The sequence below is a fragment of the Wyeomyia smithii genome, chromosome 2, assembly GCF_029784165.1.
Source record: "Wyeomyia smithii strain HCP4-BCI-WySm-NY-G18 chromosome 2, ASM2978416v1, whole genome shotgun sequence".
NCBI lineage: Eukaryota > Metazoa > Arthropoda > Insecta > Diptera > Culicidae > Wyeomyia > Wyeomyia smithii.
The window spans coordinates 29,676,335-29,819,388 of NC_073695.1; the positions used below are offsets into that span (position 1 = coordinate 29,676,335).

General features: G+C 39.0%; 7 protein-coding genes across 16 annotated transcripts; 4 read left to right on the forward strand and 3 right to left on the reverse strand.

Moving 5' to 3' along the window:
* The first annotated feature begins 231 nt into the window (after positions 1–231).
* Positions 232–38,085, forward strand: LOC129724189 (uncharacterized). 5 transcript variants are annotated; one of them, XM_055678877.1, is made up of 6 exons: positions 232–772; positions 15,479–15,619; positions 34,691–34,844; positions 34,905–35,254; positions 37,053–37,252; positions 37,325–37,465. In XM_055678877.1, exons 1-6 carry the CDS (start codon positions 670–672, stop codon positions 37,340–37,342), a joined length of 966 nt encoding a protein of 321 aa, XP_055534852.1. In that variant the 5' UTR covers positions 232–669; the 3' UTR covers positions 37,343–37,465. The 5 variants fall into 5 exon arrangements, with proteins under 5 accessions (XP_055534852.1, XP_055534849.1, XP_055534850.1 ...); XM_055678874.1 differs by having other exon boundaries at positions 233–772; positions 37,339–38,085; XM_055678875.1 differs by having other exon boundaries at positions 233–772; positions 34,905–35,173; positions 37,339–38,085.
* LOC129724188 (zinc finger protein 90-like) lies at positions 37,712–40,407 on the reverse strand. The gene is made up of 3 exons (XM_055678873.1): positions 40,105–40,407; positions 38,850–40,052; positions 37,712–38,796 (listed from the first exon to the last, which is right to left on the reverse strand). The coding sequence occupies exons 1-3, from the start codon at positions 40,258–40,260 to the stop codon at positions 38,239–38,241; spliced, it is 1,917 nt and encodes a 638-aa protein (XP_055534848.1). The 5' UTR covers positions 40,261–40,407; the 3' UTR covers positions 37,712–38,238.
* A 3,379-nt stretch (positions 40,408–43,786) lies between these two features.
* On the forward strand, positions 43,787–46,187 carry LOC129725887 (zinc finger protein 90-like). Its single transcript, XM_055682278.1, has 6 exons — positions 43,787–44,037; positions 44,106–45,148; positions 45,203–45,410; positions 45,467–45,636; positions 45,703–45,844; positions 45,909–46,187. The coding sequence occupies exons 1-6, from the start codon at positions 43,882–43,884 to the stop codon at positions 46,044–46,046; spliced, it is 1,857 nt and encodes a 618-aa protein (XP_055538253.1). The 5' UTR covers positions 43,787–43,881; the 3' UTR covers positions 46,047–46,187.
* Positions 46,153–56,488, reverse strand: LOC129725885 (gamma-tubulin complex component 2 homolog). 3 transcript variants are annotated; one of them, XM_055682272.1, is made up of 8 exons: positions 55,054–56,488; positions 54,723–54,845; positions 53,356–54,659; positions 52,552–53,300; positions 52,346–52,489; positions 52,088–52,195; positions 46,471–46,622; positions 46,153–46,408 (listed from the first exon to the last, which is right to left on the reverse strand). In XM_055682272.1, exons 2-8 carry the CDS (start codon positions 54,773–54,775, stop codon positions 46,366–46,368), a joined length of 2,553 nt encoding a protein of 850 aa, XP_055538247.1. In that variant the 5' UTR covers positions 54,776–54,845; positions 55,054–56,488; the 3' UTR covers positions 46,153–46,365. The 3 variants fall into 3 exon arrangements, with proteins under 3 accessions (XP_055538247.1, XP_055538248.1, XP_055538250.1); XM_055682273.1 differs by lacking the exon at positions 55,054–56,488 and having other exon boundaries at positions 52,091–52,195; positions 54,723–54,952; XM_055682275.1 differs by lacking the exons at positions 52,088–52,195; positions 55,054–56,488 and having other exon boundaries at positions 54,723–54,952.
* Positions 55,096–58,464, forward strand: LOC129725888 (aspartate--tRNA ligase, cytoplasmic). Its single transcript, XM_055682279.1, has 6 exons — positions 55,096–55,260; positions 56,125–56,276; positions 56,346–57,081; positions 57,145–57,379; positions 57,441–57,823; positions 57,885–58,464. The coding sequence occupies exons 2-6, from the start codon at positions 56,190–56,192 to the stop codon at positions 58,046–58,048; spliced, it is 1,605 nt and encodes a 534-aa protein (XP_055538254.1). The 5' UTR covers positions 55,096–55,260; positions 56,125–56,189; the 3' UTR covers positions 58,049–58,464.
* Positions 58,465–58,599: 135 nt separating this feature from the next.
* Positions 58,600–90,633, forward strand: LOC129725889 (WD repeat, SAM and U-box domain-containing protein 1-like). Of its 3 annotated transcripts, none has more exons than XR_008728201.1 (9): positions 58,600–59,193; positions 64,747–64,861; positions 80,077–80,276; positions 80,464–80,585; positions 80,766–80,855; positions 80,928–81,165; positions 81,266–81,597; positions 89,774–90,165; positions 90,234–90,633. XR_008728201.1 is itself a non-coding variant. In XM_055682281.1 (9 exons), the coding sequence occupies exons 1-9, from the start codon at positions 59,090–59,092 to the stop codon at positions 90,278–90,280; spliced, it is 1,356 nt and encodes a 451-aa protein (XP_055538256.1). In that variant the 5' UTR covers positions 58,600–59,089; the 3' UTR covers positions 90,281–90,633. The 3 variants fall into 3 exon arrangements, 2 of the variants coding, with proteins under 2 accessions (XP_055538256.1, XP_055538255.1); XM_055682281.1 differs by having other exon boundaries at positions 89,774–89,881; XM_055682280.1 differs by having other exon boundaries at positions 58,600–58,943; positions 58,998–59,193; positions 89,774–90,633.
* Positions 64,691–67,651, reverse strand: LOC129725886 (anaphase-promoting complex subunit 5). Of its 2 annotated transcripts, none has more exons than XM_055682276.1 (3): positions 67,331–67,651; positions 66,884–67,253; positions 64,691–66,826 (listed from the first exon to the last, which is right to left on the reverse strand). In XM_055682276.1, the coding sequence occupies exons 2-3, from the start codon at positions 67,217–67,219 to the stop codon at positions 64,946–64,948; spliced, it is 2,217 nt and encodes a 738-aa protein (XP_055538251.1). In that variant the 5' UTR covers positions 67,220–67,253; positions 67,331–67,651; the 3' UTR covers positions 64,691–64,945. The 2 variants fall into 2 exon arrangements, with proteins under 2 accessions (XP_055538251.1, XP_055538252.1); XM_055682277.1 differs by having other exon boundaries at positions 67,318–67,389.
* Positions 90,634–143,054: the final 52,421 nt, after the last annotated feature.

The window sequence follows — 143,054 nt, forward strand, 5'->3', positions numbered from 1 at the left end:
AACACCGAACCGATCAACGGCACTCCGATCGGGACCGCCAAAGACACCCAACTGTACAGGACGCATCTTCAGTCAGCACGAGCTCACACAGTATGCACCTTCTTTGATAGCCCGAACAGGACCGCTCACAGTAAGTTCCATGTTAGGGTACATGGAAGAGCGCAAAGCCATTTGAGACCCAGCGAGCGCGAAACCCGACTGTTGTTCGCTTGGTATAAAGCGGAATGTTGGAAAGAAATCACGCTTAATATCACCTTGATCTTGAGTCGGTTAAGTCGTTGTTGCTGCTAGGTTTCGGACGTCTGATCCGATGGTGAAACTGGTCAACAACAACCACAACGGAACGGAACCCGGCAAATAACGTGTGGCCAGTGCGTGTGCGGTGCAGTGCAGCGTGCAAGTGAAACGACAATTTTAATTTCATATATCGGCTGAAGTTCAGCCGTTAAAGTGCACTGGGTAAGAGAAGGTGGAGCTGGAAGAGCTAATTAGCTCCCCCGCAGAAACAAAATTGACTTAGTGAAAAATAAATTTTGGCAAAACGGGGAGTGGCGTTTTTGACACATCCGAGTACTAACAGACCAAGTGGCCTTGTTTCGGCAAACAGTTTCGGTGTGGAAAGTGACTCGGAAGTTTCACCCCCTCGCGGATATCACGAGCGGATCGACGATGATAAGGAGGCAGCCGTGGATACAGCTGCTCCTGCTAGCCGCTACTATCAGCAGCAGCAGTCTGGCAGCGGCTCTGCAGCCCGAGAAAGCGGAAAGCAAAGGTATGGATGATAACATTACTCACCCGAAAACAACAGACGTACAGACAAACAGACATAACATGAGCCTACTCCCTCCGCACATAGTAAAACGCTGGAAGTGAGCGCCAGATAACCAACAAAGTGTGAGATTTACAGCATAAGTGCCAACCGAAAGTTGGGCGTGATCAATTAAATATACGTACAGTTTAGAAAGATGACGAGAGAAAGGCCGTTTACAGGTTGTTAGTTATGAATAGTTGCACAATTGGTGAAGAATGCTTTTCGTTTTTTTTGCTCACATTGATCGTATGACGCTGAAGTTCGACGTTGCTCAAGCGGAGGTGGAAGATGAAATGAGTAGTACAGATATTTTACCGGGCGAGAAAGAATTGCATCCGGATGCGTGGAACGGTGCATTGAATAGATGTTAAAATTGATTACATAGTATAAGTGATATTTTTATTGATTTTTTTAATGATCGATCTTTAAAACAAACTGTCTACAAATAGTGTCATTGTGACAATGAACAATGTGATTTGAAAAATGAATATTGCTGTGCTGTTTAACACGTTTGCCGGTTTCTTATATCAACTGCCGGTGGAAATGCAAGTAATTTTTATCAGTAGTCTTCTGTTGGCAATAAATTTATCATTCACCTCTGGAAACAAATTGACTGTTAGATGCCAAAAATAATAGGAATAATTGAAATTAAACTAACTTAGAATTCAAAGAGCGGCAATCAGAATGCATCAAACATTTCAGATGCATTCCGATTGCCGCTCTTCAAATTCTAAATTAGTTAAACAAAATACGAGTTTGTGAACGCAAGCATTAAGCCATTGCAATCCAATAACTATGTCATCACTTGGAGAATTTTACAAGGTTCTGAATTTTGCAAATTTTTTGTACAACATTTTCAACAGATTTATTTTTTTTGTGAATTTGTGTATTTCTAGACAATATCCAACAGTTTAAGATTGTGTAAAGATTATATAAAGTGTGTGGTTCTAATATTCCGATGATTTGTTCGCACTATGATGTTTTTACTTGTTCATTTTTTTTTTGTTATTTCCAGTTATTTTTTTTTTTTCATTTCACAAAGTGTCTTGATAGAATTTTGAAATGTCCGCTGAGCATCATTTTAAAGCATTTCCTTTAAATTTTGCTAAACTCTCCAATATTTTTTTTAAGATTTTTATTATTATTATTTTCGATGAAATCATTTGGTCCCATATTTCAGGCTCAAGATATTTCCAATTCCGTAAACCCGGGATTTATTTTTTATCTGTGTCAACCATTTTTTCGTCAATATCCTGTTGGGCTGTTTTTTCAACTCCTTCATTAAAAGCGTTTTTTCTTTTTCTGTCTCTGTAATGGAAGTTGAATCTCCCAGCTGGTCTCGAGGTACGATGCTGGCCTAACAAGCCAGTCGTCGTAGGTTCGAGTCTCGGCTCGGGAGAGACTGTTAGTGTCAGTAGGATCGTAGCGCTATCCCCGCAATTGACCTGTACACTCAACAGTTGGCTGCGAAGTCTGTGTATAATAAACAGAAGGTCGAGTTCCGATACGGAATGTAGCACCAAGGCTTTGCTTTGCTTTTAATGGAACCCCAGAAGCAGAAGAAAGAAACGCCTTCCCACCGGTGCACACGACTTGATTGTGTATAATGCAATGAAATGATTTAACATTGAACCTTTCGTCATTGCGTTAGATTTAAACCGCACGCTCAATTTTGGTTTGGTATCAAATCAATTCATAGAAAATCATACTTTTTTTTCAAATGTAGGTACATAATTATGTTTGAAATATATTGTTTTGTTAATAGTTTGTCTATATGTATTTCCGGACGTCAAACTCATCTGCTGGAGAAATTTATAACTCCTCAAACCAAGCTAATGTAATTCGAAGAAACTTACACGCAAACCCGCACCGTCTCCGTTCGTTCCGCAAACACAACTTTAGTAATTAGTGAAACTACCGGTAGCTTTTGGTTTTCAGTTGAACTTCAACATCAATGTTTTACAACAGGGGCAATTAAAACCCCGCCAATACACACAACCCAACAATCATCAGTGCGTGCGTTGGTTGACTACTAAAAAAACCAAAGCTGCGTGTATTTCATCTACCAACGCACGTTGCGTTGATGTGCTTAAATTATCCACATTCAATTACTATTCACCCAAGACGACTCGAAGTTTCGGACGCCACTCAACCTTCAGCCATCAGGCGGCAGTAACGAACAGCTGCTTTCTTCACTTTCGATTTCCTGTGCCAGATTTGTGCTCACTGGACACCGAATGCAACGCAATGACATCTTAGTTCCGATCGATCTAGTCCATGTACTTGCCTGATCCGCGATCGAGGGCGTGGGCATTTAAAACAGTCAGTTTGTGATCACGGAGACCGCGAGTGAAATTGAAAGTTATTGTAATTTGGTTCCACACCGATTTCTACTGCTGTTTTTTCGTAGCTATACATAATACGTGACTAGCTTGACCGATAACGATGTACCGCGAGAATCACATCGTAAAATCCATGCCACTACATGAAAAGAACTAAAGTTAGGTTAATTAGATGAAACACTTCGTATTGTGCATGCGATATTTACATAAATTGGCGTTGAAATCGCTTTTGCTAAAGGCTAAGTAGATTGCAACTAAGGGTGCAACTAGCCACTTAGCTTCGAGGTCGGACTCGCAAAGTGAACCGTGATTTCACCGGTGAAACTGACATATGACCTGCAACAGGGCGCCGAGGAATTCCACTGGAAGCAACAATATTTGCTGGCCATTCCTCGTTGTTATTATTGCGGTTAAATTGTTGGGACGGACGGTAATCATTCAAGGAAAAAAGATAAATATGTGGAAGCTAAACAATTTTATCTCATGCGCAAGAGTCATTGATAAATTAGCTAACGTCATATGCAAAGTAAAAATAAATAGCTATGGTATGATCTCATACAGACTCCTTACGTAATCGTTTTTTAAAGTTGATCGTTTCAGGTTCATTTGAAAAGAGTGTTTGACTTTTTATTTGAATTGGGAACTGAACCGCTCCCCAGCATCCACCTTTTCCTCTTGAAGTTGGAAGCAAAAAAATGCTTTTGATGAGAGAGTTGGAACAGCTCGAGTAGAAGTAAAAGTAAAGAAAGCGGTGTAACAGATTGCAACGTTTTTATATAATATAGTCCTCATGGTCAGAATTTATCAAAACCAGAAAATTGTTAGAGAGAGAAGTATTTAAAAACAAGCTGTACTGAACTTTGCTTGGCTTTGAATCATTCCCCAAGACACTGCGAAGTAATGATGACGATTAAAAAGTATAATTCAGAGGTTTCCAGATCGTGCTTCGCGAAGCTTTTTGCAAGTGCTCCGCGGGAACAACAGTACTAATCCAACATTGACGTGAACGACATGTTAGAGTGGATCTTTTAAAATGAAAGTTTTTCTCATTTCATCCACTTTTTGAAGATGGGTCGCTTGGAGATGTTCAATGAAGAATACCATGTGTTAAAGCAATTTTAATTAGGTAATATTTATTGAGAACCCTAATTGCCGAATCGAACATGTTTTGGTTATTTTAATATAATTCTTGTTTTAGACAACATACATCTCTGATTTTGACATATTTTATGTAAAAAAGCATGATATTTCGAATGCAAAAAAAATTGAGGTAGGGTATTCAAAATTGAGGGAGGTATTCAAAAATCAATTTTTCTGAAAAAAATCAATATGACGGGTGAATTCAATATGGCGACTACCCAATTCGATATATTTTCAAAAGAAGGCCCTATTTCCTTTCCTATTTCCTATTTCCTTTCCAATAATATGTTGGTTTGAGTAATTCTTTTGAGCAATTCAAGAGTTAGAACAAGTTTTGACGAAAAATGAAAAAATCAAAAAAAGTATTGATTTCCAGTTAACGAGGAGGTAGTCAATTGAATCATCCGAATGCAGTTTATTTACTTGTTTAACATGGGCTTCCCAAAAAACATAACTTGGATCGTTTCCAATACCCTCATGTAAATAGTGGGCCAGTCTCAGCGGGAATTGCTCAGTACAATAGTTCAAATAATCGAATTACAAATTTCTACATTTGGGCGAATGCGTGGATAATTTTCTAATCGATTGCTGCAAGAACGAAGGACATCCGTTGAAAACTAAGCGACTTATAAGCACTTGAGAAGGGACAAATTTCGTCCCCTATCCCGTTTTTGCCGTAGTTCTTTTGCCGTTTTACCCGTAGTTCTACGTCAAAAAAAGTTGAATCTGACTAAAATATGAATTAAATAAACAATTCATCGGAATATCAAACAAAAATGCGTTAGAATTTCTTGCTCGCAGCTTAGTAAATATCTCGAAAAATTGTCGTTCGTTACATCAGTTAAATTTCGAAGAAAAATAGTAGGAGGGATGTATCCAAGACACGACCGCATGACGTGGGACTACGGTATTCCCAATTTTTTTCCATCTAACAGTGCATTTTTAATTGCTGAGACAACTACGAAATCGCAAGGAAAGTAAAACATTTTGGAAAGTTTCATGGCCTGTGGCCGAAAAATAAACACTAAGAAAACAAGCGAGAACTCGATTATAAGCTTATTTGCAAGGTTTTTACCGCTATTAGCAACGTTTTGTGGCCGGAAATTTTCACTTCCTACTTCAATTAAATTATTTTGAGGCACCAAAAGGTGCCGGTGTGTTTCACAATAGAAACAATTCACAATAGTATTTGTTCTACCGATGATTCTTGTGCTCTGGTTATTTCTGGCAGAATTTCCAGCTATTTTCGTAGCGCTTTTGTAGCAACCAAGTATTCCTTAACAGCTTCCAGATAAACGGGTGAAATTCGGCACGAGATGAACGATACAATTTTGATTTTTCTTCCTTTTTACGATCAACACCTAGCGTCTGTATGATACCGTTTTGGAATGGGAATGATGGTAAAATGTTTGGTACCTTTCATAAATTTCCAGTAAGCGTGGCGTGTGTACTAGCGTGAGTAGAACATCAACAGTAACAACAAATCATTTCAAAGTCAGATCGGTTGTATAAAAGTTTTTTTCAATAAGAGCGCTACAAAAGTAGACCGATAGGGACAGTGAACGACGCCTCATTTTTCCCCACTCTCTTGACATTTCTCTTCACTAAGGTTTGCCATTTCATAATGGAAAGATACACGATCAAATCACGGGTCGAGATTATTAAAATTTACTACCGAAATTCGGAGTCAATGGCCTAAACTTTAAGAGCGCTACTTTCAATTTATGGACGTCATAATCATCCTGCCAGATCACCAATTCAATTTTTTTCACTGGACGCTCAATTGTTCAAAATTTCGACAGTTCGATAGCATTTGCTAGAAAATTCATTGCAATTTTTTTCCAGAAAAATTTAGATATCTGTTTTTTTGCAAACGGTTGCATTTGTTATGTGAAGTGTTTTTAATTTATTTTTTTTTTTTCAAATACAAATCGAGTGAAGCAGTATGAATCGAGTTTAAAAATAATTTAGTTAGAGAAAGATGTGTTAAAAACGAGTATCACATTAGAAAAACAAGTTTGAACGAATCAGTAATAAAATAATCGAGAGATATATATAAACAGAAATAAACAAGACCAAACTTCAACATAAACGAACACATAGATCATGCTTTGCTTTAGTCCTCTTCAGCAAGACGCTAATCATGGTGTATGATTAAAGAGTGCACCATTCATGACCTCTCAATTAACCAACCATCCCAAACATACGTGAACTCGACCGTGAAGCTCGGTAGCAGCTGCGCACGTCAGATAAAATTATCAGCAATTTGTCACTCGTAAAACATATCTTCACTGTTTTACGATTACTCGTAAAACTGTTCTCTCTAGTGGCAAAGCACACGTACGGTTTATGCCTAAGACCACCTGTCCGGGCTGCGGCTACACTTGCTAGAGTTGTTGCTGGTGCTATACACAAAGTAATTCCGTCCCGAGGGAAGAGGTTTGAAGAACGAACTGAAGTTATTCTTTAATGTATCATTACACCAGATGGAGTAGATTGTGTCCCCTTGTGTGCGATACTGGGGAAAGGAAGTGAAAAGACGCAATAATAATAATACCCATCGATGATGGTGGCTTATAGCTACTCAATATCAACTAACAGATTCATTGCAGGTTTTTCCCGAAGTAATCCGTTATGGTTGAGTTGATTGGGGGAAGAAACGAATTTATCTACCTATGTTTTATTCACGCCTAACCGTTACCTGTTCTTACATACTCGACGGAACCAATTACCGGATGGCCAAACTTGTTCCGCGCGTTCCCTTTTATTTTCTGGAATGATGCGAATCGTTCACGTTACGCCGATCGTGTGCAGTCCTGTTCCCAACAAACAGGTTTTCGAAGTATACCTCAGCTAAAAGTGTTCAAAGGTTAGCGTTTAGCATTGTTCAACTCTTGGTGATAGCAGCATGTTTATTTATTTGTAAACAATTCCGCGGATCGTTAGTCTCGGCTCGGTACCATACGTTGATCAGAAAGTAAGGATCACTTGAAAATGCACCGGTTTGTTCAGACAGAAGAGGTAGGTCGTGCACAAGCAGACATTGCTGCAGTAAAAAATGCGTCTTCATCGTAGTAAGTTGAAGTAGGTCACTGTACAGCTGAGATACTACTTTAGTTGAAACATGGCCTACGAAATAGGACAGGCTGCGCATCGCCCACCGGGAATCATTGATGCGAGAATACGACCGATGATTTTCACTGTAGTCTCCCCGTACAGGTAACATAGCCGAAAGATATTCCCATTACACGTGTGAACTATAGAAGGAACTTATTGCTGACTACAATCACACGATCACCACAATGATGTTGCTTCTAAACCTTCTTAAGAGACAAAATTGGGCATTCCAACCACAAAATTTTCATTTTTTTTTCGTTTTTAACATTGAACGAGTTTATCACTTAATTCAAAAGATGCGGACTGATCGTTCAGGTGATATTTTCGCCCAGTGACAAGCAAGATGGTACGAAAAGGTAGTGACCGGTAACGCTTCCTGGGTCCGGAAGTTAAAAAAATTAGAATTATTAGTTAATCAAAGAAAAAATGTAACCAACTGAGGGCAGGAAATAGTTTTCAATTCCAATCCAATTACATATCGTCGAAATAGATTTGGGAGCCAGAGTCATCCACTACTGAGCAATTCTAGCTGAAACCGTTCCATTGGTGACATGTGGTTTTTCAAAAAGGATATTTATGTGTCTAAATGATTAAAAATGAAAAAATTGAGAAAACAATACTGCCGTTCCAAGCATAGTTGTCCCAGCGTGCATAAGGTTTGTGTAGAACATGGGACTACTATGATTAGAACGGCAGAATAGTTCAAATTGATGAACCCCTCGGTAACCAAGGAGCCAAACAGTTTTGAAAAAGTTGTATTTTGAGCAATTGATCAAAATCTCTAAAATTTAGCATTGAATCCACTAACAGCAGTGCATCGGTTTAAAGAGAAACGATGAGCCTTATTTGAAATTGAAAAAAATGGCCGCCATCTTGGATCGGAGAGGTTCATAAATTTTAACTATACAAAGGAGGAGGCCTCGTGTCACCAGTGGGACGGTTTCAGCGAGAATTGCTCTACCATAGAACTCTGTAGTACAAAATTTAATGAGAATCGGTTCAGGGGTAGTTGATGGTTTTGTCAGATCGAATGATATATACCGATCTGATCGGTTTTTTTTAAACTTAGCGTAATTTTCCTATCTTAAACTTGAAATTTTTTCGTTCGTATAAATATTTAATTGAAACATCAACATGAACATTAACATGTTTCATTTTTTATTTAAAATGTTCATTTAAAAGTTAAATACCGCTGAATAAAACTTTCATAAAATACGGTTTTAAACCCTTGTGGGGCCAGATTTCACAATTCACAACAGCTGTCGGGCCAACATTTGGGAAACTTTCAAATTTCAGCTCACTTTTAGATTATGTGCAAATCTATGTTAAAATACTTTGATTTCGATATAAAAGCAGTCCGTTTTAGATTGAAGAGCCCAGGGGGATATCAGTTATAGCTTACTATAATAAATAGAATCTTACAAGCAACAGTTATAACCAAGGATGGAAAAAATCGTATCGCATAACAATCATTCGAGTATCATTTCTGAACGTGCTATTCATAAGCTTCCAATCCCAGCAAACCATCGCTAATAAAAATTACACATGCTCACGCATGCAAGAGACAAATTCAATTCTTCTACATTTATCCTACCATTACAATTATCAATGAAGGTAATGTATCTAAACAAGAGTTTCAAAATTGCCCTTCTTGGTGTCGCTGATATACCTTCAAGCAAGGGCCGCAAGAGTTCATCAATCGTCAGTGTTCGTTGATAGCCAGTCAAAGCAAGCAGCTTTTGTTGGAGTAGTTGGTGCGCTGCGCGCACTCTGGTGCAGCCAAAAAATTTGTGCTGGATGGTCTCCTCACCAGCTCTACAGTGTATACACACTGGCTCATCTGTTCGTCTTATTTTGAACAGCAGTTGACGACTTATTGTTGAGGTACATGTATAGAGTACTTTTTCCGCAGACAGCAGACTTCGACCAGAAATATTTTTCCAAACACGGACCCAAATGGTATTTGGATTTTTGATCTCCACTTTTGGTTTGTCTGTTTGTTCGATGAAATAACGATGGATCGAACAGGCGGAGGGGTGTAGACGGATTTGAAGGGGAAGATGTGTAATATTGCTTAGGATGATTTTAAAACAAGGAAGATCGCGGATGGAATTTGAGTTGGGAGGAATTGCTTGTTGTAGTAAGGAATTATAAAAAGGAAGGGAGTCTAATTCGTGTATATGTAGGTTAATCAATAAAGCCTCACATTTAAGCGCCGGTAAATGCAGTTTGAGGCCACCATCCTCTCTGTTGCGTGACATTTGCTGCATAGGTATAGTAGCATAACACCCACGGAAGAGATAGCTACGCATGGTGGCTGTTGGTTTCGCTATGTGTGCTGGAGCCGGTGCTAAGTTGGCTGCCATGTAGCAGATTTTCGATGTAAAGAAAACGTTTAACAGCGTAACTTTCTGATGTAGCGTCAAACTGCGCAACGAATGATGCCAAATTTGTCGTCTGAAATTGGTTACCAGAGTGTTCCAGTTGAACGAAACCATCTCCTGTACTAAGTTTGTAAAAACTACGCCAAGTATTTTGATAGTTTCCTCCGTCCGCAGCCATGGTACTGTCATAGGGTGATTAGTTTCACCGACGTCGATTGCCGTTGTTTTTGCTTCATTCAAGCGGGCTCAGGAAGCATTTCCAAACCGCCTGATCAGATCTCGCATTGTATTGAGCTGCTCCACACTGGTGACGATGGCACTAATGTCATCTGCATAAGCAACTACCAAATCAGTCCCACACACGCGTTCTAATTGTCGTAGGAGAGGGTGCAGATATATCACGAACAAATGCATTGAAAGTGGGTCCCCCTGACGAACCGACCTCTGAATTGGAAAGGGTGCGGAGAGGTGTCCGTTGATGAGCAGTCTGGAGGAGGAAGCAGTCGATATACGAGAGAGTAAATTCACTAAAGCCGTGTTAAAACCCAGGGATCGCATTGTATTGAATAAAAATTGTTGATCGACGCGATCAAACTTTCCATGTCTGCCGTTTGCTTTCAATTGTGCGATCCTATCTTTCATGCTAAGTGTGGCTTGAAATATATTTCGCCCAGTATTCGAACACTTTTGTGATCCGGTCAGTAAGGAATGAGTTTGTAACACATTCTCCAAGCGGTGCTTTTATCCCGTATTTTGATAAGATTTTATAATCGTAATTGATGAGACTGATGGGCCTGTATGAACGAGCGGTGTTCCCCGCACCGCGTTTTTTTACCAGAACGATCACTCCGTTCATGAACTCGTTTGGAATGTTTGATCCGATGGCTTCATTCAAAATAAAGTTTAGTTCTCGGTGGATCACATTGAAAGTTCTTAAGTAAAACTCTTTTGGAAGGCCGTCGGGGCCAGGAGATTTTTTTGATGAGCTGGATCGAATAGCAGATAGTATTTCGTCTGTCGTGATTTCATTCATACAGCCTTCGTTCGCCGCATCCTCTTCTGGGATGACTCTCACGCATTGGAATATTTCATCCACTTCCTCCACATTCTCTCGTGCATACAGACCAGAAAAATATTGAACCATATGATCACGTATATTATCAGCGTTGTCTATTATTTCGTCCGTTTCGGTCTGCAGTAGTTCGATGGTGGTTCTCTTTCGTGCTCGTTCTTTTAGTTGGTAGGTAGACAGTGGTTCTCCAGCGACGAACATTTCGTTTATTTGCACGAACATTTCGGAGAAGCGGCGTTGATGTAGCAGCATTTCGGCTTTTATCCGGTTGATGGTGGTGAGCATGGCACGGTTGTTGTAGTAGTCGTCATATGCTTGTCGGAGTAGTACGTAGAGACGTTGTTGTTCCCGATAAAAGCAATCGTACATTATTTTGGACTTCCGTCGAAAGAACGATTTAATTTTCGGCTTCGCCACTGCTAGCCACCATTCCATCCATGACTGGAAATTGCGGCGTTGACGAGTCCAGTACTGCCACTGTGTTTGGAACTATTCGATGTGTTCGGTAGTGAGGAGGTGGGGGCGGAGACACCAAAAACCGTTCCCATGTGCTTGGTTAGGAAGAGGGAAGGCGAGTGGAAATAGTTAAACGATACCTGATGAATCAAAGAACACATTTGCATGAAATATTGCTAGTCAGTGAAATGCTTGGTTATAACAAATAGAAAAAAAACAATGATTTTTTGAAATTTTTCCTATAGTAAAGCAGGACATATATTCATTGTTGTCAAATTTTAACATCACATGCGTTCGGAGAATTGATGAGAAACTTAAAACTATTGGCTTTTTTTCCAGAACAAGAGCCATATTGATATCAGAATCCCATACCGAAATCCGCAAACATGATTTTAAATTCTCGTATGATAAACTGCCGTTCCAATCATAGTAGTCCCATGTTTTACACAAACCTTATGCACGCTGGGGCAACTATGCTTGGAACGGCAGTAAAGATGAACGAAAACTATTTTGTACTGCCTTCACTTTTTTTTAAATCGTTCATTTTCATTTTTGAAATGTTGATACGGATTGACAGTTTCAAAACACCAAAAACAGGATGGCATTACTCGTGTAATTTAAACTTATACGAAGATGTTTTGTATCACAACAAATTCCAATCCGAAAACATCAACACGTGGGCCAAACGTGAAACGTGTTCCTAAACTTAATGCGGGCTTCGAGAAATGAGGCAGAGGGCCAAATGCGGCCCGCGGGCCGTACCTTGGACAGGCCTGTACTAAAATAAATTTAAGATTCAGTCAACTTTTTGATTTTCTTCGGTAAAACATATTGATAGTTTTTTTTTTTGCCAATGATTGCTTTGTCGTTTTTTCTCTGTCCAATTGACAAAGAAAACCAAACCGCAAGTTTGACGCAGAACAAAAAATATGCCCAAATATCAATGGGGCACTCTGATAACAAAGTGGTAGGCTGTTTTGTCACTGGAGATCAGACAGCCAGCAGAAATTTTGATTGCCAGAATCTAGAGGGCCTACTAAACGTCATAAAATATGTAACTATCTCATATACTTCTTAAAGTCACATCACGGTCTCCAGGTTATGTGAGGGAAAAACACAAACATTTGCTTCTTGCAATCGGAGGCAAGCCATGTTGAAAACACACTCATCGCTTCATGGAAACTCATTTGGACCTGTTTAATTGTACCAAAGTAAGATGTTCGAAAAATACTGATAGATGATTTTTGAATAAAATAAACCAAGGAATCCAGAAAAAATATAAGTTTTGACCGGAAATGTTGCCAGATAATTAATTTTTGTATTTGAAAATTAAATATACATTTTTCAGCAAATGCAGCCAATTTTATTTCAAATTTGATAATTTCATCGTGTTTCTTGGAAAATTTCACATAAGAAACAACTATCACCTCGAGGTAATATGACCCAATCGCGAGATATAACATTTTTACGAAAAAAGTTGTAAACTTCGTAATTACTTTTTTTTTACAATTTATAAACGTAAGACACCCGAACAATAGTAATAGATGAATTTTGAAGAAAATGAACCAAGGAATCCAGAAAAAATATTATTTTTGACCAGAAGTGTTGCCAGATAGATTATTTTTGTATTTTAAAATTAAATTTACATTTTTCGGCCAATACAGCTAATTTTATTTTAAATTTGATGATTTCATCGTATTTCTCGGAAAATTTTACGTAAGAAGCACTTATTACTCCGTGGTAATATGAGCCAATCTTAAGATATAACATTTTTACGAAAAATAATTACGAAATTTAGAACTATTTTCGAAAATCGAAAATTTGGTCACCTCAAGATTTGATAATTTTTCTATAAGCGCTTTTTCATATGTAATAACTTTGTAGAAAAAAGTTTTTCTCTGAAAGATGGCTATAGAGCTCTAGACCCAAATTTTCCCCAAAATTTGGTTTCTGGACCATTGTGCAGTGATCAGTCCAGTATAAGTACTTAGATCCTTCTTTGAAAGGTTTAACAATTTTTGTGCAGTCGAAGCGTTAGGCTCGATATATCGTTTTGCATGACGGGCTATTGTAGTGATTTCTCAGTTCAGCACCTGACCTTTTTCCCATTCTGATAGCTCCATTTTTAGTGTACTAAAGGAAACCCCACAGAATACTGATCATGGCTGATCCAGCTGATCCAGGCTCTTGCTAGTTTATTCTCTTTTTCATTTCTTTCGATGCCCCAGTGTCCATGAACCCAGTAAAGGTATATCTTGTTCGGTGTAGCTAGTTGCTGAAGCATTTTAACACATTACCAAACTAATTTGGGAGTGCAAGTAACAGATTTCAAAGCATTCAAGGCTGCTTGACTATCATGTCCTTTTGCAAGCCCAAAAAGCACAGATAGCCTTGTGCATTCCAGAAAAGCTTACTATTCAGATTTACTCCAATATATTTAACTGCCATGGGGAATATCAACGGAACTCTGTTTAAATAAAGAATTTTAAGGTTAATTTTTTTTAAACGGTACAAGTGTAGTCTTGGAGGGATTTATGTTTAGTCCTTCTCTTCTACACCACGAGAGAGTGTAATTTAAAGCTGATTGCACTCGTTCTGAAATAATGTTATCGAATTCACCACGGACTATAATAACCACGTCATCTGCAAAACCGATCACTTCGAACCCCAATGACCCTATGTTTTTGAAGAGATCGTTCACTACTAAGGACCATAGTTGTAGGGGAAAGAACTCTGCCTTGCGGACAACCTTTTACATCTACTACTTTAAGCGACGAGTCTCCAAGATGCACAGATATTTTCCATTTGTAAGCATTTCAACGATCCATTCAATTAGACAGTTTTCGAATCTGTGTGCCTTCATTGCATTTCCCGTGGACATATAACTTGTATCGTCATAAGCTCCTTCTATATCCAGAAATGCTGGCAACAACATTTCTTTAGCTTCGAATGATTTTTGAAGTTTTGTTACAACTGAGTGAAGAGCATTCATTGTCGATTTACTGCTTTGATACGCAAATTACATTTTACTCAAAGGGTTTCTGCAGAGTCTTGCGTTCTTGATGTGTTCGTCAATAGGTTTTATAGTAGGTTTTTAGAAAGATAGAAGCCAATTGATCTGAAGGAATCTGGTGACGACTTGTCTTTTTTAGTTGCCTTAGGAACAAACACCACTCTGGTTTGCCGCCGAACTGTAGGAATATACCCTAGCGAATACTAATTTATCTTTGCATTTTTGAAGAAGTATTAGATATATACCGTCAACTCCTGGAGGCTTCCTCCATTCAGTTAAAGTTGATCAATAGCCCATTTTACTCTTGGATTTGTAAAAATCTTGTTCCCTAGACTTTCAGCCTCATTTGTAAATCGACAAAAGCAAATAAAAATTGCTCTGAGATAGAAGATTGCAGATTTTCAAGTGTTCCTGTGAATTTTGGTTCCCCCCTAGCCAGCTCAGAAGTGCGTCATAGCCGCAGAGTAATTGCTTACCGGATTCATCGTTTCTCTGGGAAAACTTCATTGAAGTCTCTGAAGGCTTGAACGGGTAAAAACCTGTAATCGTTAATTTTCCTCGCTAATAAGAAAATCATTTGCTTTTGTTGTTTATACTGATGATAAACTTTTGTTTATAAGTGGGTAATAAAAACTAGTTTACTCTTGTCAAATCGCATTGAGATAGAGTTTTCTACAACTTTGTTTATTGAAACAAGTCGAAACTTAACAACAGCTGACTGATATTACTTGCAGTAGTAATTTCTCCGGTGATCGCAGACACAACATAATCAATCAACGGAAACAAACTTTCTTCTTACTCGTTTGAGGAAACATTATACTATAACCATACACCTCCGCATAGTAACTACAAAGGCAGGAAAAAAATCACAAACTGAGACGCTAGCGGATGATGTCTAGCGTGCGTCTTTCATATATCAAAAAGCGTCGTCTCAGTTACTGGCTGAGATGCCAAATCCAGCGCGCAGTCAATTAGCGTAAATCGTGCCTCTCCGCCTTATGCCACCTGTGCCTTCTCAGTCGCTAACGTGCAGCGTTCAACCGCAATGCTTTTTTAATAATAACCATCTAACTACGGACAATCGTTGGTTTATTGACTATTTGCTAACGCTTACCTTTTTTCTTCCCTTTTCACTTCCCACAGTGCCAGTGGATGCTTCGGCGATCGTGGAGAGCTTGCTATGCGTAGTCAGATCGAATCCGTGGCAATGCATACGGCAACAGGCCAGCCGGATGCTGGACAACTGGGAGGATATCCTGGAAATAAAAAAGCACGAAATGATGAGTAAGTAGTGACTGACTATCGAGTGTTCATTCATATTTCGAATCAAATTGTTATTACATTGTTTGACTATTTTGCACAAAACCAGGAAGACAAAAGACCTACTTTTGATTACCAAGCGAAAAGTATCGGTTTTCTAATTTCCCTCCGACTGAAATGTTGAAAAACTTTCCTATGTTTGTGTCTGATTGTACATAAAAATGATCCTCATTAATCACGCCAGTGAATTTTTATTAAATCGTTTTTTCCGCTAATAGCGCGATTACACGGCATGGAGGATGCGCAGCGAAGAAGCTTGATAATCGTGCCACACTTAATCCCAACTTCTTCGAGCATATGTTTGAGCATGTGTTTTGTGCTTTCATTGTATTCGGTGCCGCTCTAGCTAAGTGCGATGAGTGTAAGCTAATGATAACTATCTGGTGTGTTTTAAACAGCGCCTCTATTATGCCTTAAGGGCTTATAAATTACGATCAATTTTGTAATTCCGAACAAACTGAGCAGAGAAGTAAGTGGGTTATGACATGTTTATTTTATTGTGCCGTGTATGTGTACATTCAACTCATCTCCCATGGACTGACAGTGATTTATTGGAAGTAAAAATTATTATTATTTACCCTTTAGATAGTTAACTGGAAGAAAGTGGTCCGTTAACTGAAATTTGGCATTTTTCTAACCTTTGGCATGAGTATCGAATGCTTCGGCTCCAGTAAAATAGACTTTAGATTTATTAGTACAAATCTTAATAAATATTCTTAGTAATTGATGTTTATTTAGTTGCCTATGATGAAAACCAAACTGTTTTTTTTTTTGTTCAATCATTCGATGAAGAAAAAAGTTTACTAATAGATGAAACTAAACTACTTGAAACTTGATAGAGTTCGAAAATTTTTACCATGTAATTTAAGGAGAAAACTTTTCATGATGATAAATCACATCATATCCCGATACTTTCAACTAAAGCTGCTTGGACGTATTGATATAACAGCCACCGTGCAAGACCTTTATCGGTGGGTTTTTCACTAATGAAAACGAACATATCTTCTCAGATAACCGTGACATGCAAAACATCTCCGTTTCCACTTCCACACAGCAATCGATACCATCCCCATACCAAATTTTACCGAAGCCCATTCCGATTTGTTACGCCTGTTGAACCTCCAAACCCAAGCCCATAATTTAGCCGTAATCAACCGAACACCACCCGGCCATACAGATAATGAATCTCCCTGCCTGTTGAAAATTCAAGCTTTTCCTGTACACATGAATCTTCGCGGCCTGTCTTCGTTTCGACGCATCTCGCTTTTCCCACAAAGCTAACGGCCAACATTCCTTTCGTGGAAATGTGTTCCCTGCGCATGCAGACGACATCCGTGCTGGAGCGTAGAAGCGAAAAGTTGAATGTACCGGTCCTGGAGAAGTCGTGACGGTTGCCTTCACCGTGAATGAAAAAATCACAAAAACAAATCATGCCGCTCCCTCATCAATGACTCCGGTAAGGTATCACTTTCAAATACCGTAAGCAGTATGAAAATCTTTTTGTCGCTTCTTGCCGCACATCATTAACCACTTATCAAGGCCAGTTTATCCGACTCGCGGATGGATGGTATATGTTTCCATTGAACTGGTCCTGAACCGCACACGAGACATGGAAAAACCGGGGACGACTACCGAAGAAGATCGGTTGTCAGTGATAACCTTTCAGCAGCAACGGGAAGGGTTATGATCAGCAGGCCTTGCGATGCTTTAGGAAAAGCGCTACAGTGATGTCCAAAAAATATTCAATACCCTACAGATGTGAAAGAGACAAGACAAAGTTTTCTTTCGCTTTGATACAATCAACAAATATTCAACCAGTACTGCCAGCGCTGATTAAACATTACGGCCACCATCAGATCTTACTGTCTGGGGAAGCGCAGCAAGGATCGATGTACGGTAAATTATATCACGCTGTTTTTCCGTTCACGATTTATTTAAACCGTCGGGTTGCTCGCTTGACATTTGCCATATGAATACGAGTTTCACAACGGCGAAGCGAAAAAAAACACAATATTGGGAGACACGTGGCAACTGCACTGCACAGCACAAAAAGCGCATCCCGCGAACTCGTCGGGAAAGTTGAATTGCAACGTTTGGCAGACCCAATAAGGTCCGGGTAGCGTCGTGTGGGTAGCTTCTTCAGCTACCAGGTTTCCCTTTCGATACAGTGAACCATGTTGGGATTGGAATTTGAAGATACACAAAGTAGAAAGTAAATGTTAAGGTGGGTCAGGTACTGCGGTCTTTGTCTCCAAACCGAGGTCGATAATCGTGTTTTAATTGAAAGGGAAATTGCGCTTCATCCAGTTGACATTGGCGGGTATTTTCTCATGAGAGTTTGTTTTTTTAAGCTTTTGTTGGTTTTGTCGTGACGTGTGTTAGCTTGGCACGCTGAGTTCAATGACTTCAGTCAGATGGAGGCGGAAATTACGCCTCAGTGTACATATAAACAGTCTTTTTAGATAAAGTTTCTTGGAGCTCGAAATAATTCGCAACTTTTTCGTTCAGAATTTACAATCCGAATGTAGTTCTTTTTATTTTTTTTTTTTTTTTTTAAAGGGGGGATTTGTTAGTAGCTTAAGTATTTATGATAAATATTAGTAAATAATGAGTATGTGTGTCCAATCACAAATGGTGACTTCTCAACACTGTTAGAAATTTGTAATTTTAATTGTTAGGATTTGTTTGCTTTCGCAATTAGGACTTATCATTCGTAGGGATTTAAACCTACTTGTCAGAAAAGGGGAAGTAAACTTACAACTAACTTAATTGCTAACTTATTGGCTATAAAGAGAGCTTATCGTAGCAATTGAGGATTGCAACGATTTTTGTCGAAAATTGTTAATAATTTTATTTGACATAGCTTCTAATGGTTCAACACCAGTAAGTCTATGTAATTCGAGTGTACCAAACCAAGGAGGACGCTTCAAAATCATTTTCAGAATTTTATTCTGAATCCTTTGAAGCGTTTTCTTCCTTGTTGAACAGCAACTTGACCAGATCGGTACAGCATAAAGCATTGCTGGTCTAAAAATTTGTTTGTAAATCAAAAGTTTGTTCTTTAAACAAAGTTTAGAATTCCTGTTAATGAGAGGATATAAACATCTCGTATATTTGATGCACTTGGCTTGTATACTCTCAATGTGCTCTTTGAAAATAAGTTTTTTATCATAAATTAGTCCCAAGTACTTAACCTTGTCGGACCAACTTAAAATAACCCCATTCATCTTGACAACGTGATTATTGTTTGGCTTGAGGAAAGAAGCCCTAGGCTTATGCGGAAAAATTATCATTTGAGTTTTAGAAGCATTGGGAGAGATTTTCCACTTTTGCAAGTAGGAAGAAAAAATATCTAAACTTTTCTGCAATCGACTGCATATGACACGAAGACTTTTTCCTTTTACGGAAATGCTTGTGTCATCGCAGAACAATGACTTTGTGCATCCTGGAGGCAAATCAGGAAGATCTGAAGTGAATATGTTGTACAGGACTGGACCCAAGACTGAACCTTGAGGTACACCTGCTCTGACAGGAAATCTATCAGATTTTGAATTCTGATAGACAACCTGCAGAGTTCGGTCAGTAAGATAATTTTTTAAAATTTTGATTAGGAAAATTGGAAAATTAAAAGTTTGCAATTTCGCAATCAAACCATTATGCCAAACACTGTCGAATGCTTTTTCTATGTCTAAAAGAGCAGCTCCAGTGGAATAACCTTCAGATTTGTTAGCTCGTATCATATTAGTAACTCTGAGCAATTGATGAGTTGTGGAATGCCCATGGCGAAATCCAAACTGTTCATTTGCAAAAATTGAATTTTCGTTGATGTGTGACATCATTCTGTTAAGAATAATTCTCTCAAATAGTTTACTTATTGAAGAAAGCAAACTGATTGGTCGATAACTTGAAACTTCAGCTGGGTTCTTATCCGGTTTTAAAATGGGAGTAATTTTTGCATTTTTCCATAATTTGGGAAAATATGCAATTTTGAAGCAGCAATTGAAAATTTTTACTAAAAATTCCATTGTGCTCTCAGGGAGATGTTTGATTAGTATATTAAAGATTCCATCGTCACCAGGTGCTTTCATATTTTTGAAATTTTTAATAATTGATTTAATCTCATTCAAGTTAGTTTCAATTATTTCTGCAGGTAAAAAATTCTGGGAAGAAATTAAATCAAATTGACGTGTGACTTCATTTTCAATTGGACTCACAAAATTCAAATTTGAGTTATGAACACTCTCCAACTGCTGAGCAAGTCTTTGAGCCTTTTGTTCATTGGATACAAGAAAACGTTCACCATCTTTTAAACCTGGAATAGGCTTTGAAGGTTTCTTAAGAATCTTCGACAGCTTCCAAAATGGTTTTGAATATGGTTTCAATTTTTCAACTTTAGTCTCAAAATTTTGATTTCTCAGAAGAGTAAATCTATGTTTAATCTCTTTCTGTAAATCTTTATAAATAGTTTTAAAAACAGGGTCACGAGAACGTTGATATTGACGTCTGCGGACATTTTTCAAACGAATTAGAAGTTGAAGATTATTTATTGGTGAATCAATTATTGGTGAATCAAATTTCACTTGAGCCTTTGGAACAGAATAATTCCTGGCATCAACAATTGCACATTTTAATGCGTCCAAAGCGGAATCAATATTCACTTCGTTTTGCAAATCAAGCTCATTATTGAAATTTCTCTCAATATGAGTTTTGTATCTTTCCCAATTAGCCTTGTTATAATTAAAAACAGAGCTCATAGGGTTTAAAACTGATTCATGTGATAAAGAAAAAGTTATTGGAAGATTATCAGAATCAAAGTCAGCATGTGTGATCAAATCACTACATACATGACTTTGATCTGTAAGCACCAAATCAATTGTTGAAGGGTTTCTTACAGAAGAAAAGCATGTAGGACTATTCGGAGACAAAATAGAATAGTATCCTGAAGAACAATCGTTGAATAAAATTTTGCCATTGGAATTACTTTGAGAGTTATTCCATGAACGATGTTTAGCGTTAAAATCGCCGATTATGAAAAATTTCGAACGATTTCTGGTGAGTTTTTGTAAATCACCTTTAAAATAATTTTTGAGCTCGCGTGTGCATTGAAATGGTAAATATGCTGCGGCAATAAATAAAATCCCAAGTTCAGTTTGAACTTCAATTCCCAAAGTTTCAATAACTTTCGTCTCAAGATGGGGAAGAGCACGATGTTTGATTCCGCGATGAATAACAATTGCAACTCCACCGCCGGAACCCTGAATCCTATCATATCTATGAACCACGTAATTGGGATCATATTTTAATTTTATGTTAGGTTTCAAAAATGTTTCAGTAATAATTGCAATATGCACATTATTTACTGTTAAAAAATTAAAAAGCTCATTCTCATTGGCCTTCAATGAGCGAGCATTCCAATTTAATATTTTAATTGTTTTATTTAAAATCATTGCTAAATTTTAAATTAGAAACAATTTTAATAGTAAAATTTGTGCCTATTTGAATGGCTTCAAACATTGATTTTGCCTGCAACATGGCGTTCATAAGATCGAACATTGCCTGTTGCAAAAAAGAAAGTTTACCTGCCGTAATAGGCCCCAGGCAGTTGACATTAGAAAAAATATTTTCGGCAGCAATATTAGCTGGAGTGATAGGTGTACAATTATTTTCTAGCCTGTTTTGCTTACCCATATTAACGGTCATTTTCGAACTACCAACACTAGGCGGTATAATGTTCGAACTACCTGTAACCTGTGCATAAGTTAAACGGGTATGCAAAGGAGTAGGTAAACTATGCGTCACTGGTACGCTTGGAGAATTTTGTTTTGAAGTTGGTTTTAATTGAGAAATTGAATTTTGTTTACCTTGCCTTGCCTTAACAATTGCTAAACGGACTGGGCATTGATAAAAATTTGACATATGGTTGCCGTTACAATTCGCACAGCGAAAATTTTTACTCTCTTTCACAGGACATGTGTCCTTTTTGTGAGAAGAGTCTCCACAATTAAGACATTTTTGGTCCATGTTACAGAATTTGGAACCATGGCCATAACGTTGGCAAGTACGGCATTGGGTGATATGCTTTTCACCTCCGCCATACTTCCTATAAATTTCCCACTTTACACGCACATTATACAAAGCATGTGCTTTTTCAAAAAATTTTAAGTTGTTAACCTCATTGCGGTTAAAATGAATTAAATAATTAACAAGGGAAATTCCAGTTCTCTGACTGTTTTCGCCTCGTGATTTTTGTTTCATTAGAATTACTTGGGTAGGGGCTATGCCAAGTAATTCTGTTAAAGTAAGTTTGATCTCATCAACGGTTTGATCGTTGGTGAGACCTTTCAAGACAACATTGAACGGCTTGGCGTTCTTGGTGTCATATGTAAAAAATTTGTACATCTTGTCAGTTAAATACTGAACAAGACGATCACGACCCTTTACTGAGTCGGCTAATAAGCGGCATTCACCTCTACGGCCAATTTGATAGGTAACTTTATCGTCAGAAACAAACGTTGAAAGTTCCTTTTTGAATATATTAAATTCAGAAGAAATAGTTACCACAATAGGTGGAACTTTCTCCTTTTTTAAAGATTTTATATTTTGTATAGTTTCATTATTAATAACTTCCATTTCACCAGCTTCTTGCTCAGGCAAAATATCAAAAGGATTGTCACTACAGACACTCGATGTGTCAGAAAGAGATGCCTCTCTTTTCCTCCCCGCAGCGATGCGAGGTTTCTTTTTCCGTCCAGCCATTTCAGGTGATACGAAAAAAGTTAAAACAAATGTTAAATTCAAAAGTAGGTAGTCTTGAGAAAGACTGATGGGAAATAACTTTCAGGTAATCTTAAAAAGACACACTGACAAAACACAAACTTTGAAGCTATAGGCAGTCAAAGACCAGTCCACAAGCAACCGAAAAAACGTCTGATCTGTAGGACAGTTCAAGACGCACTCGTAGTTCTTTTTATGATTTCTAGAACCTGGGGAGTCCAGTCCGTAGTGGAGTTGAAATTAACCAAATTGAAAAAAAAAATCAACCAATTACGAGCTCGCTTTGTCTAACTCACTTTTGGTTTGATGAGAGTGTGCAAAAAATCGATCTCTCATTTCGTGTTGGCAGCTAGGTCAAGTAGACGGCTGGAGCGAAGTACTTTCAACGCAATGTTAGTAAAACTTGCTTCTTTTAGAATCTTCATTTAAGATCTGGAACAAATAAATTAGCTCCATCTCGGAGTTGGTTTGACTTAGAAAACATGTTCGGTCATCAAAATAAAGGTATTTTTTTGTAGGAGTATGCTATATTTCTTTTTTTGTAGAATGCGCCAAACCTAGGGTGGTTTACCGGTAAAACAAAAACCGGTAAAACCGATATTTTTTCCAGTACCGAAATACCGGTATTGGAGGGGCGAAAAAACCGGTATTTGCGGTATTTTTCTTTAAATTAAAAAAAAACTTGTCACAATATTCATAAATTATTGTTAGGCTAATGAATGCTACTCACTTAGGTAGGCGTTACAAATCACATGACGATGTACACAGGGTGTTAGGCAGCTCACTTTTAATCAAAACTTTCAAGAAATGATAGAGGACCCTATTTGATGAAAAAAATCCTTCTGCGCATATGGTCAACATTTAACTACTGAAGAGTTATTCTCTTCTTCTAGTTTTCGGTTATGTTCACTTTCAACGAGGTCTATCACAAGAAGTACGATAGCAAGCTCAGGTCTGTTGGTTCCCTTGAAGAACTGAGAAAATTTCGTAATCAATAGTGTCTCAAAAATTCACAATTTTCTGCTCGTTAAAGGCGAACATAACCGAAAACTGAAAATAGTGGGGCAGTAGTTGACTTTTGTCCATATGCGTAGAAGGATTTTTTTTTTCATCAAACATGGTCCTCTATCGCCTCTTGAAGGATTTTATGTGAGCTCCCTAACACCCTATATAATAAATACATTTAGACATAAGCAACATTAAATATTAATTTACCCCTACCTATGTATCAATTTTCTAACAATCTGCTCGAATTCAGACGATGTGTTTGTGTGTATCGATAATATGTCAAAAAACTTCATATCAATAAAGCAAAACATTTATTGTTTAAGTAGAACAGCTTCATTTTGTGCTATTTAAAGTAAAACTAAAAAAAAATAAATAAATATAAATTTGGACTAGGAATTTACTTTTTGTTGATACAAAGTGTCACAGGATGAAATAATCAACCAATGAAGAATTTCATCCTAAAAATTACTGCACCTTGAAAAAGTGAAATTTAAATAGCTGTAGCATGGTCAAAGCTTCGTCGCCCGTACCGCAGCGGGTTTTAATTAGCAACTACCTGAAAGTACCAGGCCTCACTCGTGTAAAAGTTTCTGCTTTTTCTATAATTTTCTATATTTTTATATATTTTTTACCAGCCTCTCTTTTCAAATATTTATTTCTATTTCAGTTACAAACTTGTTCATATGCCACATTTTTCATTTCTCCATCAGAAGCTAAAGTTAATAAAATAATTATAATAATAAATAATTTGGACGAATAAAGAAGTCTTTACCATCGATTCATTCGGATTCGTAAAAAGTAAATTCTGGTCTGATCGTGATTTCTTTTTTTTTCACTCATTCGTATACTCTTCTCAATAGTTTCAAATATGGTTTTTCTACGAATTTTAAAGTCATTCACTTATTCAAAACTAAGCTTTGTAGCTTTGATGTAAATGAAAATTTAAATAAAAATCTGCATGTTTTTTTGTTATTACATGAGTTTTGAAATTATGTTCTTCGTAATCATATCACTAGATTCATTCATTGGAGTTTTTAAAACACTGTTATCCAGTGTTGTATCTGGATGGTATACCCCTAGAGATCAAAACAATGGTCGCTGAGATCCTAATCTTACAAAAAAAAATCTGGATCGTAATGAAGCATAGATTTTCATAAATGCAAAAACATAATCATGCATGCATAATCATGCAGTGACACGTCCATACAACCTGAGACGCTAAGCAAAAAATAAATTTCAAATCTAAATTTATATAGGTAACGGCAGTGGCTTACTTCGGCATGTTTTTGCATAAGACTGCGGCAGAAAACCGGCCGAAGAAAACCACTACCGGAGACGTTCGACACCCTTTAATTATTTTTCAGTTTTATTTTTAAATAGTACAGAGAGAGTGAAGCTCTTACGTTAGCAATGTCCATATAAATACTAGAGAGAGTGACTTGCTTTTTTTTGTCGCGGACAATCATCATTACATTCCAAACTATGATTTTGAGAATTTTGTAGTTGAAAAAGTAGGTTTAGAGACCACGAGTCACCCCTGGTTTGTATTAATCCGAAAAAAATTAAAATACCGGTTTTACCGGTTTTTATTTTTATGAATACCGAAATACCGGTTTTCGAAAAGTCGGTAATACCGACCACCCTAGCCAAACCCCTTAAAATCGCGCCCTCAAACGGTTTTAACTTTTTTCTCCCAGACCTTTCGAACCATATAACACATCGGTATACACCAGACAACCAAGTTTCATACATTTTTACCTAATCTCCTTCACTGAACCGAGTGCCTAATAATGATAAAAAAAATAAATCCAAAACCGTTTGTTTGATCGGTATAGTATGTTCTGAAAAGTTGTTAATAATACACTAAAAACGCGTACATTCCGAAATCCGCGTAAATTCCAACATCCTCGTAAAAGAAACGCGAAATTCCGAAAATCGCACAAAAAAAACTTCATTTGCTAAGGGTTTTCAAAAATTTCTGCTAAATACTTTTAAAAAAAATCAATAGCAGTGTTATTGCCGAATGGCGAATCGAGCTTAAAATCAAGAAAAAATATAAAAAGTTTGGGCAAAATCAGTGAATAATATTCAGTAATTGGATTGAGTGAACTCATTGGACACACTAATTAAACGATTTGAAAATTAAAAAACCATAAAAACAGAAGAGGAAGGGGTTTTAAACCAGCATAATACCCTTTCTCGGCTCTAGAAACTCTTACATACAAATTTTCACTCCGACCCGCTAATCTGTTTATGAGTTAAATCTCGCGTAATTTTTCAAAAGGACCTAAGTAACAATGACAGATTCTCTCCTCTCTCACTTTGTTTCGTTAATTACGTCGTCGTTATAAGTATTTTCCAAGCTTTCTTCCCCTTAATCGAGAGATTGTTATACTGTCTTGCTAACTATGCATTGAGTGTTATGAAATATGGAAAATATAACATAGTTATTGATCAAAGAGAAAGTAAACAAAGAGAGTCTCTCAATGTTAGATAGGTCCTTTTGAAAAATTACAATTAAATTTACATCTTTAGCCTGTATAAAGTTTCAACCAGATCAAATATGACAATTAAAAAAATAAACAAATTGAGCAATTTTTTGTGAAATTACTCTACTTAACACATACTTAGTTTTGTGGCGTGACGTAGTGAAGTTCTATTCTATATGGGTGAGACACCCCTTTATCACTATCGAATTTGCTCTATCCCTTAGCGTAAAAAATTGAAATTGAATCATTTCTACTGAAATTTGAAAATTAAATCGAAAATAGCAATAGGATCACAATTAAATGGTGTTGAGCTTCGAAAAGAAAGAACCGATTTTTTTCACAGTTGGGAGCCCACAGCATCGGGGTTACAGATTTCGTTTTGACAAGCGAATTGTCATAAGCAAGCATGGAAATTTTCATTCACTAGCAATATTCCATGCAAATGTGTTCTTTGATTCATCATGTATCGTCCAATTATTTTCACTTGCGTACAAGTTTTTCATAGAAACGCTGCTGATTTTTTTTTTTTTAAGGGGGGATTTGTTAGTAGCTTAAGTATTTATGATAAATATTAGTAAATAATGAGTATGTGTGTCCAATCACAAATGGTGACTTCTCAACACTGTTAGAAATTTGTAATTTTAATTGTTAGGATTTGTTTGCTTTCGCAATTAGGACTTATCATTCGTAGGGATTTAAACCTACTTGTCAGAAAAGGGGAAGTAAACTTACAGCTAACTTAATTGCTAACTTATTGGCTATAAAGAGAGCTTATCGTAGCAATTGAGGATTGCAACGATTTTTGTCGAAAATTGTTAATAATTTTATTTGACATAGCTTCTAATGGTGCAACACCAGTAAGTCTATGTAATTCGAGTGTACCAAACCAAGGAGGACGCTTCAAAATCATTTTCAGAATTTTATTCTGAATCCTTTCTTTTCTTCCTTGTTGAACAGCAACTTGACCAGATCGGTACAGCATAAAGCATTGCTGGTCTAAAAATTTGTTTGTAAATCAAAAGTTTGTTCTTTAAACAAAGTTTAGAATTCCTGTTAATAAGAGGATATAAACATCTCGTATATTTGATGCACTTGGCTTGTATACTCTCAATGTGCTCTTTGAAAATAAGTTTTTTATCATAAATTAGTCCCAAGTACTTAACCTTGTCGGACCAACTTAAAATAACCCCATTCATCTTGACAACGTGATTATTGTTTGGCTTGAGGAAAGAAGCCCTAGGCTTATGCGGAAAAATTATCATTTGAGTTTTAGAAGCATTGGGAGAGATTTTCCACTTTTGCAAGTAGGAAGAAAAAATATCTAAACTTTTCTGCAATCGACTGCATATGACACGAAGACTTTTTCCTTTTATGGAAATGCTTGTGTCATCGCAGAACAATGACTTTGTGCATCCTGGAGGCAAATCAGGAAGATCTGAAGTGAATATGTTGTACAGGACTGGACCCAAGACTGAACCTTGAGGTACACCTGCTCTGACAGGAAATCTATCATATTTTGAATTCTGATAGACAACCTGCAGAGTTCGATCAGTAAGATAATTTTTTAAAATTTTGATTAGGAAAATTGGAAAATTAAAAGTTTGCAATTTCGCAATCAAACCTTTATGCCAAACACTGTCGAATGCTTTTTCTATGTCTAAAAGAGCAGCTCCAGTGGAATAACCTTCAGATTTGTTAGCTCGTATCATATTAGTAACTCTGAGCAATTGATGAGTTGTGGAATGCCCATGGCGAAATCCAAACTGATCATTTGCAAAAATTGAATTTTCGTTGATGTGTGACATCATTCTGTTAAGAATAATTCTCTCAAACAGTTTACTTATTGAAGAAAGCAAACTGATTGGTCGATAACTTGAAACTTCAGCTGGGTTCTTATCCGGTTTAAAAATGGGAGTAATTTTTGCATTTTTCCATAATTTGGGAAAATATGCAATTTTGAAGCAGGAAACGCTGCTGATTGTTTTCGCTTCTAAGTGTTTCGAATACCATAGAAGGAGACTGAATGATTCAAACACGATAATATTTATTGTATCCAAGATCACTTGCATTCAACAGTATCGCGAAAAATCTTTGAGAGATTATCGCAAGTGATACAAAATTATGAATCCAAATGAACGTTAGATTGCGTTCAAATGTTTGGTCACTGGAGCAAGTAGGTATGATCACTGCTTGACTGCTTGATATTTGAAATCATTATGAATCATCGAAGAATATCACGGTGAAAGCACGACGTATAGTAGCCGAATTCCGCCAACAAGCAACCAACGTTTGAAAGAATCGTTGCGATCGCCCGAGGGCAATGGTTTAGGATTCTTTCGTGAAACACTCGCTATATGTTGCTCGCTCCGCCTACAGCAGGCAATACTGAAACAAAATCATCAAGGAAAGCCACCATATATTTCTTTGATCTAAGTTGTCTCTTGCATGCGTGAGAATGTGTAATTTTTAATAGCGATGGTTTGCTGGGATTAAACGCTTATGAATAGCACGTTCAGAAATGATACCCGAATGATTGTTATGCGATACGATTTATTCCATCCTTGGTCATAAGTTCTAATCTAAAGCAGGTATTACACGAAGCAAATATTTGCTATTTTTGGTACGGAATTTATTTTGTGCAAATAAAAATCGTACCAAAAATAGCAAATATTCGCTTCGTCTAATACCTGCTTAAGTAGAATCAGACCTTTTGATGTCACATGGGTTCATTCTCAGGCTCCCTCCCATCCCAATATTTGATCCTTCTCTCACACTGAATTGCAGACTAAAATCACACACAGTTTAATGAATACCTGTTCAGGCAGTTTTTATTGCAGATACTTGGTAAGGTAAATAACGAGGCTCGGTAAAAAAGGGCAGCAAAGTCTATATATAAGCGTGTAAAAGTATAAAAAACCGTCACTTACCACGGTGACAAAGTAAATTGCTTTTCCGGTACAGTTGTTAGAGATGCAGAGGTAAACGTGGTCTCACTTCCTCCTTTCCTTCCCAAATCGACCGTAAGGACGTAACCGGACCCGTTGACGATCTATGCACAGCGGAAGCTACTGAATTGTTGTAGATTGAAGATGGTGAATTAATCTCAAACCAGTCATCTTTTTGTTAGCGGAATAGAATTACGTTCCAATGATGTGAACTGTTATAATAATTCAAATGTCCACGCTTGTCCACGAGAGGGGGAGGTGGTGATGATAATGTTCACATGGACAATACATTTTTGTCAAAAGAAAAGGAATCTGCCAAAATATACATTGGCTTATAATAAAAATTCCAGAGATATTCTGGTTTTAGAGTCATTGTCAGTTAGATAAATTTGGAATTATTTGTGACCTCTTTTATTTCTGGAAAGGTTCTTTCGAAGGAATTCTAGAACTTTTCCTGTAATACAGCTCATTAGGCGGAGCACATCTTCTTCTTCCAACGTTTTTTTCTATCTTATTCCACCAGAGATCTTTATCTGATTGATGTCTTCGAAAACTTTTTTCTTTGGCGTGTGTCTCCTCTTCTTGATTGCCCAGTATTTCTCAACAGGGTGGAACGGGGTGTAATTGGGAGGGTTGAGGTCTTTCGGAACAAACTGGACCCCTTTCTCTGCATTCCATTTTTGAACGACTTTGGCGCAATGACAGCTCGCCCAACCTGGCCAAAACATTACGGGATGATCGTACGATCGAATGAACGACAAAATACGTTTTTGGAGCCATTTTTTTGGTACAGTCCCAACGTCATTGTCGTACTTTCGTTTCTCTGCCATAGATACAAATGCTCTGCCAAATCAAAACAATGTTCGTGCAAATTTGTCGAAAAAAAAACAAATTTAAATTTGGCTGGAGCATCCCGACCCGATTCCAAGTAAAGTTTTTGACCTGTGATTTGCCCGAAGTCAGCTTTTACAAAGGTTTCATCGTCCATCAGAAGACACCCGTCGAACTTGGTCAGCACCTGGTCGTAAAACTTTCGAGCACGAATTTTGGCCACACTATTCTGTTTTATGGTCCGGTTTGGCTGTTTACTAGCTCGATACGACTTAATTCCTTCCCGGAGTCAAATTCTTCTCATGGTACTATGAAAGCACCGAATTTTGTGGCAAGATCACAGTCCGACATATTGGGATTCCTCTTGATGGTCTTCAAAATTTTTTCACGCAGTTTCCGGTCGACAGTTCCACTTCGATGATTGGCTTGAGGCTTCCGAATCGTTGTCAATGTTTCCTTTTACCATTTGATAACGCGATTCTGGGCAATTTCAGCTGTTCAACCATTCTAGATGGAGACCACAATGGATTTTCCAAATAACTGTGCACAATATTTTGTTCCATGTGGATTGTTTACAAAATACAGTCGTTTTACGGGATGTCAAAAATACATAGGTGAAGATAACAAAATTTCAAACTTTCAAATCCGTCCCCCAGGAGCGCCACAATATGAGTTGAAGTTTGTTCCAAGATCATTTTCTAATTTTTTTTTCTGGATTCTAGGAGCGTTCTCAAGCATTTTAGTTAGTTCGGAATAATAATAATTACAATAATTTGCTTTATCCTTTTCTTTTCAGAGATTTTATTTTTTATTCTATTACTCCTTTTGATTTTTTAATTTTTTCTTACCTTGGATTAGTTTTGAGATTTTTAGTTTCTTTACTAAACATGTTTTAAGTTACTTAAAATATATTCAAGATTATTTAGGGATTTTAGAGATGTTTCCGGATGTTGATTCTTTAGGAAACATTAGATTTTAGAAATTGCCCATTTGGAATTCGGGGAGCTCCGTAGTCGCAAGGTTACAGAGTCCGCCTTGGTAAGCGGATGGTCGTGGGTTCGAATCTTAGTAGAATCAGGCCATTTGGTTGCCAAAGGACTTTAGTTTCTCAGGCTTCCCACCAAGTACCTTTCCTTCAATCTGAATTCTTCAGGTGTGAGTAACGTATGAAAATTCTCTCCAGGGAATTGTAATTAGGCGATATTGTTAGGAGGGAAAGAGGACCGGTATAGTAGAGTAGTAAGCTCGAAACGGAAAGGTAAAACTTACACACAAGCACGGATATAAATGATAAGCGTATCACTTACTTCAATAGTGATATTGCCAATAATATGAAGTGCGGAGTACAGAAAACACTTGGGCAATATTACAATAGATCTAATCTCTGGTCGCAGTGATTTTGCTCAGTTAATAAAAGTTTTCTGCAAAGTTCGAAATCGTTTTTATGCTTAGTCTCTTCCAACTTCGGAACAAATTACAGCAAAATTTGGAATTAATTTCTGCTTTGCCAGTTTCTGACCTTTTGGTACGTTTATCAAACCTTTTAGGCTGAATTTTGATGGGATTTTTTTTATTTATGGCCTTTCTGGTCTAGCCATAATTTTGAGCTGAATCTGAAATTATTTTTGTTATTCGTTTTCTGACATTTTCTATGCTTAATCACTAAATAAACCACAGAAACAAACGTCTTTCCATTTTTCTTTGTAACAAAATGTCCACGTGGACAAAAAGAAGGGGATGGGGGAAGGGGGTCTTATCAATGTCCACGCTTGTCCACGAGGGAGGACTAGAAGGGTCTAAAATGACGATTTTTCGTTCCACGTTGAATGTGAACGGCCCCTAAGGCTGAGCGACCGAGTAGAAGAGAGAAAATAAGAAATAGAGAGAGAAAGATAAAAAAAGAGAAAGAGAAATGGAAAAGAGAAAAGAAAAAAAATGAAAGGAAAAGAAAACAAAGAGGAATCAAAAGCGACCCCAGAGGAATAGAGAGAGAAGTGTTATGGTTGATATGGAAAAGATTGAGACTTAATTTAGGGAAAAAGAGAGGAACTAACAGAGAGATGAAAAGAGCTTTTTTTATTCAATTGTTTGCTGAACGTATAATTCTTTCACATTTACGATTTTCGACATACCTCGCAATGCAACGAAATATCAATTTTCGAACTCAACCAGTCCTCACTGAGGACTCCTCAGTATCTTCTAAGACACCATAACAACAAGAGCTAATATTGAATCCCGAACAAGATCGGGTAATCATTTCTGCATAGTCGGACAGCCATCAATGTTCAGCTAATCTTTTGTAGTTTTCATGAAAAGAAATAGATTAAAAAAAAACCAATTTTAAAAATAAACTTTTCTTTTTTTTAACTTATACTAAATAAATCTTTTCTTAGAATGTTTACTTTTTTGGAAAACCAAAATATTATCTATAACTTTGCCGAAAATGGCACACCTATCAAACGACCCGTTTTGGATTTGAACATGTATGTCATCATCAATACCTTCTTACATAGAGCATTTTCGCTAAAAACCGTCCCATTGGTGACACGAGGTCGTTCCAACATGATATTATTGTGTCTAAATGATTTTTTTTCCGTGTTAAGTATTTTATCACTGCGACCAATTTTTTGATCTTTTGTGACATGTCTAAACGATTGAAAGTAGTGAAAAAATGAGAAAACCACTTTGGTTAGTTCATTATGAAGGACTCCTCGAACACCAATGGTTTTAGAAAGTATTGTATTTTGAGCAATCCTTGATCCTTTTTATGGATCCATTCCTCTCGAATTTGTCATTAAACCCTCTACAAACAGCACTTCATTTTAAAGAAGAATGATAAAGCTTTCATTTGACGTAGAAGACAAACGTCCGCCATCTTGGATCTCGTCGTCATCTGGAATTTTATCAGAAAAACGTGTTTTTGAGCAAGTTCGTAACCACCAATTTTAAATTTGACACCATCATTAGATAGGTAAGAAAAAAAGCTTCAAGATGCATTCATGAAATTAAGTGAGCAACGAGTTTACTTTGTCATTAAAATCACCCATCGAAATCGAGCTTCAAACAAATAAATTGACCTGATCTGTTGAAAATCGTGCCCCGCATGTCAAACCCCGCTCGTCTCATAACACCCTCTAGCGCGACGTCAAAAAGCTTCAAATGACAATTGATTCCAACCGAACCGAATGACAATTCCCATTCCCACCGATAAATATATAATTAATGTACAAAAGAAATATAAATATGTAATAATAAATAATTAGTTTTTAAGGAAAAATTACGTTTAGGAGCGTACAGTAAGGTCGCTTTCTACGCGGTTTTTTTTACTCAAAAACGGTACAAGATATCAACCTCATTTCACTCACGTTTTCCGTTTTAGGCCACAAGTGATCATATATCAGTTTTCAAAAAAATTTACAATGTTTGGTGTAAATAATCAAAATTTAAGATTTTGAATTTTGGTCTCTAGATTTGCCACTATCATATCAAACGAGATTTTAACGTTTTAGGACGGTTTTCTTTGTTATATTTGCAACTCAAAAAAGTCGTTTTTTACGCGGGCCCATATAAATTTGGAACGCATCCCCCGCGTAAAAAAGGACCTTAGTGTACTTCAAAAACTACTCATGTCTTTCTTGATTTGATTGAAAATACTGGTCAACACAGGTTTTGTTCTAGAGTTCAAGCTGGAGAAAAGAAAGATTATAGCATTCTAACCATTCCTATGCATTCTAATTCCCCTAGCCAGCTTAAAAAGTGCGTCGAAAAGCCGCAGAGTATATGCTGGCCGGGTTCATCGTTTCTCTGTTTGTCAACAAAAAGAAACTTCAATGAAGTCTTCAGTGATTCCAACGAATTCGCCAGAGCTCTGGGGCAATTTTTTATTTGCTCTCGTTAATCTTGTCAATACCAAACTTATTTTGCGAAAGAAAATCATAATTAGATCAAAATTGTAAAATATGTAAAACCAAAAAAAGCTTGAGCTTTCCTGTGTTTTTTTTTCTAATTTTTCAAGTACAGCCATGTTCAACGAGATCTGGTTTCTTGGTTAATAAATGAATGATAGCGGGAAAAAATAAAATATGATAAGACTACTTTGAGTTGAATAAAACAAAATTTGATGAGTTCAAATGATTACTAAAACAGTCAATTCAATATAATAGTTTTCTGAAAAACAATAAAACTCCGCAAAAATACATCGACAATCAACGTAACTGCAACGGATCCGTAATCTATTTCAGACTCCCAGCAAAGCCCACAAAGTCCGCATACGTGCAGACAGCTTGCTCCAGTTACTTACTTACTACGTACCATTAGCAAACATACATTTACCGACTTCATTCCGTGAAAACGTTTGTCAGCGTGGCAATTATTGCATAAAAAAAACACCGCCTCGCAGTTGGCAGCCCACAGATGTGTTCGTAAGCCCAACTTTTGCGGCGGCTGCATCCCATAAAACTGAGGCGATATGCTGAAGTGAAAAGCAACCGAAACGGTCAAGTTCAAGTCCGTGTTCGCTATTTATGATACCCCATTGCAGCACCCCCTGTTTTTTGCTTTGGTTAGGCGCAACAAGTAACCTCACTCACATGCGATAATCTGCACGTAATCGCGCAATTAGACCGAACTGTAAAAACAAGTTTCTTTGCGTTGCACTCGCATTCAGACAGGCCAGTAAAAGTGGTTAAAATGTGTCATCCTGGGTAGCCGGAAGAGGGACCTGTTCTTGTTCGGCCGACAATGTCGGTTAGCCACTTGAAAGGGAATACTTGCTGACCTGAAATATATTCCTGTTTAGTTTCGTTCGGTTCAATTCCTATCTAATGATAAGTTTTCACTAACTGGCGAGATCTGTCACCAGGGAAATCTAGCAAATCAGATCACACCGGGTGCATTTTGCATGAAACAAGCACTGCAATAACAGTTAAGTTAGTTGGCGCGTACTTTTACTGATATTTTTCTATCGTCGATTTCACCTCCATTTCCAGATGAAGCCGATAAGGAAGCACTGCAGCGCGCGGAAAACCGTGGCTTGACGGGAGACGGCAAGAAACCACTGAAGGTTATCCCATCCAACTTGATCAATCAAATCGAGAATGGTCTCGGAACGATTACGGACTTCGTGTCGGAAGGCGTAGACGGGTATGTCGGAACACGCTTATAGGACATTAGAAAATAGTTTCCTAACCATTTTCGCTTCAGTGTGGCGACGAGTAAAAAGCAGAAATCCGATGACGAAGTGGCTCGCCCGAAAAAGCACCTGCACCACATCCTGAAACTAGGTAACACCGGAACGAATGGCACCAACGGTCTAGCACGTTCCGCGGTCGGGTTCGACGATGAGTTGACCGATGGTTTGGTGGATTATGGATTTGACGACGGGCCGGAGAAGGCTTACGGTAGAGGCAAGCAAGTTGGTGGCCCGGATTCAGGTTACGGTGTTGAAAGTAGTCATGACCTTGGAGCTACAGGTGGGTTCGAGTCCGAGGAGTCAGACGCCGAGAGAGAAGTCGGTCGCTATGACGATGGCGAGAGAGGCGGCGGAGGATTCCGTACGGTTCACACTTTTGTTATGAGAACAATTTGTTGTTTCCCCTTCTTTATATGTTGTATTCTTCAAAATTCAATACCCCCCACAGACATTTTTTTTTGCATCCCAAATAGGTCTGGTTTAGTTTAAATTACACCCGCACCGAAAACACACAAAATTTAACCGTTTTAGACAGCTGATGACTGTCTACAAAGTTGACTTCAACTATAGATTTTTTTTTTTGCCAATCGAAACCAATCGTACCCACCATGGTTGTTCAGAAAACTTATTGCGTCCTCGAATCGGTAACAGACTAAGCTCCAAGTGGCTACACACATTAGAAACCATTGATCCCGGATGTAGAATTGAGTGCATGCAAGACGAAACCTCGTTCCATCTCATTTGTAGAAATCCACCGTTCCATTCAGGGTTTCTGCTCAGTTGATACGTGACACTTGGCATGAGAATTGAGAAAAAGAAGCTTTCTCCTAGTAATTTTAACAAGTAGTTGTATAGTATTGATATAGAGTTGTGAAAATCTTTGATTTTTTACACAAATTTCGAATAAAAAAAATAGTCCGTGAAAATTTTCAAATCTATGAAAGGGTTTACAGGACTTTCGAAACTTCGTAGCTTCCGCAGCCATCTTCTGCAACGAATTCCAATCAGCTGAACAAAGTAGAGATATCGTTTTAATTTGATGATTTTCAATCCAGTAGATGCGCTAGTAAATAAACTTTGAAAATCTAACTTGAAAAAAAAAATAATAACAACAAATTGTAGCATGTATCAGGTCCATACTTACTGCGATGTTAACTTGCTTTTAGTAGAGAGATAGTTCAGCCTCAGCAAACAGTTTTGTTAAGTTATAGCTTTGGCTTTAGCTGAGCCAAAATCCGCTTAATAATATTTGAATAAGCAGCAAATCAGCAAAATTGTCTGTTGGGGTATATCAGTAACAATACAACTAGACTAACAGACCAACGTCGTATGTTTGAATCCCGACGTTGTGTAAATGATATATGGTGAGACAGAAGGCAGAGACATTTTTAATGAAACGATAACCAGAGAATTAGTAAGAAAATAACTGAGCATTGGAACAACCAACAAAATAGCTATATGTTATGGGTCTACTCAGAATAGTTCAGCTTAGTTGTTTGAAGATTATGCGAACGTGCTGTTATACGTTTACTTAACGTTTCAAAAAATGTTATTTTATTCAACCAGAATATTACAGAACACTCAGCTAAACGTCACGATACATTTGAGCAGGAACCCTTACATATAAGGCATGATTTAGATGAGAAAAAAAGCCACCTTCAGCTTGCAAACTTGCCTCTTAATGTGTGTTTTTTTGTTGTTGTAGATCGATTGTTATGTTTTTGCATGACACATTTTTATTGCTTATCACTGATTTCATGCCATAAAAAATTAAACTCATTTTGAACATTCATGCAAAAAATCAAAGTCATTGGAAAATCATGTTTTATATGAGATTTAACTTAGTTTGAAATACTAACATTAGACTGATTTGTTCTTTTTATAACAGAGTATGCATCAAATGCACTTGTGTTTCGTAATTTTGCATTCACAAATCGTGTAACATTCATTCAATAATCACAATAGTTTGATGCTTACGTTTGCTTGTTCTAACCAAATAACAAAGTGTTCCAAAATCCGTCGTAGTTTACGCTAAAATAATTAACCAAAATGTGACTAATCGTAAATCTTCAAATTTTACGATTTAATAACATTGATCTTTTTTCTTTTTCCTATAAATTTAATAATCATAACATAAAAATACTAAAAACAAACAACAGGCAAACGGAAGGGAAAGAAGAGGAAGACCTACATCAAGCTGTTCATGCTGGGAGCAGCACTGAAGGGAAAGATCGAGCTCCTGCTGAAGATCCTCTCGTTCCACCTGCAGCTTAAATTCTTCGCCATCGCCGCCATCGGTTTGCTGATCAACATCGCCCGTTTCTGGTTCGACATCAAGAAGCAGCCACAGCCACAAAAAGTACCAATCAAATAGTCCCAATCCCCCTAAACGGCCAAAGTGCCAGCGACTAGTTGATCCATTCTACTACAGGAAATCTATTACAGGTAATCTACTACGAGCACGCCCAGCATCAGCATCATTACGACGACCATGGCGACGAATGGAATGGCGGTTATTGGAAGCGCTCGCTTCATGGGCTTCGTGACGATGATAATGGCTACTATTCCCAGGACCGAAACGATCGTCTGGAGGATGAATATCCCCACCATCGACCGGTTCAGTACGCCCCGGTTCCCAACAGTCCCAACCACTACCCGTACGATCCGCACAACTTGGCGTACCATCAGCAGCGGCCATACGCGTAAGACGGCGATCGCCGTCCCTAGTGGAGCTCTCTGTCGCTCGTTTCGGCATCTCGAGACGGCCGAAACCTGGCGGAGCAACCCGGAGCAAGCGGGTTCGCTACAGCCCAAAACAAGCAATTTTTCATCCAAACATCCTTGTGTCATTCACTCATCCTTACCATCATTCGTATGTACAAATTTAATAAAGCCAGTCGCAATCGTTATAGCACAGTTCAACCAAATACGGCGCGGTTGAGTGAGAAAAAACGCGTTGTAGTTCTTTGTTGTCATAGCTTTAGTTTACCAGGAGCGCAATCCGCAGGCACTTCCGGTAAACTATTTGTTGTAATAATTTATTTATTTATATATTTAATAATTTATTTATTGTGTATTTATTTGAATGAAATGATTTAGGCTGGCTTTAGCTGCGAAAGAAAGTATTGTTATGAAATTTTCAATTATAATAGAATGAATTTCTTGATTAAAAATAAATCTCTAAAAAACATAGCCCCAATGGTTTCCTTATCCATTAATCCAGCAAGTGTAGTACAAGATGAGTATACCTAGAAATACTTACTACTTGTTTTAGTGGGTTACCCGTTCACGACGACTTCACAGGGCAGTCATCAGTTTACACTTTGTAGCTTTTTTTGTTTTCGATTATGTCTCTTCAGTTAAAATATATTCCGAGTCCATCTGCATATCGTCTTCATCTTCTACCAAGTACTCTTCCTCGCCCATTTCACTCACCTGTATCGACGGTTCACTAGACCGCCTCTTGGTCGAAACTACAGCAGCAGCACTCTTCAACTTATGCGTCTTTTTACAACTAACGTTATGCTGTTTGCGTTCCGCTACAGATTGGAAAATTTCCGCGCACCTCCGACAACGTATCAGCCGTTGTCTCCGATTAGCCCGCATTTGTCCGATCAACTGTCCACTTTTCGGCTTAACCCGCACGTTCGAATGCACCCCATGTTCCTTAATCATGTGACGATTGTAGTGTACATGAAACTTAAAATCTCTTCCACAACATATATAGTCTTGTCGGTAGCTAATGCAAAGATGCTGCTCGAATGACGGGCTGTCCTCGAAAGCGATAAGACACACGCCACATTCCAACGGTTTTGGTGCGGCGTGATGACCTTTATGTTTCTCAAGAGCCGACTCGCCATTGAATGATCGCAGACAGATGTCACAGTAAAAGTAGGATTGAACCTGAAAAAGTAAAACTTCGTACAATGGAGAATAATAACCAATATTGCACTAACATTATGTTCCCGCTCCATGTGCATCCTCAGTTTGTCCTTCCGTCCGTACGACATCTCACAGCGTTCGCAGTGGAACCGCACTTCCTGGTGGACGGTAGCGACATGTCGCCTCAGATGATGTACCGTTTTAAAAGCGAAATCGCATGTACTGCACTTAAAGTTACGAGCCTCCACGTGAGACTCCAGATGCTGTTTGAGCAGCTTATTATTTTTGAACACTGCTCCACACTTGGAACACTCACAGATTTTTCCAGCAGTGTGAATCGATGTGATGTGATTTCGCATTTCCGTCTTGGTGTAGAACGGTGAAGAACAGTATTGGCACTGAAACTGCGGTATTCCTGCATGACGCGCCAGGTGAACCTCCAGCGAATATTTGTGCTTCAACGATGCTCCACAAATATCGCAGACATGTTGCTTGTGAACGCCTTCTTTGAGATGCTTGTCATACTGCTGCTGATCAGGGAACGCTTTCAAGCACGACGGATTAGAACAATGAATTCCATCCATATGGTCGTACAGTACATGGCGTCTACGATGGGCATTAAGTGCTTCTTGATGACGAGTTTTAAAGCAACATTTATCACAATTCAAGGCACTCGGTCTTCGAACAGGTATTGCATCTCCAGAACAATGTTCCACCTGTTCATCTTGAGTAGCAATATCTAATGTTGTATCATCAGCCAAGTCGTCCGCATCATCAGATCTATTGTAAACCATGTCCTCATCATCTGGTGGCAGTTCTTGCAATGAAATGGGTGACGTTCTAGCTATCTCTTTTTTTACCTCTTCCGATATTTCAGTACAAGAACCCATAAAATCCTTCTCATTTTTGTTACATTCAAGAATCTCCACATTACATAGCTGTTCATGTGATCCTCCATCCTCCTGCTCTTCTTCTGCATCGATTTCGATTTTTACAATCGGAAGTGAAGCTATTCTGTAGTGTGAATATTCCTCAAGTATATCTTCCACTTGTAGTACATCTCGATTACAGATATCCAGGTCTTTAAACAAAACCTCTAAAGATTCACCATGCTCTTGAAACAACTGCTTTAGGGGTTCAGTTTTGCCCAGTTTGACCTCAACGAAAGCCAACAGAAATCGATGAATCTGCTGAATTTTGTGTTTGTACTTGCAGAAAAAATCGAACACTTCCAAACACATAGCACATACCTCAGATGGAAAATAGTGGACTGCGCTCTGCAAAACTTAGTCTATACTATTGAACTTTGATTAAACAATCAACACTTACCGCTGGTATTTTGAACGTTAGTTCCTCCAACAAATCTACCATTTTTGTATTGTACGGGGGACGTTCGGTTTCTATCGAAATAAGTTCGTCCGGGTGCTTCGATTGTAGACAGAGCCGACAGACTTCCGGGAAAGTGGATAAATTGAACGCTGCCATGACACCTACTGAATTGTTTTGTTAGTGGTTTTGAACGTTATAAATTACAAGCTTTAAACGGCATTAGCGTAAGAAATTTTGAACAAAACTGTATGCAACAAATTAACTGCGGTTATATGTTTTTGTTTACAAATATTGAAAACTTCACAAACGATGTGCACGCTAACTAATCTATAGTCTTTTGTGAAGGTAAAATTACTCAATGCAGAAATGAAAAGACATCACAGAATAGAGGCTTTTAAGGGCATCCTTAACGTTGCGCTTCTATACCCCGTTTGGCAGCGCTCTATCATCACTACATACCGTACCGGTCGCTGCTAAACGCGCTAGAGAAATAGTAGCCGAGCATCCGGGAAGCATCGCACTCTCAAATTTAGCAGCCCGATAACAGCGCTGCTAAAGGTTTATGCTAGATGAAACGTCAAACTGAGACGATAGCAACGGCCGGTGTGAAAACGGGTGAGTGAGCAAAATAGCCATGCTGTACACAGTCGCCATAACAACACAAATGGTACCGCACTGTTTAGGATGCCCTAAACAAGACGATAACAAGAGATGAATTTACCATTTTTTTCCCCAAATTAATCATGGCTTCAAAATTTTATTGAAATTGCTTACACAAAATGTCTTACTCATTGAAAATGCACATTGTACTAAGAACGAACAACGAGTCCTTATTTATCTATAGCCATATTTATTTGGAAATAAGTCAATAGGATGTTTTAGAGGTTTGTATGAATTTAATTTTTTTTTTATGAAAAATGGCAAAGAAAATATATATTCCACTGACTTTTTTTATTTTAAACAGCAGAACTGTTTAAAAAATCGATTTCGAATTTTACCATTTTTTTATTTTTTTATTTTTAGGACAAACCCTGCCGTCAAGAAATCACACAGGGATGCCAAGTCATTTTCCAAAAGTCTTCACTTCCCATAAAAAATGTATTTACACATAAGAAATGTGTAATCACGGTTTCCATTGAAAGCAGCAAAAATTCCACTTAATACATTAAATCGGGTGCGGTTTATCCACCGACTATTAGGCTTCCACTTCTTCACACTAGGTCTAATGTCTTCGAAATTAGGACATGTCCTCACATTTGGCATCCCTGTCATAACACGTGAACCAGGGTTTCCCTACTTTTGGCACAGACCATTGGTGATCCATACAGATGAACCAGGGTTATTTTTTCCACAAGACCATTTTGAACGGTGAAATGATTTCACGAAGATAGGGAAGTTTAAAAATCTATTGATTTGTAATCTAGTGATAAAATATATGGGATTTACTTTCCAGTAACAAGGCTAATCTTTTTTTTTACTTGAAAAAAATCGACTTTCTGGGACTTACAAATTTTTGAGCTGCGGCCGGTGGAACGTAAGAGAAAAATATACCTTCGAATTTCGTTTAGTGGTAGGGCTCAAAAGTTTCCTCTTGTCGAAAAATATTCTCATACAAAATTCAGCTCAATCGACTTTCCGGGACTTAATTTTTTTGAGCTGGAAAACTCGCTCATTTCACTTGTCCTATTCTTTATTTCACTTCACTGTCAATCTCACTTCACGGAGGTGATTTTTGTCACCTCACTTGAGGTGGAATCGGGAATAGGTCTCAAAAAGTGAAGTGAGCGTGAAAGTGAAATATATTTCACCGTGAAGTGACTCCCGTAATAAGCACCAGGGTTATATTTTCCATAGAAGCAGAAATATCATTTTGTGCTCTACCAGGGTTATATTTTCCAGAAGCAGAAGTGTCATTTTATGTGCACTACTTGCCAGTTAGTGAAAATTTGAAAATAAGTAAATTTTTCAATTTAAAAATCAAAGAAAATTCGTAGAGATTTAATAGCGAATATCTTTATTCAACGGGGTTAGTGCCAACTTTCGAGTGGAATAAAAAAACGATTTCGATCTACGATCTAAAACCTTGCGTTGGTGTACGTGAGACCATGCGCGGTGTAAGCATAATGCTGTCAAAACACTTTTTCCGTATATCCGAACATTTATCAACTACGTCGATGGCAAAATTCGCCACCCGACTCCTGCTTGTTCTCGATGGCTTACTGAAGATTGTGATTAAAGCACTTTCGAACTCGAAATCGGAATCCAAATCTAAATCTGATTCCATTAGATCCATAACAAACAATTATTTCTCGTTTGCGTTTTATGATTTAACTGCACAGAGCAACGAATCACATTTTTCTTTTGTTGATGATGCTAAAAAATAATGGCTGAACTTCCGGATTTCGGGAAGGATCGCGTGCACGAATTTGAAAACCCAATGCCAGCGCTGCACAAGGTTCTCGATCGATGAAATTTCAAAAGAATACGATAGCAACGACCAGTGTCAAAAGGGAGTGAGTGAGCAAAAAACACTAAGGTCGCTTTCTACGCAGTTTTTTACGCGGATTCCGGAATTTACGCGTTTTTTTAAGCGGATTCCGGAATTTACGCGGTTTTTCACGCGGATTTCGGAATTTACGCGTTTTTTTACGCGGATTCCGGAATTTACGCGGTTTTTTACGCGGATTCCGGAATTTACGCGTTTTTTTACGCGGATTCCGGAATTTACGCGGATTCCGAAATTTACGCGGTTTTTTTACGCGGCACGTATCCCTCGCGAAAAAAGCGACTTTAGTGTAACCGCACTGAACACACAGCGCAGTATTAAGCATGCTCCAACAGGGGGCACTTGTGGCTGTCAAACTCCATACATTTTCCATCTACCACTCATTGATTCTGGTACCAACTTTTTGGTTGGTTTGCCCTAAAACAAGTGTAATAGAGTAAACGTCCCATTTTGTCGGTAGACTTATTCTTGAGTGTCGTTTTAGATGAACAAAAAAACAAGAGCTCAACATTTGTTTTCAGTACAATGTGCACTTTCAATGAATAAGATAAGTTTTGTAAGCATTTGAAATGAAATATTACCGCCGTGATGAATTTATGATTAGTAGGCAAAATGTTAACGTTTTTAGGCCCCTGTGCTCCAAGCTACAGACGGTGTTATGAACAGATACGCAAACAGTGAGGTCGAAAACTCCAAGTGAACCGTCGAATCGAGGCTCCAAGTGTGCAATATAAACAAACTCATGCGTGTTACTTTTCGTACAGAATGTGTGTTGCGATCAGTTTAATTTCTGTGAATCACGTGCAATTATGGTTCCAACGAAAAATGTGTTCGTCATGCTCATGTTATGAGTGATGCATTGGAAATTATTATAATTGTATGAACAAGCACTGAAACTCAGTAATATATCCTTACAATGTTTCGAAATTCCATTACACTTTCTAGTGCGTATGAAAAGTCATGCGAAAATAAATGTGGTTGCCAGAATTGTTTAAAATAAAATATTAGCAAAGGGTTGCCATATTTACTGCTTTTCTCTTTGCGTATCTCTTTATAACACAGTCTCTACTCCAAGCCTCAGATGAGTAGCACGAACTCAAATCAAGATAAAACTTAATAAGAGTGTAAAATTTTTCAAATCGGCAACAGAAAAACCGTAGGGCTGCACAAAGCGTTTATTTTGGTTGTGCAGTTTGGTTTGGTGCGCGAAGAATGCAGAAAATAAAATCAGTATTTTGCACAAGTTAACATCGGAAATAATTTGCCTCGAAATGACCATTTTCAACCTGAAAAACTTCCCTAATGTGTGCCGACTGTGTTTGCAGGCGAAATCATCTGCAGAGCTGATAACGTTGGACAGTTATCAGCTGCTTCACCGTGGCACTATTGTGGAAATGCTGGAGGAAATGAGCTTCACGATTCCTGCCGTAAGTGTTGTGGATTCTAACGTAAGAAATGTGTTCTATAAAACGTTCTTTTTTCCATTTCTTATAAGGATTTAGCCTGCTATCTTCCGATGGAAATTTGTGAGCAATGTCTGGAGGTGTTCGAATTATTCTATAAATACAAACGAAAACTGGTTCTGACTCAGCATTTTATTACCTCTCTGGCGGAAGTCAAAGCTGGTAACCAAGCACCACTGCGGGCTCTCTTTGATACCGAGCGTGATCAGCTGAATGTGCTGTTCAAGGATTTGAACCTATGCGATAACGAAGATGTTCAGGCAGATGACTTGATAGGTGAATTTGACGAGTACGAAATCGCGTCGACTCTTTGCGTTAAGGTTGAGACCGGAGAGGAGGAAGATTTGAAGCCGAATTTTCATAGCGAATTCAAAAAAGACTCCAGTGATGAAGCTTCTGAAGATATCTATGACATTCAGGATTTCACGGATGAATTTCAAAAATCTTTGGAGGAACATCAGGAGCCAACCGAGAAAATAACGTCAGAATTTACGTTTCCAGATGAAAGATCTTATATGGAAGATGCAGAGGAAGATCAAAAGTCGCAGTACACTTTGATAGAGAACGAATTCGACGACGACTTTGAGTGCGAACCGGACATCGCAGGCACTTCATTTGAACCGAACCCACGTAAGAGACGACGTTTGCCTCGGTTGCAAGAGGAAGAAGTGGAACCGCAAGATTGCATATTGAATTGTAATTACAGCACGACGTATCCTTCTCAGTTCGAAAAGCACTTGGCGAAAGTTCACGGGACAGAAGAAGGGACCGCATTGCTCACTTGCTACCGGAAAAGCTGCAATGGGGAATTAGTTGATTCAATTGAATTGCTACGACAGCACAAAAACGACGCTCACTTTACCCATATTTGCTTGCTGTGCGGAAAAGTTCTCAAGCATTTGATAGCCCTCGAGAACCATCTGAAGTATCATGACCGGGAACGTGAACCCTTGCTGCAATGTGAGCTATGCGATGAACTCTTCCGAACCCAAGCAGAGGTAATAAAGCACGCCGCGAAAGTTCATTCTGCTAGACTGTCCTTCGATTGTCCCGAGTGTGGACTTAGTTTTAAACAGTGAGTATTCACACTACGTGAAAGTAACGGCTAAACTAAACAATTTTCTTTCAGAAAGCTGTTGCTGACACAACACATGCTAACGCATTCCGTGGAACGTAATTATAACTGTGAACAGTGTGATATGTCATTTAAAACGTCCAATCACTTACGACGTCACATACGGACGGTTCACACGGAGGTCCGCTATACCTGTGAACACTGCCAGATGTCATATGGACGCCGCGATAAGTTACGGATGCACATGGAACGGGTGCATGATGTAAGAGCGCGACACTAGCAGATAATTTCGGATTATTAAACCAGATTTTATTACAGATTCAAACCTACTTCGTGTGTGACATCTGCTGTTCGTCCTTCGAGACGAACGATAAACTGCAAGAGCACAAATATCGCCACGAACATCCGATTGATCTCAACTGTGGCGTTTGTTTGATTGCTTGCGCGACCGCGGATGAGTTTAACGAGCACCTCTGTATAACGTATCAGTGAGTCTATACGGAAATAATCTAATTATGGCTCAACCATAAGATGGAAAACTTTTACCTTTTCAGAGACGACTACGTTTGCTGTAACCGTGACTTTCGGTATCATTCCTACTACAATCGGCATATGTTTCTAACCCATGGTATAAACGTTAACGCTCGAGTGAAACCTAGAACGGGCGTTCTTATGGGAAAACAGCGAGCATTACGAGTTAGTGTTTTACTAAGCCATAGCCTAAAATATGTACACTTTTTCACGCAATCAAACTTTTCAGAAACCGGTGGAACGTTGTACGAAATGCGAGCAAGTGTTTTCCACGCGTAAACTCAAGAAGCAACACATGGATGTGTGCCAAGGTCAGGTCGTTATTTTCGAAATCGAACCGGTAGCTGATGAGACAAATGAAGGCTGATATGCTAACCAATGACGCAATTGTGTGGCGTCTAGCTCTTCCGAGATTGGCAAAATAGTCAGGATTGCTGGAGAGTGACATTATCTTTAGAAAAAAAGCCCCAGAATAAAATAATTGGTCGATTTGCTCGATTAGATAAAATTACCGTTTATTGACGAATGTGACACTAAATGGACCGAATTTTCAGCAGGTAGAGAGCGGCAACACAGTGATAATTATGCTAGCTATTGCAGTAAGCGTTTTATTATTTCTTTTTCTCTGTGATAAGGAACCAACAGGTACGCTTTGGCAATGACACTTTTTATTCGGTTGATAGTTTCTAACTATCAAAGTTATCGCTATAGTAGGAGTTGAAGTTGATCCTAAAAAAAAAAAACAAAGTTTGTTTCAACGATTGGGAAGCTAACTTTTTTCGCGGTCTCACCTGTGGATGAGGTTAATGAACTTTTCCGATGGATTTTGTGTGGCAATATCGGTTATTTTGCGCAACAGTGCCATCAGCTGCTCGGTAAAATCGGTACGAAAATGTTCGACCCGAGCTGAGAAAGTTTCCGTTGGTTCCATCGATGTAGCGTCCTGGGCGGATTAGATTACGATGAATGGTTTTATGAGTTAGACGGGTATTTTGTTATTGTAGCTAACGGAGCTTGTGATATCTAGATGTTTCTTAACGCTAACGGTAAGTGTGTTATGCAAGATTCTGCCTTTTGAAGTAGGTACCTATTTCTAAGCAACTAGTAACTGTTACTATTGCAAAAACTCTAAATTTTGAAGTAGAAAACGAATAACATTGATATTTGCGTGTTAAGTGCTCAGCGTGAAATTTCGGGACAACATACCGAATTCAGAATTAAGTCGAATTTGGAATCGGTTTTGCTACAGAATAAGGGATCGGATTTAGATTTGCAATAGAAATAGCAGTTGAACTCCAAAATTATGTTGGAGCCCAATTTGTAACTGGATTTAAAAACTACGAATTTAATTGAATGCGCAGTTTGATTTTATATTTACTTTGCTGGTTCGAATCATTCCTGATGATGGCCGCTGCTCATTCGTAGCAATTGTCAACCAACTCTATAGGTATGACATTCGGGACAATCGCCATAGGGAAGAAATCAGACACCTGAGGAGAATTGTGGTGGAACATATTCGGAAAATAGATGCATGCCATGCAAACGATAACCGACACAGGAACAGAAGCATGAACACAAAGGAGCGATCCAAGAATTTTTAAGTCGGCTCGAACATGAAGCAGAATGGCAAGACAAAGAAACAATCTCAACAGTTTCCGAAATCTTCAACTGTCGAGTAGACGTGTTCAATGAAAATGGTCCTGTTGTAAGATATAACGAAGCAGGAGCCACGAATAAAACGATAAAAATCGCCTACGTAATGACAGTAAATAGATCAAGGAAAGCAAAGAGAAACACTATGATACTGTCATTCAAATATTCAACCCAATTAGGCATTCCGTAGAACCTCAAGCTCAACATGGCATATCGAAAGGTGATTAAGGAAAAACATGACAAACGAGACCCAAATAAGCCCTCCAACACCAACGACAGTACATCAAGAAACATGCACCGACATGAAAGAACTTAAATTTGGTTCATGGAATGTAAGAGGATTTTCTGACAGATCAAAACAGGCATTACTGGACGCATATTTCATTCAGAGAAAACTGCTGATTGTGGCCCTCCTAGAAACGAGAATGGCAGAATGTTTGGTCAAAAGACCACGGGGTGCTACGGGGGGTATAAAAGTGATCAAAACATGACCACGTGATTTAGGAACTGCCCCATATGCTCACAGCCATGTTATATTGCCTGAAACTGAGAAACTACGTTCTAGGAAAAGGAACGAGCCATTGCCAGATAACTCAAGAATAAAGCTGACAACAAGCACTCCAGAGAGAAAGTTGAGTCATGCCGTAACTAAATCAAAGCTCAAACACCCTAGGTCAAATAACCCGAATATTCCGATTTATAAAAAATACAAAAGAAACATCAGTTAAAAAAGCGGAGGCTACATAAACATCCAGAAGTGAGAAAAAAAATAACAAAAGTGGCTTTATCAAGGTTTTATAGCGCTGTTTTGGCTGTATTAAGCGCTATGAAACTTTGATAAAACCAATATTGTTACTAGGGAGGAGAACCCTTCAACTACCATGCATTCTAGCATATGCATACGATATTCTGCTTGTATGCGAAAACGCAAAGGATGTCGAAAGACTTTTAGAAGCATCGGTCGGTTTGCCGATAAAACAAAAGTCCTTATGACAATGATTCCGAATCAACTACGAATATTGGCAGAAAACTCCAGACCACAAGACCATCTCGAAAGTTCTCTAAAACAGTATGCAGTAATAACACACTGGTTGGTGTACATGCGGGTTGAAAACATGTTGGATATAGACAAAATTGTTCCCCCCTCGACAAATCCATTTTTTGATAATCGGATTCCGTAGGGATATTGCTTGGGATATTTACTGTTACGAGAAAGTGTTTTTCGATTTTGGTAAAAATGGCATATTAGATAATTTTTCAATTATGGGCAGTATTGAGGATCAAGGGAAGATTCTTCAATTACAGCTTTATCAACGTGTACGCGCCGACTAACGATGAAACCGACGACGTTTACGTGCTCCTTGAGAAAACGTATGGAGAGCAATCGCAACACGACATAAAGATCGTCATCGAAAATATGAAAGCACAAGTCGAACGAGAGGAATTCTTTCGTCCCGTAATTGGTAGGAAAAGCCCAATATCACCGACGACAACGGCATGAGGTTAGTGAACTTCGCTGCGGCCAGAGGAATGGCTATTTGTAGTACTCATTTTGCACGTCTGAACATTCAGAAAAACACTTGGAGACACCCCAATGGAGAGGCTTGCTTCCAAATCGGCCGGCATTTTCCAGACGACATAGATGTGCGATCCTTTCGACAGCCGGGTATCTAGCTCGTGGTAGGCACAATTCGCGCTCGGCTGTCCAACGTATTTTAATCGAGATCGACAAAAAAGATACGTCCGAATATGCAGAGGTTATTAGCAGAAGGAGGTGTAAAGTTGATAGACGGATCGGTGAACCAGCTAAAGGGGACCTGAACGAGCAGTAGAAGCACATCCATGGTGCGGTTAGCGAAGCAGCGCGAGAAGTGATAGGCATGATAACGGGAATCTCGAGTAGGTGGTTCGATGCTTAGTGTCTAGAGGTTAGGGAAGAGAAGAACCGGGCCTACGCCAACACGTGAGTAGCAGCTAATCGTGCGGCGCGTCAGGTGAAGGAAAAATACCGGGAGACAAGAGCTGCCGAGAAGAGGCTTCACCGCCGTAGGAAACGTGAGCACTATAGTTATAACTTCGTCATCTCAATAAAACTTATCCAGCGGTCAAATGTTTATTTTAAGTTATGTTGTGATTACTGGAGAAAACCTTTAAACTTCAGTAGGCGTTGATAATTGACAGGAATGTCAAAAATTTGCGTTGGAAAATTTGACTCATAGTAGGCATCATTGTTTGTCTGTCTATATGTCTGCCTAATTCCTAAGGACTCAGAAACTACTGAATCGACAACTGTGAAAATTTGCATTTAGGGGTTTTCGAGTAAAAACTGTAATAAATATGTTGGTATTGCTCTGTCTCATAAGCGTGGGCAAGGGGGGAGTGCTACCAACGATTTTTTCAAACATTCACCCAGAGATGAAGGACACTGGCGCTCTCCGTTTTGATGGTATATTTTGTTTGATAATAACGGTCTGTGGAAGCACCGTGATCGCGTCCTCGCGGAGGCGGAGAATTGCTTCACCAGTCACTTCACGAGGAGCTTCTATAGAACGATTAACGCAATCAGGAACCGGACCGTGCCAGCCCAACAGACAATTTTATTGATTTACAGCTTCTTAAGCTATTATTAAGCAGACTTCGGATGAACTATAGCTTAATAAGCCATTATCCAACAAAATTGTTTGTTGGGTACCTGCCATGTGTAATGACAGCGAGTGGAATCTGATAATCGATAAATCGCAGGTGGCGAAGCGTTGGAAGCAATATTTTGAATTCTTCCGACGGCGCTCTACAGAAATGAGTCGTGGACGTGGAAGGAAGCCGATTGACGAGCGCCTGGGGTCTTCGAGCGTAGAATGCTACGGTCAATACTCGGTGGTAAACTAAAAAATGGGGTGTGACGCAGGCGCATCAATCACGAGCTGTACGAGGTATATAAACACGCTGATATTGTCAAGCTGATGAAACACGGCAGGTTACAGTGGGCTTGCCACGTAGCATGGATGGCGGATGAGCGACCGGCAAAGATAAGACCTCCACGCGCTGGATGTGTCCTGCCGACGAGGATGCCAGAGCAGCGGGTGTAAGAAGCGACTGAAGAGGAGCAGCCCAAGACCGAGTTTTGTGAAGACGTATTCTAGATTCGGCATAGAATCTTAACGATCTGTCGCCATAAAAGTAAAAGTAAGTAACATGGGACTCAATTGAGAAAAATTTTTAAATTCGAAAAAGAGAGTTTGGAACTGGATTTAGAATTGGACTTTCAAACAACATTTGAACTCGTAAAACTATTATTCTGAATTTGATTTGAAAGGCATATTAGATAAGACTTACAGTTGGATTTGAAATTGCATTTGGATTCACTTGGAACTAAATTCGAATACAAAAATGATTTTCAACTGCATTTAGCACTGATGTGGAAAAATGATTTGTAACTAATTGGAAATAAGATTTGGGATGATTTCAGATTGATATGAAATTGAATTTATATTTGGATTCAGAATTAGATCAAAAATTAATTTTGGAAATGAATTTGAATTGTATTAAGGATCGACATTGAACGTTTACTTTACAGAATTGAAAGTTCACTTTTTAAACTTAAATTTTCGATTGCTTTTAAATAAGATTAGGGGTTGAATTTAATGTTGGATTCGAACTTCATGTGGAATAGGATTCAGTTTTATATTTAAAATGGCATATGAAAACCAATTTTAGTTTGAATTCTTGACTTTCAGGCTGAATTTTTATTTAGAGTTGAAAATGACTTCAGAAGTGCAATTTGCAAAAGCTGAACTAGATGTACAATTGGATATGTAATCAAATTAGAAGTAATATTCAGATTTCAGAAATGAATTACGAACAGGATTTGATTAGCATTCGAAACTTAATTTTTAAGTACATATATTAGGACAGACAGTATTGGCTGATGACGAACTACTTGGTTTAGATAATATTATTTTTTAACGGCATCCCCGGTGAACATCGGGTAATAGATTTGATAACAGCGTACGATTTAGTTAAGCAGAATGTGTTATGGGAGATTATATTGATACGTAACGTACCAGCCTTGACACTGAATACAATTAATTTAAGCTCAATGTTACTCGATATTTTACTCAGAAGTGGCTTTTCTATCCCCTCCTCTGAGACCCATGGTTTCAAACCGCTTTTCAGGTTTAGTTAAGTGCACTAAAAATCGAGGAACTGGATTTTGAGCTGAATTTGTAGATAAATTTTAAACTAAATTCGCAAATGGGTTTTGGGTAGTAATTAAATTTGGTATGGGATTCGAAATTTAATATGAATAAAATTTAGGGTTGGAATTAACTCAAGAGTTAGATACGAGGTTAAATTAAAATTACAAAAGGGTTGAGGTAGTCTTTACTGAATTCTCATGACCAATTAATAGGTATACGTATTCTGCAAATTATGTTCTTTGAATCTCAGTTTTTTAAATTATCAACTGTCTCATACAACCGACAATATTTCATCATGTTACAAAAAAAAAAACAACTATTTGTGAATATGTTATTAGGTAAAACATACTTTTCGCTATACTATGGAGTGAAGTTATTCGCTCTAGCTAGAACATAGAGTTTGAATATCAAAATCAGGGTGCATTTGCTAGGTTAAAAAAAGAAAACAACGTGACAAAGCATGACAACCCAGGCAACACAAGTTTTCTAATCCAGTGGTGAAACGGTGAACGTAACAATGAACCAAAGTTCGATGAACGAAAAAAGCACTCTGTAAAACTACCTGCTGACATGCAATGTCATAGTCGGACTCAGAGGACAGCGAAAAGTCATCGGTAGATGCCAACATCGAACCAAGTTCGGCATCAACGAAATGACGCTGTGCCTCCTGCAGTGTTCGGGTTTTTAAACACACACAAGGGCGAAAGATTAGCAGCATCCCATTAGGAGAGAGAAAAAAAATCGAAGAAAAACAACGTTTAGTGTGATCGCACTCGTACGCCACTGAAGCTAGTACGTGATCTGGGTGTGAACTTACCGCCAAAAATGCACAGAACTGGATGCAGATGTTGCACAGATTGATGATTGATTTCAGCAGGTCCGGATCCGTTAGCATGCAGTTTTTTATGCATTGATCTAGAAAGTCCTGATGGTAGTTCAGGACGTCATCGATATTCTTTATCTGTTTTTGTTGATAAAACAAAGATCAGTAATTTATTCCTTTATGCTTCCAAGGTCAGTTACCTGTTTAATGTTCTGATAGAAAATGTGCCAATTGGGTTCGATAACTTCAATCATCATATACGATTCGAAGTTCTGAATAGCGATCAGCATTTTCTGGCGCAATGTAAACGCCGATCGATACAGTTTGGCCGTTTGAGGAGCAAACAGTTTGGTCCGGTTGTTGGCAATCCAAACGCGGCACAGAATTCGTTCGACATACTTCAGATAAAATAACTGTCGGAAGATCATCTGATACTTTGAGATGGTCCACCGATTCAGCACGATCGAAACTGGCCACTGTGCATTGTAGCTGAAGGTGAAACATTCAATTCCCTTGAGCTGGGACGTGTCACCCAACGTGTCCAGAAAAACGTCTTCTTTTTTGACGATTTTCGAAATCTGTGTAACAATTCCGTACGGCAGCAGCATCGTTTTCAGATCGTCATGATACTCATCGTATCGCGCAGATGACATGTTCAGCGTAACCTCCAGTAGATTTTCCAATCGCATAGGACGCAAATTGTCTACATCCTTGTTCAGGTCTTCCTCGCAAGCGTCCATAAACTGCGAAATGAAGTCACCCTGCTGCAGCAGGAAGTAGCGCTTCACGGAGTGCAACCTTCCTATCAGGTTGTACTTGTTCATAATTAAGTTAAGCAAAGAAGAGGACGCGAAATTGTACGCATTTTCGATGGCCGTGATGTACGTCTGCTCGGTGTGAGTGTACTTCAGAGTGATTGTGCTTTGTTGTTGATAATCCGCAGAGCTCCCTGTTAGCAATATTATCAGGTTATTATTTTTCTGCTCGAAAAAAGAACTACTTACCACACTCTCTAATAACATTCAGGTACTTTCCAGTGCGAAGGATCACATCCGCGTACTTGTTCAGAAAACAAGGCACCTTGTCTAGTCGGATTGTGTACTGCTTCTCCCAGTAATCCATCAGCTCATTCTCGTTCAGATCCATTGCGTTGTGTTCGATCAAGAATTCTCGACGGGTGTCATGAATCACGCCGTCCAGAATCCAAAGCTGTAGCATTTCCATGTACGGTACAGCGGCCATTTCCAGCAGATGTATCAACACCTTTTGACTCTTCTCGTCTCCCGTGGTAGAAGTTATTTTATCATGCAGCAGCGTCAGTACACTTCCCCCTTTCGAGTTTGTTTGCCGAATCGTGCTTACCGAGTCCGCTAGGACTTCCATCGTGTGGAACACCGGACGCAGAAAGTACAGCAGCTTGTGGAAAGTAAGCTGCTGCTTAAGAAAGAGTTCCTCCAGTTGGGTTATGGAAAGATAGTAATCGTTGATGATGATTTGCAGGGCGGCACGCAGAGCGTGTAAAACCTGTCCACTTTCCAGTGAACTTGAGGCGGCGACGAAATCCTGAATTTGAGAATAGTGTGATGCTAGCGGGAGAATTTCCCGTACAATATCCTTTAGAGATTCTTCTATTTGATCAGAAACTTGAAATTCCACGGGATTGAACGGTGTGGTGCGCTTTTTCGGTGATATCAGGGAACCCTTCACACCCATCAGACAGTCCAGCAGCTCTTTCAAAACGATCGGTTCTTGGGAACTTAAAGGAATAGCAGAAACGTTTTTGTTCTGCATCGGGTACAGTTCTTCGTAGTTGAAGTTCCAGGAAACCATAGCTCCTTTCCGGCTACCGATGTACTCATAGTTGTGCGACACCAAGGCAGCTGGAATCGATCCTGTTGAACGGTTCGTAACCGCCTGCACAATCTTTTCCTTAATCTCTTGCACATTCTCTGGAGTTACCTGATCGGAAACAATTCTGGTTGACGACAGCGGAGGGCTTTCGAACATGGCAGCTCGCTTCGAAACGGAGTCGCCTACTATTGCTGATTGTTGTTGTTGCTGCTGCTGCTGCGCCAACGCTGACTTCTCAGACTGCATTTGTTTGCAATCCTGCAGAAAAGTGTTCAGCAAGACGACTAGTGCCATGTAGGAATCTTTCGGATTGGAGGACACGAATTCTTCCACGTACTTTGCCCCGTTGGGGGTTGTTTTAAATATCTGCGATAGAAGAGCTCCGAGTCGCTTGTTGTTGTATTTGCCATCCTTGTTGCGAAAAATCGTGAGAACATTGTCCACCGAGTAAGTAATGCTGTGATGGAAAAAAAAAACAGTTGAAGGATTAACAATGAAGTACCGTAAAAGGTTTACTCACCCAGATTTCTTTACTAATTCGGCAAGAACTTTTCTAGCTTTTGTTTCGGACATTTTCTAGTTGGCACTATGGAGAAACTACTTTCGTATCATAGAGAAATGTTCGAGATTTTGTGTAGCTAAACTATAGGATTAAAAAATGCTCACAGATGCAATGGAATGCTAAGCGCTTGTATATTTACAGATGCAAAAATTTTGATGTTTTGGCCGTCAAATTGAATTTGGTATGAAATGCCCTGCGGACTAGACACTGCATGAGCGAATTTTACACCAGATTGTTCGCTACCGCCACTGGTATAACACAACCCTGCCCGAAGTGCGATTCCACTCACCCTAATGCACTCAAATGACAGTTCAGCAGTTCGGCCAGCCGCAAGATTTTCAATCCATACGTGAAACTCGCGACGTGTAGGTTGTGCTTCGCAAAGAGGTGATTTTTCTCGTGCATCCCAGTAAGGTGAAAAATCAAGATTATGCTATATATATCGTCAACAGCGTGTAATAAAGTGTGATTATCGGCAGTTTTATACTTGTTTCAAGTGAGTTTTTTTTATTTCGCAGAATAGTTTGGATATCAGTATATTACGGATATTCGCTTTAGGTTAAGAAGTGAAACTGTTGTACCGGAAGGGAGTTTTTAAAATGTGACAGAAAAAATCCTATGTTTAATTGAGCAACGAGAAATACAGTCGTGGCAATTGAAATGTTTTTTGATAGCATCCAATCTTTGGTAATATTTCCGATAAGAAACAGAATGATGCAACATTGTCGCGATTGTCGGAAACGCTGCATTATTTTTTTTTGGCTTTGCCGTCTGACAGTAGCGCCTACTATTCACCGTTAGTTTCGTCTGTATGCGGTTTTTACTAATACCAACGCAGTATTATGTAAGTTAAACTGTGTTTACCGCATGCCGGCAGTAGTTGGATAGTGAGATTGGTTTTAGAAATTGGTCATATTATTTTAAGATGTCTTAGGTCAAGTACAGGTAGATATAAGGCAAAATTACGGTTCAAGCAAAACAATACACCGAAATATTTCTGAGGATCAATTTGTCCATAGCAAGTTTAAAGATCCAATGTATTAACGTCTATGACGTCGTCAGTAGCCAATCGGAAAAGATGCTGCTCTTCCTACCGCGACTACGATACGTCTGCTAAAAATAGAGCAGCAGAATAACATAATGACGTAGAAGCTCTGCCCACGATCGGCGTTTACATTTGTGACCATTATTTGCGGCGGCTACGGTCTTTCACGCGACCGTGACAGTGAACTTTCGATTGATTAAAGCAAACCAGCAACGGCCGAGTTCTCTTTTTTTTTTTTTTTCAATTGTATACAGCCACTTTATTTTGGTTTTCCCTTTAAAACTCTATGACCTTAACCGAAATTTTTCTTTCTAGATAAGATATACGTTTTGAGTTTCCATCAGTATCGGTAAAAAAAAGACCGGAGAAAGATAGTAACCATGGTAGCGGAAGCCGTTGTAGAAGAGCAAGAACAGTCTAAGAAAGCCGCCAAGAAGGCTGCGAAAGATGCGGCCAAAGCAGCCAAGGTAAACCCCAGATTCTGTTTTAAGTAGACTCGAAAGCTTACCGGTATGTTTCTTATTTTTTCCCTTTAGAAAGCCGAGCACAAAGCGGCAACAGCCGCCGAGAAAGGCCAACAGGAGGCAGGCGGTGCTGAAGGGAAGGACTACTCCGAAGGTTTGTACGGGGTTACCAAAATGATTCAAAGTACGAACAAACATTCCGAGCGTGTCTTCACACCGTTGAATGAGTTGTCCAAGGCCGCGAAAGATTCCCTGGTATGGGTCCGTGGTCGAGTGCATACCAGCCGTAGCAAAGGCAAACAATGCTTCCTGGTGCTTCGACAACAAAGCAGCACCGTGCAATGCGTGGTTGCGGTAAATGATGACAGCGTATCAAAGCAGATGGTAAAATTCTCCGGAAGCGTTCCGAGGGAAAGCATAGTCGATATCAAGTCGACAGTAGTCCCGGTTGCAAACAAAATCGAAGCTTGCACCGAACAAAACCTGGAACTGCATGTGGTGGAATTTTATTTGGTATCGTCGGCGAAGGCTCAACTTCCATTGCAAATTGAGGACGCTGCGCGCCCGGAAAAATCGGAAGATCCTGAGGCGTTGAAAATTCGCGTCAATCAGGACACCAGGCTAGACAACCGAGTTCTGGACCTAAGGACGCCTGCCAATCAGGCTATTTTTCGCCTGGAAGCGGGCGTGTGTAAACTGTTTCGTGACATTCTAGCGGAGCAGGGTTTCACGGAAATTCACACGCCGAAAATCATCTCGGCCGCCAGTGAAGGAGGAGCAAACGTGTTCACGGTCAGCTACTTTAAAGGTGTTTTCTTCAATATCAAACTACTGTAGACTATTCTGTATTAATTTGATATTTTGTGCACAGATTCTGCATATTTGGCTCAATCTCCTCAGCTGTACAAGCAGATGGCAATTGCGGCCGATTTCGATAAAGTTTTTACTGTCGGTGCTGTATTCCGCGCAGAGGACTCCAACACCCACAGACACTTGACTGAATTCGTGGGACTTGATTTGGAAATGGCGTTCAAGTATCACTATCACGAGGTTTTGGACACGATTGGGAACACGTTTACCGCGATGTTCAAGGGCCTTCGTGACAAGTAAGTTTTATGAAAAAAAATCGGTTTGATAGTTTTAAAATACAACATTTCCTGTCGACAGTTACGCTCGTGAAATCAATGCTGTCGGGCAGCAGTTTAATGTGGAACCATTTAAGTTCCTGGAACCTCCCTTAAGGTTGGAGTTTGCTCAGGCCGTCAAGATGTTGCGTGAAGCCGGTGTAACAATGGACGACGAGGAAGATTTATCTACACCGAGTGAAAAGCTGCTCGGTCGATTGGTGAAAGCCAAGTACGACACCGACTTTTACATATTGGACAAATTTCCGCTAGCCGTTAGACCTTTCTACACGATGCCCGACCCAAACAATTCCAAATACTCGAACTCGTACGATATGTTCATGCGAGGCGAAGAAATTCTGTCCGGTGCGCAACGTATCCACGATCCGGATTATCTGGTGGAGAGAGCGAAACTTCACGCAATTGGTAAAAAAATCCGCGAACTTGACTTAAGCAGCAACTCTAATTTGAAATTACCTCCTTGCAGATATTTCCAAAATTGCAGCCTACATCGAAGCATTCCGCTTTGGTTGTCCGCCTCATGCCGGCGGTGGTATAGGTCTGGAACGTGTCGTAATGCTGTACCTTGGACTTGACAATATTCGCAAAACTTCAATGTTCCCCCGTGATCCTAAGAGACTTACGCCCTAGGCGATCGAGTTCGATTTGTCGGCACTCACATGAAGATTTTTTTTTTTTTTACACCTGCCGTTCTTCATTCACACTTCCCAGAGCCATTAATAATCGAACGAAAGGAACTGCTATTTGAATAATTCCTGCGTGAACGCACACGTTAAGTACTATTGCAAAACTTTCATAGAAAGAAAAAGGATTGAAAATAATTTTTCGATCAGCCGAGAAGGAAATAAATTGAATAAAAAAACACTTTCGTTAACTAGTTCAAAAAACAGTGACTTTTTGGGATAGCAATTCGCAGGAGATAGTATACTTAATTGGAACCTGAATCCGGTGTACCGTTGTGAGTCGTGAAAAATGATAAGAGTTTTTGCATAAAAAAAAACGAAAAGATCGACCAGTGAATAATAAAAGTGACGTAAAAATCTGCAGTGGTTGTACTCTGGAACAGTAACACTAGAACAGAAAGAAATGAGCACTAGCTATTTATATATTGTTTATTTCTGCAGCATGGTTCTGCTGCTGCACTGCGCATGACTTGGAATATGATGAAATGTGGACCAGAATGTAAACAAAAATAACGATTGGTTCTGGTTTAGGTGTTTCAACAGGTTGAAATTATGTGCCAGGTTTCAGCCTTCAACAAAGTTGCAGCGCAGGTCAACATTGTAAGTTTTTCATTATCACCGGAATAGTGCTGCCTGCAAAATAGTGTGCGAGTCGTGTTGAATACGGACGGTAGTCCGACGTCATAAGTTTAGTCAACACGTAGTGATATCATAGCGAAGCTCAGAGACAATTTCAACGCGCGGAGACAGTCATGTATCGTCGATTCATTGGTCGTGACGTGTTTTTTGTGAGCGATAACATTGTAGCACACAAGTGAACAGCATGAATTAAAGTTTCCACTGTAAGTGCGAAAAAGCTCCCCAACGTTATCATTTTTTGTGGTTCGTATTGACAGATAAGACTAGAGGGGGATTTTGTGCGACAGTACAACACATCAGTAGGTGAAACATTCAGCAAGAAACGCTTATAAACATACTGCTAGTGAACATGAGTGGCTCCAGAACGAAGATTCTACAGAAGATAGCCAGCCACGGGAGCGATGTCACGTCGGTTGATTTTTTTGGCAATTCTCTGCTGGTCACCGGGTCAAGGTAATCTTTATCCTCACAAGGTCAAGTGCTAATTCAAAGCGAACTCTTTCCGGTACAAGCCTATATGAAACGAATATTTAATGATTTATGTTGACACCTGTCGTTTCATGAAAAGTGTCAAGTAGGTTTACCGGACTACGTGTCCAGGTTAGGGCATTCACAGATCAGTGGAACAATTATGTTAAGTGAGAAACATGACAGATACTGCAGAGGCAGCACTCTGCTGCACTAAATTATTCATCACCAGAAGCACTTTAATCGATACGAGTAATGCATTTTTGCTATTTTTAAAAATCCATTCTTTGTGCTGCGGCAGAATCATTCACTCCTCAAAGAGTAACTGTCATAGATGGATTTTTATTGATTTTGAATTAAGCACAGAAGCAGCTTATTCAGATTTGAAATAACTGCGGGTTTCAATCGAAAACTTTCTACAAAGTTTTATTTGTTTATTTGTAAAAATTACATCAACAGGCCTTGTGGCCCAAATGATTGTACTATGCTAAAAATTACGTGCTAAAGTCAGAAAGCGGGTCTTCAGCATCTCGCGGCTGGTGTCGAAATCGAAGCTTGTAGCGAAACGATTGAAATGGCGCTGGAGACCGGTTATCGTGCTGAAGCTACTGTAGTTCGTTTGCCTATTCTGAACGTGAAGGAAGAGGCTATTTCGCAACATGCGTGGTCTAACGTAAATATTGAGTTGCTCGAGAATTGCCGGACAATCTATTCGTGAGGTAAGCACGTCCGCGACGAATATTGCCCTGGATATGTCCCGACGGATTTGCAGTGTATCCAAGTCGATGAGTCTGCATCGCTCTTCGTAGCTAGGTAGTCGAAAAGGGTCGTTCCACGGAAGTCTTCTGAGAGCAAAGCGAACAAATCTTCGTTGCACTGACTCGATTCTGTTCACTCCATTCAGGTAGAAGGGATTCCACACAGAAGCGCAGTATTCCAAGTTGGAGCGCACCAGAGCGCAATACAGTGCCTTCAGGCAATAGATGTCGTTGAAGGTTTTGGCGATACGCATGATAAATCCCAAGTTTCTGCTAGCCTTGTCAATGATGAATGTCATATGTTGTTCGAAGCTTAGCTTTGAGTCAAGCAATACTCCCAAATCCTTCACACAGTTTGTGCGTCGCAGAGGTGTATTTGACAAATTGTAGTTGAAATTCAGTGGACTACGCTTTCTGGAGAGTGTTATTATCTCGCATTTGTCAGCGTTCAATTGCATGCGGTTGTCCGCGCAATATTCTGCAAAAACCCTTAACTGGTTCTGGAGCGCTGCGGCATCTGACGGAGTTTTTACCTTGGTAAACAGCTTAGGGTCGTCAGCGAATGACAGCCGAGGGCCTTGAAGTCGAAAATTGACGTCGTTTAAGTAAATCAGGAATATCAAAGGCCCTAGATGACTGCCTTGCGGAATGCATTAGTGAGCGGAAAAAGATGTCGAAAAAACTCCACTAATGTTCACAACTAAGCGCCGGTCAGACAAATACGACTGAAACCAGTGAAGTGTTTGTTTTAAGCAGAAGCTATACATAGACGTCTATTACCTCGATGAAATGAACAGCTGATAGCTATGACGAGTCAGATGCTTAACGGGAATAAAGGGTTGTAGCATGAAACTGCTCTGGCCGGCAACGCAAATCAGATAACCTGGGACACTAGTGTGTCTGCCAGAAACTGAAGTCCACATCTCATTATTGCTCCACAATTTTCAACAGAGGCATGTTGGCCGTAACTCTTCCCCTCATAGTTAAAAAAATGCAAAATGACTCGGGGTCGATGGAGGGAGACTTAAAATCACATCTGGCCGATTCATTGCATTCTACGCCATATATTCAGTATAAATTTCACCAGGCCCTTTTGCCATAATATTTATAAGAGAAAATGCTGGTATATGCATGTATATTAGAGTGGATCAATTTGGTTTTACCGAAAAAGGGATCTCAAGTTTAAAAAATTTGAAAAGGTTGTGTATGAAACACGACCGCAGAATTAAAGCAGAATTCTGGCTGCATTGTCTTTCTATTTCTTGTATTAATTTAGGGAATACACTCGATTAGAGTCAATCAATTTGACGGTCTGAAGCGGTGAATTTCTGTAATAGTTCTTCGTTCAATCTCTTCCTTAAAAAAAAAATAAGTCATCGTCAATTTCAAGATGGCGTCTGGAGTCGATCTCCTTAACATCGTTTTGTTTCCGGAAATACCAACATTAAGTGGTCTAAATACCACCTTTTTATGCTAAGCAGAAAATTGCAACCAAGGATTTCAAAATTACGTCTGGTTCGATATCAGTCTCTGGGCACTAACGCAATTCTAGAAGAGCTAATATTAAGTGGTATTCGAGGTTTTTTTGACTGTTTTTCAGTAACCGGAAGTGACCATTTTGAACTTCAAAGTGGCTTCATGAGATTTCCGGTTTCTGGGCATCATTCTGGTTCCGGAAATATCCATATTAGGAGGTATTTGGCTATTTTTTTATATTTTCAGAAAACCGACAGTCACAATCTAGAAATTCAAAATGACGTCTGGGGTCGATTTTCAGCCTCTGGATATCATCCCGGTTTCGAAAGTACTTACTACTTTGCTTCACTTTTCTGGGGCAGGCCAAATCTAGAATAATAGAACATGTCTCCACATCACTCGATCTTGGGCTAGTATTCTTCAATCGCCTCTAACACCCACCGATCGGGTGTCCTCATTCACACCACTCATCCAACTAGTACGGGGTCGCCAACCTCTGTCGGGTTTTCGGCCAAATATAAGCTTCGTTGGTCGCTCCCCCGATATTCATGCCACGTGGCCAGCCCACTGTAGCCTACCGTATTTGATCAACTCGATGACATCCGCATGTTGATAAATACTCCTGCAGCACACTTCAGTGTCTAATTATGCGCCAAGTATTGAATACAGGATCCTACCCTGCATCGACCAACACTCAACCAACACCACCGGAAGCACTATTGGTTTAATTTTTCAATAGCTTCTCAAAAATGAGTCGTATTCCAAAAAATTAAACCAATAGTACAAAATAGCATCTTTTACCTATAGAAACGTCTATTCAAAGTTTCAGCCAAATCAAAAATGACGATTTTAAAAAAATATTAAAACTGGGATATTTTTTATGGAACTGCTCAACTGTATTCTTTCCGAAAATGTCCTGTGGCATCCCTTAGTTGTGTTTCTTGTGAGGGTAGTGTTACCCAGAACTGCAGTTATCTCACGACTATTGATGTTGAGGTATATGTATCAAATCCATGGCATCTCATTGCGGTCAACATTGAGTGATGGGATACATTATCAAAAGCTGCCTCTATGTCTAAGAAAGTAGCTAGTGCGATTTCTTTTACATCTATAGATTTCGCTATTTTTGCCTTCAGCACTGTCAACATGTTGCTACGATTTGCAAACTGATACCTATTAAGCGGAAAGGTTTTTAGGTACGTTGATTTGACCTGGAAACCAATTAGTTTTTCTATTATTTTTAACATAACGGAGGTTAGACTAATTGGTCCAAAGGCTTTTGGAAGTGTTTTGCCGCGCTTGCCAGCCTTTGGTATGAAGATTACTCTCGTTTTTCCCCAGTTAGTGGGTACGCAATCAAGTGTTAAGCAGGTATTAGACGAAGCAAATATTTGCTATTTTTGGTACGGATTTTATTTTGTTCAAATAAAATTCGTACCAAAAACAGCAAATGTTTGCTTCGTCTAATACCTGCTTTAGTCTGGCCTTAAATATTTCGGTTATGAATGGAATTTTTACCCTTCCATACCGTCCAGTCCATCCAGTCCCGGGGACTTATAGGGCTCAAATGAGTAAATTGCCCATTCCACTTTCGATTCAGTGAAGATATCGTAGGCTATGTAATGCGCATTAATCCTAGTTTTTTCTTCTAGAATAGATCGTGATCCTGGGAAATGTTTCTCCATCATAACATTAAGTGTTTCAAGAGAATCAGCAGTACAAATACTGTCGTCCTTCTTTATTCTGCCCAAGCCATTCGTGTGATCTTTGGACTTTGGGCTTTGTATACTCTTGCAGCTACAGGGGTCTTTCAATTTGTTCACACATTAATCTCCATCCCCTGCTGCGTATTTTTCTAATTTCTCTATTGTGTTGCGTAGAGGGCTCTCTATAAGCATCCCAATTTGAGGTTAACTTGGCTCTGTTGAACAACCTTCTAGTTAACTTCCTTGGTTTTTCAAGATTTTTGTTCCACCAAAACGTTATAAAAAGCTATAATTTTCTTCGTAAATTTTTGTGATGAATCCTCCACTTCTTTTATTGTCTGATTTTGACCCTTAAAGGTTTTTGGAGGGTTTCTATAAACTTCAGTTACGCGTTATAGTCGAACAGAATTTGCTTGTGATTCAATAGAGAAATCTCATCAGATACATGCCATGATTGAAATTGTTCAATTAATGTTCATGTGAAATAAAAAAACAGCATCCCGTTCTTTTACCAAAGCCAGAATCCAAGTTATCAAGGAAATCTCGTAAATGACAACCAGGCTGACAGACAAGCGTGGTGACAATAGTAGAAAATTCAATGGGAAATCTCACAGGCCTGTCAAAGGTACACAAACTCGTCGACTACTTTATAAATACCCCCATCTATCATAATCTCAGTGTCAAGACTCGATGAACTTCCTCCACAGCCAAACAGACAAGTTCAACTTTCGATTAGCTGTTGCGACACCTACTGGACATATTCTGCAAAAGTAAAACGTCCAGTGTTTTTCACAACATAACCCTTATCTGCTGGTTCTGGTAGCACGACGCGCAACAGCTGATAACCGAGATCGAAGGTAAAATTCAGGAAGCTTTCATATAGAGTTTTCAGCGAGGATTCGAACTCTCTAGATGTGACTCGCATAATTTGACCAAGAGTGCTCTGGGGCACCAATGTTTGAGCATTCACGAACAACAAATTTAACAAATTTTAATATTGCATTAAATTTTTGGAAAAAAAATCTTTTTTTTTCAAAAGTTATCTTCTTTTAAAAACTTTTGACCTCATATTTTCGAAAAAAATACGTACACTGATTATTCAAGAATATGTGTATGCATTTTGAATAGGATTGGTCAATATTTCGAAACAAAAAGCAAGAACGTCATCTTTTCTTTAGCTTTGGCGTTTTTTTAGTGTGCGTATACGTGAAAAGGCAAACCTAAAAGATCCATAAGCAACATCGTTGCGCCGCTTCCGATTTTGCGACCAGAGGACAACCGTCTCTCTAAATACCGCATACAAATTTAGTGGATAATAGATGCGATGGAAAATTTACGTTACTCGCTAACGTATTGTGTTAACCTTTACACAGGATAATCAAACTACATAAATCACCTGCTGCGTGAGGGGAATTGCTTCTATGTTTGATATACGTACTTAATTATGTAAATACATTGCGTATTAAAAATCCATTAATTGAGATTTGGGCTTTCGTGGGTACGCTTATTACAATCAGCCAATCAATAATCTTCAAAAACTACTTGGAATACGAAAATTTACGCTTTATTTTTTCTCTTTTACATTTTTTTCTTCCCAGCGATAAAACAGTACGCGTCTGGCGATGGATAGCTGGCAGTGGATTTTGTCAGGAACCTTTCTCACCGCTGCTAGGTCACAAATATGGAGTGACCTGCGTTCGTGTATCTCCCAAGGTAGGCTTCTTGCACCCAAAATCTAACGATTTGCCCGGACGGACCACATTTCCCCACTGGTAATAATTTACCAACTATTCACTACTAAAAGAACAAATTCAGGTATTCTCTAGTGGTGGGGTATTGCTCTTCAATTAGTCGATATTTGTACGCGAATTTATTTCGTTCCTCCGGAATTTCCAGTGTGTGGTAGAAGTTGGCCAGGAAAATGTAAACATCCTTCACTTTCGCGTAACATTCCAGCTTTTGGAAGTATTCTACCGCCTGTTCCAGCATGGGTAGGCACTTTCCAATTTTGGTCAGCTTATCCTCAGCTGCCAGTTCGACTGCTAGGACACATTTTACGAACAAGAACAGAACCTTTGCTTTATCGTATATTCCTCCATTGGCAAGGATGTTTTCAAGACAATTTTTAACGGCTTTTAACGCTTGGTTCGGTAACTTCAGCAGCATTAGAACGTGAGCGAAATGCATCTCTATGAGAGCTTTTTCATAATCTAGATAGTTTTTGTTCGCAATCGCTAGTGCGTCGTTCAGTACGTTGACGACTTCCATTTTGGATGCATCTGGCAAAGAAGTCAGGGTGTGGGCAGTCAGAAGAAGGGCTCTCACCCGTGTGAGAGGTTCGATGGTATCGTCATCTAAAATTTGACGTAGCAGTTGATCAGCGGATTTCAGATTAAGCCTAGCAAGTGCTAAATGAGCTCGTTGAAGCAAGGAAAGATGTTTATCCAGGGTGTACAGGTGATAACAGGCATTGCTAGCATCGGTCCATTCCCCTCGAAAGATTGCTTGCATTGACGTGATGTAGTAATCTGCTGTCATCCAAGATTTTGATAATGGATAACGGGGAAAACGCTCTTGTGTGTGCTTCAAAACCGTTAAAGCAAGATTGAATTCTCCTTGAATAGCTAACCACACGACTAAAGAACAAAGTGCCTGACATATGCCTTCACCATTGTAAGTTTGCACAAGCAATTTCAAGTCCGAATTCAGCAGTAATTGAGAGCACAGGGACGACACTTCATTTTTGCCATACATTGCCCACAAAGCGGCTCTCTCAGCGATTCCGTTTGCGGTCAGATCCATCATCGATGTTTGACAATTGAGAATATCACTTTTAAGTAGCACCTCAAACAGTTTTGCAGGTGTATAGCCCGTTGAAGCCGATGATTTCACGAGCGATTGAATGCCGAGCGAAATGGAATGCACTAGTGTTATCAACTCCTTATTGGCGATGTTTTTTTCCGAGAATTGTGGCTTACTTGCATCCAATAGGCAAAGCCACGCATGAGCAAGTTGTAAACATATTTTGTCACTATTTTCTTGCGCCAACATTATGCACTCCTTGATACTTGCCAGCGCTTCGTCGTTGTGGTTGAACTGAGCATGTAGAATGGCCAAGTTCAGAGCCGAATATTGATACTCCTTACTATCTTGCGCAAGAGCCATTGAGATCAGAGCGCTCCGGTCGAATGATCTGTGTATGGCGTCAACAGCATTGAAGAAATCCCTCACTCTCACGCTATTCAAATAGCTTAAAAAGTACGCTTGCGAATAGAGGGGATGATCGTGTATGATTTCATTCAGCCTATTTTGCATGTCCTTAGGATTTAGAGCGTTGGTTTCGTTGTTTTGCAGCAACAGGCTCTGTTGTGCCACGAATAATTCCGATTGCTTATTGGACCACTTTGAAGCCGAGTTTCTATCCTTGTAAACCGCTTGAGCTTCGAGCTTCATAAAACTTTCACTGTTCGAAAATGAACTGCTTGAGATTTGAACTGCCCGTACGCCTTTCTCATAGTAAGCTACCGAGTTCCGGTACAATGCCATGAACTCAGGAAAACTCATCTTCACTAATGTTATGTACACCCGACGAAAGTAAAGTCCTACAATTCCGATCTGATAGCTGCTACCGTTATCGCTAATAAGCTTGTCGATTACATTGTATAAATCGAAAAGTACCTACAAACCGTTCCGAATCAGTTAATGTTATTAAATTCCAGAATACTAATAACTAACCTCGATGCCAACTGTTTTAAGCATCTTCATCAACTTTTCAAACTCCTCCAGATGTGTTCGGTGTATGCCGTACACTGGCGAGGTAAGCAACCCGTACAGGTCCTTATAGGCCATATCCGGATACTGGATCAACTTCAGCAAAAGCAAGCAAAACCGGCGCCTGTCCCGAGCGGTGAACCTAATTTGAGCATTGTCCTCGGCCACTTTCTTCAGAGATAGATACTCTTGGATTAGGAAAACCACTGCCAACTTGTGGGGCGTGAGAATGTCCATTTTAGCGGAGCTCTGCTTCGGTAGCCAGAAGCCGACCGTCTCTGGTTCCTTCTTTGCGCTCATTTTTGCGTTCGCGAACGGAACTGACTGCCGTAAGCTGCAGGGAGAAGCACTCGTAAAAAATTTATGCCGAGTATTGATTGCAATTTGTGTTTGGGTACCGTTCGTACTCACCAGCAATGTAAAGAACGAATAAAATCAACTGCCGGTGCAGGTAAATAATGTAGGTACAACAAATCGTTCACTGTAGCATTGGCCGATATCGTATCGATACTTACGGTATCGATACCTTGGGCCCTAAATATCGCTATTTTTTATCGATGCAAGCGACTTCGATATCGAGCTGGATCGATACTTTCACCCCGATATATTTTCGATACTGAAGAGAAACTATAAAATCGGGAAATATTGTTGATTGCTACAAATTGTCTAACGGAAAAGCCTTGTAGGGGTGCGCGGATATGATCCATCGCGTTAAAGTCTTCTACAAACAGTGCAGAAATTTGGTTTGTGCTCTTTTTGTAAAAGACACCAACAGGATTGAATATACCCGCTCTTTTGGTAATACTGTCTGTGCAGAGCAAAATCGTAAGCGCCGAGTTTTTGCAAAAAGGCAGGCAATAAAGAATAAGAACCCAGGATTATCGTGCTGCCCTATATTTCAAATAAGGACGCAGACGCGCGTATGCTATTGCATTGATTTGTGTGTGTGACATATAATTCTGTCACCACTGTCCCATTCTGGTACCATTAGTCTATTGACCGCAGGGATACAAAATATGCAGATTTGTCTTCAAAACGCAAATTTTTAGAGTCGGTGTGCAGATTTTTATTGATTCGCAGATAATTATATTTTTTCCAGAGTCTCTGCAGATTTTTGTCAGAGTTTCTTAATATTTACGCAGACTTTCTCAACATCTGTGAAAATTTTTGCAGACTTTTGCCTGCGCGAACGTATTTTTCAAATCACAGACAAATTTTTTTCAGACTTTAAGCAAATTTTGTCTGTTTTTCGAATAGTTGCTTACATTTTTCAAAAACACCTGGCATCTCTGATTTTCCGTAATAATGATCAACTGTCAGTCGTCAGTTCGTTTTCGTCGCGGTCGGACGTCATCTCAATATATCGTTTTATTCTTACGTCGCTGCGAGTGAATTCGGGCATATATATCCGATCGGTTCACTGATTTCATTTTAGGGGTCGACTGCTGACCTCCTAAAAGCGAAAGTGTTTATAACCAGTGATCTAAACGGAGTGATATTTTTGGAAAGATTCGTTTGTTCTAATCAGGCAGATCACAAAGACGCTATCTTTTCGGCAGCCATTGCAGTGCGCGTCACTTGCATACAAGTCTTCGTCTCTCTACCGTGAGTGCTCTCTCGTAGAGCAAATTCCTTCGCTCCCCTGTATCGGTTGTAATTCATCTGAGCGGCTATCGGAAAAAAAACTGCTGGCAACCTATATCACCACTTGACCCCGTGCCAGCGATGTCGCTGGACGGGATGTTTCCACCTCTGCCTGATTCAGGTGGGGGAGAAATATCTCAATACTTGGATAGTTCGTACACCGGCGCAACGTTACCGTCCTACATGGATCCTAATGGACTCCATGGCGAACTACTGGTATTAAAACTTCAATCAGCTCTCGAAGATGGAAAACTACCATCAAACCCATTCATGATCCGCTCATCGATCGAAGGGTGGATTAAGGGTAAAATTGACGGTGCTATTCCCGAGGCTAGAGGTAAAACCTATGCTCTCAAGGTTAGATCTAAATGGCAAGTGGAACGCTTACTCTCTATGAACCAATTAGATGATGGAACTAAGATTCAGATTACCAAACATGCAAATCTCAACACAGTCCGCTGCGTGATCAGTTGCCAGGAAATCGCACAGGTGAAAGATGAAGTTATCTTATCAAATCTAAAACAACAAAAAGTCGAAAGTATCCGCCGGATCACGAGACGAACCGGCCCCGGAAACGAAAGGGAACCCACCGCAACAATCATTCTCACAATCGAAGGGACACGGATCCCTGAGCACATTGATATCGGATACCTCCGATGCAAAACTCGTCCTTACTACCCTGCCCCAATGTTGTGTTTCGAGTGCTACACTTTTGGAAATACAAAACTGCGATGCCAGCAACCGACTTCTACTTGTGGTCACTGTGCCCAGAAACACGCTATTGTGGAAAACTCCCCTTGTACTGCAAACGCTTTCTGCCCCAGATGCTTAACAAACCTTCACTCAATCTCTAGTCGCAATTGCCCGGTATATCAACAAGAAGACGCCATTCAGCGGATTCGGGTGGACAAGGGAATCTCGTACCCCGCAGCGAGAAGGATCTTTGAAACGGCCACTGGCAACAAATCCTTTGCCGGTGTGACCAAATATAGTAAAGAAGACGATTGAAACTCTGGAATTGAGGCTGGAACAAGTAATCAAGGAACTTGTTGATAAGGACAGGAAAACTAACGCTCTCGAAGAAACACTAAAGACCAGCCCAGTGGCTATTGACTCTGATGTACAAACATTAGTCGAATTCAGGCTGGCTATCCCCGAGCTCCGCGAAGAACTGCAACGTAAAGACGAGAGAATCAAAAGCTTGGAAAACACCCTTACAGGACAAGATAGGATGACATTAACGAAAAAATACGGAACAATTTCTGACCTGGTCTCCCAAGTTCAGCAACTCAAAAAAGATGTGGCTTCTAAAGACTACGAGATTGCTACCCTTCGTGCCAACCAAACCCAGAACTCCCTACCAACATCAGACGAACTACTGTCAGCTAACACAACAAAACCAACCGAAGATCTAATATCCAATGTAACCAATACCTCCCAATCAAAATCCAAGCATCAGAACAACACCGGAACTAAGAAAAAAACCACTTTACAGAAGAATATTAAACCAAAAAGAAGAAAAGGAACTGACTCACCAATCATTTTTACGGACTTCGAAGAAACTCCGAGCCTGAATGGTAACATGCTCTCGGGTACTACCGATACTCTAGACCTAGCGATATCATCGGGCGACGAGCCAATGAAACAAATAGATTCGTTGGAGCTCCAATAAAACCCGTTCATCCTCGTCCTCAGCTTGGCCTAACACATAACCGACGAACTACACTTCCTACAACACCCATGGCTCCAAAACCTATTCAAAATCGTAACAGCAAAAAACCAACCGCTGAGGACAAAAATCACTCTAACAGAATTATAACCACATCATACACCACAACCCCAACCAACCAAAACCTTGTATCTACTCCCTCGGGATCCGCTACCGCGAACACCTTTTCCACCACCACCATAAAAACAACAAGCGTGACCGGATTACAGGAGCACCGAGGCCCTATCGGTACGCACAGCAACGAAGAGGCGGACAACCCTAGGTCTTCTGTTTGGGTCGCAAAAGGGACGGAAAAGCAGGTTATCCTGTATCCCCCTAAGGACAACAACGGACTCAAAAGCTGTTCGAACACTGAAGATGAGATGGCCTATTTGGAAACTCGGTCGGGACTCTTTTTGGGCGTCACCGGGTCGAGTGATAACATCACAATCCCCCAACAGGACACGAAGGGAGGCCTGGAAGCTGAATCGATTGATAACTTCACGACCCCCCTACAGGATGTCACCAACCACCTGAGATCTATTAGACCCCCCAACAGAAAAACCATACCGATACCTCCCCCATACCGATTCGGAAGTTTACGATTGTTGGTATGCGGAAACAGAAGGCACTGCCTTACCCGTAGCAGGATCATCATCAATGCCTCACAGTCGATCGTTCTCCACCGGTGTGACTCATTCAAACACTGCTCCCATCAGATCATGCCCCGCAATACCACAAATGTTAACTCCCGATCTTCAACATCTTTTGGGGTCGCGTGATAACCTCACTTTCCCCCCGCAAGATCACTGGAAAGAAAATGCCCCATCACCTAATCCCATGGCCAGAGTTTTTCAACCCAATAGGGCCTCGGGACCCTTCACTACCCCCGCATCGGCCAATCCAACCACCCGATCCTTTGAACCGGGAAGATCGCAGCAACCAACTTTTTCCATACAGTGGAATATCAATGGCTACTACAAAAACCTTGGCGACTTAGAACTCTTGGTGAGAAACTACTCCCCCGTTATAATTGCTTTACAGGAGGTACATAGAGCCGATCCATCACATATGAATCGTACACTCGGCGGAAAGTATCGCTGGATCTATAATTGCAGCCAATCTAACATCTACCATTTCGTAGCGATTGGCATATCAGAAGACATACAATTCTCCCGATGCACTTCGACATTAATCTCCCAATCGTCGGTATAAAGTTAGATTACCCTTTTCCGATAACGGTTGTAAGCATTTACTTGCCCAATGGTAAACTTGCCGACCTTCACCCCAAACTTCAGCATACACTAGAGAATATTTCAGGACCACTTTTAGTTTTAGGTGACTCTAACGGACACCATCCTTCGTGGGGAAGTCTAAAAGCCAACCACTGCGGCTCTACTTTCGCCAAAATATTGGAAAATTTGGACCTCGTTATTCTTAACGACGGTTCCATGACATTTATCCGTGGACAAACCGAAACAGCGATCAACGTATCCGCCGTCAGCTTCTCCATTGTTAACAGGTTCATGTGGAAAACTTTGGAAGACCCAGGCAGCGATCATGTCCCAATCATCGTCTCTATGGGAAACATTACCCCAGAAACATCCCGTCGTCATAGATGGTTATACGGCCAGGCCAATTGGGAGATGTACACACAAACTATGGTTCAGCTAACAAAGGAAAGTCCATTGGTAAACATGGAGGAATTGGAGGAGTGCATTCTCATAGCGGCCAACGCGGCTATCCCTAAGTCAAGTTCAAACCCCGGTCGGAAATCGCTTCATTGGTGGTCTCCCGAAACTAAAGTTGCAGTTAAAGCCAGAAAGAAGGCACTTCGAGCCGCTAAACGACTTCCTGTCGGCCACCCAGATAAAGATAAGGCTATCGAGCTATATCGAATGAGGCGAAACGAATGCCGCCAGATCATTAGATCAGCGAAAACAAACAGTTGGAACGAGTTCTTAGAAAGCATTAACGCTGGTCAATCGGCATCCGATATATGGAGCAAAATTAATGCCTTAAACGGAAAACGAAAAGCGAAAGGGATAGCTATCCGTTCGCCAGATGGTATCACACGTGATCCCATAACTGTCGCTGACAATCTTGCTGATTATTTCGCCTCCTTATCTGCCATTGACAGATACGACAATGATTTTATGCGGCAAAACAACATAACCACACTATCGTTGAATGACATGGTCATCCCGGAAGACAACCCTGCCCTAGCAATCAACGCTCCTTTCCGCGTGGAAGAACTGGACCTCGCCCTGAGTCGCTGTAAAGGGAACTCCGCCGGCCCTGCCGATATTGGTTACCCTATGTTTAAATACCTCCCAGTCGAAACTAACCCAAGTAACACACAAAACATGATAGAAAATAAGTAACAACAAAAGTAGTCATAAAAGTGTACTACAAGCGCAATTGAAAACTTGTGTTATTATATTGTGTTTGAAGTTGTTTTTCATCAGTAATACAATCGCATTTCGAAAACAAGCTCGTTTTTATCTGGTTTTGGAGATGTTTTTAATAACATGAGTTTAAGAATGACAATCACTATCACTTGGTCTTTTCGTAAGACATTACACCATCTAATAACAACACTACGTTCCTGTAAAATGCTCTTCCTTAGTACAATAGTCGTAGCATTCAACACCCAACTTAAAATTATTTGATCAAATTATTATTTAAATTATACGAACGATTTCTATATTTATTCGAAGCGGGTCAAAACGCGCCATCAAAAGATAAACAAAACGCTTGCAGTGTTACCAATATCACTTCAGATTTTTGTTATTGTATATCTAACAACGTTTTATAGTTTTGTTAGATTTTATATCCAGATAACGTTGAAACTATGCGAAAACAATTTCAATATTCAAGCGAAAGAAACAACTCCTTTTGAAAGGTTGAATATTATTTTTTGCCATCATTTTATAATCAATTAAAACTGCCACTGATAAAAGAAATTGCCGATCTAGTTGCACTGCGCAGACACAACACATTTGCGCATGCGCTGGTTAACAGTTGTCATCAGCGTTGCCAGGTATCCAGATTTAGCTGGATTATCCAGATTTTTGGACATGTATCCAGGTAAACAGCTTTGATGTCAAATTATCCAAATTTTTCATGGATGATCCAGATTTTATTTTCTCTGTTCTGCAAAAAGGTCATCACTTCAATTTTGGCGCGAAATTTTGCAATTTTGTCACCTCAAATTTTGCGTACACCAAGACTTTTACCCGAAAAATTAACCTTTCACCCCACGAAATGACTGCCAGATTTTTATTTTGCCTTTTCCAGATTTTTAAAAAAATGACCTGGCAACGCTGGTTGTCATAGCAACAGATTCGCGCATTGCCGTATTACTCGAGATGTATTTTGCCACTTAACTATATCAAGTTGGCTTGCTTTCATGCAGTTATCGGTACTTGTTCTACTAGCCTTTATGTTTTGCGCTTTTCTGGTGATATTGATGTCATGGAATAGGTAACGTCAACTATTCTATACCAACGTGTGTTACTTGGGAAACTAGCGTTCCTGAACCTTCTAAACAGTCATTGGACAAACAACACCCTACCTGCAGCCTGGAACCACAGCCTAGTAGTCCCTATCCCTAAACAAGGTCAAGCAGCTTCTACTCCAAGCCACTATCGTCCTATCTCGTTGACGTGCTGTGCCAGCAAAATATTAGAAAGGATGGTCAACCGTCGCCTGATTAAACACCTCGAGGACAACGCTCTCCTAGACCACCGCCAACACGCTTTCCGCCCCGGTCACGGGACGAGTACGTACTTCGCAGGGCTCGCAGACGTATTACAAGACGCAATGGAAGAAAATATGCACGTGGACATCGTATCTCTGGATTTGGCAAAAGCATACAACCGCGCGTGGACCCCACGCGTTATTCAACAGCTTATCGAATGGGGACTAGGCGGACATCTATTGCACTTCATAAAGAATTTCCTGCGTGGTCAAACTTTTCAAGTAGCCATTGGCAATCATCTCTCTTCAACCCGAACGGTGGAAACTGGTGTTCCGCAAGGGTCCGTCCTTGCAGTCACCATCTTTTTAATCGCCATGAACGGTATTTTCAAATCCCTCGTGAAGGATAGGTACATCTTCGTATACGCAGACGATATTGTCCTGCTAGCAGTGGGTCGCACTCTGAAAAGACTACACACAAAAATTCAAGCCGCCGTATCAGCTGCTACTAAATGGGCATCCAAGGCCGGCTTCGTTCTATCAGCGGAAAAGAGTGTGAGGTCCCACATATGCAGATCTCGCCATCGCCCACTACCAAAGGCCGTTACTTCGAACGGAACCCCAATCCCTTTTAAAAAGACTATTCAAATCCTCGGTGTACGACTGTCCAGTCCCTCCAGTGCCTTAAATTTGTAGATCATTTCAACGATACTAGAGAAAAATGTAGGACTCGTTTGAACATACTCAAAACGCTCTCTAAACCACACAAGAGCAGCAACAGAGACATGCTTCTCCGAGTCTCCAAAGCCACAGTAAACAGTAAATTATTTTACGGTATCGAGTTGCATGGCCGGCGACTCGTTTAACACAAAACTTTCTCCCATATACAATCATGCAACACGAATCATCGCAGGACCTCTTCCATCTACCCCAGCCGAATCCGCCTGCGTTGAACTCGGCATCCTGCCCTTCCAGTACCAATTCGCGGAAATATTAAACTGCAGAACCATCAGTTATTTAGAGAAAACCTATGGAAACTCAGAGGTCTTTCTCCTCAAAGAGGGGAATAGAGTTCTCAGCTCCCTCACCCATCTAGGGCTCCCTCCGGTGGCATGCATCCACTGGACTGGAACTAGGAGATGGAATGCGCCAACTCTGAAAATCGATCGTTCCATTAGCAACAAATTTCGAGCAGGAGATAATTCTCGTGCCATGCACGCACACGTTGCAGAATTGCTGGGTAAGCAATATCAAGATTTTCACCATCGGTTCACTGACGGCTCCAAGACTACAAACAGGGTAGGTTTCGGAATTGCCAATCTGACTTGCAGCGTTTTTTCTCGTCTACCAGATCAATGTTCGATCTTCTCGGCCGAAACAGCAGCAATATTTTACGCGGCCACCACACCAGCTAACAAACCTTTATGTATTCTGTCCGACTCCGCTAGTGCCCTCGCTGCATTGGAATCACCGACATCAAAACACCCATGGATACAAGCAGTACAAAAGTGGGCCCCCCAGAATACCGTTTTTGTTTGGATCCCGGGCCACTGCGGAATCCAAAGCAACATTGAGGCCGACCATCTTGCGGCTATTGGCCGTTCCGGCACGCTGGCAACCAAATATGTCCCAGGACACGACGCTAAAAAATTTGTGGAATGTGCTCTTCGTTCTTCCTGGTCTGCTGAATGGTCAAGTAACACGACACTTTTCACCCGCCAAGTAAAAGGCGAAACCACCAAATGGGTGGATGTTTCGAACTGGCGCGACCAACGCGTTTTATCCCGCCTACGATCAGGACATACACGTTTTACCCATAATATGGGTAGAGCAACAACCTTTAAAAAAAGATGCGACACTTGTAATACTACAATGACGGTGGAACACATGGTTATAAACTGTCCCTGTTTTCAAAGCATCCGGGATTTCCATGGAATCCCGGACAGTATTAGAGATGCCCTGGCGAACGATCCATCAACGGAAGCTACACTATTAAATTTCATGAAGGATACCAGTATATATAATCAAATCGGACATGATGATAAACAAGACGTCAAGCATTTCATCGACAGTACCTAGACAGCCAACCGAAAACGAAATAACACCGACAAGAACAAACTCCGACAGTGAACACGAAAAACCTCTCTTTTTTTTCGAATGTATTATTTGTAACAATTATGTATAACGATCAGGGAAACTCCCTTCCGGGGCTTCCGGAGATGAACCAGCCGAAGGCTGAAAATCTCCTTAAGAAAGAGAAATAAAAAAAAAAAAATGATCAAGAAGATATGGTAATTTTTAATAGACCTGTTTCAAGTAGCAGGCAGAGTATCGATACAGCTGGTATCGATGCTCCTCCCTCGATATCGACCAAGCATCGATACCACCGGGGAAAAATTATCGATACCCGAGTATCGATACTTCTACAATTTTTGGCCAATGCTAGTTCACTGTTTTTGGTTTTGACGTTTCATCGCGACCAGAGATGCCAGATGTTTTTGAAAAATGTCTGTAACTGCTCGAAAAACCGGAAAAATGTGCTCGAAATCTTAAAAAAAAATCTACCCGTGATCCGAAAAAAATTCGCTCGCGCAGGCAAAAGTCTGTAAAAATCTGCACACATTTTAATAAAATCTGCGCAAATATAAGGAGACTCTGACAAAAATCTGCAGAAACCGTGGAAAACTGCAAATATCTGCAAATCAATAAAAATCTGCACACGGACTCCAAAAATCTGCGTTTTGCAGACAAATCTGCACATTTGGTATCCCTGATCGCGACTGTTATCAGAGACCAAAGTAATGCGAATCTATGAGGTGCATTATTCCGGTTGAACTCTTTTGTGTTTGAAGCGCTCTCCTTCAGTTGCTCAAAAATTAAGGAAACGTTTGTGAATCAATTTTCAGATTACACCTCAGCAAAAGCATACATTAAAGATTGAAATTTTTATAACATTCAGTCATTCCAATTATTAAAACTCAAGATAAGAAGAAATTTAATAATGAGCTCGTGAGTTTTGAAAATCCAATGCTTAGGGCATCTTCAGCCGTAGTCTGTTTTTGGAACAACTTTTTACTAGATTACCATCAGCGAAACCCGAATAAAACCAGCTAATATAGACCAACTTTTCGTTCTCCGCACTGGTGTTGTATATATTGTTGTTTTAAACTGTTGACATCTATCACCCTGTCAACAATTCACTCAATATTCAACAAACGGAAATTCATTTCATTTTTACGCACATTAAACGATTACTTTAGCAATATACTTCATATCAACAAAACTTTATGGATTTGACGGTTTGAGCCGAGCGTCAGTGACATTTTTCAGTATGGATTAGTATGATCGAAAGATTAGCGTCTTCGGGGAACATTTTTTCTGGCCTCTCGAAGCTTCCTCTAGTCTCACTACAATTAAGGCGTTTAACGAAGGCTAGATAGCCAACGTATTCGGCTTCCTGGTTGCCAAGAACGACAAAGCTGTTCATTTCCTTCTTCGGAAAGCCACAAAAATGAATTGTGAATTGTCATGAAAAATCTTAGTTTTGTTTATCCCAAAACACTCGCAAAACACTTATATGAAAATAGCTAAAAATAAGGTATTCAATTAAAATAAGACATTTTACCCACCTATTGAAGATCGTACGCTACGTACAAAGGGTTTCAGAACGATCTAACTTTATACTAGATCAAAACGTATACCAGTTTCAATTTTTTTCAGTTTCTGGTACAAAACAAAATTTACAACACCGGTGCAGCAGTAAATTTGCATTTATTCCAAAAAAATAGAACATGCGCTTAGAGATTTGAAGGTAATTTTCATTTGTTTTGCATCGCATTTTTTCTTCTTTTCTGATTTTCGTATATATCCAGCAAATTATTCTTAGTTAAAGATCAATTCAATGTAACCGAAACTAGATAAAACATTTCTATCGTTGAACATGATTCGCTTAGGGGCCACCCACATTCCACGTGGACAGATTTTTAGGGTGAAACGGGATTGTGGCCTTTTCCTATACAATTTTGAGGTTAGAGTTCTTTTTACTTCTGTATTTGATCGTAAAAAATTCGGCTTCCACTAAATAAACAGCGCTCAAATTGCTACTTCAGGCATGCAACAGTTGTGAAAACAATTGATCAAAGTTTCATGTACGTAGTCTTCATAAATCAAGAAAAAAATAGATTGCAAAATTCGAGTTGACCGCGACCACGTCCCGATTCACCTTAACAATGTTTCCATAAAACTAGTGTTGTTATATGTCAAATCCATCTAACTATACACTTAATTTATCTCGGCAAACTTCCTAACAGCTGATTGAACTCGGCATTTTTTTGCGGATGTCAGCAATATATTTCGACGAACATTCGGCAAATATATCGATCCACCGTAAACCAGCAAGCATTTGCCGATGTTCTTGGAAATTTCGCCGAAAACTTGTAAAACATTTCGCTGAATTTATCAGCTGTTGAGTTGTCGGCAATAAAATCTACACACTTAATTTATATCGGCAAACTTTCCAACAGCTGATCGAGCTCGGCGAAGTTTTTACCAAAAGTCAGCAATATATTTCGACGAACATTCAGCAAATATATCGATCTACCGTAAACCAGCATGTATTGATATTTTGTTTGCCGAAGTTCTTGAAAATTCTGCCGAAAACTTGTAAAACATTTCGCTGAATTTCTGGCAATAAAATCTAAGTGTGTAAGTGTAAAGTTTGACAACCTACATAAACTGTCAAATCCTTCCACCATTTTCGCTTGTGGAAAGCTAGATATAGACCTTTTCACGTACGAACGTGTTAGTGCCACTAGTTGAGAAAATGTTTACAAATAGCTGTTTTGTTTGCAATGCCATGTTTTTAGCAGCTGGACAAATATTCAGTTGAGCACTCATTATATGTTTTAAACTTGTTTCTGAATGATTTTTTTCATTCGTGATCAGAAATCGGATGAAGCCGCTGAACATAATCGACCAAAAATGTTAAAAAGTGATAAAAGTCGAAGCAATGAGATGCGATGATTTACAGTTTGGAGGAAACAAAAGCAACTTTACGCGGGTTTACACGTTTCCTAGTGTGCGTAGATTTCAAATTGTTATTCGTTTGGAATGCTAACGACATCTTTCTGCAACTTGCTACTTTAACCCCTGTAGTGATGGCAGCGCTGGATTATGGTCATAGCTGCCAGACGCATAGAAATTATGAACAGATTATAGAGTCGCTGTTTTTGCAACGATATAGCACTAATTTTATGAGGCTTATGTTTTTTTTTTCGAATCAATACTTAAACAAACAAATTTATTGCAAATATAAACTGGGATTGAATAAAATTGTCGAGTATGTACAAATTACGACTGCTCAAAATTTCTACATTAAAAAACGGCAACCTTTCTTATTGGGATAATATCAAGGGGGTGGCAACATGCTATCTCTTTCTATGTTCAATGAGTGAAGAGTCTTCCCGACAAAAATGATAAGTATGTATGTGAATTTTTGCTGGGGGTCTACCTCGGGGCTTTACTTTTAACAGAGGGGATTCACTGCTGTCAAATTTCATATATGTGTGCGTTATCGCAGATCAGCTCTGGTCCATGACGTTTGTTGGTCCGTGACGTTTGTAACTATGAACGATAATGAGGAAAAAATCACTACACAATACATTCATAAAAGTTTTCCGCGGTTTCTCGAGTTTTGATAAAAAAAACGTTCCAATTCTATAATATTTCACATCGATCAATTTCATAACCAAAAAGAGCAAAAACCAAAACAAACACCATGTTGCCGAATATGTTGGTTACACGATGTTTGACAGATCGATCCCCCCTGACTTTTAAATAAAGCCCCGATATGTTGCCTACTGTCAAACGTGGATAATACCGATAAGAGCTGGAAAACCATCGATTTTGTCAAATCATTGACTACCAAGTATTCTTAGCGCCACCATACTGCGTATTGCGACATGCTAAAAAACCGGTGCATCTTTTTACACATGAAGCGAAATTAGCTTGAATGTCTGTTATCTGGGATTTCAGTTATCATCGATTGTGCAAGAAGAAACTGAACATACAAAATTTTTAAAATAATTATTGCATTACTCATTAGGGCGCAGTATTGGCATCGGCCTCCGTGGACGGCACCGTCATCCTGTGGAATCTTGCTACCGGCGAGGAAACCAACGTCCTAACGCAGCAAGCCGGAGAAGCAATTCGTGCGTGCGTCTTCAGTCCGAACGGTGCCTCGATTGTCAGCTCCGATGACAGTGGATCCATATGCGTCTGGGGTCCAGATAAATGTCTCAAAAGGTATACCCGCTCGCTCGTTTCATTTGCATAGCTTGGTGTTACACATAAACAAAATTCGTTCGTTCGTGACCACGTGCTTGCAGCTGATCGAGCACGAAAATGGTCTCAATTTGAGTACCGTGTTAACATGTTTCGAAAGAAGTGCCAATGTTGCTATATAAGCTCTATCTATCTCCCGGCTGTATAGATATATGAAGATTCATGACGAGGCAATTCACACCATTGCCTTCTCCAGCGATTCGAGCGTCTTGCTGACCGCCTGTACGCTCGGGAACGTTCGATTTTACGCCGTCGAGGATGATTTTGAAGGTGAGATTATGGCGACCGAATGCTGCTATGTACAATCGTATGATGCATCCTTCGATGACTGTTGTTACGATGATCAAATATTTACTTTTAGCATCAGCTGATTAGAAGATTTAAAATTTTACAAAACAAATCCCTTTTAATATTAAGTTTTTTTTTATTTTACTCAAATTTAAATTACAGCCGAAATCTCGAAAGCAGACTGCATGGTGGACGCAGCGCACGACATGGGAGTTCTTTCTGCCGATTTTTGCAAAATGATACATGCCGACCGTAAGTATCGACTGTATGAAACTCACATTAATGTTATTTATCAAACCCATCGAACCTTAAACCCTCCTACAGCAACCGATAACTGTTCGATAATTTACACGGTCGCCACCTGTGGAACGGATCATTTAATAAAAATCTGGCGTTTGTTCTACATCCCGGCCAACGTGGACCGAAGCCGTAAGTCTCGCCTCATCCCCACAACACCTCAGGAACATTTTGCCGGTCAGTCCACGATCTACAGCACCGCAGTAATGAATGCCAGCTGCGCTCAAGTCATTGCAGCGCACGGCAGTTCGGTTACCTGTGTTAGGTATAACAAAATAGCCGTTATCAGCCAGTCTACCCAATTGGCCAATCGATATCGGGTGGTCATTCAAAGCGTTATCGTTCGTTCTAATTTTGCTTTTAAGGTTCAACAGTACGGGTACACTTCTGATATCGAGCAGCCTTGATAAGAAAATCAAAATCTGGAACCAGCAGGGAACATGCCTGAAGACTCTTTCGGAACACACGCGCTACGTCAACTGCCTAGCGGTCAACAGTGACTCGTCGGTGATTGCGTCCGGATCGAACGATCGTACGGTGGTTATCTGGGATCTTACCGACAACTTGACGATCGAATCGCACATCACCGGTATTCGGTCTTTGCTGTTTACGCTGGCCACCAAAACTAGCGATATTCCGCTGGAGTTCCTCTGTCCGATTACCCACGAGATTATGAAGGAGCCGGTGTATGCGGAAGGTATGTATTTTGACTCGCTGGGTGAATTTACCTGATGCACAATAGATACACAATTGTTCTCGAATTTCTCAAATTCCTCTAACATAAAATGGTAATCGTTGCTGTTAAAAGTACAGAAAGCTTTAGACTAGGTTTTCTTTGGTATATTTTCACAAACTTTGTTTCACTGCCATGGTTTTCTTATCGTTCTTCGAATTTAAAGACGCAATCCACAAAATCAATGGCGCAATCAGTGTTGCATTTCTGTACAATCGCAGACTAATAGACATAACACTTAAAATTTTCAATAAAATCATTGTTCGGATGATGATCAAATTGAGAACCATAACAGCATAACAGCGCCCTAGACGGTGTTGTCACGCGATGACTGTAATCCGATAGGAGCTAGGTTCCAATGTTACGTCTGTGATACAATCATGGCTGAAAAATAACATGAGTACTTCAATCTGTTATTTTTGTACTCATGATGTGTAGAGATATGACGTGCCGTCAAACACAATCACCATATTGAAATTCAACGTTTAGCTGCATTTTGTGATACTCTTCACACTTAAATTTTTTTGCCGGGTCTCGGTAATTTTTGCCGAGAACGGCACCACTGAGTGCTCGGTTAGAAAAAATACAGCTGCAACATTTTTTCGAAAATCTCGGTTCAACCTAACTGAAGTTTCGGCACAAAATATTAACGAGCCGAAATATCAGTTAGGTGAACCGAGATTCACGAAAAAATGTGACAGCTGTCATTATTTTTTTTAACAGAGCACTCAGTGGTGCCGTTCTCGGCAATAAATTACCGAGACCCGGCAAAAAATTTTAAGTGTGTTGATGATGCCACATAAGAAGTTTGTTCGAAAAAACACAAATAATTTTGGAAGATATATATTTATTTCGCTCCATAGTTTTCTACTGGGATACTGGAAGGCGTCGATACGTTTGTATTTAGAACTTTGTTTATTTGCGTCAATCATAGTTGACTACATCTTAAAAACTATTGCTAACATCATTAATAAAGTTATGTAATTCTAGCGTTCAATGTTTTTCAAAGAGCATTTCGCGACATCGTTGAATCAATAACTTCACAATATTCATTAAAAAGACTCATCACACTATTAACGGGCCCGGCCATGGCATATTCTGTTCTATAAAAATTTAATACAAAAATTTTTCGCGTTCTTAATGAGCGTGTAGGAGCATAAAAGTTGAGTTTTCCTAGCAAATTTTCCGAACATATGCGTTGTGAGACTAAATCGTTGACAAGAGTTACCGAAGCAACTTCTCTTCTTTTTTCAAGCGTTTCTATATTAATAAGCATGCAACGCGATTCATAACAAGGGAGAGGAAATGAATTCCAAACTAGTTTTCTTAGTGCATATAACAAAAACTGTTTTTGTACGGATTCGATTCTATTGGAATGGACGTCTTGGTAAGGCGACCAAACAACACTACAGTATTCTAAAATAGATCTAACATATGTAACAAAGAGAGTTTTTATAGTGTACGGGTCTACGAAATGATAACTGAACCTTTTTATAAAACTTATCATACTTTTGGCTCTATTGATGATCGTATTGTAGTGATCAATGAATGTTAACTTAGAATCCATAATCACTCCTAAATCTCTAATTTGATAACACTTCTCTACAATTTGATGTTCAAGAGTGCAACTGGAATGTTCAGGATTTCTTTTCCTTGCGTAGGATATAATATTGCATTTTTTTACGTTGAGATCAAGAACACTTTTTTTACACCAAATGTAGAAAATGTCAACCTCTTGTTGGAATTGTTGGATGTCTGATTTGTTTCTTATCTCCATGTACAATTTCATGTCATCGGCATATATCAATACCTTGAGACGATTCAACACAAGGGTAACGTCATTAACAAATGAAATGAAGAGCAAAGGGCCTAAATGGGAGCCTTGTGGAACTCCAGATGTCACAGAAACACACACAGAAACGTTCCTTTAAACCAAACCGTTTGTTTCCTTTTTGTCAGATTAGATTCAATCCATCTAAGTAGGCCTGACTCAAATCCTAGTTTTTTTTTTTAATTTGAACATAAGCATGGAAATATCTACTCTGTCAAAAGCTTTACTAAAATCCGTGTATAGAGTTTCCACGAAGTTGCCTCTGTCCATAGACGCGAGAGAGAAATCAACAAATTCAAGTAAGTTGGTATCCGTAGACCCTCCTTTGTAAAAACCATGTTGGTTACACGTTATGCGGTTCTTCACCTGATTTAACATTTTTTGGTTTACGATAGCTTCAAAAAGTTTGGGGATACACGATATTATTGCAATGCCGCGATAGTTTTTGATGTCAGATCTCTTACCTGACTTGAAAATCGGTATAAGAAAAGATTTTTTCCAGACTGATGGAAATTGTCCTGACGTAAGGGATAAGTTGAAGAGCCAAAACAAGGGTTTTACGAAAGCAGGAGCAAGATTTTTCATAAGTGAGGGTGGAATTCCATCTGGTCCTGGACCTTTTGAAGCATCCAGTTCTTTCAGTGTTGCGAGGATTTCTTGAACAGTTATTTGTTTAACAGATACGTTATTCATTTGTTCATGCAAGTGCGAAAAGTACTCAAAGTCCCTGACTTCGTAGCTATTTTCATGAACGGTTTGAAAAAAACTCGCAAACTTGTTGCAGATTTGCTTGGAGTCAGTACTGGCAAAGTCTTCATATTGCATGCGAGATGGGAAGTTATTAGACTTCATTTTATCGTTTGCAAATTTGAAAAACTGTTTTGGGTCTAATTTAATGTTATTTTCTACCCTTGTGTTGTAATTTTCATACGCTATAGATATTTTAGTATTCAGTTCATTACATATGTTCAAATATCTGTCTAAATTTTCTTGGTCTTTAAGTTTTTTGTACGTTTTATGAGCTTTTTGTTTCCTATTCTTTAAATTTTTAATTTCTCTGGTAAACCAAATGGGATTCTTTGGCTGTTGGGCTGTTTATTATTATTAGGCACGAATTGGACGTTGTTGGCCACTCCAGGGCCGTTTTGCCGTAGTGGCATGAGGCCAAATCCGTCCAAAACAGCACGGAACCTGTGTGCTGCTGCTGAAACGGCAGAAGGCATTTTTAGAGGCACTCGATGACGTAAACTCTCTGGCTGATGGTGCCGATTGTTACAAAAATGTTGCTCTTCTCTTTACGGTTGTCTGTTCGACCGTCGGGATGCGGTTTCCTCCACTTCCAGGTTTCCGAGTTGTGATCTACCTCTCCTAAACACTCTAATCACCTTAAACACCGTCGTTTGAGGCAAATAGAGCTTTTTCGCTGATTATTACTGATTATGCGACAAAAGCGTGCACGCAAAGTTTTTCCGTATTACTTAATTAGCAATAACGTGAAATTACTCTTTAGGTAACGAATCTGATACTTAAAAAGCAATGTAAGCACGCCCGTCGACTTCGGCAAACCCCAAATCATCGAACATCTTTATCGATACTCATGACGTCTGTCAAACATGCCAAACAGCCTGCATTACCACCGGAATCTGTCATCGCTTCTGACTTGCGAAAATTAAAGGAAAAGGAGAAGTCTAACATGCAGTCTACCCACTCTATACTTATTATTAAATTAGTGCATAACTTAAATTTACTACTTAAAATTATCGATTGTTTAAATCTAATACTTAACCTAGCTAATTGATAATATTTAACCTACCAAGTTGATCTGCATCAACGCTAAAATCAGCATACGCTACATCTACGACTAGTCGAGGCTTAAAATTATTGGCAAATACTTACCAAGGGAGTCTTAATCGAGAAGATTGAAAGCAGATCGTAAGCAAACAAATCTGTTGAAGAATAGCGAAATTACTAAAAGTAAGATACTTCAACAATTCCCTACCTACTTCTATTCAATGAACTATATTCGTAGGATTTTGTAACATCCCCTGTTACCAGCAGGCAGTTAATAAATCTGGTTAATTTCTGGCGACACCCGCGACTATTTTTTCAACAAGCAATAAAGTTCATCTCCAGTCAAGTAACAACACATACTGTCACATATTAAGCACGTGTTACGGGAGTACGACTATCTGATAATGGACGTTTCAACCACATGCAAAATTTTCTCTATCGAAAAATGTTCCCTTTCCATCTCCAGTCAAGAAACAACACCGTTGCATATGTTGTACATGCGCTCGCAGCGACTCCCCCTGCCGCAGGTCAATGTACAGCACTACTTAGAGCTGTACATTAACTCACGGCAAGACAAACCGTCATCGCAACTCAAGCCGTTCCTTCTATCTTCAATTCATCCGGTGTGCGTGTATTAGTTTGTTGTACGCATACGGAATAAAGAAATAACATGACAAGAGTTGCCAAGCAGCATTTTTTCCGTCATACAGTATGCAAACGTTGATGATTTCAAAGACTTCAAATGCGTCTTGGAATCACATCATGATTTGTAAACTGCGTCAGAGAAAAACAAAAACATTTGCCTTTATGCAAGCTATCTAAAACACGCAATGAGTGTGCTTCATAGAAACTCATTTGGAGCTGTTTGAAGATACAACACTCGTGCCCATCCCGAACAACATTCCAAATCTGGGCTCACGGTATTGCATATTTTCATTCCAAGTAAAAACACATACAAGCGTGTGGCCGTCATAATTTTTGTTACTTCTTGGTTATTACTCTTTGTGTATAATGCGCGGTCTAATACACAAAGTAATAAAAAGTTGCACCAAAGTAACAAAATGTTCTCCGTTTGTGCTGGGTGTGCGTGTAGAATTTTGAAACGCCGTTCTCTTGCATGAAGGCCATTTTGACAACTGAAGAGCATGCGCCGAAAACAAAGTAGGCACAGCATTCTACACACCTGTATCAACAAAAATAGGGGTTTACATTTTTTTCGAAAAATCGATTATAAGATTAAAAGTATACAGTCAGTCGCTATTTCGGCAAGAATTTTTAGCATTTCAGCTTTTTCCTTACAGTTTCGCCGTTTCGCCTTCGGGCTAGTTTTACATCGGAATTTGTTATTGTCATCTAGAATTTATCATAGTCCGTGTTTACGTTAGGAAAATGAATTCTATATATTAAAAGAGCAGGGCAAAAATACCCGGACATCTGTCGAGATTTTTGTGGCACTAAGTAAAATAGACGTTTTTGCAAGGGCAGGTTCTTCTCGATATGAATTTTTGGTTACAGTTTTGGCATTGAATAAACTGATAAATTTCCACTCGATGACGATTTCTTCGTCCAAGAAAAAAACGATTCTTTTAAAATTCCGTTTAGTAGGCAGTAATGCCGCTAATGTTGCTATAAAACCGTTTTTAGTGTAAAGTTTCGAACAAGGGTGAAGATTTTTCATCGAACTTTTGGAGTTACAGTGGCATGAACAAGCATTCAACACTTCAAAATTTAGTTTTAACGCCTTAAGAGGTAAGTTGAAATGAGTCGTAGCTAAGATGAAAATGAAAATGTTTTTTTTTTTTGATAACCAGAAAGCTTAGTTAACTTTTACGTTGAGGACCAAGAGATTTGACTTAGTTGTTTTTAGGATTTTTTAAGTAACCTTCAAAGTTGAACTTCCGAAAAACCGTTTCAACTTGCCCCGGGGTACCTTAATTCATCTCACGCGCACAACAGAAAACTAATGCCATGACATTGCCGGCGGATGAGACCGCCTTCGCCTTCATCGGAGGCGATTGTCCCCGTTCAGTCGATTGTTTCAATTGTTCTGTCGTGTTTATGTATGAACATACTGCCAATTGGAGTCAGAAGTTTAGTGGTGAATACACATTTCATCTTTCCTTCCTGTAGACTATCTCGCGGTAACGTCACGCATCTGAGTTTGACAGATACTGGTAATTTTGTTTACCTTCGGGCGAGACAATTTTGTTCTCGATTTCAGTAAATCATTTCAATTGTGACTAAAATAGCCTTTCAATGTTTTGCTTCTGCTACCAGTACACTGAAAACAATTTTGAATTGAGCATAATTTCCAAAAAAGTGAGGTTGAAAAGATTTCGTGCGATCAATAGAAATGGTCAGGTTTCGGGTATGATAATTTTTGACAATGTCGGGTTCGGGTTTGGTGAAAAAAAATTCGGGTTCGGGTCGGGTTCGGGTTTGATTAAAGAAATAAAAATATGGGTTCGGGTCGGGTACGGGCGTGTTGCGGACGGCTGCGGGCTTCAATCGAAAAAAGTCGAGTTCGGGTTGGGTACGGGTTTGAAAAATATCAAACCCGACCGTCTCTAGTAATTTATGCCAGATTATCCAAAAATTAAATAAAAACTAAATACGTTGAATTTTTTGCTCGATTGTTGAGAAACGCGGCACCCATTCCGCGAACGACTTTGCCTATGCTTTGTCTATGGCCCTAACTAGCTTACTCAACTTTATTTTACGGTCATCCAACACGATTACACAATTTTTTGAATATATTACTGAATGTAGTACATTCTCTTTTTTTCCAGCGTCATTTCGAATGTAATAAATTAAGAATGAGTAAAAAATAAACATGAAGTTTTGATAACATTCTAGTTAAGGCTGATACAATCGGGCAACAAAGCAAGATTTTGGGTTTGTAACGCCAACTCTGTGTCAGGCCGAATTTTAAATTGGATTTTTTTGTATTATTTTCAACGTATTAGACTGATGAGCCGAAAATCCCTAATACATTATACATTAGTCACAGTCGAGAGCACTTTCCGATATTATTCTCAACTTTTTTCTTTCGAAATAATGATGAATGATTAAGCACTTTTTATCGAATATTGGCTGTAGTTCTGAAGTGTTTTTGTAACTTTCGTCTGTTAGTCTAAGATTAGGAATTTTATTTTCTCAGCTCACATAATTTCTTTTAGAATTTCACCATACCAGAGAGTTGCGTCCACTATCCGCCATTATCGTTCGTGGAAAACTGGATTGATTTCTTCTCCGTCTCTCAATATTTTTTTCGTAATCTTTAACGTTAACACCCCAATGAATTTTGACAATAAGACGGTAAAGGCCTAATTATCTGTGTTGTGGGCAGTTTCATTATTTTCTGTGTTTTTTAAAAAAGCAAAGCCCTGGTGCTACATTCCGATTCGGAACCCGACCTTCTGTTTATTATATACAGACTTCGCAGCCAACTGTACAGGACAATTGCCAAGTGTACAGGACAATTGCAGGGCTAGCGCTACGCTACGCTACTGACACTAACAGTCTCTCCCGCGTCGAGACTCGAACCTACGACGACTGACTTGTAAGGCAACCATCGTACCTCGAAACCAGCTGGAGGGTTACTCTTCTGTGTTTTATTATTTTCAAAATCCACATATTTGCACTTTCATATTTTGTTCGGCCGATATAGAAGCATTTGCTTTTTTATTGGGAGCATGAGAAGTAATTAGTATTATTTGTTTTTCAATATCTATTTGTCATTTATTGCCAGTGACTCAATTGGCTGTGTGACTCAAGTGGTATGAACTATTTTTTTTCTTGTTTATTGTAGAACTAAAAAATATGTGAATTTCCAGTTTATCTGTTTTTTAATATCTAATTTTCCTACAATTGTCTTTTTAAGGACGGCTTTCAACTACGCCCATAAAATTTCATCCATTCAAATGAAAAATCAAAAATTTATGTTTTTTTGTTCGACATGAAAACTAGAACAATTTGGTAAAAATGGTAAGCCAAAAACAACTAATGTTGATTAGCCAGTTTAGCGGGTGTTGCAACATTACCACGATTATTCGGAAATTGAAACACTTTCAACCCTCTTATCATCATTGCTATCAAGGTTAACTCATTTTCACCGGACAAGATTTGGTTATCATGCACACGCTACCGAACCATCCAAATGCACCATTATTATTTTTATCACAATCACGTGAAAAGTAAACCATTGATTTTTTTGGAGTTTGGAGTTTCGGCTAAGCATGTAAAAGATAGCTCGATAAATCAGAGCCGTACTGTTAGTATAGCAGTAGGCACTGACAATAAAGTTTAAAATTCTAATTGTGCAATTATCTGTTAGAAAGTGAGTTTTTTTATTTTAATCGATGATTAATAAATAGTTATGATTTAAGAATGGTACGTTAAGTACCAATCGACAGCATCGCTGATCACAAATGTAAGTCAATTATAACTCTAATATTGGCCTTCCATCTTCCATGGTTTCCGGTTCTATTCACGCGCTCACATCACGCGGGGTCCCAGACGGATTTACGTACGAGCGGGCCGCCATACAGGAGTGGTTTGGCCGCGAGAAGATCGTCTCGCCAATGACCAACGCGGTGCTGTCCACCGATGAGCTGGTGGAAAATGGTAAGCTCAAGCAGAAAATCGACGAATATATCAAATCGATGGACCTGGATAATTTTGAATAGAAGAGATCGCTTTTGTACGTTCTAGAGAGTTTTAACACCATTCCATGTAGAGTTTTTGGATACCTATTTTTTTACGTACATACCACATACTGTCACTATATACAGCATTCAATTTGGACAGTATTATTTTGTGATAATATATAACCGGGCAAGCAATTTGTACCTTTGAAAAATCTAGCACACAGTAGCAGAGAGAAGCCTTCAGGTGTTAATCAGTGTTTGGTAGTGTAGCAAGAGAGAGATAGAACTAGTTGTTTGATGCGTTCATTTAGATGTTTTTGTTTACTCAGACAACACGATGAATTGCGTCCGGCAAGGTGAGGAGCTTACAGAATGAAGGTGCACACTTTTTTCTGTGAAAGCATCGATAGCTGATATGTGTATATGTTGGGCTTAGAATACGTTTCCTGGAGAGTGTGATAACGAAACGAATGACGAAAACCACGAGGGTTAGCAAAAATGATGACGATGATGCAACGCTGGATTACGGTGACACATTGCGCGAACTGCCATGCTGGATGGAACAGAGTGCGTGTTTCAGCAATAAAAAAAAACTCAATCTACCAAGTGCCTAAACCTTTAACTTTTACTGTAGCGAAGTAGGAGAGAAAAATCAATTTTGCTAAATATATTTTTATCTGTCAAATTTGCTCATGTTCGAAATACATACCAATTTGTAAATGTGTTTAAGTCTGGTGATTTGCGCAGTCAATCGTGTGATACCGACGATGACAGAGCCCATCACGTGAACACAAGAGAAAAACACGTTGAATATCGAATTGTACATAAAGAGAGCAATTCCATGACAGTGAATCATATCCCTACTGTCGACGGATAGCTCTCTTTATTTTCATATTCGAAAACTGCACTATTCCATTGTTGTTGAACTACAGCCGGACCCCCTACTTGAAACGTAGCAGAGGACAACAACGTGGAGGTAATGAGCGCATCCGCATCCGCCCGCGGCCAGTTGCAAACTAGCGCATAGTGCCGGCGTGTTCGACTTTATCGAATGCGGTGAGACATTCTCCCTTTTATCATATTGTTATCACATGTTTATCGCACTCATAGCTCCCTCCCTCAAACGGCAATTGGTTCCATGGTGCTTATCTCTGCGGCGAGCAATACCTGCACGACACTTTAGCGCCCACTTTACCCAATGACCTCCTCCGCTGCTCGCTCTCTCACCTCCAACCCGTACTTTTCGTGTGCACTTCCTCTTCGTCGCTGCACATTTATTAGTCCATTGGACAAACAAATTCCGCTGTGAGAATGGGTTCAACAACGTGGTGGTTGTACTCTGTGTACATAATCTGCTAGAACAGGTACATCGCGGGCTTTATTTACCGAATACCGCCCCGTCTGCCAGTTCCCTTGTCGTACACGATATTCAGTTTTCGGCACCAACATTCGAGTACGCAATCACACTACAGTGCTGCTGTCACCAAAGAGAAACTGTACGAAAAACTGGAATCTTCTCCCCACAAAGTACTATACTTGACTGATCAAATTTGGCCGAATGAAAGACGGCTAGTCAGTGTCCGTCGAACTTGCTGACAACGACCTGTGTTCTCCACGTTTTGGAACTGAATGAGCCGTTAGATTCGACTAGAAGCGCTCTATAGATGTGCTCCTGCTACAGTACCAACCCTCCACACCTATCCCCCCTTTCAGAAGCCACCTGCTCTGCCTGCTTCCAGCACCCGACAACCAATCCAAAACCGCCAGCCACCACTTGTGAAATGAACAAATATGTGATAATTGATAAGATATCCCCATCACTCGGAGTAGGTAAGGTGCCAGTAAAGTGTATTATACCCGCTCGAAGGTCCCGTGGCGTAAAATGAAATTTACCGTCCAATGTGCCTCCCGAGAGACAGACTTGGAAATCTTTAACGGTACACTGCTAGGAGAAAAGGATGAACCATCATTTAAACCGGTGCTGGATGCTATTATGAGTTCAAACAAAACACATGCACACGAGATGGTAAATTTCCATCACGTATTCAGGTTGACTTAACTATGTTGTAAATTCTACAACCCGTGTGACAGTTAGATCACCGTAATGCCGAGCAAATATGAGTCTAGCTGTATTACTTGCTCTACAAGCAGCCATAGATAAAGTGTACTTCAGCTTTAGTTTGCGGATTTCTACACTCCGTGATTCTCTAGTGGCAACATATTTTGAAATGAGACTGTTGTTGTTTCAAAACTCTTTTAACATTGCAAGAAACGTTGCACTATCGAACTTTGGAAGAATTGGGCAACGTTATGTTCTTTACATGTTGCATTCTCGTTATTTAACACTAGTAGGGGAATAACGGGCAACACGGACAGGACGGGCAAGATGGACCGTTACTCATTTCTATATAAACTATTGAAAGTAACACAAATCATTTATGCCAGTTACATACTAACAGGATTCTGGGAGTTTCGAGATATTATGTAGATTGAAACAATGGTTAGTTATTTGAGAAATAATCAAAATAAGCTCACCCTCAACAGCAAAGCAATGTGATGTAGTTTTTGCCGTGTCGAATTTAAGCTTATGCTGCGGTTAAACTTCAGAAAAATATAGTTCTCAATGACATTGGAATAATTAAGCATATTTGAAACATGTGGGTGAAGAAAGTTTAGTGAAAATATTATTTTTTTGGAAATCACATCGATCCAAAGAATTGTTTACCTCTTGGGCAAGACGGTCCTTTGTTGTGTTCGCAAAATGGACAGTCTAAGAAAACGACGATAGCATCAATTATTTTATTTTTTTCAGCATCCTTAGCATGCGAGATGAGACCTGAAGTCATTGACTCTCATTTGAAACAAAAATCATCATTAGAAACGTTGTTCAAACCTGTAAATATACTACATGTAAATGATGTAAATGATTCCTTCTGCGCAGCGGGCGGTAAGCTTTTAACACGTGCTTTTTTGCGCAGCGCGTCGTCCCGTATAGAAAAGAAATTTGCTACAGTCTTTCATAGGTCCTTCTTAACAGCACAGCCGGTCCATTTCATATGCACGTTGTGAAATAGTGGTTTTTCGAGACAGTTTTTATTTTAGTGAAAACTAATATAAAATCACTCTAAAAAGCAAAGGTTTGCATTATTTTATGAAAAGCACTAGTCAACGTCGAATATTATGAATATCGTTGCTTGAAATGTAGTGTTTTGAGCAGAATAATGAATGATTTCCTTAGGGTGACCGTCTTGCCCGTTGTTCCCCTAATTGCTGAAGAGTGTTCTGCAACCTGTCCCCAACGGCATTTTTCATGATCGTTTTGATAATGTCACATTATCGTTTATTTGACTTTTTTTTGAAAAGGTATAGCAATCACTGGCTAACCCAAAGGAATAAAAGTTATCCAAATACCACTCGACTCGCATTTTCTGTATGTATGTATGTATGTGTATGTATGTGTGTATGTGTGTGTTTGTGTGTGTGTCTAGAAAATCCTTCACTAATGATTTTTATAATGATTAAACATGTGGTTCAAAAGTAATTAAAGAAATGTGTTCCGGAGGCTGTTATAACTCACTCATTTTTCTTAAAGATAGCTGAGCCAATTTTTACAAAATTAGTGTCGTATTGGTCTAGTTACCCCACAAGACCCTATTGAATTTAATTGTAATTGGACTATATTTTTGTCCGTTATGTATGGAAAAGTGAAATCACGCTTTGAAAAGAAACATATTCCAAAGTCTGCTTAAGCTCACTCAATTTTTTCAGAAATGGTTCGACCGATTTTCACAAAATTAGTCTCAAATGAAAGTTCTAGTTGCCACATAATACGCTATTTAATTACACTGTTATCCGGCTTCATCTTTGTCCGTTATGTACCAAATTGTAAAAATTCAAAACTTAATTACCACAGAAACTACACAACCGATCTGAACATAGTTGGATTCAAATAAATGGGCTGTCGTTAAACCCTTAACCAATGAATTTCATAATGTTCAAATATGTGGTTCAAAAGTTATGGAAAGAAACCCGGAGTTATGGTAGCCCGGAGACTGTTTAAAACTGTTTAAATATTAAAGATTGTTATCATCTTGCCTTGCATTAAAAGGCTCAGATCGTTCATTCTATGAAAAATATCAGCCAAATAAGCTAACTTGATGAGCCAATGGTGCTTATTACGGGAGTCATTTCACGGTAAAATATATTTCACTCTCACGCTCACTTCACTTTTTGAGACTTATTCCCGATTCCACCTAAAGTGAAGTGACAAAAATAACCTCCGTGAAGTGAGATTGCCAGTGAGTTTAAATTGAGAATAGGTTAAGTGAAATGAGAATGTTTCCCAGCTCAAAATTTTCAAGCCCCAGAAAGTCTATGTCTCCGTTTTTTATATAACATCAGGTCTTGGCGTTTTCTGCATTTCTAGAACATTTGGCGTCAAAAAAAATTTTTTTTTCGGTATCGAAAAATTTTATGAACTAGCGTGCATTTTTTTCATCGAATAAAAATTGAAACTTCGACCGCTTTGAGGCAAGGATCGAATTCTGATTCATTTCGTTTTTAAAAAATAAATCTAATATTTACCATTAAATCACAAATCAATCAGTTTTTCTGACTCCCTTCTTCGTGGAATCATTTCACCGTTCAAAATGGTCGTGGAATAATTCCACGCGAAATGCCGCTTATCCCGTTTTCACTTCAGTGATATGACACTCATAATAACCCAGATTTCACGGCAGATGTCACTTTGCGACGTTTTTCTCACTCACGTGAGTCACGCATTAGGACTTTATTCACTTCACACTGATTTCACCGTGGAGTGACTCCCGTAATAAGCACCATCCGTTCCCCAACGCAAAATTATTGTCGCTCAGAAGCGTTCTTACTTCCGATCTCAATTCGAACAAACAAGCGGGACAAGATCTTTTCACGAGACAACCAGCGTACTACAGTAGGAGCAGTAACGTAGAATGCAGACTTCCCATGGCTATACACAACGCTTCGATTAATCTTGAATATTTTAGGTCGAGCTTTGGTGAGATTTATTACTTAAACACTTTCCTGCAAAACTTCTTTCAACGATTATGACTGTTTCTTAAAAGCAAGTGCATGACGATGAAGAATGCAGTGACTGCTGTCACAATGTTTGCCTTTTCTTTAATTCTTGCCTCGTCTTTAGAAATATTTCCAACCATAGCTTTTGCACCATTCGTACATACATAAACACAATTTTCCCATGGAATATTGTAGAAATTGGCAGTAGTTTGCAAAGGAACGAATCTTCATGGAGACTTGACCACACCATCACCATGACAATTGCAAGTCCTGCCAAAATCGTGGATTTATAAAGCTTCATCGCAAATTTTGAAATTTTCAATCCAGGAATCAAAGTGCTCTTAGCATCTTTAGCCATGTCAAAAAACGCCGAGAGATCGTGTTTTTCAATATGGGATTCCAATCTAACAATTCTTCAAACACGAACGACTTCTTGAATGCAAAGTTTGATGGTATTTTCACCAAAAGTATGTGCGGCCAAAATTTCACCCATTTAACCAAGGAATAATGCACAGGTTCTCGAAATTGTCAGAATCGATTTTTTTATGCCAAATGACCTAAAAATGCACGAAGCGTAGAGGTCTGGTGTCATTCAATAAGAATTGAAACTATGTCTGTTAAAATTAAATGAATAATAATTTTCGATTTTCTATTAATCGACTTTCTGGGATTTTCGTGCTGAAACTGATATTTAAAAAAAATCAAACAAGATTCCGATTTGTTATGCATTTTCAAGGTGTTTGACATAAAAAATTTGAATTACGAACATCTTATGTACTTCTTGTTGATTCAAGAATGCAGGTGCACCGCCAATTTTTTTTGTTTGAAAACAGTGTTCCGCCGTGTTAAAGATCTGATACGCCGCAGAGCACTTGCAAAAGCTTCGCGAAGCACTGAATGCTCCGCGGAGCATCATTTGGGAACCACTGCGCTAGATGGTCGTTACAGTACTTAGTTCGCTTTTTTTGGATTATCGAAGTTTATTCATTACCGTGCTGGATCGAAATCCGTACACTTAAGCACATGATAATCTTCAACGGTCAATATAAAATCAAGAAATTACATATTGCTTTAAACTGACATGTTAACTTATAGGTCTACTTAGAATAGAACATGTTTTGAATCGAAATCCGTACGCAGTTTTTCGTCTGAACCGAAATCCGTACACTTTTGAATCGAAATCCGCACGCACGCGATATAGACTGGATTAAAGACCGTACAGCAGTAAATCAAAATCCGTATAGATATAGAAGTACGTCAACGAATTTTATTTTTCATTTTATCTTTAAATTTACGAATAAATATATTATATTTATTTATTATTTGTTTATTTGAGCATGTAGAGTAAGAATTACTCCTTATAAAATTCTACACTAAGCAAAAAAAATTGTGGCGGTCAATTGGTTCCTAAAGTTTTACACGATTTTCTAATTTTTATATCAGCTGAAATAGTGCAGCTTTCTGTGCAAAACATGTTTTTAAAAAATGTTTATCGTTGTCCTTCAAATTTTGAATGAAGAATAAAAAACTGCTCGAAATGCCCTAAATTTCGAGCCATTTTTTATTTTTCGTTTTAAAATCGAAGGAAAACGATAAACTTTTTTTGAAAATCAAGTTTTGCTCAGAAAATACGGCTTTCTTTTAATGATATTTAAGAGCTGGAATAGCTTTAGGTCCCAATTGAATGATTCGACATAAAAAACATAATTTTTTTCCCAACTACCAGCTGCAAGACGCCTTCTTCCAGGCCCAGATTTAAGGAGGGGGCAAATGCCCCGGGCCCCCCGATTGCTATACCCCACTTCATGATCCAACTCCAGCAGTGAAGGTTGCTGGAACTCCTTTTGATTGAGATTCGTAGCCATAAGTTACGGCTCTTTTATCGTAGTCACTAGAACACCGGAACCTCTCGAAGCTTCCCGGTACGACTTTCCCTCGCGCACTTCTGTCACAGCTCTTTCGGGATTGTTTGCCGTATATTTATGCTTGTTTTCTTCCATAAAATGCTGAAAACAAGGATGAAAGTTCAACAAAATATGCATGATACACACGCTGTACGGATTTAGATTCAAGCGATTAACAAGGATCAAAATCCGTACGGCACAGTTTTTGATGAATAAATACAATTTGCACTATTTACCAGACAATCACAGCTCGAAAATGACAAAGACTTACCTTTTCAATCGATTTCAAAAAGATTCTCAGAGTAAAACACTTATATCCCACTTGAAAAACGTTTTTATCTGAAGAACGTTTCCTTAGAGAAATCTCTAACGATGCGACGAAATGACAACTGAAACCGATACACGATTGATTTTTTATTTTTGATATTTTTATTTCATGGCCTACTGGCGCATAGTTCAATTTAACAGAAAGCCAATAGTTCAACGGACATGTACATGTAACTTTTATATGAGTTTTCATTTTTGTAATGCTTAAAACTGAAGAAAAACATCAAGGTGTACGGATTTCGATACTGTACGGGTTTCGATCCAGCACGGTAGTAGATGAATTGATTTTTTTCCAGTGTTTATTGCAACTTAGCAACCACAGCTGCATAACTCAATGGTTGGCATTTTCAGGTTGGCATGCGTCATTGCGTTCAATGAGAGGAAAATTGAATAAACATTAAACTAAACCAGGCCTGTCCAACGTACGGCCCGCGGGTCGCATCCGGCCCTTTTCTTCATTTCTCGCGGCCCGCGTTAAATTTTGAAACACGTTTCACATTTGGCCCACGTGTTGATGTTCGGATTGAAATTTGTTGGTACAAAACATCTTTGTATAAGTTTAAATCACACGAGTAATGACATCCTGTTTTTAGTGTGTTGAAACTCTCAATCCTTTCGACATTTCAAAAATGAAGAACGATTTCAAAAGAATGAAGGCAGTAAAAAATAGTTGTCATCCATCTTTATCAGACGAGAATTTAGAATCATGTTTGCGGATTTCGGTATCAGTTTTTGATATCTAATGGCTTTTGTTCTGAAAAAAACCAATAGTTTCTAGTTTCTCATCAATTCTTCAAACTAATGTAATTTTAAAATCTGACAACAATAAATATAGGTAAATCATGTTTTACCATAGGAAAAATTTCAAAAAATTATTGTTTGTTTTCCTTTTTTGTTACGGCTGTGGCTTGTAAGATTACTTTCATTATGGTAAGCTTCAACTGATTTCCCCCTTGGTTTTTCAATCTAAACGGACTACTTTTACATCAACATATTATATATAACATATATTTGCATATAATCCAAAAATTAGCTGGAATTTGAAAGTTTTCCGAATTTTGGCCCGACAGTTGTTGTGAATTGTGAAATTTGGTCGCTTGTCATAAAGGTTGGGCAGGCCTGAACTAAACGCATCCAATCCAGCTTTGTGTTGTTTTTACTCATAAATGATATTCCGAAAAGTTTCCATGATTATTATAATCCGAGTGATGAAAGCGTCTGAAAAATCTTAGTCTTGAGAAGATTGGATCATTTTTGCAACTAGTCCCAGAAAAGAGCAAGGTACTCTTATTTTTATTCAAATATCAAGTTCAAAAACACAAGTATAGTCTTTGCAGCCAACTATTGTAATACAGGACAATCGGGGGGTTAGAGGCCAGCCCTAGCGTAATTGGTAACGTCTTTGCCAACCACGCTGATGGCCTGGGTTCGAGTCCCAACGCCGACATAGGTATCGATGGTTGTGGGGTGGCGTGATTCACTCACAACCAACCCGACTGGTCTAGATTCAATAATAGACGGCACCGGGAGATTTGCTGCGGCGAAAAATCACCGGGATCATGCCTTCCATCGCATGAGGAAGAAAAGCCATTGGCACCGGTCTGTTGATCAACGGTTCGTAAGTTAGGGTCCTGGATGGAGTCGCCTCTCGGGCGTCGGTTATTGGCACGACAGTGGCGAAACTAGACCGATGGAAAATAACCGAAAATTAAAAAAATAAGGGGTTACTGATACGGTCCTGCTGACACTAACAGTCTTTCCCTAGCCAGAAATCGAATAAAGCACGACTGGCATAACGTGTATTCCTACTACCTACCTAATCTAAACTGATGAATGATTGAAAACGTGTCACTTGAGACCCTATTGTGGTCATGCACCGCTGTTCAGCAACTCCTATCCCGCACCGAAATCGGATAACCAACCTCTCGGTACTCGGAATATAAAGATTCTACTCGAACCGGCATGCTCAGTCTGCCTGGCTCGAGAGCTGCGGGAGATGAATGTTGAGGTCGCAGATATGGTGTGGTGTCCGAAAACAGAAGAACCTGAATTCCGAACCTATTGCGGACACTTCATTGCAGTACCACGTCTACTACAGTGGCGGCGTGAAAGCAGAAACAGGACAGAAGGTTCGAGTTCCGAATCGGAATGTGGCACCAAGGCTGTTTGCTTTGCTTTTACGATGCGAGTTGGAGGCCAACGAGTGACCGTACATGCGTGTTGAGAATTAAGGGCAAATTCTTCAATCAAAGCCTAATCAATGTGTACGCACCGACAGTGATGAACCCGATGACGAGAAAGAGGAGTTCTATGAGCTGTCTAAGACACAACATCAATATCATCATCGAAGATGTAAATGCGCAGGTCAGACCAGAAGACTTCCTTCGCCCCGCAATTGGTAGAGAGAGCCTCCACTCGATTATGGCCTGGGGCTCGTCAATTTTGCTGCAACCTGAGGCATTGCTATCTGTAGCATTTATTGACATCGAGGAACATCCAACGGCAGAAAGTCAATGAGTGAATCGATGAGCGAGATGGATGGGACCTCAACGAACAATGGTGCCACAGTTCACATGTTGTTGACGGCTGTGAAACGACTGAGCAGAGGAAGATACGGAGTAGCTACAACCGCCTAAAAGGGACTCTATCGGCGGAAGAAGCAACAGCATTCAGAGCGTGTTCTTGCGGGGGCGGATGATTGCTTCTTCAGGCACCATGCAAGAAGCTACTACAAAAACATTTACGGAATCAGGAACCGAAACATCTCAACTTCTGTACGACAGGGAGGAGAAGCTGATTACCGGTGGATCAAAGGTGGCCAGGCGTCGAAAGCAATATGGTCGGTGTTAAGTCAGACCGGACCAAGTGACATTTTGAGTTTGAAGTTTAGAAGATTTGTGAATTTAGAAGATTTCTATATTTCCGCGTAATTTTGGTATTATGAGCTAGAATTACTCTTTGACTGTATCATGTAAAGTGACAATTAAGAAAAACAGCGTTATGAATTCGACAATGACCGGTAACATAACTGACTAGGTGAAGTTGGTCCACTCTGACTGAACAAAAGAATGATATGTAATGAGTTGGTTCATTGTGACTGAGCAATTGAAAACCTAAATTAATCCACCTAGCGGTCAGACTTAGCCTTTCTCATTCAAACTTATTATTTGTAAAAATAGATTTACATGAATGCTTAAGTCCAAAAAAGTATATACACTCTTTGGGTTCTAAAATATTGATGTTGTAATTGAAATATAAAATATGAAATTTGACGTAATGTTAGTGTTTCAGAAATAGCGAAATATAAGAAATGACTCTCAATTTCGAACAATTTAATCACGAGCGATACTGGGAGTGTTCAAATAGTACGATACCACATTTAAATCATGTTGAGGCCATATATATTGATCAAAGCAGCTATTGTGTTGAATAGTGTTTGAATTTCTTTTCTTTACAAAACTTTTGAACAGTATATCAAATTATTATGAAGTTTGTTATTTGTAAGTTTGAGAGATGACTCGTTTGTATGACACTAGTTATGTTCAAATAAGTCGTGTATTACTTGAGATAATAGACTTTGGTTGTTTTACAAATTAAAACATAACGGTTGCTTAAGTTTGATTACAATCAAATGAAAAGGGAACGTATGGGGGAGCCAAACTTTGGAACCACGTGTTCAATCATAATTCATCAGTTAACCCTTAACTATACCGTTCATTCGATATCAATATTGTTCAAATCTGTTGTGTAGTTTCTAAGATAATGAAGTTTAGTGATTTTCACATTTCGATACATTACAGACGAAGTTACATTCCGATTACAGCAAAATCCAATAGGGTGTTATGAGGCAGCTAGACCTTTCATTTGATACTGATTCTGTGGAAATCGTGTCAACCATCTCTGAGAAAAGTTAGTGAGCCCAAGTAGTCATCAGAATATGTTTCTTTTCATAGCTGGATTTCACATTTTTAAACATAACAGGAAAAGTAATAATCCGTTTGCAAAAAAAAAAAAATAGAGTCTTATGGGGCAACAAGACTTTACATATGACACTGATTTTATGAAAATCGGTCCAGCCATCTCTGAGAAACATGAGTGAGATTAAACAGTCTCCAGAACACGTTTCTTTCTGTAACTTCTGAACCATATGTTCAATCTTCATAAAATTCAAAAGTTGAGGGTTTTTTGGTAGACCGTTCATTTAAAACCAATTTTGTTCTAATCGGTGAGGCCACATATTTTGATCGTAGCTATAGTTTTAAACAGTCTGCGGGTTTAGTTTCTTTCTATAACTTTCAAACCACACGTTTAAACATTATGAAATTCATTGTTTAAGGGTTTGAAAGCCCATTTATTTGAATTCAACTATGTTCATAGCTTCTGAGATATAAGAGCGTTTTTCACATTCTGACGCAGCGCCAAAACTAAAAGTTTGATTACAATGAAATTCAATGGCAATCTAAGCGGCAAACAGACCCTTCATTTGACACCAAGATAGAAAGAATCGGTCAGACCATCTCTGAGAAAAGAGTGCGAAAGAAAGGTGCACATACACGTACACACCCACACACAAACATATACACTTTTACATGCATATATGCAGAAAATTCTCGATTCGTCGAACTGAGTTGAGTAGTATATGACATTCGGCCATTTCAATCATTTTTCGCCCTTTTAATTAGCCAGTGATCGTTAGGAGAAAGTCAATATGTTTACTTTCATTATGTGATTTCACATTTTTATGAACAACGGGCACAGTTACAATCCGATTGCAATGAAATTCAATAGCAACCTATGGGGCAACTAGACCTTTCATTTGACCCTAATTTTGTGAAAATCGGTTCAGCCATCACTGTGAAAAATGAGTGAGTTTAAACAACCTCAGGATAACTTTTCTTTACATAACTTTTGAACCATATGTTCAATCATAACGAAATTCAAAAGTTAAGGGTTCTGGGGACAGCCAAATCATTTGAAACCAATTTTATTGAAATCGGTTGTGTGGTTTCTGAGATATTGATGTTTCGTGATTTTTACATTTTGATACATAACCTCTAAACACACACACACACACACACACACACACACACACACACACACACACATACATACATACATACAGAAAATGGTCAGTTCGTCGAAAGGGGTCGAGTGGTATATGACATTTGGCCATTGGGACCACTTTTATACCTTCGGTTTTTCCAGTGATTGCCATACCTTTCTAGGAGAAAGGCAAAAATATTTATAGCCAATCAATCGAACAGTTAAAAAATTTTAAAATTTTATTTTTCCCTTCTTGTATGTATGTATGTATGTATGACCTTCTAGATTCCACTGTCTGGCAGTGATAGGGTGAAAAAAGACAATGCTGTTGATTCTTGTTTCCGCATCTGTCTTGTTTTCATTCCGGAATCAATTTCCATTCGGTAAGCCCCGCCTCAAAATAATATTAGAATCTATTAGATTTTATTATTATTCTCAGACTTTCAATTCATTTGACATATCAATATCAAAAAAATTGACCCGTATTTAATATATATAAGGTAACTGACGGCTTCGTCAGGTGATATGCATTGTGGGCAGGATTCAATTTGCCAAGCCTCAGAAGTTGCCTCAGAAACTCAATTTGTGTTAACTTACCTTGAACGTTGAAGTTTTTTTTTTTTCGCATGAATGAAACCATTCCATTAAAACTCAAACATTTTTGTTTTTTTTTAATTTTTTTTGACAAAATTTAAACTGCCACTTTCACACATCTAGATATTTTTCCCGGCCGAAGAAAACTTCCACGAAACACATCTTTGCCGCTAGCGATATTTGGTTACGATTTTCTCGTGAAATATCAGGGCTAGTAGCAAAATAATAGTGACTTTAGTGACTTTTTTCATTAAAATATTGACCAATTAGAGATCAGATAGCGACCAAATAGTGACCAAAAATATAAAAAATAGGGTTTTGAAATTTATTGTTGAACCATAAATAAACCAAAAATTCTTACTAAAATCTGTATCCTAATCATTCAAAATGCATCTAAATTATTATTCGCTTAAAGCTGAATATTAAATCTAGATGAGCATGAGCATGAGCATGATTGACCGCCCGCGGTTGCTACTCCGTTATTGCCAGATCAGCTGTAATTACACCAAGAACCAACAGATCATGTTTGGGACCAACATGCATCCTCAATGTGTAAAAACAGGTGACCTAAAACTTTATATTAGGCAATACCAGCGCCGGCCGCATCCGAATGCTGGTCAAAGAAGGAGTTTGTATAGGAATATGTTGACGTGATACTCCCTTCTATTTTTATTTTTCCCTTCTTCAGCACCAAAAATAATACAATATAATACATAAAATGTAATTGAACAAACTCAATGAATATTTTCGCAATCATCCTCTCTCATTTCATTATCATTTTTATCAACCTTATTAGGATATGATTCCTTGGTAGAATCGTTATTCTTAAGGTCAGATACACTATTTCAATCGGAACTTGTGTTCATAAATGAAAATTTTTGTGTAACTCACACTAAAGCCTAACATTTTCTAGTTATATGTTCAATCATAGTGGACCATTAACACTTTTTTCCATGGGCGCAACTACGGGGGGGGGGGCCTAGAACGTGTTTAGCCCCCCTAGAATTTCCTAGAGAATGATTGTATTCAATATATATACATTCCATACTATATATCAGAGCAGTTCCCCAGACGTCTCATCACTCGCAAGTCTCTTTCGATCTGATCGCGCCATCATGCACGCTGCGCCCCTTAATTTCTTGTGCCGGTAGGGTTGCTGGAGAGAAGTGATTTCACATGGTTGTCGTCCGGCATTCTTACGATGTGGCCGGCCCACCGCAACCTATTGTCTTTCGCCAGGTGTGCGATGGGGTTCTCTCCAAGCAGCGCTTGTAGCTCATGGTTCATGCGCTGTAGCCATTATCCGTCGTCCGCTTATGCTCCACCGTAGATAGTCACCTTCTGTTCGCCGATAGGCACCATCTGTTCGAAAATATCAAAAGGACTTCCGTAGAGGACTACCGGTTATCAGGGTTTTGTAGTTTTTTGTATCGAAGTGGTCATGTCCGATCATCACCGTGATTGGTGCGTACGTTTGTAATGTCTGAGAGGAACGGGCCGTCGTTGAGAACGTGGTCAATTTGTTTTGCTGTACGTTGGTCGAGGTAAGAGGGGACTTTGGACTGATAATCCGCGGGAAGCTGCGAAGTTGGTGCATAGCAGGCTGTGCGGGCCGATAACTGGCTTCTATAAGTCTATCCTTCCGTTCATGTCCCCAACGACGATCTTGATATCTCTACGCGAGCAGCTATCGTAGAGTTTCTCCAGCTGTGCGTAGAACGCTTCTTTCCCTGCATCAGGTCTTCCTTCGTGAGGGCAGTGCACATTGGGAATAGTGTAGTTGTGGAACCGGCCTTTAATTCTCAACAAACACAACCTGTCCACCGTTCCTTCTCTCCTTTCAGGCAATGCTCCTGGAGCGCAACGATGTCGAAGTGGCGGGGTTCTAGCTGATCCAGCAGAATCCGGTCGACATCCGGGTCGTTAAGCGATCTACTGTTACATGTACTGAGCTTCTAATCGTCGTCCTTATTTCGTCGGCTGGGTCATTGCCGATTGTTCCGGTTCGTTTTGAATTCTTGATTCTCCGTAGTATGTTTATTTTAGTATGCTGCCTTACTAGGGCTGCGATGCCTAGTCTCGCGACGGAGCTGCCGCCATGGATGTAGCTGGCGAGACACCGCATTTCATAGTTCAACCGTCCGGTCCGGATCAGTCGCTGTTTGAGCCGCCCCTAGCCTGTGGAGTAGACGCGCAGACAAGCTGCTCTCTAAGGAGAACAACTACCCCACCGGTTCACCGGTTTTTCCTTGGTTGCTCGTATCCCAGTCGGTACCACATGGAGGTAGTAATAGGGCATTATGCCTTGAACCACACTCCCCAATATCGAATCATTGTTAGGGTTTGCAATCCCGGGAACGATTTCCCGGGAATTGCCTTTTCCCGGGATTCCCGGATCCCGGGAATAGGAATATTGATTCCCGGGATCCCAGGATTCCCGAGCTCCTCGAAAAATTTGCCATACAATATTGCAATAAAACTAAATATCGTATCAAAACACGAAACTTACGTCGTATAAGTGTAGAGCAGCTCCATAGTGTGCATTATACGAAGCAAATATTTGCTTGAAACGACGATCAATATTTGCTTGCCGTGTAATATCAAATTATTTGCTTAATTTATTTGTCAAAAATATATGCTGTCTTATTCAGTGAACGATAAATTAAGAAATATTTTCTTCGTCTCATGACTTTTTTTCGCTAGTGAGTTTACTACTACGCGGATAGTTGCTTGATTTTTTCTTTGTTTATCAACAAAAAAATTTGAAACCTGTTAATTGATAAAAGAAATCGAAACCCGTAAATCAATTCGACCAGAAATAAATAAATTAATAAAACTCAGTCAGTGTAACTTGGGACGTGGCCGCGATTTCACATTAAATACGAAGGCATTCAAATGTACTAAAATCTGGCTGCCAAACACTCAGCTTTATCTTCAACAAACTAAAAGTATTGGACTCTTCAGTTTCTAATGAAATGTAGCAAGAGCTGGAATCGGTGATTTAGAAGTATTTTAGAAATCAGACACCAGCGGTGATTCAGCGATCTTAAGCAAAGTTTTACAGCAGGGAACTACATTATTTTGACCTAACGAAAAATTGTCAGCGGAACTGAGGCGATTGATAGACGATTGTTCATGAATTTCTGGAGTGAACTTGAATAAATTTTGTTCTTCAATTGATAATTAAATTGTAATCGATTGTTTGAAACTTTTTACTAATAAACTTTATTTGAAATCTCATTTTTTCTAAGGATTTTTTCCTTTTCCGGTTCCCGGGAATTCCCGGGAAATGAGATTTTTCATTCCCGTTTCCCGGGAATTCTATTTACGGGAATATTGCAAACCCTAATCATTGTTGCTGAAAGAGCTTGGCGTTGACGATGTGTTCAAGATATTCAGTACATCTTCGGAGATTCTATCCCGAAGTGATTTTTTCTGCTTTTACGATACTATTTTAAGCGTCATTAAATAAGCATATTTAAACTCTCTTTTCTCTTTTTTAAAATGAAATACATGAAAACTAGCCCACCCTAGAAATTTTCCTTAGTTGCGCCCATGCTTTTTTCTTTAACTGGTAAAGTATACTCGTTTGGCTAACGGGCTCTAGAACTTTTTTTTGGCAGCTTTGAAATCAACTTATGCTGACTTCAAACCAATGCAAATAATTCCGGTAATTACAACTTTTTTCTGCTTGGCAAATGGTCCACTCTGTTTGAAAACTAAAAGCGTGATATATGGTCAGCGTAGCGATAGCCAAATTCGTCAAAAAAATAAATTCAAGTACATTGCTGTGCGTAAAACATACATGACTCCGATGACTGCTGAAGAAAGTATCCCCTAATAAAGAGAAATCCGAAAAACCGCTTGAATATTTGTCTATTTGTTGATTTTTACCAACATGTGACTGGGTTGTATTTGCCAATAACCTAAAGCAGGTATTAGACGAAGCGAATATTTGCTATTTTTGGTACGATTTTTATTTGCACAAAATAGAATCCGTACCATAAAATAGCAAATATTTGATTCGTGTAATACCTGCTTAACACTTGGTTCGTTCTGACTGCACACTATGATTGGTTTTCTTTGATCATTCAGAAAAAAATATGCCATAACTTTTGCTATTTAAGAGATAAATCAACTCTGGTTGTTGTGTGATGTAGCTTAAGTAAATCTTGATTAAATGCTATCATTAACTCGTTTTTCCAATTTTGCGACTTGGTTCGGTCGGACTTAACACAGACCATATGAGCCGTTGAGAGCAAAAGTGGTACATGTGCCATTTTTACACTTTTTGGGTTTTTTGCATAAATTGATGCAGAACGCAATTACGTACAAGAATATCCAAGAAAAACCGAGATCTGATAACCTAAACCAAAGTTATATTATTAACATAATCACCATTTCGTTGAGAGCAAAAGTGGTACATGTCCAGTCTGTGCATATTAGATGAATTGGGTCCTAAAGTTTTAAACGGTTTTCTGATTTTTATATATCAGCTGAAAGAGTGCAATTTTCTGAGCAAAACGTGATTTTTAAAACATGTTTATCGTTTTCCTTCGATTTGTAAATGAAGAATAAAAAACTGCTCGAAATGCCTTGAATGACAGTTCTCTCATATACCGTCGTACATGGGCGAAACGTCAACTAAGACCTTTCGAGCAGTTTTTGAAGTAGAATATTTCTCTCAGGAAGTTCGGCTACATAGGGATGTGAAATGAAAATCTAAAACCGAAAAAAGTGAAAAATATGTGCAATTTCAAATGCTAATAAATCGGTTAGTATTTTATGGATTTCTTTCGTTCTTGCAGCAATAGATTGGAAAATCTTCTAAGATTCTTCCCAAAAGAAGATAATTGTAATTTTATTATTCACACTATTGTACTGTTGAAAATAGTCAAGCCTTGTCAAAACGAAAAATTCGACCTCTGATTGGTCGTTTTATGCTTGCTTCCCAAGCACGGTAGACAGGATCATATACCTTGCAATTGAAAACATGCTATTTGGCCTATATAAGAGCCTGTTTCAGCCGGAGCCGCTCATAATAGTTCTAGACAGCGACAACAGCAGTCGTCCTTCCTTAGCAGCAACACTAGCCCTGTGGTTGGTCATCACGTCTCAGGAGCAGCGCGGTTCTTAGCGTGTGTCGCCAGACTCCCATTATTCCCCCCGTGTTGGGGCAGCATGAAGATTGCCATCAGGAAATCCAATTTTGAACATCAAAATGCCTCTTCCAAGGCAAATAAACAAGTCATTGAAAGTTAATAATTTTTGACAACGCAAGCAAGCATTCTGGGTTGCATCCTAACAATTTAAATTTGTCGCACCCGTCTAATTTAGTGAATGTGGAATAGCTTCCACAGTGCATGTTGTCCGTGTATCTTAATTCCCCCAATGTTAGGGCAGCTCAAAGGTTGTAATTAGCAACCGATTTTGAACAGCAAAATGCTTTTTTGAAGGCTAATAAAAAAATAATTGAAGGTTAATAGTTTTCTGGCATCAACATAAGCAGACAAACTGTGCTGGATGCAATCAAATTCTGTTGTAGTTGTCTAATTTTTACTTTATTTAGTAAACTCCCCACTGTAGGGGCAGCGCAAACGCTGCGATCAGCATAACAGACATTGAATAATAAACTGCCCTGTTAGAACGCATTCACAAAAGCAGTCAGTTCGACTATGCAGAGCTAATATAAAGACGATTCAATCAATCAGCGTAAACAGAATTTCGTCGTCTCCCAGCTGCCAAGTTGCAACATGATGCAACACGCAACAGCGAGCAAACGAAATCGCTTGATGTTACAAACCGCAATAAGATACGGGTTAAAACCGTTGCGTGTGTGAGAGCACCATCGGTGTTTTTTCGCTGGATACACTATCTACTGTCTACTGAACGCAATAATCTGCTTACATGCGACACGGGGACGGGAACATTTTCTTCAACCAAGCTGCACAACACGACACAAAACAAGTTATTTTGTTGCTTCAATGAGAGTGCTATCGGTCCGGCTCGACAAGAAATCATTTTTGTGCATCCGTGCTACGAAACTGAGGAAAAACTTTAGAAACTGAAAAAAGAGGTGGAGCTTATCAAATGATCGCTCTGAGCCGGAATAAAGTCACACATATTTTTCAAGTTATATCATTCCACCACGTACGTAAAATAATTCAATCCTATTTTCATCCCTATATAAGAGCCTGTTTTAGTCGAAGCCGCTCATAATAGTTCTGAACAGTGACGACAGCAGTCCTCCCTTAGCAGCAGCGGGAGCGAGCAGTGGGTACCATCGATAGCGGATAGCGGCCACAACTGTGGCATGGCTGCGAATAAGCGTAGCAGTTTCAGCGGATCTCACCATCGATAGCAGCAGGGCCAGCAGATGCAGGTACAGCGGATACCAATGGCGGCCACAACTGTGGCATGGCTACGGATAGCGTTACAGTTGCTCAGCAGTTGGGCCAGCGTATAGCGGCCACAACTGTGCCATGGCTATGCATGGCGTAGCTGTTGCAGCGGGTATATCAGCATCGATAGTAGCAGGGTCAGCTGATGCAACGACACTCCCTTCACTAAAATGCTGTTTCAGTGTGGTAGCGGGAAGCATCAGCAGCAGGCTTGCATGAAGTGAATACATCAGCCAGCAACTTTCTCTAAGGCCTCTGCTATAGTAGACGCGAAAAGCGGCGCGAACCGATTCGCTCGGCCGTAGGTTGATGTACAGCTCTATTGATGGCTGTACATTAACCTACACCTGAGCGAATCGGTTCGCGTCGCTTTTCGCGTCTATTATGGCAGAGGCCTAATGGGAAAGTTGTATCAGTTTGTTCAGAAGAATATTATTGTCGGTAATATTACAGAGATGCGATTGCGTAAATCCGATTTTGAGTTGAACAATTGTTCTTTTGAGAACAAATAACACACTTATTTGAAGAGTTAATAGCTTTTGGTACCAATAGCAGTATAGTGACAGCCTCAGCGGTAGATGCAGATGCAGCCGGTACTTCCCTGAGGCCGATGTAAAGGTAAATGGGAGCAGCACGGCGAAACAGTTCGGGTTATGCTTAGACGCGCGTCATTTTTCGTTGTTGGTATTCCCCACATGAAACGACGCGCTTTCGTATGATAGCGGTGGTATTAGCGGTAGATGCATTTGCCAACACTTCCTCCAGTAAAGCCGTGTCTAGTTTTCAATGTGAAAACACCTTTCTCATTGTGTTGACCGTGCGCCTTAGTCCTCACTATCAATGATAAATTGAACAATTATCCTTATAAGGACAACAAATGAATTAATGAAGATTTAATTTTGAATTAGAATACTTCTCTCAGGAAGTTCGGCTACATAGGGATGTAAAATGAAAAACTAAAACTGAAAAAAGTGAGAAAAATTTCAAATGCTAATAAATCGGTTAGTTTTCGATGGATTTCCTTCGTTTTTGCAGCAATCGATTAGAAAATCTTCTAAGATTCCTACCAAATGCATGAAATTGCAATTTTATCATTCGAACTATTGTACTATTGAAAACTCTTAAGCCTTGTCAAAACACAAAATTCGACCTCTGATTGGTCGTTATACCGCGCTTTCCCAAGCACGGTCGGCAGAGTTATGGACCTAGTAAATTGGGAATGCATCATTTGGCCTATATAAGAGCTTCATCAGATAATAAACAAACATTTCATCGGATATTAAATTGAACAACTGAAATTTGAAGAACACAAATGATTATTTGAAGAGTTAATATTTTCTCGTTTTGCGCTATAATCCAAAGTTAATTATCTTCATCGACATGCATACTCTGATTATTATTACGTGTTTGCGTCGCTTAGTGTTTGGCTACGGTCATGCAGAACGCAAATAACGGCGCGATGCGATTCGACAAGACGAAATCTGTTGAAATGTATAGCTCTACTTCGCCTTAAAAAGAGCTGTACATTTCACCACGGTAAGGCGAATCGCATCGCGCCGGAATTCGCGTTCTGCATAACCGTAGCCTTTGTTCCGTTCCCGTTTTATGATGTCGTATTAAATGTGCATATTACAATTCGGCAGCACTTCAACTTCTCATTTGCACAAAATTTAAAAATATCCAATGAACTTCATTCAAAATATCAGACAAAAAGAAATTACAATACTGCCAATGAACGGTCAACGTTTATCTACTAGAAAAAATGACTGACACGCAAGCAGCCAGGTTATCTTTCTTGTAAAAGTATTCTACTTCAACCTTGCGGTCGTGGCTTTGCATACAACCCTCTTGTGATTTTTTACTCTTTATTTAAAAATCGAAGGAAAACTAGAAACATTTTTTAAAAATCACGTTTTGTTCAGAAAACGCGGCTTTTTCGAATGATATATAAAAACTGGTATAGCTTTAGGACCCAATTGTAAGTCGAAGATCTTAGGATATAGAACAATCATGTCTTCAGCAAAGTTGGTCAAGTGATTGAGTACTTTCAGATAAAAATCTGTCTGTTTTGGAATTTTCTCACTACATGGCGCTAGTGTACCCGTGACTATTTTGTAACAGAAAGAGTTTTATCTATTTCAGTATCAACTCGTATGCTGTGGCCAATTTAGAAGTCTCTGAAGTCTTTGATATAGATATATATTTACATACTGGACCCAGGTTTGGCTTTAGGCAGGCCACCGATAGCCTTCCGGAAGATCCAGAAATACCGTAATTGAGGTCAATTTTCTAAAGTGATCCTAGAGCTTCCTTATTTTTTCGAAACTGCTTCTGCGGGATTGACCAGAAACGAAATGATTTCACCGAAAGATCCGGAACTAGCGTAAAATGTCAATTTTCAGAAGTGTTCCTAAAACTTCCTGTTTTTTTTTTCGAGACCAATTCTAGAAGGAAAATGATCTTTTAACGAAATATGCTACCATAAAAGAGATTAATTTTTAAGAACAGTCCCACTTTTTTCTAAACCACTCCCAGACGAAAATAAATGATCTCATGATAGAATACTACTCAAATTTACCATCAGATAGCCCCCCGAAAGAGTTACCGTAAACGAGATTTATTTTGAAAAACAGGTCCAAGTCCCATCTGGATACGGTGTATATTTTTCCAAGGCTGTATCATATTTTCAGTTCACTCATTCGTCGCTCCTATAACTACATACATTGTCTGCTTTAATGAACAGGTCCTAGTATTTTCCGTGTTTTTTTTTCGAAACTATCACATGCAAAAATATACCATAATATCAAAGAAAAGCCGAGATCTGATTAACTTATACCAGAGTTATAGCCAAAATAATTTTCAGTTTTTGCTCTTCTACGGTATTTCTGGATCCGGAGGGCAACCAGTAGTCTACCGAAAGTTGAACCTGGGTTCATCGTGTAGTTATTATCGACCAAATAGCAATTCTAAAGATACCAGGGTATTTTCCTATGAATTGGCCCCAGTCGATCTAGTTTATTTAAAATGTCTTCTGTTACATATACACTAGCGCCACAAAGTGACAGAATTCCGACAAACAGATCATCATTCTATAGTACTCAATCACTTGAACAACTCCGCTGAAGACATGAATGTTCTATGTTTTAAGATTAGCGAGCCTTAATGCATCCTTCATGCTTAGACTGGACATGTACCACTTTTGCTCTCAACGTTTTCTGGTTGTCATTATTTTTCCCATAGAACAAAAGTGGTACATGTTTTTCCATTGAAGTTTGTGTAAGTTTCTCAACCAGAACTCGTTATGCTTTCATGTACCGTGTTTTGAAACCTTTCCAGCGATGATTTAGTGCAGTTATGTTGGGAAAAATGGTTGAAAATAATTTACTATTTGAGTATTTTCGTTAATCGCGTCTCCTGAAAAATTTATTTATGGGCACATTAGAGATGGTCGGGTTTCGGGTTTTCGAACCCGAAACCCGAACCCACCCGACCCGTACCCGACGGGTTCGGGTCGGGTTCGGGTTTGAAAATTTTTGAAAGTGTCGGGTACGGGTTTGGTGAAAAAAAAACTTTCGGGTTCGGGTCGGGTTCGGGTTTGAAAATGTTGGGTTTAGGTCGGGTTTGGATATGAAAACCCGAAACCCGACTATAAAATCTATGAAAACTCGGGTTCGGGTCGGGTTCGGGTCGGGTTCGAGTTTCACAATTTCGGGTTCGGATCGGGTTCGGGTTTGAACGAAAAAAAATGTTTCGGGTTCGGGTCGGGCTCGGGTTTCGATCGAAAAAAAAATCGGGTTCGGGTCGGGTAAAAGCAAAGCAAAGCCTTGGTGCTACATTCCGATTTGGAATTTGACCTTCTGTTTATTATACACAGACTTCACAGCCAACTGTTTGATATACAGGATAATTGCGGGGCCAGCGCTACGATCCTACTGACACTAACAGTCTCTCCCGAGCCGAGACTCGAACCTACGACGACTGGCTTGTTAGGCCAGCATCGTACCTCGAGACCAACTGGAAGGGGTTCGGGTCGGGTACGGGTTCGAAAAACATCAAACCCGACCATCTCTATGGCACATGTACCACTTTTGCTCTTAACGGCTCATATGTCAGTGTACTGTTGAACGGTGAGAAAAACAGAGGCGTCGAAAAGAGCAGTATGAAAATGGAGAATGATGGATTATCTGTGGATATACCATCCATGGACGAGATGAAAATAGCAGTTAAAGAGCTGAGAAACTGCAATGCAGCTGAGGAGGACAACTTTTCCACCGAACTTTTCAAAGCGAACCATCGAATTCCATCGAATCATGCTGACGATGTGGTCTGATGAAAAACTGCCCTCGGATTGGTTGAATCATTACAAAAGCTCATTTGCTCTGAGGTTTTTAGGACGAAATCAGTGGCTTTAACCGAAAAGCGGTGGAAGAGGTTTATGGATCTCTCAAGAGGAGTTTGTCGCGCCAGTGAACCATAAAGTGTACCAGGCAAACTGGTCGGCGGATGTAGTCAAACGGGTAAAAAACGGCTAGCTGGACTGGGCATGTAGCTAGAATGCCGGAGGAGCGAACAGCAAAGGCTATGTTCTGCAGAAATCTCGATAAATGCCGTCATGGTAGACCCAGCACTCGTATTATGTGTGCAGCCGACGAGGATGCCCGCGTAATTGCAGAATAGCAGCCCAAGAACGAGTAACAAACAAGTCGACGTATTCTGGATTCGGCACTAAATCGATAATCGTTTTTTTTTTGCTGCAAAAATAAAGTAAGTCATATATAATTGAACACACCAAATATGTTCGTGATCTCCAAAAAATCACCCACGGGATAGAATGCCGAAGACCTACAGTCTCAACTGGAGACAATAATTTCATATATTACTAGCCTTTCACGAGCACATGTGTTAACTGAAATACCAAACTCTTCTGAGACCAGGTCTACAGCTTCCGCAAGGCATTATCTCAATTGCTTAGAGCCTCAAGGAGCCTTTTTATATCATGCATAATATGTGAATGTGGTAAATATATAGGTTCAACCAGCCTGGCGCGATCTATTGATTTAGTACTGAGTTGTATAAATCTATGCTAGTTCGCACAATTGTACGCACTGTAACAATCAAATCACTGTTTTTACAATATAGGAACCTTTTCACACAAAAAGCTGTTTTTACCTATTTGTAAGACATCTACACAGGTAAAATTTGCTGTGTCGGAAATAATATGATCATCAGACTCATTTTATTTATACAAGCTGCGGTGCTTCGGAGTGATGATTTTCTACGCCAGAGGCTGATAAGATAAGAGGATGTCTCTCTTTTTAATAACCATATATTCCTCAAACATCAGACAGTATTCTGATATCATTTGATAGTCAACGGGTACGCTTGTCGGTACCGCAGGTTGTTTATGAAGCCACTTTGTTGAAGAATACCATGTTTTATTACGGTTCGTAGCAGCTGATGATGCCTTGGAGATAAATTAAAACTTTGGTACAATGTATTGAGACAGGGTGAAATATGACGCAAAAATTAAATATTTAACTCTTTGTTATATGGAAGGACTAAGGGTGTCCCTCCCACTTTATCTCCCACGATAAAAATATTGAACATATCCATACTTTTTGTTGAATGACATATTAACAAATAAAGAGAAATGTTTGTGAAACGCAAAGTAGAGATGAAAAATCACAAGAAGGTTGTATGCAAAGCCACGACCGCAAGGTTGAAGTAGAATACTTTCACAAGAAAGATAACCTGGCTGCTTGCGTGTCAGTCATTTTTTCTAGTAAATAAACGTTGACCGTTCATTGGCAGTATTGTAATTTCTTTTTGTCTGATATTTTGGATGAAGTTCATTGGATATTTTAAAATTTTGTGCAAATGGGAAGTTGAAGTGCTGCCGAATTGTAATATGCACATTTAATACGACATCATAAAACGGGAACGGAACACTTGATGCCTCCGTCTCATAACCACACCTCCATGAACATTCCGGCAGCAGTGCTAAATGCGGCTTTATTCCCAGGAAAGCTGAATATCTGCCACGGAAATGCTCAAAGCCTTTGTGCGCGAAATGGTAGTAAGCTTGATGAGATTCGAAACGTCTTATTGGACTCGAAGATTGAAATTGCTTGTTTCACTGAAACATGGCTTAATTCTAATACGAACGATTGCAGTATTGATGTATCCGGTTACTCCATTATAAGAAACGATAAAGTGTATAAGCGCGGTGGCGGGATCGCAGTCTACTATCGAAAGCATCTCACTTGCTCTAAGGTTTTTGGTACGATGCTAACTGAGAGTTCCACGGACAAAACTGAGTGTCTTGCGTTAGAGTTTCGAGTGGGTGACATTAAGGTTTTACTAATGGCCATCTACAATCCTCCGGAGAATGATTGCTCATCTTTCTTGGCTGAGAAGTTGGCTAACATTGCAGTACGCTACGAACATGTATTTCTGGTGGGCGACTTCAATACTGACTTACTACGTCCCAATACTAAACGTACACTTTTCGATGCGATGCTCAACTCTTTTTCCATGTCATCCGTTAGTGAAGAACCAACATTTTTCCACGATGGAGGGTGCTCACAGTTAGATCTGTTCCTAACCAACAGTAATGAGAAAGTGTTACGGTTTGGGCAGGTCGGTTTTCCAGCGTTATCACAGCATGACTTGATATTTGTATCAGTGGATTTTGACATCATTCGACCTACCAACCTGCATACTTACCGAGACTATGTAAATTTTGACCCACACGTTTTGGAAAATGCTATTCTGTCTATCCCCTGGCACCAGTTTTATGCCATGGAGGACCCTAATGATTCCATAGAATTTTTCAATGCACACCTTAAAAGAGTGCATGATTCTTGCATCCCTCTTCGTTTCAGTAACAGTCACCGTCGGTACAATCCATGGTTCACCGAAAACGTCCATCAATCCCTGCTCAAACGTGACCTAGCGTACAAGGACTGGTTGCAAGCTCCACCAGATTTGAAAAACAATAAGCGTCAACGGTACAAGGTGCTGAGAAATCGCGCCAACACGAAAGTCAACCAAGCCAAACAGCAATATCTAAACCGTTTCTTGGAATTTAAAAATCCCATCAAAAATCCTATGGCGACGCGTTAAAAGTCTTGGTGTTGGAAAAAACAAGCAGTCTCGGCCTTACGAGTTTGATCCAGATGATGTAAATCGTACTTTCTCAGAAAACTTCACGAACAGTACCCGACAAGCAGCAACCATTTTGGGACCAGCATCGCCGTATAACTTTTGCTTCCAACGTGTGCGCCACTGGGAAATTGTAAACGCCATCTACGATATCAAATCAAATGCTGTTGGGATGGATGGTTTGCCCATTAGCTTTGTTAAGATCGTCCTACCGTTAGTTGTGCAACACATTACGCATCTTTTCAACATGTTCATCGAGACTTCAACTTTCCCTGAGTCCTGGAAGCACGCGAAAGTATTGCCATTAAAGAAAAAGGCCCATTTTAACAGCATAAACAATCTGCGCCCTATCAGCATACTCTGCGCGTTGTCGAAAGCTTTCGAAAAAATTCTTAAAAAACAGATAACTTCCTACATTGAAGCCAATGGCTTGTTGACCGACTGCCAAGCTGGATTTCGTAAAGGACAAAGCATCAAAACCGCAGTTCTCCGGGTGTCCGATGATTTAGGTGCCATTATCGACAAAAAAGGTGCTGGTATACTACTACTGCTCGACTTTTCGAAGGCGTTTGATACTATTCCACATGGCACATTATTGAACAAACTGCATATGCAGTTCAACTTCTCCACTACCGCCGTAAGCCTGATGGAATCGTACTTGCATGGACGAAAGCAGACAGTTTTTTGCGGTGATCGTTTCTCTAGCTGTGTTGATGTGCCATCTGGCGTTCCTCAAGGCTCCGTTCTTGGCCCTCTTCTTTTTTGCTGTCATATCAACGATCTACCGACGGTGCTGGAGTACTGCTCTATACAAATTTACGCTGATGACGTACAACTCTACATCGGGCGACCCGGCCCTTGTGTGCGCGAGTTAGTCAGGATGATGAATGCAGATCTCGAAAGAGTTTCAGCTTGGTCTCGACGAAATGAACTACATGTGAATCCAGTAAAGAGTAAAGCACTGTTAATCACAAGCCGAAATCGCAGATCCTCTGTTTTGCCAACATCTGAAGTGACAATGAATGGAGAAACCATCAAATGGTCTAACAGTGCCAGCAACTTAGGATTTATTTTCCAGAGTGACCTGCAGTGGGAGGAACTGATTGCTCAACAATGTGGAAAAATATATGCAAGTCTTAGAACGCTGTACTGCTGTACCTCCTCGGCGCCAACAGCCACCAAACTAACTCTATTCAAGGCTTTGATCTTACCGCATTTCTTATTTGGTGATGTCCTCCATGTTCGGCCTAGCGCAAGCTCCTTTGACCGGTTACGTGTGGCATTAAACTGTTGTGTTAGGTACGTCTACGGTTTGAGTCGCTACGATCACGTGAGTCACCTGCAAAAAAACCTCGTTGGATGTCCCTTGGAGAATTTCTATGCGCATCGATCATGTGTTTTCCTGTGGAATCTTTTGCGAACGGAATCTCCTGTTATACTGTTCCGTAAGCTTATCCACAGCCGTGGACGTCGGTTGCAAAACCTAGTGATCCCAACCAACAACACGGCTTGTTACGCCAGTTCGATGTTCGTTCGAGGTGTGGTAAACTGGAATTCGTTGCCTACCGCTGTGAAGCGTTCTTCGTCGGAAGCAAATTTCAAGAGTGGCTGCATCAACTTTTGGAAGCGTGTAATCTAAAGTTTTTACATATTATTAGATTGAGTAGGCTAAGAACGAGTTAAGAATAAGTTTTTTATGATTAGTTCATACGCATGGTGAAAACGGAGGTAGCAAATTTCTAAAAGATGTATAATCTTACGCTACTGGACAATAAACAAACAAACAAAGGCTACGGTTATGCAGAACGCGAATTCCGGCGCGATGCGATTCGCCTTACCGTGGTGAAATGTACAGCTCTTTTTTAGGCGAAGTAGAGCTATACATTTCAACAGATTTCGTCTTGCCGAATCGCATCGCGCCGTTATTTGCGTTCTGCATGACCGTAGCCAAACACTAAGCGACGCAAACACGTAATAATAATCAGAGTATGCATGTAGATGAAGATAATTAACTTTGGATTATAGCGCAAAACGAGAAAATATTAACTCTTCAAATAATCATTTGTGTTCTTCAAATTTCAGTTGTTCAATTTAATATCCGATGAAATGTTTGTTTATTATCTGATGAAGCTCTTATATAGGCCAAATGATGCATTCCCAATTTACTAGATCCATAACTCTGCCGACCGTGCTTGGGAAAGCGCGGTATAACGACCAATCAGAGGTCGAATTTTGTGTTTTGACAAGGCTTAAGAGTTTTCAATAGTACAATAGTTCGAATGATAAAATTGCAATTTCATGCATTTGGTAGGAATCTTAGAAGATTTTCTAATCGATTGCTGCAAAAACGAAGGAAATCCATCGAAAACTAACCGATTTATTAGCATTCGAAATTTTTCTCACTTTTTTCAGTTTTAGATTTACATTTTACATCCCTATGTAGCCGAACTTCCTGAGAGAAGTATTCTAATTCAAAATTAAATCTTCATTAATTCATTTGTTGTCCTTATAAGAACAATTGTTCAATTTATCATAGGATGTAGTGTTTATCTTACATCTCTGTGTTACCTTGATAGTGTGGACTAAGGCGCACGGTCAACACAATGAGAAAGGTGTTTTCACATTGAAAACTAGACACGGCTTTACTGGAGGAAGTGTTGGCAAATGCATCTACCGCTAATACCACCGCTATCATACGAAAGCGCGTCGTTTTATGTGGGGAATATCAACAACGAAAAATGACGCGCGTCTAAGCATAACCCGAACTGTTTCGCCGTTCTGCTCCCATTTACCTTTACATCGGCCTCAGGGAAGTACCGGCTGCATCTGCATCTACCGCTGAGGCTGTCACTATACTGCTATTGGTACCAAAAGCTATTAACTCTTCGAATAAGTGTGTTATTTGTTCTCAAAAGAACAATTGTTCAATTCAAAATCGGATTTACGCAATCGCATCTCTGTAATATTACCGACAATAATATTCTTCTGAACAAACTGATAGACGCGAAAAGCGACGCGAACCGATTCGCTCAGCTGTAGGTTAATGTACAGCCATCAGTAGAGCTGTACATCAACCTACGGCCGAGCGAATCGGTTCGCGCCGCTTTTCGCGTCTACTATGGCAGAGGCCTTAGAGGAAGTTGCTGGCTGATGTATTCACTTCATGCAAGCCTGCTGCTGATGCTTCCCGCTACCACACTGAAACAGCATTTTAGTGAAGGGAGTGTCGTTGCATCAGCTGACCCTGCTACTATCGATGCTGATATACCCGCTGCAACAGCTACGCTATGCATAGCCATGCCACAGTTGTGGCCGCTATACGCTGGTCCAACTGCTGAGCAACTGCAACGCTATCCGTAGCCATGCCACAGTTGTGGCCGCCATTGGTATCCGCTGTACCTGCATCTGCTGGCCCTGCTGCTATCGATGGTGAGATCCGCTGAAACTGATACGCTTATCCACAGCCATGCCACAGTTGTGGCCGCTATCCGCTATCGATGGTACCCACTGCTCGCTCCCGCTGCTGCTAAGGGAGGACTGCTGTCGTCGCTGTTCAGAACTGCTATGAGCGGCTTCGACTAAAACAGGCTCTTATATAGGGATGAAAATAGGAATGAATTATTTTACGTACGTGGTGGAATGATATAACTTGAAAAATATGTGTGACTTCATTCTGGTTCAGAGCGATCATTTGATAAGCTCCACCTCTTTTTTCAGTTTCTAAAGTTTTTCCTCAGTTTCGTAGCACAGATGCACAAAAATGATTTCTTGTCGAACCGGACCGATAGCACTCTTATTGAAGCAACAAAATAACATGTTTTGTGTCGTGTTGTGCAGCTTGGTTGAAGAAAATGTTCCCGTCCCCATGTCGCATGTAAGCAGATTATTGCGTTCAGTAGATAGTGTATCCAGCGAATAAACACCGATGGTGCTCTCACACACGCAACGGTTTTAACCCGTATCTAATTGCGGTTTGTAACATCAAGCGATTTCGTTTGCTCGCTGTTGCGTGTTGCATCATGTTGCAACTTGGCAGCTGGGAGACGACGAAATTCTGTTTATGCTGATTGATTGAATCGACTTCATATTAGCTCTGCATAGTCGAACTAACTGCTTTTGTGAATGCGTACTAACAGGGCAGTTTATTATTCAATGTCGGTTATGCTGATCGCGCCTTTGCGCTGCCCCTACAGTGGGGGGTTTACTAAATAAAGTGAAAGTTAGACAACTACAACAGAATTTGATTGCATCCCGCACAGAATGTCTGCTTGTGTTGATGCCAGAAAATTATTAACCTTCAATTATTTTTTTGTTTGCCTTGAAAAAAGCATGTTGCGGTTCAAAATCGGTTGCTAATTACAACCTTTGAGCTGCCCTAACATTGGGGGAATTAAGATACACGGACAACATGCACTGTGGAAGCTATTCCACATTCACTAAATTAGACGGGTGCGACAAATTTAAATTGTTAGGATGCAACCCAGAATGCTTGCTTGCGTTGTCAAAAATTATTAACTTTCAATGACTTGTTTATTTGCCTTCAAAAAGGCATTTTGATTTCCAAAATTGAATTTCCTGATGGCAATCTTCATGCTGCCCCAACACGGGGGGAATAATGGCTGTCTGGCGACACACGCTGAGAAAAACCGCGCTGCTCCTGAGACGTGGTGACCAACCACAGAGCTAGTGCTGCTGCTAAGGAAGGACGGCTGCTGTTGTCGCTGTCTAGAACTATTATGAGCGGCTCCGGCTGAAACAGGCCAAATAGCATGTTTTGAATTGCAAGGTATATGATCCTGTCGACCGTGCTTGAGAAGCAAGCATATAACGACCAATCAGAGGTCGAATTTTTCGTTTTGACAAGGCTTGACTATTTTCAATAGTACAATAGTGTGAATAATAAAATTACAATTATCTTATTTTGGGAAGAATCTTAGAAGATTTTCCAATCTATTGCTGCAAGAACGAAGGAAATCCATCGAATACTAACCGATTTATTAGCATTTAAAATTGGACATAATTTTCACTTTTTTCGGTTTTAGATTTTCATTTTACATCCCTATGTAGCCGAACTTCCTGAGAGAAGTATTCTACTTCAAAAAAGTGAAAGAAAGCAAAATATGAATAAGCTTATTTTTGCTCGCAGTCCTTGGTACAATATTCCTAGTAGTAGGGGTACTGGGGGTAAGCCCGGCCCCCTAAGGAAAATGATTCTTTAGTAGCACTTGATGGCGAATATTGTTATATTTCTTCTGTTTATTACTTTTAAACTGTTATGTTACATGGAATAGAGAAGTTTTGAAGCTAAGATAAAAACGACGTTTAGCAATCAGTGCGGGTGAAACCGGCACCCCTTGGGGGTAACACCGGCACCTAAGTTTGTTCATGAATTAACTCGAATTACCTGAACCAATTTGAATTCGGAAACCGCCTTATGAGAGATCTTACATTTCTGTATGTTACTGTTGAATTTGGTTGTTATCGGTTAGCTGGTTCTGGGCAAATTGCCGGAACAAGTTCCGGTGAACATTATGTATAAACTATGAAAGAATTTGATACTCGGCAAGCCGATCATGTGGCACTTTAAATCATATTATTAACTAGTTTCATTGAAGCCAGGATCACATTGATCACACCCAAGCATATTTCAAATATTACCGGGAAAGCAGTCAGTTTTGTGACTTGATTCAATACATTTGACACCTCTAATAACCCATGGAATCATGTATAAATCACAGAGGAGCTTGAGTGCATGGTTCTTAGTCGATTAATTATTTTATATAGCAGCGAGACAACGGTAATATATGAGAAATATGTGTCAGTAACATCAAACTAGCCTCAAACCATGTCGGGCTTACCCCACTCACTGGGTGACGGTGTTACCACGACAGCACACATTTTTTCAGAAAGACTATTTCTACAAATTTATCGCTTCAATTTACCCCAGATCGAATTCCTGTGATTGCTAACAATACAGGCAATAAATTGTAGAGCAACGAAAAATTATTTAAATCTTTTCAAATGATTAAAAGCTTAAGTTCCACTCACGAAAAATTACATCCGTTTACGCATCAGCTGCAGTAGCGTATGTTTTGTCTACTATTTTGACGTTTGACGTTTCACGGTGGCTTCGATGTGTCTTAAAATGTCTAAAATATTAAATACCAACACTTCACATATTCCAAAACACAGTTAATAAGCGTTTTCTAGTAAAATCCTAGGGGTGACGGTCTTTCCCTCAGTGCCGGGCTTACCCCCAGTACCCTTACACTGAACTTTTGTGATGAAAATATTTTCAAAATTAGAAAGCACCACCGAAACGCCACTCATTAAAACAAAAGCCAACTAGAATTGCTATCAAAAAATAACATCAACATCTAGTCACCCAGCCACACCTAACTGCCACGGCGTGACGTTGGTTTATTTAATTATCACTGGCTCAGAGATTGCTGTGTCAGCTTCGAGCTAGAAATTCGTGAGAGACAAGAGTGCTACAGAAAATTTCTGTCCTTTAAATTGAGTGAGCTATGCTAAAATATAAAGTAAACGAAACAGTGAATGCATATTGCATTCAAATATAGAAGTCTTCACTAATACGTTTGCTTTGACATAACGACAACGAGTGCCAGAAAAAACAATATCTCATTTGATTTGGTCAGTTTTTGTTCCGTTATATTGTCGAGGTAATTTTGGTTAATTGACTGTTATTTATACCAAATAATGCAATTTTGGATGCAACGCTGTATCTGAAACAGAGTTAGTCGGGTCCAACTATTTTGTTATTTGACAAGACAATTCTTCTAAGCTTTGGCTATCAGAATTAAAATTTTGAAATGAAATAGAAAAAACTTCAATGTTAACTCATTTCTAATATTTTGATGGACGAAGGATTCATGTATCTGGAATAGAATAGATCCGCTGACTGCCTTCTGCTTCCTTCATCGACTGCTCTCCGCTTCTGATAACTTTTTGCATGCATGTATAATGTAAAATCAAATAAATATTTGAAAAGAAACTAGACTCAAATAAGTGGATAATAAGTCGAGAAAATAAACTCTCACAAACTTTTCAAATGAGCTTCACCATCACTGATGGTCCATCAGGACTTAAAATTGGTCTAGAATCTCATAAAAATTAACGTAAGCTGAACTGGTAAGACGAGGGGACAGTAGACAGTAGAAATTTGAACGAACATAAAGTTAATATGATTTTAAACAATATCGCACGCTAGCCTGGGGGCTAATGCGGTCTCGATCAACTAGATTAGTTATCGTTATTGTGTTCGGCACATTTTGCATGTTGTAGGATAGGTACAACACCGTGCCCCAGTGCTGAGTCGAGAAAATTTTCAGCTCGAAAAGGTCCTCGACCTGATCGGGAATCCAAACCATAAGGGTTTAAGCAATTTTCTTTATTAAGTAAGTTTAAATTAGGGTGGTCGGTATCACCGACTTTTCGAAAAACCGGTATTTCGGTATTCATAAAAATAAAAACCGGTAAAACCGGTAAAAAACCGGTATTTTTATTTTTTTTTCGGATTAATACAAACCAGGGGTGACTCGTGGTCTTTAAACCTACTTTTTAACTACAAAATCCTTAAAATCATAGTTTGGGGAAGAAATGATGATTGTCCGAGAAAAATAGCGAGTCACTGTACTATTTAAAAATAAAACTGAAAAATTATTAAAGGGTTTCGAACGTCTCCGCTAGTGTTTTACTTCGGCAGGTTTTCTGCCGCAGTCTTATGCAAAAACCTGCCGAAGTAAGCCTCTGCCGAAGATATTACCTACATAAATTTGGATTTGAAATTATTTTTTTTGGTTAGCGTGTCAGGTTGCATCTATGTATGGACGTGTCGCTGCACGATTATGTTTTTGCGTTTATGAGTATCTATGCTTCATTACGATCCAGATTTTTTTTTGTAAGATTAGAACCTCTGCGACCATTGTTTTGATCTCTTGTGGTATATGATCCAGATACAACACTGGATAACAGTGTTTGAAAAACTCCAATGAATGAATCTAGTGATATGATTACTAAGAACGTAATTTCAAAACTCGTGTAATAACAAAAAACCTAAAATAATCCACCTAGCGGTCAGACCCAGCCTTTCTCATTCAAACTTATATCAAATTGTTATGAAGTTTGTTATTTGTAAGCTTGAGAGATGACTCGTTCGTATGACACTATTTATGTTCAAATAAGTCGTGTAATCTTTGAGATAATAGAATTTCGTTGTTTTATTAACAAATTAATACATAACGGTTGCTTAAGTTTGATAACAATCAAATGAAATGGGAACGTATAGGGCAGCCAAACTTTGAAACCACGTGTTCAATCATAATTCATCAGTTAACCCTTAACTAGCCCGTTCATCTGATAATACTATTGATCAAATCGGTTGTGTACTTTCTGAGATAATGAAGTTTCATGATTTTCACAATTCGGTACATTACAGACGAAGTTACAATTCGATTACAGTAAAATTCAATAGGGTGTCATGAGTCAGCTAGACCTTTCATTTGACACTAATTTCGTGAAAATCTGTTCAGTCATCTCTGAGAAAAGTGAGTGAAGTTATGTTTCTGTTCATAGCTAGATTTCACATTTCTAAACATAACAGGCAAAGTAATAGTCCGGTTGCAAAAAAATCAATAGGGTCTTATGGGGTAACTAGACTTTTCATATAACTCTGATTTTGAGGAAATTGGTCCAGCCATCTTGGTGAAACATGAGTGAAATTAAACAGTCTTCAGAAGACGTTTCTTTTTATAACTTTTGAACCACATATTCAATATATATAAAATTCAAAAGTTAAGGGTTTTTTGATATATGCTATTCGGCCCTTTGGAGCACTTTCATATCTTCGGTTTTGCAAGTGATAGCTATACCTTTCTAGGAGAAAGGCAAAAAGTTAAAAAAATTATTAATTAGGAGTAAAATATTCATGCTGAAGAAATAGCGAAATAAAAGAAATGACTTTGAATTTCGTACACTTCAATCACGAGCAATACCGGGAACGTACGAATAGCACAATACCAAATTTAAATTTTGTTGAGGCTATATGTTTTGATCAAAGCAGTTACAGTTTTAAATAGTCTTTGAATTTCGTTTCTTTCCATAACTTTTGAACCACATATCATATTGCTATGGAATTTCTTACTTGTGAGATTGAGAGACAACCCGTTCAAATGACACTAGATATGTTCAAATAAGTCGTGTGATCTTCGAGATAATAGCTTTTCGTTGTTTTTATAATTTAATACATAACGGTTGGAATAAAAATACGATTATAGTCAAATAAAATGGGAACCTACAGGAAAGCCAAACTTTTCATTCGACACTAAGATTGTTGAATTTAGTCCAGCCATTTTTGGGAAAACGAGTGAATTTGAAAAGTCACCGGAATATGTTTCTTTTCACAATTTTTGAACCACGTGTTTAATCACTATAGAATTCATCAATTAACCTTTAACTAGCCCGTTCATTTGATACCAATATTGTTCAAATCGGTTGTGTACTTTCTGAGATAATGAAGTTTCGTGATTTTCATATTTTGATACACTACAGACAAAGTAACAGACTGATTACATTGAAATTCAATAGGGTGTTATGAGGCAACTAGACCTTTCATTTGGCACTAATTTCGAGGAAATCGGTTCAGCCATCTCTGAGAAAAGTTAGTGAGTTTAAGTAGTCTTCGGAATATGTTTCTTTTCAAAGCTGGATTTCACATTATTAAACATAACAGACAAAGTAATAGTCCAATTGCAAAATAAATCAATAGGATCTTATGGGGTAATTAGACCTTTCAAATGACACTGATTTTGTGGAAATCGGTTAAGCCATCTCTGAGAAACATGAGTGAGATTACACACTCTCCAGAACACGTTTCTTCGAATAACTTCTGAACCACACGTTCAATCTTCATGAAACTCAAAAGTTAAGGGTTTTTCAAGTAGTTCGTTCATTTAAAACCAATTTTGTTAAAATCGGTTGAGTAGTTTCTGAGATAATGATGTTTCGTGATTTTCACATTTTTAAACATAACCTCTAAACTAAAAATCCGATTGCAATGAAATTCAATAGGGTTTTATTAAAATTTTCTTTCACATCGCAAAGCTTAGTTTCAAATTAGTGAATAACTTTAAAATTCGTAGAAAAACAATATCTGAAACTGTTGAGAAGAGTATATGAATGAAGTGAAAAAAAAAGGAAATCACGATCAGACTAGACCTTACTTTTTATGAATCCGGATGAATCGACGGTAAATATTTCTTAATCCTGTTCGATGCTTTTTAAACAGTTCGTCCAAATTATTTATTATTAAAATTATTGTATTAATTTTAGCTCCTAATGGAGAAACGAAAAATGTGACATATGAACAAGTTTGTAACTGAAATAGAAACTAATATTTGAAATGAGAGGTTGGTAAAAAATATATAAAAATATATAAAATGATAGAAAAAGCAGAAACTTTTACACGAGTGAGGCCGGGTACATTCAGCTAGTGGCTAATAAAAGCCCGCTGCGGTACGGGCGACGAAGCTTTGGCCATGCTACAACTATTTAAATTTTACTTTTTCAAGGAGCAATAACTTTTAGGAGGAAATTCTTCATTGGTTGATTATTTCATCCTGTAAACACTTTGTATCAACAAAAAATAAATTCCTAATCCAAATTTATATTCAATCATTATTTATTTAGTTTTACTTTTAAATAGCACAAAATGAATAATGACTTGCGTATTTTCGCTGACATGATTGTGACTAAATTGCCTCAAACTATGATTTTCATAATTTTGTAGTTAAACTGGTAGGTCCAAAAGCAACGCGTTGCCTCTGTGAGTATAAGCGTGTAAAGAGATTAGCTGTTCTACTTAAATAATAAATGTTTTGCTTTATTGATATGCAGTTTTTTAACATATTATCGATACACACAAACACATCGTCTGAATCCGAGCAGATTGTTAGAAAATAACAAAAATTGATACATATAAATAGGTAAGGGTGAATTATTATTTAATGTTGCTTCTGTCTAAATGTATTCATTATACAGGGTGTTAGGAAGCTCACATAAAATTCTTCAAGGGGCGATAGAAGACCATGTTTGATGAAAAAAAAAAACTACTGCAGAGTTATTCACTATTTTTAGTTTTCGGTCCTGTTTGCCTTTAACGAGCAGAAAATTGTGAATTTTTGAGACACTATTGATTACGAAATTTTCTCAGCTCTTCAAGAGAACAAACAGAACTGAGCTAGCTATCATACTTCTTGTGATAAACCTCGTTGAAGGTGAACACAGCCGAAAACTAGAAGAAGAGAATAACTCTTGAGTAGTTAAATTTTGACCATATGCGCAGAAAGATTTTTTCATCAAATAGGGTTCTCTATCATTCCTTGAAGGATTTGAACCCTGTGTACATCGTCATGTGATTTGTAACGCCTACCTAAGTGAGTAGCATGCATTAGCCTAACAATGATTTATGAATATTGTGACAAGTTTTTTTTTTTTTCAATTTAAAGGAAAATACCGAAAATACCGGTTTTTTTGCCTCTCCAATACCGGTATTTCGGTATTGAAAAAAATATCGGTTTTATCGGTTTTACCGGTTTTTGTTTTACCGGTAAACCACCCTAGTTTAAATAAAGTAAAAACTTCCATAGCAAGTTTAAAAGAACCTACATGTTTCGCTCGAAAAAAACAGAAAAACCGACTTTAAATGAGTGAGTTTACCGTGCTTCAACGGACAGGTACACATTACACCGGATGGTGTCACAATGGCTTTGAATTGGGATGCTGCATCACGCACGATAAGATAAGCAAAGTAAATTGAATAGAGTTAATTATACCACGTTTCAACGTAAACGGCCTTCTTCGGGAATGTCTACACTTGTTCATATTGAAACGACCCATGGATTAAGCGCGATTAGAACGTCTGATAAGCTTTCCACTGTGGTGTAACGTTTCACAGTTGTAACGTGTGAGCAGTTTGGGATGAATCAGTTACTGCTTATATAATATTCTTGAGAAATTTTCACACTATTCCACAAAACCAAACATCGCCCAGCTGCCAATTGAAATAATGTACATCTATTAGACATTTTCACAAATATAGCATACTTGAGAAGTAAAGTTCAAGCGATCATATAATTAGTATATATTCATAATTTCACTGTCGATAGTAATGTCTGTAAGTCCTTGAAGGTAAACAAAATGCCGAAGATTTCGTTATCAGTCGAATGGGATGACATTGCGTTTTAACTTATTTCCCGCCATACCCTTTGTATTGTACCAGTTCCTGGGGTGAATGTGGTGTGTCCCCTTTCATGATGTGACTTTTCTTATTGGTAACAACCACGCATTTCTTCTCAACCATTGAATGAACTGTACCCATAGTCCGTACCTATCTCTCGAAGTTCTAATATTTGTTTGTGAAGAAATTGGCACAATTATTTGAATACTGCCTCACACTCATACAGCACTTTCACTCTCTAGGCTCTAGAACAGACATCTTCCATTCATTTTATATGAAATGACGAGAATAATAACCGAGAAGGGATTTAGAACTCATTAAAATTATCTTCTCTTCCACCCAATACGATTAGTATAAGTTGTGATGGCTCATCAACGCATTGAACAAAGTTACATGTTCATGTGAGTAAGAAATCAAGCACTTCCGCACAAGTCCTATCGTCGAAAAATCAGTAAATAAAATTCCAAAAACATATTGATCAGTTGAAGGCGGTGACGTTGCATTATTAACTATATTCACCGCTACACCGTTTGTATTGTCCCGCTCATCCAGTGGCGTAGTGTGACCGGGTGACACCCGGGGCGAACGATTTGGGTATCACCTCTTTTGCCCTGAGTGTCACCCCCGCAGGTTGCAGTGAAATCATCTTATTATCAAACATTATGAGAGTTCAAATGCTCGTTTTCAATTGCACTAAATCTACCCATTATTGAAATAGTGGTTGAGATTCAACTATTAGGAGCAAATTTGCATAATTTTCGAGGGTTTCGCCCCGATTTCCACGTAATTGATAATTAATCTTACGGAGGTCACACTTTTGAAAGTGACACCTATGAAAATTTTCCTCGTGAGTGTCACCCCGTAGAGGGTGACGCCCGGGGCGGACCAAATCCCCGCCCACCGCGCTACGCCAGTGCGCTCATCAAAGAAACAACAAAATCAAGATCCATGCTTCTAACTGAAAGATTGGTCATACCTGATCATATTAGAGAGTAAACAATTAATATGATCTAATCTAATCTTGTAACCGAATATGTTTCGTTTTCTTGTGGTATTGCATCCATTTGTCAGCATTCACACACTTTAATACTTTAGTGACACGATTTTTCTCCAGAAATCCTTACTAGGGAACAAGAAAAAACATTCCGAGTAGTACTGAAAGCGACCACAGGACGCTTTCTTTTCAGGCCTATAGAAAGTCATCATCTTTTCTTACCCAGAAATAACATTTGACATTAAGGGACCACGGTGGGTTTGGAATGAAAACGGAGCCAAAAAAAATGACACATACAAAACTAGTGCAATAGCATAGGCGCGTCTAAGACCTGCTTCTTCTAATATTCAGAATAGCCATTAACGTAAACATCCTCGTGGTTTATCAAAGTGCTCGATAACATTCGAATCGTAAGCTTTACTCAGATTGCATAACCGGTAGGCGTATGCTATTCGTTCGGAATTAAAGCTAATGCGCGTGCGTTCGTATTAAGGAACGAAGAGTCAAACGTAATCAGAAAATCCACCTAAATTTAAAGAATTTATGAAATTATGAAAAATTGTTGTGCATGATCAATTTTAAGTTATGTTGCATTGGAACTAAAATATGCAACTTTATTAAGTTTTTTCATGACCCAGCGCAGCTAAAAGCATTCAATCTGGTTGAACCGTTTTCAAAAAACTCGAGTGAGCTTCAAATTTAGAAAATCTATAACGAGCGTCTTAGCAGAGTGATTGAGAAATCAAAGAAATAGTTATCGGTTTCCGTTATACTCTACTAAATTTTTTGGAAATAAATATTGAAATTCAGTCCGCATGTATATATTTCGACTGTGACATACAGTCTTCCTCAGTGCTTATGTCCAGTCCAGAAAAGCACTGAGGAAGACTGTATGTCACAGTCGAAATATATATTTGCGGACTGAATTTCAATATTTATTTCCAAAAAAATTATTAGAGTATAACGGAAACCGATAACTATTTCTTTGATTTCTCGAGTGAGCTTATTTAAACACGTTTTTATGTATGATGAAACTTATAAAAAAAACGTTAGTCGATGTGAGTATATTTTCCATAAAAATAATTTGTGATGTTATTTTTAAAAATGGAATAAAATAGATTTAAATCTGCTCATTTTTTGTTAAAGAGGTAATTTTTTACAGCTGGTAAAACTACTAGCTTTGCAATAAAAAACAGCATCTCTTAAATTGACGATTTTTTCAGGTATTGAATAATATTTTCAAAGTAGTTCTACTTGATGAAAATTAGAAAATTTGAGATTTATTCGAATGAAACGTTGCACACGTATTTGACTTAGCTAACTGAGTATTTTTTATAGATGGAGAAATTTTTTGGACTCGGGAGTAATTTAGGGCGAATGCATTTTAACATAGGTTTTATAGAAAAACGGTCCGCGAATGAGTTGAAAAGAGATAATAATTGTGAAAATATATATATTGACATTTTTTTTTACTTGAAGTTGTAACAAAGCTTTTGATAAAAAGTCCAGGAAGGAGAAACGAACAAAAAAAAATATTTTATGGAGGGTTAAGTTTCAAAAGTTTGATTGCAACATTTTTCAAAAAAAAAGTGTTGCAATGATTTTAAACAATTTAAATAATCATTTTAAATCAAAAAGCTTATAATAAATAATTTCTGAATGATGCATTTACCGTTTTTAGGTTAATTTGAGTTGAGAAAATGAGAAAAAAACACTAAATTATACATTAAATCAAAAACGGATTAAATAAAGTTAGTTCTTAAAATATACCTAAAAAATATATAAAACCAATGCCAAAATGCATAAACCTTTCAAGAAAATTACAATCGAATCTAAAAAATCTTCCCAGATGTGAAAAATACTCATTTCCCTGAGCCAAATACGTGTGCAACGTTTCATTCGAATAAAAAATGATCGATTTTCGGCTATAGAACATTTAGCAGGATTTTACTCAGCTGTCACACTTTATCGTTAATCTCGGTTCACCCTAAGTAAAATTTCGGCAGCGTCTTAACAAGAAAACTTATAACCAGGCAAGGTATTTGTAGCTGCGAACAATAAGGACATCAATGCACCCAATTGGCTGCAATTCCAGCTAATTGAGAAATTTTGGGCCATTGTCAAACAGGAGTTGAAGAAGACTTGTCTTGGAATGCAACAAAGGTAACGTGTGTACTCGATCAGAAGAGCATAACTAAAAAATTACAAAATTCTATCAACGAGTGATACAAACAGCATGTTTTGATACGATTTTGTATTTTCCCATTTGCTTTGGATAACAAAATTGAATCTGAATGAGTTATAATAACAAATCATGAAATGGAGTTATTCTGAAACAAATCTAACAATTTTTTCGTCTCTATCAAAACCTGTTGTTTATAACAATGGTTGTTATTATACTGTTCTATGTGCTATCTAATTTTGTTAGAAAGCTGATACGTTAGTAACAAAGTATGATATGAGTTTGATATTAATAGAATATTTTTTGTTATGATTTCTGTTATTTTAACACCTAACGGGATCAAAATTAAAATATAACCTGAAAGGTTTTTCACATAACAAACTAACAGCCTCTGTTACATTTTTGTTTTGTCTTTCTGATCGTGATACTATGCGATCCACCAGATAATACTAAGGATCTGGGCGGATGAACAAATGCCGAACGACTGGTTGGAAGGCCTCATATTCCCTATCTATAAGAAGGGCCATCGATTGGATTGTGGTAACTATCGAGGCATAACGTTGCACAACTCCGCATATAAAGTGCTCTCCCGTATCCTGTACTTCAGATTGAGACCGTTAACGGAATCCTTTATTGGCGAATACCAGGCTGGTTGTCGGCAGGGAAGTTCCACGACGGATCAAATCTTCACCCTGCGACAGATCCTCGATAAGATCCGGGAGTACAACTTACCGACTCACCATCTGTTTGTGGATTTCAGGGCGGCATACGACTTAGTGAAATAAACGAGCTGTGGCAGATCATGCTAAAACACGGTTTCCCTACGAAACTAATTAAGCTGAGTCTTATGACGCTGGAGGGATCGAAATCGTGCGTGCGGATAGATGGCAAGACATCAGCCGCGTTCGTAACGTTGGATAGACTGAAGCAGGAGAATGCGCTCTGTAACTTTCTGTTCAACATCGCTCTTGAAGGTGCAGTACGAAAAGCAAACGTGGAAGAAAACGGTACGATCATCACGAAATCTCACATGCTTCTTGGTTTTGCGGACGACATCAATATCATCGGTATCAACCGTAAGGCCGTGGAGGAGGCCTTCGTACCTTTTAAGAGGGAAGCAGCGAGATTGGGACTTGTCATTAACTCTGCCAAAACGAAGTACATGGTAGCTGGCAGAAAGCGTGGGAGTCCCCGTGCTGCTGAGGTGGAGATAGATGGGGAACGATTCGAAGTGGTTGACGAATTCGTTTATCTTGGTGCGCTTGTGACATGTGACAACGATATGAGCCGTGAAGTGAAACGACGATTTGCAGCGGCGAATAGGGCCTTCTACGGAATACGTAACCAGCTAAGGTCCCGTAGTTTGCAAACTCGCACAAAACTAGCGCTGTATAGGATGCTGAGACTCCCGGTGGGCCTTTACGGGCATAAATCATGAACGCTGAAGGAAGCTGATCGACAAGTGCTAGGAGTTTTTGAGCGTAAAGTTCTGCGATCGATACTTGGCGGTAAATTGCAAGATGGAGTGTCACGCAGACGCATGAATCACGAGTTGTACCAGGTATACAAACATCCTGATATAGTGAAGGTAATACAGCGCACAGTGGGGAATCGCTGGTCATCAGCCAAAAAAAGTTTTTTTCGTTAGCTGTTTCATAATATTTTTCCTTTATTGCTATAACATTCAAGTGTCTAAATCCAAAATTTGGACGCAATATCATAAAATCTGAATTTTTTATGACTTTTCAAAGCTTGGCGAACTGACGGTGTTTGTCTTTTTCTAGAAAAAAAGTACATTACTTTGAAACGCTCTGTAGCTTCAATGATAGCTTGGATTTTTTTGACGTCAAAGGAAAAGTTGTTGTAAATATTGTGCAAAACAAACCCTTTTCATTTGATATTGTAAAATTTGGTTATAGTAGGCCTGACACTAAAAAAAATAAAAAAAAAGTGATTTTTTGTAGAGAAGTAGCTTAAAAGTTTAGTTGCCGCAGTTTACCACGGTTGTGACTACATTCAAAATTTAGGTGAAAACGTAAGCTTTCAAATGCATACTGTCCGCTGCTGCGCAAAACTGCGCAAATTGTCACTTTAGTGAAAAAAGCGATAGCAGATTTTTTTAGTTTTTATTTTTGAAGTTGAAATTTCATCCAGGATTAATTTTAATCATAACCATGATACCCCATTAATGAAAATTTATGATATCGTACTCAATCCGTAAGGATAAAATAAAAATTTGGGCAAAAATCACGAAATTTATCAATGTAAAGTTATAAAATAAGTGTTAAACAAGAAAACAGTAAACAAATCTGAAATTTTAATTATCTCAAACTTTATCACTTTCTGCAACTTTAAAACAATACTAAAAACATTCAGCCCTTTTCAATTTATGATCATGAAATTCGTTAAACTGATTGAAGTGTCAAATATTTTCGTATTCATTTAGAACGTTGTGTCATTCCAGTATCTTAGTTTTCAAATTCATAAATTCGTTGAATTTTATTGTAGAGCCCTCAACTTCAGCGGCACCACCTAATTCAATGTCTAGTAAGTTGTCAATTCATGGTGTTATACATGTATTTAAATGTCCTCTTTCAACCATAGAAACCGGATTAGGAAGATAACATATATATGAAACAATGAAACATCGAAAATTACTAGAAGAAATGAAAATTGCAGCGAAAGACATTTTTCCTGCGGATAAGTATAATGAACTTCAAATTTTCTGGAAACAATTCAACACGAGATTTAGGCGATCACAGTGGAAAATGATGATGCTGATGATGATTTTTTCAATTTGTAATTAGTTTGTATTACTTATGTTGTTTTAGTTTATTTAAAAAATATATATTTAGGCAAAACTTGTTTAGTTCGAGGGGTCGTCCATAAATTACGTTTTTTCTTCAATGGGAAGGACGCCCGGTGGCACTACTTGTGGTCAAAGATCATATAATTCAATAAAAAAGGAAAAAAGGGCCAAAAAAATATTGAAATTGGCTTTCGTGCTTTATGGACGGCCCCAAACAAAAAATGGATGCCAAATTCGTGTTCAGCGCCCCAAAATTATGTAAATACCAAGTTTTTGTCGCATTTATCGACACTTTTTTTGCTTGGCCAGCCTTTGTATGGAGTCGCCCCACTGTTTGTATGGAGTCGCCCCACTGTGCAGCGGGGCAGGCGTCAGTGGGCTGGACATGTAGCCAGAATGCCTGACGAGAGAGCCGCCAAAACAATCTTCAGTAGAGAACCAGGAAGAGGCCGTCGACTCCGTGGTAGGCCTCGCACGCGGTGGATGTGCGCGGCGGAAGAAGATGCACGATCTGCTGGTATACGAGGAGACTGGAGAACGGCTGCCCAAGACAGAAGAAGCTCTACATCTCTAATTCGTTTGGCCCTAGACCGGTGAACGGACCGTTAGCCAACAAAGTAGAGGTGGGCAATCCGCTCACGAACTGATCAAAAGAGCTGGTTCTTCAAAGTGAGTGAGTGATCTATCGCTCTTTTTTAAAGAGCGGTAATTCACCCCTTACTTCAAGCAAAAAGCTGAAACTGATTTTGTTGATAAGACACCGCAAGCGAGAGCCATATGAATTTTTCCCAAGCGCAAAGCGGCATGCGACACTGCAATAGAACTCCCAGAAAATAGCTGCCGCCAGCTGCCTGCTGTCCTATGCCTAACAATCCACCAGCTGCGGGAATAAAAAAAAATCTACTTGCCACAGTTCACACACAGCACACGGGCTGGCAAACACCGGGACGCACACGAAAAGTGGAACAAAAAGAGCGAAAGAACTAGTTCACTGATCTTTTGAATCTATGCAGACAACCCGCTCCCGAGCTGATCAGAAAATCAGTTCTTTAAAAGATCGAAATCTTCTGAATGCGAGCGGATTGCCTGCGAGCTGAACATAAGAGCCAGCTTTTACGAAACGTGTATTATTTAATTACCGAAGCGGAAGCGGACCGAAGCGAAACTTATTACTCACAACTTTTTGTTAACCGAGACTAAAAGGCGACAGGAACTTTCGGTTATGTCGAGCAGCAATCCAAACGTCAATGTTAAAGGTAACCAGATGAAAGAGACCTGCTCTTCGTTTATTCCCACCTTTTATAGCAGTATACTTGTTACCACCGTTACGCATTTCGATGTGGTGATACACTGAACGAGAAGTGTTGGATGCAACAACTCTTCCCCCTTCGATAAGATTTTCAAATCTATATTACTGACAGTAATCAATAACTTACATTGTTATTATTTTTTTACTTTTTCATATTAATAATTAGATTCAGATGACTGACAGTAATCAATCGAATTTAAATTTTACAATACTAATTTGAGAATATTTTTTTTATAATAAATTTGAGAGTATTATTTATAATACACAAAGTCTTCACTAAATTTGTTCGATCTGCTTCTTTTAGATCTTCGCAGTTCCAATTCAGAAGAATCGCCAACTTCCATATTTTTTTGGTTCTTGCCGCGCCGTGTCTCGTTCGCCGGAAATCCGTGAAAGTCCTCCTCGGCTTCATCCCTGCACCAAACTGGGTTTTGATTCGGTACCTTCGCAGAACATACCACGTGAGGCCGAACAGCTCTGTTGTCCTTATTAGAAATTCGCAGTTGACTTCGGTGGGCAAAAACCTCTACGTTTCCAACATATATCTGGAATGTATTTAGAGAAAACTTTTTAATGAAACTGGCTTTTACCCATCTAGCCTGATTGTGGGGGTTGTGGTTTTTGTACCACACTTCCTCACCCTCAATCAGACTGTCCAAAGGGTCAGACAACACCTTCGGAGTACAACCAATATTCATTGGTTTGTCCTTATCATCATGGTTTTTAATTATAGTATCATTATTAGTAGATGGAACCATTAAGTTATTTTTATATTGTTTCTTAGGGTTTATTAGATCAATTAGTGTTTTAGGTACATAGTTAAAAATTCTCTCAGAAGGAAAATGACCTTCTGTCGTCGCACAAAAATTTCTATAGTTAATAAGAAATAAGTTTATTTGATCCTCCATATCCAATTCTTTAATTTCTTGTTCAAGCAAAAATCTTTTTTAAACTTTTTTTACAGTCCTCACCAGCCTTTCCGCCTGGCCATTACTAGCAGGGTTGTACGTTGGACTTTTTAAAACTATAATGCCTTGTTTTTCAAGAAAATTAATAAATGAAAAAGAATTGAAAGGTGGACCCCCGTCCGAAACATCTGGTAAACCGAATCGTGCAAAAAACGTTACCAATTTCCTTAATACTTTGTTACTGTCTGTACCATTTTTCATCCTTTCAACTTCAACCCATTTAGAATAGCTATCTACAATCAATAGATAGATCTGATGGGCAAAATGAAAAAAATCTATTTGGATCCTACTAAAAGGTTTTGTAGTAGGTACCCACTTAGAAGTGATTTTCGGTTTTTTTATTGCGGTCATGCCATTACAAGCATCACAACCAGCTACATAGCGCTCGATGTCCCTATTAATTCCAAACCAATATACTGTTCGCCTAGCCAGTTGTTTCATTTTAACTATACCTGCGTGGTTGGCATGTAAAAGTTTGAGTAGTTTGTCTTGTAAAACTTGAGGTATTATAATTCTGTCTTGAAATAACAAGCAATCGTCTAAAATTTCTAAATCATGTTGATTTGAAAACACGTTTACAAAACGCTTGTCAATTTTGTCTGGCCAACCATTCCGCATGAATACAATTATATTTTGTAGAAATTTATGATTCTTTGTCTCATTGGCAACTTTGGCGAAATCTATTGGAAAATCTTTACTGAAATTTATACTCTGTATTATATCTTTGTCAAATTCTTTAGGTACCATCTGGTCTAGGGGAAAACGCGAACAAAAATCAGTGTTGCCCATTTTACCAGATGGCCTATAATGTATATCGAAATCATAGATCGATAATTTCAAAACGTAGCGCTGCAGCCTTGTCACAAAAATAGAGTTTTTCCCTACTTTACCGAAAATCCCTACAAGTGGTTTGTGATCCGTAAATACACAAAGTTTTTGTCCATAAAGATATTTGTGAAATTTTTTTATAGTACAAACCAAAGCTAAAGCCTCCAAATGTAAAATTGGGTAAGCTTTTTGAGCACTATTCAGTGAAAATGATGTAAAATAAATAGGCTTTTCTAAACCGTCCACTATATGTGAAACTACTCCCCCAAGGCCGTATCCAGAAGCATCAGATACAACAACCAAAGGTTTTTGAGGGTTATAAAACTCCAAAAAATCCGTTGCCATCAAAGCACTTTTACTTTTTTCAAAAGCCTGCATACAATCTTTACTCCATTCAAATTTAACGCCTTTTTTCAAAAGATTGTACAGTGATACAATTTTGATGATATATTTGGAATGAATTTGTTATAAAAATTGATCAATCCTAAAAATGATTTTAGTTCAGTTACATTGCTAGGTGCTTTGGCCTTCTGGATTGTAGAAATTTTATTTGGGCAAGGAGAAAGCCCTCTTTCGCTAATAATGTGTCCAAGAAAGTCCAGTTCTGTTACAAAAAATTTGCATTTATCAAAGTTGATTTTTATGTTTGCCCTTCCCAACCTTTCTAAAACCAAATTAAATTTCTTGATGCAATCTGCTTTATCCACTCCAGCAATCAGAACATCATCTAAGTAACACGACACGTTTTCAATCCCTTCTAAAATTTGATCCATTACTTGTTGAAATATGGCCGCACTAGAAGAGGCTCCCTGTGGTAATCTATTGTATGTATATAAACCCTTTATGGTATTTATCACCATATTTTTCCTAGATCTTTCCGAAAGTTTTAACTGTGTATAAGCCCCTTCTAGGTCCAAAGCACAAAATATTTTGCAGCCAGAAAGTCTAGCAAATATATCTTGAGCCACCGGTAAAGGATAAGTATTGGGAATAATGCATTTATTAATTGACACTTTGCGATCTATAACCAGTCTTATGTCGTTATTCTTTTTCATAATGGCTATTACTGGAGACGCCCACTCGCTTGTTTTAATAGGAGTAATAACTTTTTCATTTTCTAATTTGTCAAGATAATTTAAAACTTTCTCCCTTAATCTGTATGGAACATCGTAAGCTTTTTTGAAAACAGGAATATCAGTTTTCAACACCAAGTCCGCTTCAAAACCCTGAATTGGAATAGAGAAATCTTTTCTAAAAGTGTTTGGAAATTTTTGTTTTATATTTTGAATATCATAATTATTTTTATCCTCATTCAGCATAATATTATTAACTGAAGAGTTTTCTGTGAAAAACCAACCTCCAGTTAGGAAAAAATATGTCTAACCATGGCCGTCCCATCAAAGGAGTAAATTCGTTGGTACAATCTAATACTAATAATCGTACTTTTGCGTACTTTTCGTACTTTTTTCCGAGTTCTGTGTCCACATGCGAGCAAAATATCTGCTCAAACTGGTCGGTCCTGGCTCCATACTACCTGCATTCAAACCGCTTGGTCCCGCTTCTTCCGTATGGATTGAGTTTAATCCACTCGGTCCCGGTTGCTGTTCATCCAGTGAATGTACTACATTTTTTCTAGAATTTTTCAGTTGGAAGCATTTGCGTTTTAAATGCCCCCTTTTTCCGCAGAAATCACAAAAACGATTTTCGACCCGCCGTTCATCTTGTTTCCGCCACTCAGCTGGCTTGAAATGAACATGTCTGCTCGTTGAACTACTACCCCTAGCTTGGTTATGGTTATTATAAGGCTTGAACCCTAAACGACTTTTCACAGGGGTTTTATTTTGGAAATGCCTTGGACGAGAATCATAAAAAGTAGAGAAAGAATTGGATCCGCCATTTTGATTTAACGATGCTATTTGTTCTGTATAAGAACCAAATCCTAGAGCTTTTGCACTAATTCCCGCCATTTCCCAACTTGTAATAATCTTTTCTGCCGATCCCAAGGTCAAATTATGCTTCTTCAAAAATGTCTTTTGTAGATCGACATTTTGCAAACCCGCAACAATGCGTTCACGGATCGCAGATTCTTTGAATGTACCAAAATTACAGAATTCTGCCTGGAGTTTCACTCCCAGAACAAAATCTTCGGCTGACTCGCCGGGGTTTTGTACACGATTATTAAATTTATAACGCTGTATTAACTCTGATTCGGTTTTATCGAAGCGCAGTTTTAACCTATCAATCATCGTATCATAAGGAACATCTGATAAATTTGTAGTAGGAAATAGTAGTTTTAATTCTGAGAAGACCGTTGAACCACTCAGGGTTGTAAAATGAGCCTTCTTAGCTTGCTCTGCAACGGTGTTCATTTCGAAAAAATAGCCAAGCCGTTCGATCCAATTCGCGAAAGATGAACCTCTACGGTATGGTTCAATCATGGTAGCCATGTTTAAATTCGCCATTTTGTAATTTTTTTTTCTGAACAATGGACCGCACAAAGAAAAAATATTTCAATAGAACAAAAGAACTTTAGAAAAAGGAACAAAAGACGACTCGCCAAGTAATCCAATTGAACAATTGCCACCAAAAATGAGCGACTTTATGCCTTTACAGCGCACCCTGCTTACGACGAATCCTTCAGAATAATCAAAATTACCGAACGCTTTTCCCAGCTTCCTACAAAACTTCACAGCTAATTTTGATAAAAAAAAAAAATTAATAAATTTATTTAAAAAAACTAATTTCGCTATTTTCTTCTTCTTTTTCTCTTCTGTTAAATCACTTTTTATTTTTGCTTCTTTATTTTTGTATTAATTAAAAAAAAAAACTAAAAGGGTCACTATATGCTCGGTACCCTAGAAGCAACTAACGCCATAAAAAAGGTCGTGATTAAAACAAAAATTCACTTTTTTTCCGTGTAAACTGCTCGAATAGCACGTTGGTCCAGACAGTAATTTGGACTAATTCTTACACAGCTGCGAAAACTCACCGTTGTATTCACAAATTTCTGCCAGCAAACACTTAGCACTTAATTCTGCGCCGTAGATCTTCTAATCCAAGACAAAAGAATTTCTGTCGGATGACGCCGACGCTACCAACGCGATAGCAATTCTTACTCACGATATGGCTTTTTTTTTCTTTTAATTATTCGCACTCGCGGATTAAATTGCTTTTTTCTTACGCACACTTTTTTCTTACGCGCACTAACTTTTCCCGTTATCCTCGTCGCCACTTTTACGAAACGTGTATTATTTAATTACCGAAGCGGAAGCGGACCGAAGCGAAACTTATTACTCACAACTTTTTGTTAACCGAGACTAAAAGGCAGACAGGAACTTTCGGTTATGTCGAGCAGCAATCCAAACGTCAATGTTGAAGGTAACCAGATGAAAGAGACCTGCACGCTCATTATTTGTTACTCTAAAGTGAGTTAGATATGACCCATTTTTGAAAAAAGTGGAGGTACCCTAATTTGAGTACTTTTACGGTTACTCACTTCTGAGTAAGGGCGTCATACGTCAAAAACTGATTAGAATCTACTCTGTTTATGCAAACCAGGAATTAACGAAAATGAGTACAAGTTACCCAGTTTGCCTAAATTTAGAAATTTGATGATTTCTGGTTTTTGTAAATCTGACTCAATAAATAAAATAAATTCAGAACAATCAAAATCATAGATTTATTTTTCATCGAAACATTATAAAAGTTTTAAATCATTCACGTGTCTTTATATAATGCGGCAACCAACCGGTTCACAGTTGCCCGTGAACTGTGGCTCATGATTTTGTACAGTATCATCATCCGCCACCAAACACTGCGAAGGATTTAAATTGTATCGATTGCATGTATTGGGCACTGTACATCGATACAAATGTTTCCGTTCATCATCACGAATAAAAGCCCGACTTAAAACGGCATCGCAGGACACACAACATGCGGTTGTTCATTTTGAAGAGATGTTTTTTATGTTTTCAAATCCTCTGCAATAATGATGTTGGGCTGAAATTGTTATGGAATATTGTTGCATGTTGTTTGTAATGTGATTGATTAGGAAATTATTGATTTGATGAAAGATAAATTACTTACTGCTAGCAAACGAATAAAAAGCGACACCAATTGTTCTTCGGAAACAGATGATATCGCTGTTGAAAACTTTTGACATATACATATACTCAGGGGTGAGTAAACATCATGGATAATAACTCAAAATTGAGTAAACATGGTAATTATGAAAATTTGGGTAAATGTTACTCAATTATCCAGTACCCGATAACTCACTTTTTGACATTTTGCATAAGAATACCAAACTGAGTGGATCCTAATCAAATTAGAGTTAAAATAAAGCAGCGTGTGCTCTTCGTTTATTCCCACCTTTTATAGCAGTATACTTGTTACCACCGTTACGCATTTCGATGTGGTGATACACTGAACGAGAAGTGTGGGATGCAACACCAGCGGACGAACCAGTTCTTCTGAGAGCGAAAGATTTCGCTCTTTCAAAGAACTGAATCTTTTGATCAGCCTGCGAGCGGATTGCCAGAAGATCAGTAAATCAGTTCTTTCGTTCTTTTCGTTCCACATCCATTCGTGTGCGTACTCGGCGTTAGCCAACCCGTATACCTGTGTATGGACTGTTGCAAGTAGTTTTTTTGCATGCTGTTGCGGCTGGCTGGTGGTTGGGTGATGGGAAGGTTATGCATATCAGGGCAGACGTTTGGTGGCAGCTTGTTTCTGGGAGTTCTATTGTAGTTTTGCGCGCGACTTTGCGCTTGGCAAATCGGGTGTAAAGCTTTCACATGGCTCTCGCTTGCGGTGTCTGATAAATAGCTACACTGACAAAAACTAATAAATATGTAATATGAACGAAAAGAGCGAGTGAGCTGTTAAAAAGAACTAGTTCATCTTAGTGAGCGGAACCGCTCTGATCCGCTAATTATAGTGAACCATTTTTCCCACCTCTACAACAAAGTAGCTTATTATTCAAGTGTAGTTTAAAGAAGTTTCGTCTTTTGGAATCAATATCGAGAAAGTATGTAAAGATAGTTCAAGTTGAGAAAACAGAACTTTGGAAGGGACATGCACTACCCGCCATAAGTTTGGAATCAGTTCACTGAGTATTGCAACACCCAGTTTAAATATTGCAGTACCCGAAAATTTTAGCACAGACTAACAGACGTAACACTGGAACCTAGCTCCATCGCCACAAAAAACGTTCAATTCAAATTTTCAATCGTATAATAGTTATCGCGCGAGAACGTCGTTTGGGGCGCTGTCATGCAATCTCATACACATTTTGTAGTTCCCCATTTGACACAT

What these genes read in the sequence shown, in the direction of transcription:
- LOC129724189 (XM_055678874.1), top strand. Translation starts at nt 670, where the DNA reads ATGATAAGGAGGCAGCCGTGGATACAGCTGCTCCTGCTAGCCGCTACT. An exon ending in CGAGAAAGCGGAAAGCAAAG is followed by an intron (nt 773 to 15,478) that starts GTATGGATGATA and finishes CACTTCCCACAG; the next exon opens with TGCCAGTGGATGCTTCGGCG. An exon ending in GAGAGGCGGCGGAGGATTCC is followed by an intron (nt 35,255 to 37,052) that starts GTACGGTTCACA and finishes AACAAACAACAG; the next exon opens with GCAAACGGAAGGGAAAGAAG.
- LOC129724188 (XM_055678873.1), bottom strand. Translation starts at nt 40,260, where the DNA reads ATGGCAGCGTTCAATTTATCCACTTTCCCGGAAGTCTGTCGGCTCTGT. An exon ending in TAACGTTCAAAATACCAGCG is followed by an intron (nt 40,053 to 40,104) that starts GTAAGTGTTGAT and finishes TAAGTTTTGCAG; the next exon opens with AGCGCAGTCCACTATTTTCC. An exon ending in ACATGGAGCGGGAACATAAT is followed by an intron (nt 38,797 to 38,849) that starts GTTAGTGCAATA and finishes TTACTTTTTCAG; the next exon opens with GTTCAATCCTACTTTTACTG.
- LOC129725887 (XM_055682278.1), top strand. Translation starts at nt 43,882, where the DNA reads ATGACCATTTTCAACCTGAAAAACTTCCCTAATGTGTGCCGACTGTGT. An exon ending in TGAGCTTCACGATTCCTGCC is followed by an intron (nt 44,038 to 44,105) that starts GTAAGTGTTGTG and finishes ATTTCTTATAAG; the next exon opens with GATTTAGCCTGCTATCTTCC. An exon ending in GAAAACAGCGAGCATTACGA is followed by an intron (nt 45,845 to 45,908) that starts GTTAGTGTTTTA and finishes CAAACTTTTCAG; the next exon opens with AAACCGGTGGAACGTTGTAC.
- LOC129725885 (XM_055682272.1), bottom strand. Translation starts at nt 54,775, where the DNA reads ATGTCCGAAACAAAAGCTAGAAAAGTTCTTGCCGAATTAGTAAAGAAA. An exon ending in ACATTGCATGTCAGCAGGTA is followed by an intron (nt 46,623 to 52,087) that starts GTTTTACAGAGT and finishes TAATCCGCCCAG; the next exon opens with GACGCTACATCGATGGAACC. An exon ending in TTCATTAACCTCATCCACAG is followed by an intron (nt 46,409 to 46,470) that starts GTGAGACCGCGA and finishes TTTTTTTTTTAG; the next exon opens with GATCAACTTCAACTCCTACT.
- LOC129725888 (XM_055682279.1), top strand. Translation starts at nt 56,190, where the DNA reads ATGGTAGCGGAAGCCGTTGTAGAAGAGCAAGAACAGTCTAAGAAAGCC. An exon ending in ATGCGGCCAAAGCAGCCAAG is followed by an intron (nt 56,277 to 56,345) that starts GTAAACCCCAGA and finishes TTTTCCCTTTAG; the next exon opens with AAAGCCGAGCACAAAGCGGC. An exon ending in TTCAAGGGCCTTCGTGACAA is followed by an intron (nt 57,380 to 57,440) that starts GTAAGTTTTATG and finishes TCCTGTCGACAG; the next exon opens with TTACGCTCGTGAAATCAATG.
- LOC129725889 (XM_055682280.1), top strand. Translation starts at nt 59,090, where the DNA reads ATGAGTGGCTCCAGAACGAAGATTCTACAGAAGATAGCCAGCCACGGG. An exon ending in CTGCTGGTCACCGGGTCAAG is followed by an intron (nt 59,194 to 64,746) that starts GTAATCTTTATC and finishes TTTTCTTCCCAG; the next exon opens with CGATAAAACAGTACGCGTCT. An exon ending in CCAGATAAATGTCTCAAAAG is followed by an intron (nt 80,277 to 80,463) that starts GTATACCCGCTC and finishes CCGGCTGTATAG; the next exon opens with ATATATGAAGATTCATGACG.
- LOC129725886 (XM_055682276.1), bottom strand. Translation starts at nt 67,219, where the DNA reads ATGAGCGCAAAGAAGGAACCAGAGACGGTCGGCTTCTGGCTACCGAAG. An exon ending in TTAAAACAGTTGGCATCGAG is followed by an intron (nt 66,827 to 66,883) that starts GTTAGTTATTAG and finishes AACGGTTTGTAG; the next exon opens with GTACTTTTCGATTTATACAA.